At 45.8% G+C, this 134,532-nt stretch overlaps 1 protein-coding gene across 7 annotated transcripts; it reads right to left on the bottom strand.

Moving 5' to 3' along the window:
- Positions 1-32,570: 32,570 nt before the first annotated feature.
- On the bottom strand, positions 32,571-132,964 carry IQSEC3 (IQ motif and Sec7 domain ArfGEF 3). Of its 7 annotated transcripts, none has more exons than XM_056846721.1 (13): positions 132,913-132,964; positions 97,649-97,946; positions 81,840-82,933; positions 69,215-69,376; positions 55,563-55,685; positions 50,651-50,817; positions 49,488-49,627; positions 46,156-46,281; positions 43,992-44,091; positions 42,317-42,523; positions 40,560-40,652; positions 35,505-35,548; positions 32,571-33,131 (listed from the first exon to the last, which is right to left on the bottom strand). In XM_056846721.1, the coding sequence occupies exons 3-13, from the start codon at positions 82,925-82,927 to the stop codon at positions 32,694-32,696; spliced, it is 2,688 nt and encodes an 895-aa protein (XP_056702699.1). In that variant the 5' UTR covers positions 82,928-82,933; positions 97,649-97,946; positions 132,913-132,964; the 3' UTR covers positions 32,571-32,693. The 7 variants fall into 7 exon arrangements, with proteins under 7 accessions (XP_056702699.1, XP_056702696.1, XP_056702697.1 ...); XM_056846722.1 differs by lacking the exon at positions 132,913-132,964 and adding an exon at positions 35,342-35,421 and having other exon boundaries at positions 33,005-33,131; positions 97,649-97,767; XM_056846725.1 differs by lacking the exon at positions 132,913-132,964 and adding an exon at positions 35,342-35,421 and having other exon boundaries at positions 33,005-33,131; positions 42,362-42,523; positions 97,649-97,767.
- Between the last annotated feature and the right edge of the window lie 1,568 nt (positions 132,965-134,532).

The raw sequence follows: 134,532 nt of genomic DNA, 5'->3' as shown, positions 1-134,532 counted from the left end.
TTCCTCAAGAGGTCCTCAAATAATCAGTCCTTTAATGGTCAGCCATGCTGTCTTCTACAGCAATACTCTTTTCATGTTCCTGGTAGATCTCTGCAATCTCCTGGTACTTATTTGTTGCTGAAGCCCGTAATGCCACTTTCTGTTTCTCATCTTTGGTCATCTTTCTTGGCTGCTCATTTATAGAATGCTTTGCTCATATGCATTAATATGATACAGTCTCACCCTGTTAGGAACATTTTACGAAGCACTTTCCCCCTCCGCAACATGTCTTCAGCTAACGTCCAGTCCCTGAATAAAATCCCTGCCCGTGCAGCTTTCTTTCTTGTTCCTTTCCCTTATCCTTCTTTCTAGATTGTAAGCCTGCAGGCAGGATCACTTGGCTTTAACTTTGCTTTGTACAGTGCCTCGATTCTTAGGTGCTTAAGAAGATAAAAAATATTGCTGCTGTCTAAAAATAGCTGACATTGGTCTAGAGATTCAAATTCCAGATGTTTAGCACCTGCAACATTGGCAGGTGGTACCAATTGCGTGGCTTCTGCCAAGCTGAGGAAGAAGAGAAACACTGATAAATGAGAGAGCCTTTGCTAAAGTCAGTTGCTCTGAGCTGAAGGACTACGGGAGGTATTGCCATTTGCAACTAGGCCCCCATTGACCCATGTTCAATCCAGATCGTAAACTGCCACTTCCCGCTCTAACAGGGTGAGTAAAATTGACCTCCAGGTATTAAGTGTAGATGACTGGGGGAGGCAATGGCAAACCACCCCGTAAACATAGTCTGCCTAGTAAACATCGAGATGTGATGTCAACCCATGGGTCAGTAATGACCCGGTACTTGCACAGGGGACTACCTTAACCTTTATTAAACAGTCAAGATCACAAACCGTAAAAGTAAAATTTTCTTGTCTCCATCATGTTCTTGATGTCACACAAGAACCTACTGGTGGGCACGTAAAGGGTTGTATCCAGACTAAATTGGCCATTTCTGCCAGTTCCCTCTTCAGATCCCCTTCATGTCATTCCTCGGGGTCTCTGATCACCCAGGACCAGCATTTCATGGAGATTAGTGAGCTGCCATGAGAGGGAGGGAGGCAAGAAAGTTCCATTCTGCTGTTGGGAAATTGAGTCTGGTCCAAACCAAAATCTTTTCCTAGTAAATTTTGTGAATATATATATGTAGTTTTAATTGTTAAAAATTTTAGGCAGTTTTTTATCTCCTGCCCTTCCCCCATACTGCATTGTTCATTTGATGTATTACAATGTCTTTCTCTCACTGTTCTCCAGTTATGCTATCCAGTGTATTGGATGTATTATACTGTTTTTATTTAGTTGTTCTCTACTTTTATGACTGCATTGTTTAATGCATGTATTATACTGATCTCTGTTACATCAATATATCTGATTCTCAGTGTGGCCCCATCTGTGGATATTTAAATCTGGAGACTACAGCCATAGACAGACAAGACAGATCTTTCTGCAAACCTGAAAAAAAATCCCCTGGGTTGCAGAAAAATCTGAAATTGAACCCCCCTAAACCAATGGAGGGTTAACCCCACCCCAATAATAGAAGCAGCACCTGTACCATTAAGAAACAGATGACCTCTGCAGTAGCCACTGTGGGGTTTGCTAGGCAGCCATAACAATATTGCTAAACTTCAAGCCTTGGTTTCTGTCAGTAAGAGGCAGAGGGAGGGGGCAGGGCCCCTTCTAGGACTTTTCTGACCTTTGAGGGAGGACTTATTGGGGAAGTGATGTGATGGTGTCATGCATGGCCATGTGCACGTGCAATCACCCCAGCCCCAGCCCCAAAAACCTCCCACCGATGAAGGGTGGGACCTGGCAACCCTATGTGTTATGCTTCTTCCTCTTCTTCAGGTTAATAAACTGAAAAGAAAACTGGCTAATGTATTTGGAACACTGCACATGGCTCTGTTATGCTGTGTTCCTCTCTCATGCTTCAGGTGGGCTTAAATTGTGGCAAGCTTTCCAAACAAGTTCACCACCTCTGCTGTGTCGTGCCAGCCAGAGTTCAAGAAGAGCCAATTTAATTTGTGATGCCTGGAGCAGTTTGATGCTTCTGCCCAAATTGGACACCGGTGTGGCGAGCCTCTGAGTCATGGCAGCACTCACAAAACGGAGAATAATGCACCTCCAAGGGCATCAGCATTCGACTCACAGGTATATAAAAACTATGGAATAAAAATATCCAGTGACACTGAGCAATTTGCCCTCTCATTTTGTCTCATTTTGCAGTTTATACCTTCATAGAATTGTTAATGCAGCCGTGAGTTAAGAATGCAAGAGAATAAGAGCAGCCGTGCTGAATCAGGTTGATGGTCCATCTAATCCAGCTTTCTGTTTCATGCAGGGGCAAATAAGATGCCTTTGGAACACTCTCGAGTAGAGACTGAAGGACAAACAGCCCATTCCTAACAGGAGGGGGTGTTAACTCCTTTTTAAAATAAAAAATAGGAAAATGCCCCCATAGACAGGGAGCAATACCGTACAGGGGTCTAGATTCTGTCAAGAGACTAAACTCCTAGCAGAGTCACTCAAGACGGCCACAGCTGAGACACCAGATGAAGATACGTCCACCCACTTCGGGGATCAATGGCCATATCCGCAGAAGAGAACAGGCAGTTCCAATGGGGATGGGGGTGGAGGAATCCTTGAAAGTTAGCTGCTGGGCAGCAGCAGTAGTGGAAAGTGACACTGGCGGAGGATCTTTCGTAGACAATGGCAGTGCAACCACAGCTAACCCTGGTTAGTACTGCGCAGAAGAAGGCAATGGTAAACCACTTCTGACCAACCTTTGCCTTGAAAACCCTATGATGTAGGGCTGTTAAAAATAATCCAGTAAAATTCAGATTCGGCAAAATTCAGCCCGTTTTTATTCGGAAATGCCGAAGTCCGAACTCCCCCTATTCAAATCCCTGGAATTCAACATGAAATTCGGCATTCCTGCATAAATTCGACCAAATAATGCCATATAAACACATTTGTGGCTTTCCGCGGCTCCAGGGGGCATTTTTGGAGTTAGAGGTCCCAAACTTTCAGTGTTGCTTAAGGGGGCCCTTCTTGCATGAACCCCCATGTTTGGTGCAGATTGGGTCAGGGGGTCCCGAGTTATGGGGTCTGGAAGGGGTCCCCCCCTCCGCCCAATGGAATGAAAAGGAGCCAGCAATCCTTAATGTGCACTTAGAGAGCGGCAAATCCAAGGCAAAACCTCCCATTTTTTCTGGGGCAGCCAGAGAAAGACTCACCGACCCACACTGACCTCCATGTGAAGGTGGCAACCAGTGAAAACAGCAACAATCACACTCGCAAAGAGGAGATCAAGCCCCCCCACCAGGGCAGGTCACCCCCCCTTTGGCTCCCCCCCCACACAGTAGAAGCCAGTCCATTGCTTCTAAGAGCCGATTTAACTACGCTGAAAGTGTATCCTAGAACGCTCAAAGCGTAAGTAAACAGCGTAACTAGCATGGGTAACGTATCTTTTCATTTCAACACAGCCAAAGTGCATCTTATAACGCTACTAGCATAAGTGCCACCTGCACAAATTCCGTATCTTCAGGATTGATAGATTTCATGCTGCTGGGTTAAAATCTTCCACAGCAACAATCACACTCGCAAAGAGGAGATCAAGCCCCCCCAGGACAGGTCACCCCACATTTGGCTTCCCCCCCCACACACACAGTAGAAGCCAGTCCATGGCTTCTAAGGGGCGATGTTACTACGCTGAAAGTGCATCCAACAACGCTCAAAGCGTAAGTATACAGCGTAACTAGCATGGGTAACGTATCTTTTCATTTCAACACAGCCAAAGTGCATCTTATAACGCTACTAGCGTAAGTGCGACCTGCGCAAATTCCGTATCTTCAGGATTGATAGATTTCACTCGCAAAGAGGCAACCAGCCCCCCCAGGACAGGTAACCCCCCCAATCACACTCCACAGAGGCAATCAAGTCCCCCCAGCAAAACAACCCCCCCCCGAACCAGAAGACGCAAATTCCAAATGAAGGAGAATGGGCCAGACAGAGAGAGACTCACTGACATGGGATGTACTAAAACGAATGACAGGCTAGCCCATTAGAAACAACAGGAACGGCTGCATAGATGCACTCCTCCAGGCGAGGGTGGCAACAGGCAAAGGCAGAATGCACACTCCCGCAGAAGCAAGCGTGCACTCCCCCGCAGGACAGAAAGCCCCCCCTCAAACCAGTATGGCTCTCGGCTCAACCCCAAACAAACGAACCAAGATGAGGAGGTGCGGAGGAGGTGTGGGTTCCAAGCGGAGGGACACTCACGTTGCACTGCCGCACTGACTCAACTCCAAGCGAGGGTGGCAATGGGCAGAAAAAGGCAGAACGCACACTCCCGCAAAGGTGAGCGGGCACCACCACGGCAGGACAGGCAAAAGCCCCCCTTTGGCTTCCCCTCACCCACAGAAACTGCTTCCCCCCCCCACACACAGAATTTGCTTTTTTCCCCACACACACACACACACGAGAAAAGTTATAGAGAAAACCCCCAAAAATCAAACTGTGTGGATGTCTTCCAGCAGGAGCAGGGAGGAGAAGTAAATCCAATCCAATCCTATTCCAGTGAGCAGGATCTCTCAGGAGCAGCACCACCAAAATGGAAGGAAATGAACTCGGGACAGGACGGGACTCGGGAGTTTTTATACTCTTCTCCTGGGCAATTCAAAAGGGAGAATCCCTGCTCTGATTGGCCAGAAGAAGACCCAGCTTGGCCACCATTGGCCGTGGGAGAATGCTGATTCAGAGGTGCCGAATTTATTCAGCGTCCGCCAGAACTCGCCGAATATGGCTCGTCATTTTCCCGTCTTTTTTTACTTTGGCTCTATCCGAACTGGAAACCGCTGAATCAGGGAAAATTCAGCTGTTTTTCATATTGGATGGAACCGAATCGACAGCCCTACTATGATGAGACAATCCAAAATGAAAAAAATATATAGTGCTGGAACACTGTAGCCCTGTTGATGTCTATGGGGCATTTTCCTATTTTTATTTTTAAAAGGAGTTAACCCCCCCACACACACACACACAACACCAAAAAAAGTGTCATAGCTATGCCGCTGCGGGAAGGGGCGTTCCTGGGGTGAAAGGGGTTAGGAAGCTGCCCAAAGGCAGCTCTGCCCCCAAGAATGCCCCAAGAATGCCTCCCAAGTTTCCAGCATAGGGACTTGTGCCATGGGAATGCTTGCCAGGAGGCAGCACTGACGTAGATGCCGCCCTTGACAGCATAAGTGTCCCTTATCATGGATTAAATGGGCACATATGCCAGCGCAGGGTCACACTAGCTCCTAAGGAGCTTCGTGTGCCCCCCCCTTCAGGATTGCAGCCAACGTCTCCCCCTGTTGTTCCAGCAGCATGGATATTTAGAGGGTTACTATCTCCAAACATGGAGGTTCCAAGTAGTCCTTCTGGCTCATGGACCTGACCTCCAGGAACTTGTCTAATCCCCTTGTTATAGCTAACTAAAGTAGTGGCCACTTCCACATCCCATGGCAGTGAATTCCACAAGCCCACCACTTGTGGCGTGAAGAACTTCCAATGGTGCCCTTATGCTCATGGAAGAAATATTCCTTGAGCAGAGGGTTCTGCCACATGGTGACAGACACCTGTGAATCTAACCCTGTGTGTTTATGACATCATTCAATGTTCTCAGAAATAAAGGGGAGAAGTAGTTTATCCTGGGTGATCCACAGAAATTATCGTTGAAAATGATATGAAGCAAAGAAGTCCAGGGCATTGTTTTTACTGCTTCAGGTTTCTTTCGTGTTGCTACCTTGCATCCTTTTTTACCAAACGCGTGCCAAAATCCAAATCCAAATATTCTTCAGATGCATTGTCAAATTTAGCAGTCTGGGATGGCTTATAGGGGTGTTGGTTAAGCTTAGGAACAAAAGGACGTAAGAACAGCTGTCCTTGACCAAACCAGTGGCCCATCTAGTCTGGCATCCTGTGATTCCCCACAAGAATTCAAGCACAGAGGCCCAAACTATCTACTGCCAATGCCATGACAGGATGCTAAAGACAAAGAGGGCGAGGGCGGGACTGCCTCCTGGATGCTGGCACACCTTCATGCCAATTTTGGGACTGGCACATGCCTCCCCATTTGCAGGGCTGCCTGGAAACCCTCCCCCCTCCACCACCTTAGCTGGGGGGTGGGATGGAGCAGCGATGCACATCTAGGAAAGAATGTAAGGAAACATTGATATAACATGATGCCTTATCATTCTTTGTGGGTTTCACCACTGTTAATAAAAAGATAGGGGATGTAAAAACAATTTTTCATTGGCGCCAAGAGATACCAAACATATAAATATTTTTGTCATTTGTGTGCACTGCTCAACATTCACACTACGCTTTGTCATCAACAACACATGTTGATACCAGCTGTGATTGGAAGGAGGTGAATAAAACATTAAAATGAATGTATCGACTATTTTGCTGATCCACACACTCTTGAGTTCAAAAACTGCACGTGACATATGAGACGTGTGATCAGATTTCCCCACTTACACATACTGCATGTTTTTGTTGATTCCCCTGTCGTCATTGTTGTTGCTGCTGTTGGCTGTTCACCCATATGATAAGGGGGGTTTATTACTAGGACGCCATCTGTTAAGTAGCTTAGATACGTTTCTGGTTAACCTAGGTTTTAAATTGTTATTATGGTTTTATGAAGAAAGCTGCTAGGAAGAAAGTAGATTCCTTTGAAATGTGGTGGAGGAGAGTGTTACGGATACCCTGGACCGCTTTGTGGACCGGAGAACTCTTAATGGGTGCAAATCCTCTGCACGGGACAGGCCCCATTAGGAGTGCCAGGCAGTGCCTGGCAAGTGGTGGCAGGATTGTGGGTTGGGATTAGGGTTGCCAACCTCCAGGTACTAGCTCGAGATCTCCTGCTATTACAACTGATCGCCAGCTGATAGAAATCGGTTTGTTATAGGCTTTGACATATTGGAACATATGAACATGGTATTAATGTTGTACATATGCAGAATTATTCAATATAAAGCCTAATTACACATACTTACTGCAAAAGATACATAGCAGAGGTTTAATTTCCTTTTAAAAGGAAGGAGACTATTCTTTGCCAGAGGCTTCAGTAATTTTCCAGCTTCTATTAATCTGTCAAAGGCTTCAGTAATTTTCCAGCAACACATTCTGTTTATTTTTTCTAAGACCTTTCCCAGCGAGAAACGGTTAGCTAATGAGAAACTGTTAGCCACTCCTTATATAACTCCTTATATAACTATAGGAATGCAGAAACTAAGTATCAGTCCTACCTTCCAATGACTTCTCCACCCACTACTCCACCCACTATATGCAGAAATGCGCTACACCCACTATAGAACTATATTCAAGGATATGTGATGTTGTAATGATGTAATGTAAACAATAATTGTATTTTATGATTTAACCATGAAAACAAGATGCTAGAAATTAATTAATGGGTTCAATCTTAACCTTTTTTTCCTGGAGATGATAATGATACTACAATTGATTATGTAGAGTGATCACAAAGCTCAAAACTGATTGTTTATAGTTTAGCAAAATAGCCTCCTGGAAGAGGAAGTCCTTATTTGGCAATTCAATGGGAGGCCACTGAGCATGTGCAGTAAAAATGAGAATTGCTCGATTCTCAAAGTCAACCTCATTGTAGGTGACTGAAACAGTATAAATACAGGCAGGGAGAGGGCTAGTACTTCAGACCTCTCTCAGAGAGTCTCAGAAGAGGCTGTTGGTATGTATGGCTTTACAAATATATTATTCTAGAGTGTGAATTAGATACTTTGAACTAAATCAGACTTCTTTGACTTATATTTTAAGTGTTGGATTTTAAAACTGAATAGTATGTAGAACTTGCTTGCTTTACTGTATACATTGTTACTGAATATTAAGACTGTAATACTTGCATATACATATATATATATATATATACACAATTACATTGGAGTACATCAATAAAAAGACTTACTTTGTAAGTGAGTAAAGTAGTTGAGTCCTGCTTAGTAGGTGACTATCTGAATAAGATAACATACCACTTCCCAGGAAGGGGTCGATTCTAAGAGCATAGTCACTCGAAAGGCACTGACCCGCTTCAGGTTCCCCTGGAGAAAATGGCCGCTTTGGCCATTGTACTCTATGGCATCGAAGTCCCTCCCCTCCCAAACCCCGCCCTCCTCAGGCTCTGCCCAAAAAACCTCCCACTGGTGGCAAAGAGGGACCTGGCAACCATAGTTGGGATATGAGGGGGACACAACACTCGCTGTGGTACCATGTCACTTCTGGTAAAAACAACAACAGAAGTGGCACACATAGTTCTAGGAATTGTCAGAAACTTTGTGGTAAAGCCATATAGTTTTACCATAGAGTTTCTGGTGATTTCTAGAACTGCCTATGTCACTTCCTTTTTTTTTTACTGGAAGTGAAATAGTGCCACCAGTGACACTGGTGTTTTTTTTTTTTGTTTTTTTTTTTTTTAATTAAGCCACATACAAGCCTGAAAGTAATGAAGATCCAGGATCGGTGGCTAGTCTGTCCTCCCAAACGGGCTATCCAGGCCTTCCCGAGGGAGTCAAATGAATTAGCTAAATCTTAATGCACACATAATCATAAAGCAGAGCAAGATCTTAATGCAGACCTAAATGCAGATGTGAATGCGTGCGCACTTCCAAGTACCATACACCTGTATTGCTGGACTGACCCCATAGTTTGAAGCCCCAGATCCCATCTGCTGTCTGGCAACTGCAGTAAAAAAGAAAAGAAAAAGGACAACTCACGAGCAGATTGAGTTGCATGGCCAGGGAAGAATAGTGCAAGAAAAAACAAGGCAGAGCTGAGAGCCCTTATTAAACACGGCTCTCAGAGATAAAACCAAGGCCATCTGTTGCCTTGCCTTGCTCGGTAGTGCTGGCGTCATCATAATTGCTAGCAGAGGGAAATGGGGGGAAAGACTCCAGATAAACACAGAAGGGCTTTTTGCATTTAGTATAAGCTTATTATTGCCAGCTTGGTAAAAGAATCCAGACTGCAGAAGAGCAAAATGATCCCCGATGAATAGACTCTGTCCTTGGTTTCCCTCTCACCAGGTTTGATTCCCCACTCCTACACATGAGCTGCGGAGGCTAATCTGGAGAATCAGGTTGGTTTCCCCACTCCTGCACACGAAGCCATCTGGGTGACCTTGGGCAAGTTACAGCTCTGTTAGAGCTCTCTCAGCCCCACCTACCTCACAGGGTGTCTGTTGTGGGGGAGGGGGAGGGAAGGTGATTGTAAGCCAGTTTGAGTCTCCCTTAAGTGGAAGAGAAAGTCAGCATATAAAAACCAACTCCTCCTCCTGCTCCTCCTCCTCCTCCTCCTTCTCTTCCTCTTCTTCTTCTTCTTCTTCTTCTTCTTCTTCTTCTTCTTCTTCTTCTTCTTCTTCTTCTTCTTCTTCTTCTTCTTTCCCCCCTTTCTTTTTCTTGCACAGGAGTCAGAGTACAGAATTTCTTTCTTTCCACGAGACAATCCAGCTTCTATGAGCCACAAGTGCAGCAAGTGAGCTATTTTTAAAGGTGTGTCATCTTCTACATCCGCAGCAGCAAGAGAGAAGCCAGAATCAGCAGCAGCAGCACCCCTGGCTTGAGAGATCGTTGCCAGGCAAAGAGCCCTGCCTGCTTTGGGCGGGTACGACGATGGTGAGCTCAGATGGTTAAAAAGAAGAACAAGAGGATCTCATTTGGTCAGAGAGTGAGAGGACTGCTTCCGAAGGAACTACAAAGGCCTCTGATTCAAGCACGGGCGCCGTGTGCAAGAAGATGAGATGGGGGCGACGGGTCTGGCTAATGAGGGAAGACGGAGTTGCTTGTATCACAGCTCAAGGAGTGCAGCTGAAGAGCAGTGAAGGAAGGAAACGTCCACTGACGGCCTGGTGCCATCAATTGCCAATGGTGCTGGCCAGGAATCATAAGGCTGTATTCTTCTTTACAAGGAAAATTCATACGAATCCCTGATCTGAGGGTCAATGGAGGTGCTTTAGATTGTTTGCCCTTCCAGCATGGTGTTAACAGCAATGGTTTGGAGCGGTGGAGTCTGATCTGGAGAACCAGGTTTGATTTCCCCACTCCTCCGTATGAGTGGCGGACCCTAATCTGGTGAACTGGGTTGGTTACCCCACTCCTACCCATGAAGCCGGCTGGGTGACCTTGGGCTAGTCACCCTCTCTCAGCCCCACCTACCTCACAGGGCGTTTGTTGTGGGGAGGGAAAGGGAAGGTGATTGTAAGCCACTTTGATTCTTCCTTAGTGGTAGAGAAAGTCGGTAGAAAAACTCTTCTTCTTCCATACATCCAATGCAAACAGGAATGTCTGCAATATAGCAAACCAGGAGATGTCCAAACAAGGCATGAGTGAGCAGTCCTGTGGCTGTCCCATACGGATCTGGGCTGCTGTCTGTGGGCTCAAAAGTCTGCTGATACATGGGCCAGATATGCAGTGAACACACAGCATCCAAACCAGTAGATCTTGATGGGGGGTTCTTCTGCCTGAAAGCCAACATGGTGTAGTGGTTAAGAGTGGCGGACTATAATCTGGAGAACTGGGTTCAATTCCCCACACCTCCGCTTGAAGCCTGCTGTGTTCCTTGGGCTAGTCACATTCTCTCAGCCCCACCTACCTCACAAGTAGGGTTGCCAACCTCCAGGTGGTTGGAATGAAAAAAACACCTATCAACAGGATGTAGGAAACAATAGCACAAGTCTCCAAAGATTAATTGCAAAAAACATATATTTACACAATGACAACTATAACTACTAGTGAATATTAGTGCAAAACCACCAAGTGTAAAAGTGCAACAGTAACAATGCCAACATGTAAACATTTTCTTTCACATTGCCAATAAGGCTTTGGATAGAGTTGAAGCGACTTCAACTCTATCCAAAGCCTTATTGGCAACGTGAAAGAAAATGTTTACCAGCACTCTTCAAGTTTTTGAACTGTACTAGTTTAAAGAGTGCAAAAATTTGTCATTGTACACATTGTGAGAAATTCTGGTTGTATTTTTGTATAATAGTCATTGTTACTGTTGCACTGTTACACTGGGTGGTTTTGCACTAATATTCACTAGTAGTTTTAGTTGTCATTGTGTCAATATATATTTTTTGCAATTAATCTTTGGAGCCTTGTGCTATTGTTTCCTACAACCTCCAGGTGGTGGCAGGAAATCTCCTGCTATTACATCTGTTTTCCAGGCATCAAACATAAGTTTAACTGGAGAAAATGGCCACTTTGGACGGTGGATTCTATGGCATTATACCCCATTGAAGTCCCCCCTCCCCTCCCCAAACCCTGACCTCCTCAGGCTCTGCCCCAAAAATCTCCAGGTGTTTCCCAATCCCGAGCTGGCATCCCTACTCAAAAGAAGCCTGTTGGGGGGGGGGGGGAGGTGATTGTAAACCATTCTTCTGCTTCTTCTCTGCCTTGCCTGTCCTCTCTTGGGGAGTGGGGTCTTTTCTCCATCCACGCTGGTCTTTTTCCATAGAGATAGTTGGAGTGAGGGAGGGATGTGAACTGGCACAGTATAGCCCGATCTCATCAGATCTCAGAAGCTAAACTGAGTCGGTACTTGGAAGGGAGACTTCCAAGGTAGACTCTGCTTAGTCACTTGCCTTGAAGACCACACCAGGGGTTGCTATAAGTCAGCTGCGATTTGACTGCACTTTACACACACACACACACAGTGGGGGGGAGGTGAGAGGAGCTCAAGTCTTAGCACTCTGGCTTGCTGTTCTGTGCAGCTAGTTTAAAGTCTTTCTCCACAGTCAGATGCACGCCCTCAAATGAACTCTGGAACATACAGATCTGCTTGTGAGTGGGAGCCACATGGCTGTGGTTTGGGTATTACAGTGAGTCTTGCACTTGCCGTGCCTGTAAATAACACTCTTCGTACACACAACATACGTATGGGCTATGTGCCTAAGCCTATGTGCCTAAGTGGGATCGGGCTTGTTAGCCCCACCTCTGAATACGTGTCTAGCATTAGAACAGAGCTACCACTTGTATGAATGGCATTCATGAAGGCTCTCTGTCCATGCAGTTGGGCCCCCTGGAAAGGCAATGGCTCGGACTTCCAGTGCTGACGCTGGGCTGAGTGCCACGTCCTCCCAGGGGCTCCTGGGGGGAATCCAAGTTTGCGTGTAATTTGGGGTGATTTACCGCACCCCAATCCAGCCCTTGCAAGTGGGCTGGGAAGCAGGAACTCCCTGCAGCCATTCATGCGGTTTGATCTCCTGAATACTCCGAGGGAGCTTTATTAAGTCCCCCGGAGATTCAGACGTTGATCCCGTGGGCACGAAGGGATTGAAATCGCCAGAGTGCAACTTCGGCATTAGACTCTACCCTCCAGCATCTTATAAACATCATAAGGACTACATTAAGATTAGAACCTCACCTCCAGACGCCCAAGTGAGTAGATAAGAATCTTTCGTTCTTCACTGGCGTTATCGAATAACAGGGGGTAGAAGAAAACATTCCTGGTAACCGTGTTCCTCCCTTAACTGAACTGGATGATTTTGCTGCATGAGATCCATCAGACAAAGCAGCAGGAGCCTTATCAAACTGATCAGCTTAAACTAAAACAACGAGCTTGAATGATTGACTTAAGATCTGCCAATCCGACGCGTCCTTAAAGGAAGGGGAGGGAGAAACCTTTGAGAATTTGTCCGGTGTAAAAAAGGTCCTCCAGCCACGTTTTACAACAAAGAGGATATCTTGGACCGGAAGATTCTGTGCTTCATTCAATATCCCTCTCTATTGTTCTGCAAGCAAATCAACAGGAAGCAGGTCGTAGGACCGGATATTCGTCTTACTCGTGTTACACTAAAACCATTCCTGAAGGTAACAACCATAGAGAAGAGACGATAGAAGGTCCGCGATGAGGTAATTCCTGGAATACTTCCTGGTTCTGCCGATCTAGAGTGTCTGGTAAAACTCATTGGTATTTTCAACTTTAAAAAGTTATTTTAAGCCTAAATACTTATTTCTTCAACCCGAAAAAGATATTAAGCTGGTCAATGAAATATTCTTTATTAACTACATGCAATGGATTCCTGCTAGACGACCATCAATTTCTTAACTAAGTTACTTATGTAAATGTCTGGAACCTCTCCCTGATCTGGCTTAATTCATAGCCCTGCCTTTACGAAATTAAAGGAAACTTTACAGAATTTAACCATGGAAAAAAAAGTGCAGGACATGCTTGCTAAACATTCTGAGCCAACAATTAAACAATTAAAACAGATATCAACACAGATGGCTCAACTGATTTCAATGATGACGACTCTTGACCAATCATCACAGATATGTAATCAGAAGTTGGATCTGGTTACAGAAGACATTAAAGATATGAAGGTTCAAATGATGGCTACCAATACAGACATGCAAGTAATGGATTCTTCTGTCAAAAAAGTTATGGAAGAATTCAAGGATACAAAGAAGAAGACAGAAGTCCAAGAAGGTAACCAGCTTGTGACAATGAGAACAGACATGCAAGAAATGGACTTTTCATCTAAAAAAGTTATGGAAGGACGTGTGGATATAAGGAAGAAGAGAGCAGGTCAAGGAAAACAGATTGAAGCCATGACGGAGATGAAGGCCAGAAAGAATTATTTTTGGTTACGCAACCTGCCTGAGGAAATGAGAGAGAATAAAGAGATCCTGTTCCCATACCTGACTGACTTATTTCAGTTGCAGAAGGAAGTATTAGACCATGGTTAAAGGACTGATTTAAATATGATTGCTGGATTGGAAGGCTTTGACAGTGTGGATGGGGTTTGGGGAGGGGAGGGACTTCAATGCCGTAGACTTCAATGCCGTAGAGTTCAATTGCCAAAGCGGCCATGTTCTCCAGGTGAATGGATCTCTATCAGCTGGGAATCAATTGTAACAGCGGGAGATCTCCAGCCACCACTTGGAGGTTGGCAACCTTACATGGGGTAGTAGGCACAAGCACAAAATGGCTCCTGGAAGAGGCAGGGCCAACCACAAAATGGCTGCTGGAAGAGGTGGAGCCAACCACAAGCTAGGCAGCTCCTTTCCTTCCAGGCGCTGCTGCTCAGGAGGAAAAGATTCCTACCCTCCCCACAACAAGTGGGAATGAGGATAATGGCCAGGGAAACTTACATTCCCCAGAGAAGTTTTTTGTGTTGTGGCTGCTGCAGTCACTGCCAAAACAATCCCCTCCCCACAGTGAACCAGAATAATCCTCACCCAGATCTGCCCACTTCCTGAAAATGCTTGGCAGGTACCAGAAAAGGTGTCCACGGATGCCCTAGTGCCCATGGGCTATGTGTTGGAAAGCCCTGGTATAGACTACATTCTGGCATGGGGCTGAATGCATGCAGAGGGAGGTGGGGTTAGCAGGTTGTATGTATGCAGGGGTAGTAGCAACAGTCCTGTTCGTGGCCTGTATCTCCTGTATACAGGGCTACAGGAACCTTCAGATTGTCTGTTAATCACCTCCAGTATGGTGTAGTGGTTAGAGTGTAGGACTAGGACCTGGAAGACCCAGGTTCAAATCCCCTGTCTGTCTGGAAAGCTCACAAGATGACCTTGGGCCAGTCCCACTCTCAGCCAAACCTATCTCACAGTGATGATGTGATCATAAATGGAAGAGAGGAGAATGGTGTAAGCTGCTTTGGGTACCCACAGGGGAGAAAGGCAGTGTATAAATGCAGTAAATAAATCTCATGAGGACACTTCCCCTTCAAAAATAGCTATGCAAATGGGGAGGGGCTGTGGATCAGAGGTAGAGCACCTGCTTGGTATGCAGAAGGTCCCAGGTTCAATCCATGGCATCTCCTGTTAAAGGGACTAGACAAGTAGGCAATGTGAATGACCCTTCCCTGAGACCCTGGAGAGCCACTGCTGTTCTGAGTAGACAATACTGACTTTGATGGACCAAGGGGCTGATACAGTATAAGGCAGCTTCATGTGTTCATGTGTTCATATTCCTTGACATGCTGTCCGCTAAGAACCCCATGCTCACTGGATCAGAGCAGCTCAGCTTGGGGGGTGGGGGTTGACTGAAACCAACTCCAGAAGTGCTTCTGCCAGATAGAGGAATGAGAGGATGGAGATTCACTATGAGTGGATGGCAGAAGTTTTGGTAGATGGCATGGGGCTTCAGAGCCATGTCATAAACACCCACGTTGCGCAAAAGCCTGAAAACCAGAAACAAGTAGCAAATGACAGCTCATCAGGAAAGTTTCTTCTGGGGATGTGGGCCATTCCTCCAATCCCTCTCTCTTGCCAACTGTACCACATAGGACCAAGGTACATGTTAAACACAGCTGCATGTAATTGAGGCCCAATGGCCACATCTCTGCTACAACAGCCAATCGGGTCAATCTACAGCAATTCTGGTGAGGTAAATATGCCTAGACCCCCACACCCAGAGGGGAGTGGGTCATTTGGAAGCTTCAGGAGGGAAGTGGAAAGTGGTGGAAGAGTTCAGCAGACCTACCCCATATCTCTGTTGCCTGAGGGTGCTTCATAGTGCAGAAGCAGCCAACATGATAACATTAAATGAGGCCACATTGTAACATGCAATTGGATCCTCTGTCTCTTCCACGGCAGTTTTTAATGTTTTAGTTGGGAGGAGGACAATATATCCAAGGGTTTATTCACACATACAAAATCATCTCTCAGTGATACACTTTGCTCGGCAGCAGAATACACAAACAGCCTCTGATGAAAAAGGGCTTGAGGTGATGTGAGACGTCTGTCTGTGGTGCTGGATCTGTGATTGCTGATTCATACCTGTAGATCATTCGCTGATCTTACCAACCTCAAGTGATCTTGCAGATGTCAGCTCCACCATAAATACCTTGAACTCCTTCATGAACTTATTATCAACGCTTTGTCCTATCAAGGAGAACCATGTTTGTACTGCAAGGACATGTTAGAGAGGTGTCTGTTGGTTAATCTAATTGGGTACCATCTGAGTGGCAGTGGCAATCCAGGGCCTCAGGCAGAGATGACCCCTCTCAACTTGTTACACCAGAGCTCTTTTAAGTAGAAATGTCAAGGACTGAAGTGGGGATTTTATACATGTAAAGCATATATATTAACCACTCAGCAACAGGAGTGCGGTATTCTACTTGTTTTTACATAATTACATTATTTATAGTCTGAGGAGGAAGAGGAAAAGGAGAAGAAGAAGTGGTTTTTATATGCCGATTCTCTCTACCACTTAAGGCAGAATCAAACCGGCTTACAATCACTTTTCCTTCCCCTCCCCACAACAGACACCCTGTGAGGTGGGTGGGGCTGAGAGACTGTGACTAGCCAAAGGTCACCCAGCTGGCTTCATGTGTAGGAGTGGGGAAACCAACCCAGTTCACCAGATTAGCATCTGCCGCTCATGTGGAGGAGTGGGGAAACAAACCCAGTTCTCCAGATCAGAGTCCACCTTTCCAAACCACCACTCTTAACCACTTCACCATGCTGGCTCTCTGGAGGGAAGGTGGTATGGTATAGCCTGACCTTGTCAGATCCTAGAAGTTAAGTGGGGTCAGTTATTGGATGGGGGACCACCAAGGATGATTCTGCAGATAAAGGCAATGGCAAACCACCTCTGCTTCTCACTTGCATTGAAAACCCCTTGCTGGGGTCACCATAAATTGGTTGCAACTTGATGGCACTTTCACTGAGGCTGAAGGTAGTTTAAGTCCACACAATCAACAGGATGTGACATCCAATAAACAATGCAATAGGACTTGGACTGCAGACATCTGAAACCAGGCTTGTTCAGGCTGGGCATGTAATGGCCACAGTTTAGGTTCCAGGTTCAATACAGGGAAAAGCATCCTTGGTATCTGGAGCCTAGAGGGTCACTATCAATGATAGTGGATAATACTGAACAAGATGGATGAATGGTTTGACGCAGTATAAAGCAGCTTCTTGGGTATCTATGGGGCAATTTGACCTGGGTTTTGCCTGCATTTATAAAATGGCACCTAGTGGATTGTTTCAAGAGTCATTAGCTGCATTGTGTTCTGGAGATGAGATGGGTTTGTTACCCTACCAGGGTGCCCTAGGCTACCAGGTACGCCCAGTGAGGAGTACAAGACTGGAGTGAACGCACAAGGAGAGGGCACCTCTGTATAGCCATGGAAATTTTCTGGCATCCATCTTTGTGACAAACACCAGAGCCAACCAGGCAAGTTCAGGTTTGTCTGCCTGCTTCCCCCAGGCTTATGCCAGGTGCAACCTGGAACAATAAGTCAGAAACACACCTTCTTCGGCATATGTTTCTTTCTCCTGCAGCCAATAAGGAAACCCCAGTCACCTCCTCAATAATTAACCCCCATTCAGGGAACCTGGAATCCTTACTCAGCACAGCCAGATGTCCAAAACAAACCCATCAAGTTGCCAAATAGCCAGGAACCAAGCCCCTCTGATTCATCCCTTCCTTCCTGAGAAACATTTCCCTTCATCTGGAAATCTATAGCGGAACTTACTCAAGAAGAATCTAGGTATTGTTCCCACCTTCTGTCTTTTCTCACTCAAACTTCTCAACTACTCAAAAATCAATCAAGCCTTTATCCACCAGTAAAGTTTGGCCACCGGAGACTTCACAGAGCCCCAGGATACATTTCAGGTATAAATATCTCCCCTTTTGCCATGGCAAAGTGTGACCGTTTTCTTGGATCCAAAACATGTGTACCCTGTACTTGCGTGTACAGCCCTTTTCACTTTTCTTACAAGAACGCTGGTCATTCCTCGCTCCACGCAACTGCCTCTCTGGACTTCGCCCCTCTGATGGGTAACTACACTTTCCCCTGGGAACCTCATATCCTTGTGTCCACCCCCTCCTGTTGTTTATTTCCTACTTCTTGACTGTATCAGGTTTTGTGAGTGTTGTGAGTGTGCATATAATTCAATCTCTTTAATAAAACTCTTAAACTTATATAACCCTTCGTTACTGAGAGTGTTTCCACTTATGTGCTCATCCCAGTAAATATAGGTCTGAAAGATTCACAACGCCAACCCTCTCACAAAGCTCTACCAGTCTCATAGCTAATTTCCCCAAATAATAGAGACCTCACTATTTGGCATAACAGGTTAGCCATAGAGATATATAAATATTTCTTGGCACAGGGGTTGTAAAGTGTAGAATTAATCAATTACAATGTGGGCGAAGGGAATGGGGAGCATCTGCTTTTGAAGTGTCTATAATTGATTGCAATGAACCTAAAGGACAGGAACAGATGTGAAAGTTGGCAAGGAGGGGCTGAAGGAACTCACTGGTCTTTACTGGAACAGTGCCTATTATCTGATGGGACTTCGTACAAATCAATGGTGTGCTTTTGATCAAAAGATGCTGGCAGGTGCAACCTCATTCTTCATTCCACATCGTCTCTCTAAGATAGATGTGACCTTTCCAGGAAGCCTGGCAAATGGACCAGAGATATTTTTAATCCAGTGACATTCTTCTGTGGAACTGTAAATTCTCATATTAGTAAGCAGAGAAAGGCGATTGAGATAAATCGTCTCAGGCATCTGAAGAGCTCATGAAACATCTGCATTGGGAATGGACACACGTTTAGGTTGTAGCTCCTCAAGGCTATGATAAATCAACATGGAGAAATAACAATGCTTTTCTTTGTTGGTGAGTTAAGTCTTGTTCCCTTTATTTCCTACTCTGAATCCATTAAGCCATAGATTTGAAATTGGCAATGAAGTACAGAGAAAATCTGGCATTCCTATAGACTGTACCTTCTGGAGCTGTCTGGGTGCCATGCACTTGGCATGAGTTACATTTACTATCATTGTTCTTTATACCATGTGCTACTGGCATAGGATTAGAAGAACCATGACATAGTATCAGTGAGGGCACGCAATCGAGCCCCGGATAGCAAGCTCCGTGTCTCCCCCCCCACCTCCTGGTCCGGTGGGAAAGTCTCTTCAGTTTGGGAGAAAGGTGCTATTGCCAGAGGCTCCGATGTCTCCATTTCAAAGTAGCCTTCCTATTGTAAATCTGCTCTGATCTCAAGGTGTGATTTTGCCGGAACCCTCTCTCTCTTGAAGTTTGAGAGAATTCTGATGTTTTGCATTTCAAAGCCATTACATGTTAACAATTCTAGTGTGTGCATCCTATAAAGCTGATCTGTAAAATCCCTGTTGTTATTCTAACCTTAAGTTGTATAGACCACTGTACTCATTTGCTTTCTTAATAAAACTTTTAAAACTCTCTGCTACGTATGGAACGAAGTTTATTATTCCTGAGATGCAACGAGGTCCTGGAGTCTGACACATAGAAGGGGGAGCATCTTTTCCCACTGATACACTTAGTCATTCCTTGGGAGATGATTTCCCCCTGTCATTACTGCTGAGAGATGACTGATGCTGTGTTTTCTGGTTTTGCACTGGTGTTTGCAGTGGTATCTTGAGTTTGACATTGCTGTGGATTCTTGGGTTGTTCATTGGCTGGATTCTCTGATTTTACATTTGCAAGGCTTGCAGCAATGTTCCTATTACATTTGCCTTGGCCAATTCTCGCGTTGTACATTGGCTTGGATTCTTGGGTTTTACTTAAAAAAAATTCCTACAGGAATCAAAGGAGGATGGCTGGGGGCACCTCATTCAGGGGCCCATAAAATTGGACTTCTTGGTCCAATTCATTTGAAATGTGAAGGTTATTTAAAGTACAAGCACTAGCAGCTTCGTTGAAATTTTGGTGCCAGTAGCTTTAAAACAGCTCCTCCAGCCCCCACAAAAGTTCCCCATAGGGAATAATGGAGCCAAAAATTATTGCAATCATGAAAAACCCAGATTTAAATACCAAACTAGTATTTTGAACCCAGGAAACTGGGAATACTGATATATTTCAGGTACCTGATCTCCAGATCTGAAAAATACCATTTTAAAAAAATCTGCACATCCCTACAACATCCTCAAGTCTTCTCTAAGTGCTACTTCAAGTGTAGGCCCCTATACAAACAAAGTCCCACTGAAAATGGTTGGGAAAGTGCTACTAACTCTCGATTGGCATCTACATATTAAATTAGTAAGTCTTCAACCCCATCAAAACCTATGCTTCATATTGGTCACAGCTAATTCAAACGCTTCTGGAATTAGAAGAACTTGCTGGGAAGCCCACGTTCAAATCTCCACTCACGCCATGGAAGCTTGCTGGGTGACTTTGGGCCAGTCACACACTCTCAGCCTCAACCCTGGCAAGTATTTGGATGGGAGACCTCCAAGGAATAGCCGGGGCATGACATGGAGGCAGACAATGGCAAACCACCTCCAAACGTCTCTTGCTTTGAAAACCTTACAGGGTCACCATAAGTCAGTTGTGACTTGACAAAATATTTGTAGCCATAACTACTTCCACTGGCCATGAATCCCACAATTTATTGAGAGCAGCATGGTGTTGTGGTTAAGAGCGGCAGACTGTAATCTGGAGAACCAGTTTCAATTCCCCACTCCGTCACATGAAGCCAGCTGGGTGACCTCGGGCCAGTCAGTTCTCTCAGAACTCTCTCAGCCCACATAGAGGGAGGCAATGGCAAACCACCTCTGAATGTCTCTTGCCTTGAAAACCCTATGGAGTCACCATAAGCCGACTGCAACTTGATGGCACTTTGCACCACCACAACATGTCCCATTGATTTAAGTAAGATTTTTTTGGATCTGGGCCTTGATGGTTTGTCTAGTGTAGGGGAAAAAATCCTCTGCATCCACCAACTTTGGAAGGGTATTAAACTGCCTATAATGATCTTCAACTTTTATGACTGAATGACAAATGGGAGATTCCAGGTTTATCAGCAGTCCATGTTATTGCAATAAAATTATTATGTTTTCTCCAAAAAAAAACAAAAACAAAAAAAAACGATACTGCTGATGCTGCCCACAGAATAATTTGTAAACAGCTCCTTGATATTTACCCTCACTATTTCCCTGGGTGTGAATGATTCCCATTGACTAGATTCAACCCCTGCTGGCTTGAATGGTAGCCACAGCTGGTACCTAAATGCTGGGCAATGTAAGAATGTTAAAAGATAAATAACTGTCGAAAGAACAAGATAAGCTACCTAAGCAGGTGCAAACAATGTTTGCTGTAAGACATAAAAAAGATACTTTCATAATCTTTCTACAAATGCTGATGTATACTCACTAAGAGAATTTTCAGGACCTGGAGCAATCTACTACAGAGCTACTTCTGCTTTCACGCTGGGAAGGAAAAGGTTAAAGAGTCCTTTGCTTATATGAAAGCTCCTGCGAAAGGGAATTGGTGGACTGAGTCTGGTGGAGCCATCGCCATCTGGGGCACCATTTTCTCTTCACTATGCCATGCCACTCACCAATGGCCTTCCTAGTGACCTTTTGCTTCTTTGGTAGACCATGTCTTTTTCCAAGGCCTGGCTTGCCTCTGCTTCAGTGAAGTAGGAGGTGCTTCAGAAGACCTCAGGAAGACTCCCCCCCCACCTTTGTGCCTACAAAGGACACCCATTATAGGGCTTGCAACTTGTGACCTTGGGCTAGTCACACTCTCTCAGCCTCACCTACCTCACAGGGTGTCTGTGATGGGAAGGTGATTGTAAGTCGGTTTGATTCTTCCTTAAGTGGTAGAGAAAGTCGGCCTATAAAATCCAATTATTTTTCTTCTTCTTCTTCGCAACTTTGTGATTCACCCCAGTTTATGTTGCAGCCATTTTATGGTGTTGACCATTCTATGACCTCAAAATTTCTAAAGTACCCAGAACAGCAACAAGATCGGGGAGGGGGGCACAGATTTAGGCAAAATCCAGCAACTATCTGGAGATGTGCTGAACAGTACCCAAGGATATCTACTGGACTTATCAAAGCTCTTTTGACTTCCCTTAGAATTCCCCTCAGCTGTTGCTTGAGAGGAATCTCCCCCCCCCTCCAAAAATGTGCTTGAAATGTTGCATTAGTCAAGAAGTTTTTAGTGGCATGTTGAGGCAGAAAGTGGTATGGGGAGGGAAGGGAGAAACAATGAAGGTGGCCAAGGCAAAGAAGACATACTTGCACAAGTGACATATCTCAATATAATTTCTAAAACTCTATTAATTGAACAGATAAAATACATCTCGTCTATTTTGTTACAAAATATTAGCCATTTGGAATCTTTGCTAAATGTGAGCACACCGCTGTTCCCCATAGGAAGCTTCTCTCGAGAATATGTACAGCAGGAAACAGGTACAGACAGATGGACATACAGGTGCTCTCGAATAGCCTACACACATAGGTAAGTAACATCTTTGTTTTCTGGCATGGAACATGAAAAGAGACATTCAGTGGGATGTGCCAAGTAATAACCTAGTGCAAAGAAAAATGAAACCAAGAGATCATTAAAGCTTCTGACCCAGGCGTGGCTGTTAAGGAGTGATGGCGGACACAGTGGCTAATCGGCCGCTAGAGAATTACAGACATCACTTGAGAACAACAACCAACAGTCTTAGGCTCTGGCCTCGGTGGCTTGTTTACAGCAGAAGGAACATACTAGGGTAGCCTAGTACAGCAATGCGATGCAATGCAATTCTCCCTGCACACACCCACACTTCCCTTTTTTGAAAAGACAGAATCTTCCTGGCAGGGAGCAGTTTCAAAAATCTTGGGGGTACTGCTTGTTTTTGAAGTCCCAAAAACTTCCACCAAGTATTGCTTCAAAGCAATAATGCTTTTGTAAGTAGTTTGGAACTCTGACCTGGATGGCCCAGGCTAGCCTGATCTCGTCAGCTCTCAGAAGCTAAGCAGGGTCAGCCCTGGTTGGTACTTGGATGGGAGACCACCAAGGAATACCAGGGTCACTATGCAGAGGAAGGCAATAGCAAACCACCTCTGTTACTCTCTTGCCTTGAAAACACTACTGGGTGGCCGTAAGCCAGCTACGATTTGATGGCACTTCACACACACACACACACACACACACACACACACACACACACACACACACACACAGCTTGAAAAGAGACTCTGGCTACTGTCATGACTTTACTGTGGAACCAGGTTTAGCAGTCTAACAGTGCATTCCTGAGATTCAGTGTGGGGGAATGGCGGGGAGGAGGCGCAGCCGCGACGCCTCCTAAAGCCATTCCCCGCACACCAAAAAACAAAACAAAAAGCTTTTTAGCAGGGTTTTTTTTTTTTGTAAAACTGGGCCTTTTTGCCCCATAGAGAAAAGAGAGGCTACGCCTGCTAAAAAGCAGGTGTAGCTTCGCTCTTCTCTGTGCCATTCACAGGGAGAAAGTGGACAGGAAGCTGCCTAACAGCAGCTCCTTTCCTCGGCCCACCCCAGGAATGCCTTCCGGGACGCCGGGACGCCTCCCAGGATGCCAGTGTGGGCAATTACGCTGGTGGGATGCCAGCAGAAAGACCTGTCAGCATCCCGGAACAGCGCTGCCTCGGCAGCTACCGGAGACCGGCGTCCAGGCCTTCATGACAGCATTCGGGCCACTAACACTGGCGTAAGTGGCTGGAACGCTGGCGCAGGGGAACCGAACACCGGCACAGCGCCTTCCTAGCTTTCTAAGGGCTTTCGCCCTGGAGGCTCTGGAATGTGCTGTAAGTAACCTAGACTAATCTGAGCTTTCAGAGTTTGGAAGCTAAGCAGGGGTGGACATGGTCAATGCTAAGGTGGGAGACCACCAAGGAAGACTGGTGGTTGCTATGGTAAGCCACCTCTGCTCATCTCTTGCCTTCAAAACACCATGAGGTGGAACTTCATGCGGTTGTCATAAGTCAGTTGGGACTTGATGCCGATGGCACTTTATTATTATCATTTAGGAATGGTATAATGCCTAAAATCTGGAAAATGGCTATAATGTTCCTATCTCTAAAAAAGGAAATACTTTAGACCCACAAAATTGCTGCCCAATCAGTCTGTTGTCTATAATAGGTAAACTGTATGCCTTCATTTTATATATAATCAACTGAATTTTGGGGACTGGAAAAAGCTGGATTTCAACAGGTTCTGCCCTAAATTTATAGCAGAAAGAACTTAATATGCAGAGTAATGTAAGCTCATGCACCTGCTACCCACTTTAAAAGGCAGAATTTTTGAAATGTTTATCTGGTCATTGTAGCTAATCCTTAATCTAAGGGTAGATAGCTCAGACCAGCCTGATCTCATCAGAGTTCAGAAGCTAAGCAGATTGGCCATGGTTAGTACTTGGATGGGAGACCACCAAGGAAGATAAGGGTTGCTATGCAGAGGAAAGCAAAGGCCTGGGCTCATCATTTGCCTTGAAAACCCATAAGAACATAAGAAAGGCCATCCTGGATCAGACCTATGTCCATCAAGTCCAGCGCTCTGTTCATACAGTGGCCAACCAGGTGCCTCAAGGAAGCCCACTAACATGACGACTGCAGCAGCATAGTCCAGCCTGTGTCCCAAAGCACCTAATATATTTGGCATGCTCCTCTGATCCTGGAGAGAATAGGTATGCATCATGTCTAGTATCCATTTTGACTAGTAGCCATGAATAGCCCTCTCCTCCATTAACATGTCCACTCCCCTCTTAAAGCCTTCCATGATTGGAACACCATAAATTTGTTATTTGATGGCTCACTTTACCTTTAGGGATTTTCTTAAGTGGAATGGAAGGTTACAATATATCCATAAGTAACAGTCTAGTTCACAATGGTGCAAGTTTAAGTACAAATGAAACCAGGTGGTAGGTTCTGTGTGCATGTGTTAAGTGCCGTCAAGTCGCTTCTGACTCATAGTGACCCTATGAATCAATGTCCTCCAAAATGTCCTATCTTTGACAGCCTTGCTCAGGTCTTGCAAACTAAGGTCTGTGGCTTCCTTTATAGAGCCAATCCATCTCTTGTTGGGTCTTCCTCTTTTCCTGCTGCCTTCAACTTTTCCTAGCATGACTGTCTTTTCTAGTGACTCTTGCCTTCTCATAATGTGACCAAAATACAATAGCCTCAGTTCAGTCGTTTTAGCTTCTAGGGTCAGTTCAGGCTTGATTTGATCTAGAACCCACTGATTTGTTTTTGTTAGGTTCTATTTGTGCATGACTGTGTTGTGTTAAGGCTAGAAGTTGTTATGAGATGCTCTTTGGAGCCTTAATTTGACAGGCTGCACAATCATTTTATAGCCTTGGTCAATGGCTTATTTTACACAGAGACCATGACAGCCCAGTCTAGTGTAGAGGTTGGAGTGTCAGAGAAGGGCTGGGGAGTCACAAATTACTCCACCATGAAACTCACAGGGCGACTTTAGACACTACTCTTTCTCAGTCTGACTCTCCTCACCAGATTGTTCTTAAGGGAAAATTGTACCTCCTGAGCAGAGTGGAGGATAAAAATGTAGTGAATATTCCTCCTTCCGCTAGGAAACAGTCTTATTATTGCAGAGAACTATTGCTTTGCTTTGCTTTGAATGCTGAAGGAATTGAAAATCATAGCAAAAATGAACAATCCAGTTTGGCTCGCAGACTCTCTTCAAGCAGGCTCCCAGCTTGATTGAGAAGTCCCTGCTAATTTCACCACTGGAAAAAGACCATTGTCTGCATTGGACTATATCATCATACATACTAAGGAGCACATCTGGTCTTACAAATGAATACGGATCAATCTACCATATCTCTAACTGCAGAAAACTAGAGATGGGGATTAATGCAGTTGCTTATCTAGGAGAGCTTTGGTATGAATCCATTGCAACATCTAATTGATCAGGCACACATAGCCCTTTGCAAGGCCCTAGTGGATCTTAATTAACATGGACTTTAATTAAATAATTTCATATTGCCTGCAAGAAATTCCTGGAGGAACTATGTCACTTGGGTATCTCAAAAGGTTAAACAGCAATAGGATTTATTGCTATGTAAGTATAAAATAGGAACTTAGACATAGGCCATTCATGTAACGTGGACACATTTGCTTGTGGCAAAATTAAAAAATAAAGTTCTTTTGGAGCATATATTGAATAGCTGGAAATGTTTTGGATTGACCCAGATCAATTTAAGATGAATCCAACTGTTAGAAACGCTTAGCCCAAATCCTGACATAACCTTGCTTGTATCATAGCAGAACTTCTGGTATTCTTTCTCCATACTCTTCTATATCTGCCTGGTCCTCTCCAGATATCAGCCCTACCAGAGTATCATTAGTTTCTATGTAACTATATACTTTTAGCCACAGAAATTACTCAGGCTTGTTCTGATACTTAGAGAAATAAACACTGACATTCTAGTTTCTTCTTTTAAAATACTAGCATGCTGGATCCCAGCAAACAGCTACCAACAATTCCAGGTTCGATACTGCTATGTAGATAAGATACTGATTTTGCAGAGCCTTGATGATTAATTATTTTAGGCAGGGTGCATGAACTTAACAGCAGTCAATATTCAGGCCTGGAACATTTCAATCCCAGGTCACATTTTTAGAATGTGTGAAAAACAAAAAAACAAAACAGGGCTACAGGGTTCAGTCAATTAATTTGTTGGGTTGGTTTAATGACATTTTGATTAATTAAAATGATACTCAATTACTCAAGCAGCAGATTTTAAATATTTTAAATTATTTTAATACAAATATTTATGAAAACTGCACGTAGCAGGCACCATCTTAGAAGAGGCCTTCTCTCCTGTATGCTTCAAAAGGAGGGGTTCCTCTTTTAAGATGATACAGCATGGGTGCACTGTTGAAAAGTAAAGTATGCTATTTCCTTTAAAACTTCTTTTATATGCAAATTCATGGCAGTTTAAGTGACGACGAAGAAGAGTTGTTTTTATATGCCGACTTTCTCTACCACTTAAGGGAGACTCAAACCGGCTTACAATCACCTTCCCTTCCCCTCCCCACAACAGACACCCTGTGAGGTAGGTGGGGCTGAGAGAGCTCTAACAGAGCTGTAACTTGCCCAGGGTCACCCAGCTGGCTTTGTATGTAGGAGTGAAAAAACAAATCCAGTTCACCAGATTAGCCTCTGCCACTCATGTAGAGGAGTGGGGAATCAAACCCAGTTCTCCAGATCAGAGTCCACCACTCCAAACCACTGCTCTTAACCACTGCACCATGCTGGCTCTTAATCAATTGATTGATGAAAACTCATGGAACAGGTTACGGTTTCCTTAACCAATTGACAGTCATAATAATACATTACTTCTAGTGTCTCTGGAGGGGTGTTGAGACTCCCTCCATCACCATGAAGTAGTATCAGGGAGAAATGTTCCAGTTCCTAGGGTGTGAAATCCGAGCAGTCTTGAGTCCCAACACATTTTTGCATTCTAGATTAAGCAGTAGTAGGAAGGGGAAGAGATCAAAATTTCAGGCAAAGTTCCCATGATTGAATACTCTCACGTCTTCCTGAATGCATTATTAATACCTCTGATCTCTCTTCTAACAGAGCTTCATAAATACTTTATCAAAAAAACATACCCCAATTATTTCCTCAAATGATTTAAGGTTGTTTTTTTTTTGCCACTTTGTGTTAAATAAATTAGCTTATGCTTTACATATATCTAAACACACAAGCTGCCCAAAGTTTGACTAATGCACTATGGGGAAAGATACTTTTTTTTTTACCATCAAGTCACAGCTGACTTATGGTGACCCCATACAGTCTTCAAGGCAAGGGACTTTTGGAGGTGGCTTGCCATTGTCTGCCTCCATGTCATAACCCTGGTATTCCTTGGAGGTCTCCAATCCAAATACAGTCAAGGTCAGAGATGAGAGTGTGTGACTGGCCCAAGGTCACCCAGCAAGCTTCCATGGCTCATGTGGGGATTTGAAACCGGGTTTCCCAGGTCCTAGTCTGACACCTTAACGGCTACACAATGCTGGCTATGCACACATTCCACATTCCTTCTAGAACAGTAGGAACCACCAAAAAAGACTCTCAGACAGGTCATACAATGAAATCTTCTCTGGCAGCCTCACATGACACCTGCCAGCAAGCATATGACATAAACATGCAGCCTAGGGTTGCCTCTTCACCACTGGCGGGAAGTTTTGGGGGCTGAGCCTGAGGAGGGCAGGGTTTGGGGATGGGTGGGACTTCAATGCCACAGAGTCCAGTTGCCAAAGTGGCCATTTTCTCCAGATGTACTGATCTCTATTGGCTGGAGATCAGTTGTAATAGCAGGAGATCTCCTGTCACCACCTGGAGGTTGGCAATCCTAATGCAGCCTCACTCAGCCCTTTCCTGTTTTTATCCCCAATCTTTTTCAACATGGAACCTGTATTTTGCTCCTCAGCCCGTGGGTACAGAACATCCTTCTCTGTCTGCAAATATAGCCACTATAGAAAGTAGTGATGAATCTGACAACCCACTGACCCTATTAGCCTAGCACGGTTTCCTTCAATGGGCAGCAAGCTGTCCAGGATCCCAGATATGGGTCTTAGCCAGGTCTTGGACCTCTGGTAGAACTCTGCTTTACATGTAGATGGTCTCAGGTTCGATCCCTGGCATCTCTGGATAAAAAAAGGATCCAGTAGTAGGTGATGTGAACGACCCCTGCTTGAGGCTCTGGAGAGCTGCTGCCAGTGTAGGGTTATTAGCCAATGCTGGCAACCTGTGGGGGAGGGGGGACAGGGATGGGGGAAATGGTGCTGTGCCAGTGGTATGACATCACTTCCAATATTCCATGAAGTTTTGCTCCAATCCTAGAGCAGCCCATTGATGTCATAGCAGCGACATGATGTCACGTCTGAATTTTTAATTTCCTCCTGCTGGCCCTCAGTCGGCTGGTGGGCAACAAATAGGGAGAACACTCTGTGCCAGTCAGAGTAGACAATACTTGATAACCCAATGGCCTGATTCAGTATAATACAGCTTCATGAGTTCCAAATGAAGCCTTTTAAAATGGGAAACAATGCCGTTCTGCGCACTTAAAAAGACTCTGAACTTTAATTGTCCCATAGAAGCTGGCATAGAAGGCCTTGCAGTATTTCTCAGGCCTTGGTCATCTGACTAGTCCAACTAGGGGGAGTGAAAAAGCCGAAAGGGAAGCCCAGAGTTGCTGCTGGCAACCACCTGAGGTCAATTCCCACTCTGGCTAGCCTAGTGCTGTCTAACTTGATGAATCTATGTGGGTGCAGAGCTCTTGCTAGTATGCCCAGATGCTGCTTCAATACCAGCTGATTCCTGAGGGTTTCTTTTTCTTTCCGCTCCCCAAGCAAAGAACCAACATATTTTCTTCCTTCTAAACAAATAAACGAGATAAAACTTGTTCTGCCCTATTTCCAAATCCTAAAGTTGATCTTCTTAAGCCTCGTAGGGAGATAGAATGAGCAAGAGCAAAGCCCTTAAGCTAATTAATACCGCTCCTCCCTCATGTGTGGGGGATTTTTGTTTTCTAAAAATACAACCGTAGCCCACTTTAACACCATCTTTTCGCATGTCAGCATCTCCGATAACAGCAAGGAGCGGAGCGGAGCTTTCATCTCCTACCAGAATTCCCTACCCACCTCACTGTTTTTTTTCCCCATGGTGGGAATTTGTTTATGAAGAGATGCAAGCCTGAAATGAGGGGGGGATCGGCCTGATGTTACAGGCTTGTGCTTCCATGACTGGCTACTCTAATACACCAACCCCTTAATTTACTTCAGGATTCGACATGTTAACATGTTCATGAAAGCAACTGCTCGGGGCACTTTGCTTCTCTTCTGTTCATCTTAAACAATATTTCATTTCATGGTCTTAGAGTTGATATTTTATTTTTGGTTTTAAACTGATTTTTTTTTAAAAAAATTAAATTGAAAACATTTGTAAGTATTATCATAAGCCACCTTGAATCATGAGGAAAGGTGGGATTGTAAATGGTTTACTAAATAAATAAGGTGCATTTCTCTGCCCCTGTAAACATATTACTGATTCAGTATCACAGCTCTCTAAATAGACAATCCAGGGGTTAGAGAGTTGGCCTATGTCTTTGGATACTTGGATTCACATCCCCGTGGTGACCTTGGGAGAATCATTCTCTCTCGACCTAACCAACCTCATAGTATTGTTCTGATGATAAAATGGGGAAAGGAGAATGATGAAATCCAACATGCGCCCTGTAGAAAGGGCGGCATAAAAATTTGATAGATAAATCAGTCACAGAAACTGGTTAGTAGAACCAGAACAAGATATAAAAAGGAAGGAATGTAAGAATGGAAAAGAGAACCTGAAGTCTCTTTGTAAATATGTACACATGTGTCATGATGACCATGGGAATGATGTAGGAATTATCACCTCTGCATCTCTTCCCTGGAACATAAAAGCCCAGTAAAAGTGTTTTGGGACTCCTGTAAATTGAACACGGTTTGTTGCACCAACGATACAAACTTCTGTGACAAGAAGTACAAATATTAGCTGAAGGGGTATGTCCTGGGACGGGCTCAGGGCCGGTCCAGGACTCGCCTCGGAGACCCCCCCCCTCCGCACTCACCTCTGGTCCGACGGCGGCTGGAGCAGGGGACGGGAAGACCCCACGGGCCGCGAGACCAGGCCGGCGGATCGCACCCCCGAGGGACGCGTTAGGGGGGCGAGGCAAAGCCCCGACAGGCGGGCCCCGCGAGGCGACCGCGGACGGGCCCCGCGCCTCAGCCCGGCCCGACGCCGCGGCGGGGACCGCGGCGGGGGCCGCGGCAGGCAGAGGGGAGGCGACGAAGCGCGCCGGCGCTGGCGGCCCTGCTGGCTGGCCGCGCCGGCCTGGAGAGGAGGGCGGACGAGGGCCCAGAGAGGGGGCCGCGCCCCGACAGGGCCGCAGCAGCGGGTCCCGGCAGCAAGACCCAGGCCAGGTGAGAGTCCCCAGCACGGGGAGAGCCCGGAGGAGCAGCCCCCGGGCTCCCTGGCCTGCTCGGGAGTGGGGACGGGTGAGGGGTGGAGCCGGAAGTAGGCAGACTCCATATAAGGCAGGAGAGGGGTGGGGGAAAGGGATATAGGGAGAGAGGAAGCGGAGGCCGAGGAGGAACGGGAAGGCCAGAGGTGGGGGTGCAGCAGGGCTGGAGCAAGCTCTGCAAGTTACCACCCTGGCCGACGCAGCAGGCGAAGACAGCTCAGTCTCGCCTGCTGAGTGGTCTGAGGCCGAAGAAGCTCCTCTCGAGCAGATACGGAGGGCAGAACCCCAGACCCCAGTCCAAGCGCCTCACAGGGTATGAGCTGTATGAGCTGTGGCTCATGAAAGTTCATACCCTGCCAGAAATTTTGTATGTTTTTAAGGTGCTACTGGACTCTTGCTTTTTTTTCTACTGCTACAGACAGACTAACATGACTAACCATTGTCAACAATTAGCTGAGGGAATGAAAGATGAAACAGCAAGAGCCTACCAAGGTCAGGGTCCTCCTCCTTTCTACCCAATTAATCCTGGACAAATTGGTTCTTGTAGGTTATCCGGGCTGTGTAACCGTGGTCTTGGAATTTTCTTTCCTGACGTTTCGCCAGCAACTGTGGCAGGCATCTTCAGAGTAGTAACACTGTCCTTCAGTGTTACTACTCTGAAGATGCCTGCCACAGTTGCTGGCGAAACGTCAGGAAAGAAAATTCCAAGACCACGGTTACACAGCCCGGATAACCTACAAGAACCAATGAACTCTGACCGTGAAAGCCTTCGACAATAAATCCTGGACAAAGTTGATGTTTTACTTTCTTTTGTGAGCCAGTTGTGGACCTGACATGGGCTGAATGGTGGGATATAAATCAAATGACTAAGATAAAAATAAGAGAAAGGGATAGCATTTTGAAGTCATTAATGTAGGCAAGCGGCCATGCCAGGAAGATTTTGAGATCCAATCACTACCCTCCCCCAGACTTTACCAGAACCGTCTGGTGCTTACTTTAGCAGGTACAGTCCGTACACACTCAACCAGAAAGGTGTGTATTTACAAGTGATGTAATCTGCTGGTACCCAGCAGCGATTTCTCAGTATGACACATTAATGTAACTGCAGAGAAGGTTGTAACGTCCAAGGTGAGGCCGTCTTTGTGTTCAGCCGCAGCATGAGATAGAGAGGAGCTCTCTCTCTCTCTCTTCCTTCAGCTTTCTCTCCATGACTTTCTCTTCAAACAGCTGCATGAGAACAAGGGGTACCTCCCCCCCCAAAAGGCAATGAGGAGGAAGCGTGGCAAGTGGCCCAAGATTTCAGTTCCAACTTAGCAAGCAGTGGTGGCAGCAGCGGTGGTGGCAGCAGCTCCTCAGTCCCAACAAGGTGGACTATCCAAAGTCCATGCCCCCAGAAAGGTAAGTAAAGTCTATTTTGGTCAGAAACCTGTGGTGACAGTGAGAAACACAGGGAAGCTGAAAATGGAAGGGGAGAGAGAGAGAGGGAAAGAGGGGGGGAGAGAGAGGCAAAAATGGACGAAACCGAAGACACAAAGCAAAGAACGGTAAAGCTCAACAGGGCAGCAAAACACCGCCATGTTGTTTGGTTGCAAGCATATGGCTGGATGGCTGGGCAGGAAACATCCTCTTGAGCTCTCAGACAGTTTCTACAGATGGACTCCTCACCAACAGAATCATTTCAAGAGAAACAAGGAGGAATTAGGTATGTTCATAGTACGTACTGTAATAATTTTTTTTGCTTTGTTTTCGCTTCTCTTACTTTTTTTTTTTTTTTACTAAAAAATAAATCACAAACTAGATTTTCTTTGAAGACAGAAAAGGGTCCCAGGGTAAGTCTGTGCTGTTTTTTTTTTGGCTAGTGCTGGTGGCGCTGCTACACTAGACTGCGTGAGCCGTTGGAGTACCTGCGCCTCTCAAGCAAGGAGCTCGGGGGGCAGGTTTGATGCGGGTGGTTGTAGGGTGGCGGTGGCGGCGGAAGTGGGGGCTGATGGATGATTTTCATGGGGGTCCCTTGGAGCCCGCTGCCTAGACCACGCAAGGGGGTGGAGCTGCAGGAATCGGAGGAGACGTAACGTGTCAGAGTCTGGTTGAGGGCCGGCTCCATACGAGCGAGGCACGGCTTGTCCAAGACTATGACTTTGACAATCTGCTGGCACTGTACAAGCGTCCCTGCCGAGGCAGGGTAAGAGGGCACCAATGCTGTCTCCAGCCTCTCTCGTGGCAAATTAGGATGCGTGCTGGGCTGCATTCCACTCTCGAGCCCCGGGACGGAGTTGTGCTGGTACGTTTGAAGCCTGTTGTGAATTGACACCTAGTTTAGAAACAGTCAAAGAAGCATTAAATGTTACAAGACTTCTTCCCATCTACTGCTGCTGGCTGCCCTTCAACCCACCTCCTCCATCCGTCACTTGCCCCCAATAAGCCGCAACCCACCCTTAAGCATCCGTGTTCTTTCCTCTAAGCATTCTTGCCCCATGGCCCCCACCAACACACCTCTCTCTTCCCACAGTCCATCTCTTCCCCACCCCACAATCGTTAACTAGAAAACGTCCTTCTAGAAATAAAGATCTCCATCATAGCAAAGGCGGTGATGCTGTTTCTACACACAGCACAACCTCAACTATCCAGACTGAGTAGATACAATCTGATAGCAGAACTCAGAGCAGATGAGAGAGATTTCAACGGGAGGTGATGTAGGCAGTTGATGGCTTGAGATACCACCTCTCAAGCCAACAAGAATGGTCTTATTATTTGGGTTGCTCTTTTTTTCTTTCTGTTATATATCCTTGCCCCCCTCCCCCAGTAGTCTTTGTGATTGAAAACAACTGGAGAAAAGGACTCTGTTATATGCTCAGTCATTCCTTTTCCAAAGGAGCTCTCCTCTATGATGGGAGCTCCAAGAAGGTCCTGCATCATCTGTAGGCCAATGGGGCAGAAAAAGGGAAGGATAATTGAGGTTGCACACATTTGCAAAGAAAAAATAAAGATGAGATTTGCTAACGCTCAGAGAAAGACTTGAGCTCTTCCCAGCTCCTGTCTTTTTGAGCAGGAAGGTGCACATATGATTCACTAATCTATTTACAAAAGGAAAAAAAAACTAAAAAAGCAGAAATCTGACATAGTTCAGCAAACTTGCAGCTTGTTCTGATCCACTTGATGATTTGCAAGTGAAAGGAGATGATTTTACATATGCCAAAAAGAGGAAGAAAAAGTATCCATCCAGCTTGTACAATGATGGGAGGGGGAAAAGAAATTTGATGAAATGGCAGCAGATCAGGTAATCTCAGAGAAAATGGAGATGCTTGCTTCTGCTGAGGAGTAAGAGGAGGGAGAGGGGAGGAAGAAGATGTCTCTCCGCAGATAAAGTTTTTTTGGGTTTCCCAATCTCAGATTGAACACAGGAACAAAAATGGAATGGAGCTCCCTACGGGGCAATAGATACAGTCCTAGAAATGTTCCAGAAGGGCACTTGTGCTGAAGTGCACACTGGGGAAGTAAGGGGGGGAATTAGAATGGGAAGAAAAAGACCTCTTCTGTGTACTTCAAATGACAGATATGATTGATGTCTGCTTGATTTGGGAATTCCCCTAATGAACAGAGAATTGTGAAGGGTCCTCATTTGCCTCCTTAGAATTCTACCTCCCTGAAGTGAGAATTCCTTCACAGAGAAGAAATGCCTGTCAGCCAAAAGGTATGTATGAGGCCATAGAAATGTCTGTCCCTCTTCCCCATTAGCAGGAGTAGCAGGATAATGAATTAGCTCCCATGAAGCACATCTTCATGAGCACACCTTCAGCTATGGATTTTCTTAACAGGCTATGGAACAAAAAGCTGTGGGGAAAATGGCCTCAGAGAACAGAGGCTCAAACAGCAGCTACTGAGAAGAGCATCTGAAAGGTAATGGAGCCGGGTGCCAGCCTAGAAATGGAGGTTCTTTAAGGAAATGGATATTAATGGAGAGCTGCAGCACCTGCCCCCTTGGGAAATAACACCTGCCGGGAGATGGATGTAGAGATGGATGGAGGTATTTGCTAGGTGAGAGAGCCTTGGGGGAAGGACCAAGCCAGGGCGCATGGAATAGTCTGGAGATTTATCGCAGATGAGTTTACCTGAGGAGGTGGGATGTGCAGAAGGACTCCTAGAACAGAGTCCTTACTCCCCAGGAATAAAGTTCCCTCAACCCCCCTCCCCCAGCTGGCAAATGTTTGTCCTAAGTTTCCACGAAGAATCACAATGAATACGTTCTAGGTCCCAACTGAGGTGATAGTGTCTGAGGCGGAAGAGCCTACGAGGGAAAAATCACAGCAGTGAGTTTTTGCAAGGGGTGGAGACCTCTCAGGGGAGTTCATCTCAGTTGTGTCTCTGATTTCTCCTGAAAGTGTGTTGGGTGAGGGATGAGGATGGAGCAGGTTAGTCTCCAGAGTCCGGGCGCTTGCTCCATGAAGGATGTGTTAACACTTATAGAAACGGCTTGAAAAAAAAAAGCTTTGAAGTTTAATCTGGATTTGAAAGTTGTATTACCCGTCCTAGCAGTAACTTTTTATTGTATCTCTGGAAATTGGTAAAATTGTCAGTCTGGCTGGGGAGGCATTGATTAAAACCTGAGAAAAGAAACAACAGAGAATGTAAGAAGAGCTGAAGTGAGGGAGAATTACTTACCTCAGCTGCTCTGCATTCTACTTACCTCCACTGTGCTGTCCGGGATCTTCTCCCCCAAATCTTTTTTGCCTGTGAAAATAAAACAGACCCTTGCTTCAGTGATGGAAAAATAAACACCTTATGGCAAGAGTTTCTACAAAATAGGGCCTTCACCCAACTTTAAAAAAATAGACAAATATCTGCATGAGTAACAATAATTAACTGATGAAATCTGCATATGAATAAAACAATACCACTGGAGAGAAAAAACACACTTTTTCTTGCTTTTAGATGCTACACACATGACCTGACACCCTCTTAGAAGAGGCTGTCCCAAAATGAACACCTCTTCTAAAATGGTGCCTAGCACAAATAGGTTTTGTAGTAAAATAATTAACAAGAAATTATAATATATACTCCCCTATCAATTTCATAAATTTATTTAGTGGAGCATGGGGCTTCCTATGACAGCTCTGTTTACCTACTGATGCTCCAAGCCAGAAACTCAATGGTTTTACCACAAATCTATAAAATTAAAAGGATCTGCATGTCCATCTGTGTCCATTTGTGGCAGGCATAACTCATCAGAAAATAAACCTAGGAATCTCAAAATTGGCCACCAGGTTCAGGGTGATCATGGGAGTTTCAAGGCCCAAACTGAAAAGAATTGGAATATCTTGGCTGGGGTTGCCAGGTCCCTCTTTGCAACCGGTGGGTATTTTTGGGGCGGAGCCTGAGGAGGGCAGGGTTTGGGGAGGGGAAGGACTTCAATGCCATAAAGTCCAATTGTCAAAGCAGCCATTTTCTCCAGGTGAACTAATCTATATTGGCTGGCAATCAGTTGTAATAGCAGGAGATCTCCAGCTAGTACCTGGTGGTTGGCAACCCTAATCTTGGCCCAGGTTATCTCCAGACCCCCACCCTGTGCTATATAGGATTGCCAACTGCCAGGTAGTAGCAGGAGATCTCCTGCTAATACAACTGATCTCGAGCCGATAGAGATCAGATCACCTGGAGAAAAATGGCTGCTTTGGCAATTGGACACTATGGCATTGAAGTCCCTCCCCTCCCCCAAACCTGCCCTCCTTAGGCTCCACCCCAAAAATCTCCCACCGGTGGCAAAGAGGGACCTGGCAACCCTAGTGCTATATGCAATGGAAGCTAAACTTGTGTGGTGGTTAAAGAGTCAGACAAGGATCTGGGAAACACAGGTTCGAATCCCCACTCTGGTAGCTTGCTGGGTGACCTTGGGCCCATCACACACTTTCAGCCTAACCTACATCACAAGGTTATTGTGATGATAAAACCGAAGAGAGGAGAACCATGTAAGCTGCTTAGAGGGGGAGAGAAATTAGAAGCGGGGATAGCAGATCAAGAAAAAAAAAGAGCCAAGCAAAGGAGGAGAAAAGTGTGAAAAAGAGCTAGAGAAATGTAGGAACAGCCAACTAAAAGTCTTTTTTAAAATTTTGCTACCACACACTAACAGGACTGCCCCTTTGCAAGATGTGGCAGTGCAGGAGCAGGGGAGCTAATGACCTTATTAGGAATCATAGAGTTGGAAGGGACCACCAGGGTCATCTAGTCCAACCCCCTGCACAATGCAGGAAATTCACAACTACCTCCCCCCCCACACCCCCAGTGACCCCTACTCCATGCCCAGAAGATGGCCAAGATGCCCTCCCTCTCATCATCTGCCTATGGTCACAGAATCAGCATTGCTGACAGATGGCCACCTAGCCTCTGCTTAAAAACCTCCAGGGAAGGAGAGCTTACCACCTCCTGAGGAAGCCTGTTCCACTGAGGAACCGCTCTAACTGTAGGAAAATTCTTCCTCATGTCTAGACGGAAACTCTTTTGATTTAATTTTCAACCTGTTGGTTCTGGTCCGACCTTCTGGGGCAACAGAAAACAACTCGGCACCTTCCTCTATATGACAGCCTATGACACACCGCCCGCCCTTTCAACCGCTTCAATATCCCACTCACTCAGCCCGGCCATATATGCTGAGGGAAAAGCGTTGGCCTGAGTACATTTGTGAGGAGAATTATTTTCCTTCTCCTCCAGTCCCACACTCTTATTTACCTCAGTGAGAAATATGAAAAGAGGCTTTTTGACTTAACCAAACAAAACAGGAAAGTTTATTAAGCAGAACTCACAGAGATTGATTCAGATAAGAAAAGGCAGAAATTTGGAGGGAAAACTCAAAGTCAGGTTTGTCGACAATATGACAAGACTTAAACAGACAAAACAGGGAAGTTTATTGAACAGAACTCACAGAGATTGGTTTCCAAGGAAAAGGCAGAAATTGGAGGGAAAACTCAAAGTCAGGTTTATCTACATAAGATTACTTCGGAGAAATAGCTTAGATGTTTTCTTCATTCAAGTTCCTTCAGTTCTTAGTTTTTCACGCTTACTCAGATTCAGACTCTCAGGCTCTGTCCCCAGCCTAGCTCACAGGAGCGAAGGAAGTCTGAGTTCCTTTCCCTCCTCAGAGAACCCACAGAGGTTTGGGGAAATATCCAAAATCCCTCTTCCAGTTCTCTCCCTGACTACCCCACACCAGCGGCGGTGATCCTCCACACCTCCCTGCTACCGGAATAGCTCCACCTCAGAGACTAATGATATGCCTGTATTATTGTATGTGTGAAAACTGCCCAAATGCGCAGGACGATTCACACACCCGTCAAAGGATTGCAAGCACGAATATAGACTTCAATAATGGGTGGTTACAGAGGCGTAATACACACGCAAGAACCCAAATGGCCAATACTCGGGACCCCCAACTTAGCGTAACCTATTACAGAATTGAAGGCGGTTACAGAGAAAGTGATGATCTCATGCTCACTAATGAGCAAGAAGACCCTACAGTGTCGGGTGCTGCTCTGTTTGATCCTAAGTTGCTGCCTTCTTATCTTGGACCTTTATTTCTGCCAAAGCTAACTACGGAGGTTCCTAGCTGGTCCTCATCTGTGGAAAACCAGCTTATGAGAGCATACTAAGATCGTCTATAGCTTCTCTAATTAACTTCTAACTAGAGGGTAAAACGTGGCCTCTTTAGGTTTGAGGCCTGCTAACATCTATAGGTGCTTGGTGTGCCTTTATAATAGATGCCAACTCTTATATGCTGAGCCTGGCATGTTTATAAGTGCAGATTTAGGTTTGATGAGGCCCTAAGCTATTGAAGGTAATGGGGCCCTTTATATGTCCAGCTGTCCTTTGTCAACAACAAATGGTCGCTGTTTTTTGTGTTGAAGATATGCTATACGGTAATTTATGGACCTAATAGGTATCTAAAGCCATTTGCACATAACAAAATATGTATTTTATCAAAGTAATTGTTGAACTGAAATACAATTAAGAAGAAGTATATTAATGGTGAAATAATTATTATTTCCTTTAAAAATATTTGGGGGCCCCCAAGAGAGCTTGTTTAGCTTATACGTAAATCCGGCACTGTAAAGGAGGATAAAGCGACCATGCGTTTTCGCCCTTGGTCTGTCAGCTCTTGCTGCAGATTAACCCCTTATCCGTCACACAGCCCTTCAAGTACTTGAAGATGATTATCGTATCCCCTCTCAGTCTTCTCCTCTTCAGGCTGCAGCCCTTGTCAGGAGACTGCCTCCTGACAAGGACTGCAGCTTGTCCTGGCTGGTCTTGCCTTGCTACAATGCTGGCTTGGCTGATGCGTTCAGCAGGATCTGATCAGCAAACGGTGACCCTCCGCCTCCCAATAAACTTTGCTAAAAAGGCCCAGCCAGCAGCCTGTGAGGGCTTTTTACTGAGCTCTGCCCTCCCTGCGCCACTAGTGGCTGAAGTCAGAACCTGCATTAAAAATTTTTTTATACATTCTGTGAATGCAGCATGACCCCTGGCTTCAGCGGCCCTCCCGCTGACTTGGGCACCCCAAATTTTAGCCCCCTAGTGCCCCCCTCTCCGTGGCCCTGCAAATAAATGAGCACGACATTTTCAACTTTTGGATTCCAAACCACCAGGTAGCCAAAGGATGAGCCAGAGGCCTTCCAGGTCAAATTTCAGACCTGGAAAAAGTGCTAAGTTTGAGAAAGGGTATAGCAAGAGGTCTAAGAACACATAACCATGTTGGATATATTCCTTTGCAAAGAAAGAAAGAAAGAAAGAAAGAAAGAAAGAAAGAAAGAAAGAAAGAAAGAAAGAAAGAAAGAAAGAAAGAAAGAAAGAAAGAAAGAAAGAAAGAAAGAAAGAAAGAAAGAAAGAAAGAAAGAAAGGAAGAAAGAAAGGAAGGAAGGAAGGAAGGAAGGAAGGAAGGAAGGAAGGAAGGAAGGAAGGAAGGAAGGAAGGAAGGAAGGAAGGAAGGAAGGAAAACTATTTTGGCACAAATCAACAACTGCATCTATAGGAGTATCCCTCAAAGAGACTGAACACACCTAGCCCTTCCTGTTTCCACCCATTTTTCCTATGCACCAAATCCAAGACAATTAACTAATCCAGCATGACTAGGGTTGCCAGTTCCGGGCTGGGAAACACCTGGAAATTTTTGGGGCGGCGCCTAAGGAGGGCATGGTTTGGGGAGGGGAGGGACTTCAATGCCATAGAATCCAGTTGCCAAAGCGGCCATTTTCTCCAGGTGAACTGATCTCTATCGGCTGGAGATCAGCTGTAATAGCAGGAGATCTCCAGTTATTACCTGGGGGTTGGCAACCCTAATTAGAATATCAGACTAGGATGTGAAGATTTGAATCCTCACTCTGCTATGGAAGACTGCTGTTGTTCTTGGACCAGGTACACAATCACAGCCTCACAGGGTTGTTGTGAGGATAAACTGAAGAGAGGAAAAAGATGTAAACTCCTTTGGGTTCCCACTAGGGATAAATGAAGTAAATAAATAAATCTTCTCAGTAGGAAATGAAGACCCAGAGAAATAAGGCTGCCAGATTTGGGTCAGGAAACTCCTGAAGATTTGCGGATGGAGCCTGGGGAGAACAGGGACCTCCATAGAGTCCACTCTCCAAAGCAGCCATTTTCTCCAGAGGTACTGATATCTGTAGTCGGGAGATTAGCTGTAATTCTGGGGGATCTCCTGATCCCACCTGGAGTCTGGCATCCCCACAGAGCAGCTTCTAACCTGTTGGAGATCCTTGCTTGGATTGTGTTTCCATCTGAGCTCCATTGCTCCTTAAGGAAAGGTTCCTTGCCCCGTGCTGTTTCTCCAACTCCCCTGGAACCAAGTGCGAAAACATCGAATGAATGGAGAGAGAAAAATCAAGCAAAATATTGCAATAGGAGAGAAAGAAAGTGGGACATGAAAGGTAAGGCAAAAGAGAAAGTAGCAACCAGATTACAGATAGAGAAACATGTTAGACAGTGCACATCCCATGCTCCCATACAATGCACATGTAAGGACATACACACACACAAACATATATATACACATTACTATATACTGAACTATCTAGCAGTAAACTGACAGGCCTCTGTATGGATGACAAAAGCCACAGAACCAGGCCACCCCCGGACAAGGCAAGGGTTTCTACATAGTGGATTTGTGAAGCACGCTGAAATCCACTGAGTATGCCGATTTAAACGGGGTGTGTGTGTGTGATGAATATGCTCCAGTTCTTATGGTTGCTGACTATCCACATGGAGAATAACTTAAGTTGTATGTGTGGTGTGGTTCAGCTAGTTGTCTAAAATCTAGGAAAGGAGGTGACTGTGGCTATGGGGAAGTCCTTTGGAAGACCTAGTGGGAAACAAATATCAGATCTAGTGCATGGGTGAATCCCAAAGGATTTTGTGCACTCAAAGTTAAACAATTGTGTAGCTGGCCAATTGGCCAGCAGGGAGAACACAATATTTCAGAGATAAAACTGCCTTTCCTCAGATACACACAGCTCCTGAATCACACTGCATGTATCACATGTGCACAGCATAATGTTGGTTATATATATTTTTTCAAATATCACTTCCAGCCAAATGCATTAAGAACATATACACCCACTGCCCACATCACAATCAAGGGCGCCATTTTGGGGTGGAAGTTCAGGCCATGTGTGGCTATTCCTTAGGGGTATGTTGTTGTTTTTTGTTCTACATATTGAGGGTTTAATGCCATAGCCAATAAAACAGGTCTATTTCATGCCAAATATATAAAAGCTTTTACTTTTTTTAAAAAAAGAGTGCCAGGTTAAACCAATCAATCGATCTTTAATTTACAGTCATTTGACAGGTGCCAGGTTATCCTGTGTCGATAGCTCTATGATTATTAAATTATTTTAAGTAAAATTATAGTGATTAAAATATTATAGTAATTAATTTTTTAATAGCCACAACAAAAGCTCTTAAATTGCAGTTTGGGGGAGGGTTGCAATTTAATACTGAATATATCCCTAAATGGAGTCTTTAATTCTTATTGGCCATTTTTGCATGGTCAATTTTGATGCTCGCTCAAAGCTCTTTTTTAAAATGCGACTTTAAAAATGCCTTTTCCCACCGCAAAAGGAGAAATTTCACTTCCCCCACTCTCCTGCTCCTTTGTTCCTGCTTGAAAAGCCATTAGCATATGCATTGCTAACGCGCCCCTGTTGTTTTGCATTGTTCCTTGAGGGGGATTGTTTGTGGCGAACACCAAAGGTAGCGTTAAATGGGCACTTTTGTAATGCGAAGCAGGTATGCGCCAGCTTTGCAGTTACTTCCGGAATGACGGTTCAGCATGAAAAATTCAAAAAAATATGTGGGGCAATTCAGCCTGGAACGTGCTGCTAATTACCATGCAAAAATGGCCACTGAGAATCTTGTCTTTCCTTTGCCCCTCTTTGAAAACACAAATGGCACCCCTGCCACAACAGACAGAAAAATATCCAAGACGCAGACATATGTACATACAGACAGAATGACTGCATGGAGTCTGGGCCGCGCCGGGAGCCTTACATTCAATGCGGATCTGTTCTAGCTCCATCACCTCTGCTATTGACTCCTTCAGGTCTTCCACAAATTTCTGCATTTCCTCTGCACCCAGAGCACAGAAATGGAGTACCTGTTTCTTATCAGAGCCTGAAACTGGAGTCACCAAAGTGATGCCATGCGGGTAATCTAAGAAAAAGAGGGGCAAGGACAGGAAACACGCATTTCAAATTAAGGGGAGATTGATGCAATCCCACTAATTATAGATCAACGAGTAATAAACTTTGCGGCTAAACTTTATGCAAAATATTGTCGAAGGCTTTCACGGTCAGAGTTCATTGGTTCTTGTAGGTTATCCGGGCTGTGTAACCGGCTTGGCTTCCTGCCCTGAAAAACCTCCAGACAAAGACAACATTCAACAATAGCCATACAGATTAGCTTTGGATTACACACATTAACAGATCACTTCAGGATACAATGGTTCCATATTAACATACCATACCCTCATTAGCACATTATCTTGATACTTACAGGACAATACTTTTGCAGGACAATACTCAGCTCAAACCCAACCCTTTCTGACTATATATTACTCTTCCTACACCCTTGACACTGAGAGACACTGTCCTTCAGTGTTACTACTCTGAAGATGCCTGCCACAGTTGCTGGCGAAACGTCAGGAAAGAAAATTCCAAGACCACGGTTACACAGCCCGGATAACCTACAAGAACCAATTTATGCAAAATATTCCTATAAATAGAACCGTATGTCTTTTTATGCATGGCTGTTTCACTTGCCATCACCCCTCTGATGACTTTGGATCTCTGTGTTGATTATGCATGCCATTTCTGACCGCCAGATGTCGCCTTGCTCTCCCCCTGCATTTCCCTGCATTTTGCCCTCATTTTCAGAGACCTAAAGCAAGGAAAATGCAGGGGAAAGCAAGGGGAGAGTGAGGCAATCATTGATGGTCGGAAACGGCACACATAATCAACACAAAGACCCAAAGTCGTTGGAGGGGTGAAGCGAGTGAAACAGCCATGCATAAAAGGCCTTAAAGTTCAAACTGCAGCGCATAGTCAATATTGTTAAGAGGGTTCTCTGAGCTGGTCTTAAAGACTTCAATGGGGACACAGGGGAGCATGTACAGTTGCCAGGTCCCTCTTTGCCACTGTCGGGGTGTTTTGGGGTGGACCCTGAGGAAGGTGGGGTTTGGGGAGGGGAGGGACTTCAATGCCATAGAGTCCAATTGCCAAAGCGGCCATTTTCTCCAGGAAAACTGATCTCTATCGGCTGGAGATCAGTTATAATAGCAGGAGTTCGCCAGCTAGTACCTGGAGGTTGGCAAACCTAGGTGCATGCAATCAGTCAAGTCTATTTATTTATACCATTTATTTATCATTTTCCCTTCAAGGAGTTCCAAGGGCTTAAAAATAGCTCTCCATAGTCTCTCATTCAAGAATCTTCCAGGTCCATACATGCTTTGCTTCAGCAACAGAACTATGAAGGTATGTCTTATACTTCCAAACCATTCTCTGATTAAGCAACAGACTCAATAGCCCCCAAGGTTTCAGATATGGAAAACCTCACACCATAAATCCACACCATAAATACTCTAGTGGCATCTAGCAAATTTCCAAGATGGTGGCAAACTTACATTCATTCTCGAAGAGGTGGAACTGCATTCCTAACAAGCCAACCGATTTGCAAAATGTGTAGGTGGAAGAGCTTTTCTTCTTGGGGCAAAGCTTGAGAATCTGTTGAAGGACAGAGTGGAAGGAGGAGAATTTCACTTGCATCCGTGAAGTCCATTCAAATGGAGTGAGGCAAACATAATACAAACCCCTAGAAGGCAATTGGGGGGACCCCATTAATGCAGCATTAGAGTAACTCATTGGCATTAATGTGTCTCTTTTACTGCAGATTTGGGGCTAGATCCCCAGATCTATCCTATGAACAGCGATGCTTCTCTCTGACATTCTTCTGCTGTCACCAGGGGAAAGCACAACTATTAGTGGAATGGATTTAAAGATCCAGCCCTCTATATTTCAGTCCTCCCTGGCTCTTCCAGGTTGGGCCTAAGATTGTAGAGCTACATATTTCTAATACTGAGCATATCTCAAAGAAGCCATGTTCCCCATCTTTAAGATTCGACTACAAAGGGGTTTGCACATCTTAATGAGAATATAAGGTATCCCTTAGGAACAATGAAATCGTATAGTTTTAAATGCTGTAAGTTAAAAACCAGCATAGACAGTTTCAATAGAACTATGCTGTAGGCAGGGTTTTTATATATACTGCAGGGAGCCTTGTCAAACCAGCCTTGTCAATTTCATAGACATTTGCTCTTAGAAAGTTCACTGAGCTGCTCCTAAACAAGGCACCATAGATTCAGGCGGCCCAGTATATTTTAACTTATAGTGACTTTTGCAGTCTCTACATTGTGGCCTCCACACAGCAGTTCCTCGCACTTTGGCTAATGCACTGAATTGGTGGTGGAGAAAGTGTTGTCCAGTCGCCGCCGACTTATGGCCACCCTGTAGGGTGTTTAAGGCAAGCGACAGACAGAGGTGGTTTGCCGTTGCCACCCAGGTCTTCCTTGGTGGTCTCCCATCCAAGTACTAACCGGGGCTGACCCTGCTTAATTTCTGAGATTTGCCAAGATCGGGCTAGCCTGGGCCATCCAGGTCAGGGCAATGCACTGAATTAGGGATGTGCAAAGACTGTCTTATGTATTTTACAAATGTTCCTTTCTTGCTGACTACTGGCATCCCGTGTTTGACATACTGCTTTATGGATACAGTGTTCTCTTAGAGCAGAAAGTTTTTTCAATAGTGGTCCACATGATCAGAAATACGTATGCATGCCTGTCATGTTAATTTTTTAATGATAACAGCGGTGAAAGTAGGTATTCAAAATACGAAGGTGTGTGTGTGTGTGAAGTGCTGTCAAGTCGTTTCTGACTCATGGCGACCCTATGAATCAATGTCCTCCAAAGTGTCCTATCCTTAACAGCCTTGCTCATATCTTGCAAATTGAGGGCCGTGGCTTCCTTTATAGAGTCAATCCATCTCTTGTTAGGTCTTCCTCTTTTCCTGCTGCCTTCAACTTTTCCTAGCATGATTGTCTTTTCCAGTGACTCTTGTCTTATAATATGTCCAAAGTAATATAAGTAATTTAAGTAATATAAGAACAGTTTAATCAACTTTATTTGTACCAAAGGGTACAGTTACAGATCTAGTGCTAGACACTGATCAACTTTGATCGGGTCTATGGGAATAGTAGTATTTAAGAAGCAGAACTGTTCTCAAAAACTGGGTCAGGCTGATCTTGGGGGAGATCGAAGAATCAGGTTATAACAGAAATGGGAAGACCCAGGATTTGCGGGGGCTGGTTGCGAGGTCATCTCTAATGGACGGAAAACTCATGGATAACACCAAGGAACAACCGAGACAGTCCAGGGGCGAACATGAGTGAAAGTACCTATGTGTAATGGACCTCTGATTCATGACTTGGACACTGGACTAGACCAGTCCTTCTAGGATTATTGCAGCCCAGAATATGGGAGGAAGGATTTCATACTTGAATGCTTCCCTGACCCAAAAATGTCATGCTCATGAAATGCCATCACTTCGGGGAGATGTAGCCTGGCCTAATCGGAAGTGCTAGCTTTCTATATGGAGGGAGTTTTCTAAGAAGAGGAGACCAAATATGCAATGCCACCTGCAATGTGATATGGTAAAATCCTAGGGGAGCGATACCTTCTGGTTTTCCTGAATGGCTTCCACACCCTGTGATTCTGAAAACCAAAAACCACTCACCACTAGCAAGTCATTAAAGAGGAAAACCTCCCTCTGGTGCGCCGCTTGCTTCTGCACTTTGTTCACGTCCGTCACTTCATAAAGGCGGCTGCAACAAACCAACCGGCGGTGTGGCACCGACAGGACCTAGAAGGCAGAGACTGAGTGGGAAAGGTCCCCATCCTTATCCACTGTGCCCAAGTCACTGCATACTTATGGACTGTCGGAACTTGGACCCGGCTCACAAGGGATCACCTCTCTGCACAGGCCGTTGACCACCCTCCCGGATAAATATGGTAGGAAGGAGGTTGAGCATCACCCCTGCATAATCTCCTCCTTCTGCAGTGGGGGTGGGGGAGTCTGAAATTGCCTAGTAGGAGGGCTGCTCCTCCTCAGCCCCACAACCTGATCTTTTAAGAAGAAGAAGAAGAGTTGGTATGCCAACTTTCTCTACCACTTAAGGAAGAATCAAACTGGCTTACAATCACCTTCCCTTCCTCTCCCCACAAAAGACACCTTGTGAGGTAGGTGGGGCTGAGAGAGTGTGACTAGCCCAAGGTCTCCCAACTGGCTTCATGTGTAGGAGTGGGGAAACTAACCCAGTTCACCAGATTAGCGTCCGCTGCTCGTGTGTAGGAGTGGGGAATCAAACCCGGTTCTTCAGATTAGAGTCCACCACTTCAAACCACCACTCTTAACCACTTCACCATGCTGGCTCTCAGATCGGGCATCCACCATGCCCTGCCCTGTCCTCCCAGTCATGCACAGCAGCCATGATCTGCATGCATAACAGGACCCATCTGCATTTTACAAAGTTCTCGTGTTTGTTGGTTTGTCAACACAAAGACTTTGCATCAGACGTGTGATGGGAGTTTTGTGGCTCTCAGAAGAACGCTGGCCATTTTTGGCTCACAGCTGTGGTGTGAGGATGGAAGCAGCTTCCACCTTCTTCCCCCCAACCCCCCCCCCGACCCCAGTGTTGCCGCTTAAGTAACAGGAATTTGTAATGGAGTCAACAGCAGCTGTATCAGGCTGTTGGAAAATGTACAAATGGCATTGGGGGGGGGGGGGAAGCTGAAGCTGCTTCATCCAATTCGCCCGGTCACAAGCAGAAAGAGCCAGCATGTATCTGGGAGGCAAAAACCTCCCATCATATCTCCAAAACAAACTCCTTGTCAAAGACAAGGACCTTGTAACACATAGATTGATAGAGACGCCAGCCTTTGTATATGAGGAAAGGCAGTAGGGATCCCCCAGAAATACAGCTCATCTCCAGACTACAGAGATCAGGTCCCCTGGAGAAAATGGATGCTTTGGAGGGTGGACTCTATGGGATTGTACTCTACTGAGGTTCCTGTCCTCCGCAGGCTTCATCCCCAGATCTTCAGGAGTTTCCCAACATGGATCTGGCAACCCTACCCCCCCATCCCCTGCCAGAGACCGGGGGAACCTGGCAACCCTATAGATTTGCCCTGTACATACCCTTTGTGCTTGCACTCCCACACTGGCAGCAAAGCCTGGAGCTTATTCAGCCCCTCTTGGGCCATAGTTAGTGGGCTCCACTCAACTTGGTGGGTCTCAAATAGTGCAAGCCTACTTCATACAAAGCTCGGCAGGCCACGTGTGTTTCCCAGAGGGCTCTTGACCTGTCACAGGGCATCTAGGGTCTCTTTGCTGAGTGCCAGCATCCCTATCCTCGTAGCAACCGTGCCATTGGCTGTCATCTGTTGAACGTCCCAGCAACAGATTCTATAGCAGATCCCATTCCCCACTGGTGGGGTTTCATGGTGGTGAAATTGCTTGGAGTATTTGGTTGGGGCATGTTGTCTGGGCTCTGAGTATGGTTGCCAACTTACCCTCTATGGTGGGTGATCTCCCACCACTATTTCCCAGCCCCTTCCACAGTCCAAATGAGCAGCAGGTGGGTATGGGGGAGACATTGTCAATGCATCAGTGTCACTTCTGGCTAAAACCTGGAAGTGATATCACTGAAACTCTAGGATTTCGCCGAGCATCGGTGGCATCGCTTCCAGGTTTTAGCCAGATGTGATATCAATGCAACAACAATGTCTTTTTTCCCACATCCCGCTCCCCAGAGTCTCCTGGAGATTCCAGGCATATAGATAGAGGTCTATAAAATTATGCATGGTATGGAGTGGACAGAGAGAAGCTTTTCTCCCTCTCTCATAATACCAGAACGCCGGGTCATCTGCTGAAGCTGAAGGGTGAGAGATTCAAAACTGATAAAAGGAAGTATTTCTTCACACAACACATAGTTAAATTGTGGAACTCCCTGTCTCAGGATGTGGTGATGGCTGCCAACTTGGAAGGCCGTTTATGGAGGAGAGGGGTATTCATGGCTACTAGTTAAAATGGATACTAGTCATGAGGCATACCTATTCTCTCCAGTATCAGAGGAGCATGCCTATTATATTAGGTGCTTTGGAACACAGGCGGGACAATGCTGCTGCAGTCGTCTTGTTTGTGGACTTTCCTAGAGGCACCTGGTTGGCCACTGTGTGAACAGACTGCTGGACTTGATGGACCTTGGTCTGATCCAGCATAAGAACATAAGAATGTTCTTATGTTTAGGTTGCACCTAGCAACTTTAGCTCCTAGACATAACCATGTACAATCTCATAAAATGAGATTTGTTCAAACCATCTTCAATCTCATCAGCAGGTTTGCTGCTTGGCTGTGATTTAGTAATGTACTGAACCACTTCCTCACAATTAGGCAGGCCGAGATCAGTCCACTTCAGGGTTTTCCCTGCTTATCTCACCCTAACATAAGTCAGAGGACAGGCTAGGAATCTGCATGGTTGCAATAATGTAGTCTGGCTTCTGATAGGGAATCTGAGAAAGGCTTTCATTTGACTGGGGGGGAACAAGTTTCGAATCCTCATGACAGCTGAGAAACAAATGGAGAATAGGAGAAATGCTTATTACAAAGCAAGATAAACATTAAGCTATGTAAATCGGGACAGAAAAAAATAAAATAATTCACATAAGACACAACTAACTTGAGGAACTCTTTGCTATGCTATCTAATGATGGCCACTGGCTTAAAAGAGGATTCGAGAAAATCATGAGGGATAAGTCCATCTATGACTATTAGCCATGATGGCACTATGGGGCCACCATGTTGGAGACAATATGTCAGTTGTTACTGGTCTGCACCGGGGAGGAGGGGGAAGCTTTGGCCTCTCTGTCCCTACAGTGGGCCTCCCGGTTGGCCCCCTTGGGGAAACAGGATGCTGGGCTAGCTAGACCACTCAGTCAAGCCCTTCTTATGTTAAAATTTGGCAGGAAGGCAACAAATATGGCAGATGTCCACAATGTATCAGGACTCACCGTTTTCATCCCAACAATGGATTTTTCCACTTTGGTAACATAGGTCACGTGGTCCTCATTGGATTTGAGCTCTCTCTGCTGGATCCTTTCATAAATACCGACCACTAGGTCCCGGGGTATATCAGCTCCATCATCTACTCCTGCAAAGCATGACGTAGAGCAAATTAGACTCAAGGTGCTACAACAAGAGCTTAATATTCAACATTGCTTCCCACTCATTATTAGCTAAAATTCTCTTCCCAAGCCCCACTTTCTGTGCCGCCATTCAAAGAGGTAAAACAGGCATAGATGTAGGGTTGCCAACCTCCAGGTGGTGGCTGAAGATCTTTTGGAATAGCAATTGATCTCCAGGTGACAGAGATCAGTTCACCTGGAGAAAATGGCTGCTCAGGAAGGTGGACTTTATGGCATTATACCCATTGAAGTCCCTTCTCTCCCCAAACCCCACCCTCTTCTGGCTCCACCCCCACCCCAAAATCTCCAGGTATTTCCCAACCCAGAGCTGGCATAGACTACAAGCAGGGCTTTCTCTGTGGTGGCACCTTGCTACTGAAATGCCCTCTCCCGTGAAGTTTGCTTGTCATCTATCTTATTGTCTTTTAGGTGTCTGGCCAAAACATTTCTCTTTAACCAGGCTTTTAATTGAAGTGTTATCCAGCCCTTTATAGTTGCTGTTGTTAAGGCCTACATCTAGGTTGAGAGCTGTTTTATGACTGCTGTTTTAATACTGTTTTTATGCTGCTCCATTGCTGTTTTTATGCTTTTCATGAGTACATTGGTACTTCAATTGCTTTTAAAATGATTTCATTGTTAAACTGTTTTATTTTGTTGGCTACCTCAAGCCTATACATTTTCTGAATAAAATAAATCAGTAAATTAATAAAATAATGAACTCTATGATCTTGAGGTCCTATTAAAAATATATGAACCTGTTTGACCAGAGGTCATAGGTTTCTTTTTCATTTCACTGTTGCAGTTGAGGAATTTTAAATGTACACATATTTAGATAATTAGCAATACAAATGGGCATGAGAGGTGGAGACTCCACTTTCTCTGGGTCAGACACATAGTTAGCTTTCCCTCTTTCATCAAGATGCACCACTGCCTTGAAGTATAGTTCATGCAGGACGTGAAATTGCAGGGGAAATATACCTCGCCCTCACCTCTCAGGTTCCGAATAAAATCCTCCAGCATCATCTTCCTGTCAGGTTTGATGTTAGGGCTGTACATATCTGTGTTGAGAAGGATGATGGCGAAGGCCAGGATGAAAATGGTGTCTGGGTTATGGAACTGCTGGACCACATCTGGGTTACACATGCAGTACCGTTGACTGCCGGTAGAAAAAGACAAAAGTCAGGGTATTAACAGACATTATGTAAATCAAAGGACTATAGAAGAATCATAGAGTCATAGAGTTGGAAGGGGCCATACAGGCCATTTAGTCCAACCCCCTGCTTAATGCAGGATCAGCCTAGAGCATCCCTGACAAGTGTTTGTCCAGATTCTGCTTAAAGACTGCCAGTGAGGGGGAGCTCACCACCTCTCTAAGAAGCTGATTCCACTGTAAAACACCTCTTATTGTAAATTGTTTCCCCCTAATATCCAGCCGGTACCTTTCCACCCGCAATTTAAACCCATTATTGCAAGTCCTATCCTCTACTGCCAACAGGAACAGCTCCCTGCCCTCTTCTTAAGTGATAGCCCTTCAAATACCATCTGCTAAAAAAAAAGGTAAAGGTCCCCTGTGCAAGCACCGAGTCATTCCTGACCCATGGGGTGACGTCACATCCCGACGTTTACTAGGCAGACTTTGTTTACAGGATGGTTTGCTAGTGCCTTCCCCTGTCATCTTCCCTTTACCCCCAGCAAGCTGGGTACTCATTTGACCAACCTCGGAAGGATGGAAGGCTGAGTCAACCTTGAGCAGGCTACCTGAAACCAACTTCTGTCGAGATCGAACTCAGGTCGTGAGCAGAGCTTGGACTGCAGTACTGCAGCTTACCACTCTGCGCCATGGGGCTCAACCCCCATGCTACTACTACTATGCAAATCTCTCTCTCTCTCTCTCTGGGGATGCTGAGACCCTTTGCACCTTGGCAAATGATGAAAAAAATGTAGTTGCTCCTACAACCCCTGATCTGTGCCTCCAAATAAAACAGTGGATTTGGGGTCGATTCAAAAGAACAGCTAATCTGCAATGAAATTTTTGCCCCAGTCTGTTCATATGATCAGAAGACCCTGTCTTATCCAATGAAACTGATTTAGGATAGAAATTTTAAATATGCTACAGACAACAATGAACACATGCAAGAACAACGTGTCATCTGAATTTGCCCTCAGGATACATCCCCACAGCCCTGTTTTCCCTAGGAAGCTTCCATCAACATTTCGGCATGACCTCATCAGCGAGAGTTTGATTGTGATCTTGCTGTCCGTGTCATTACAAAAACATGGATTTCAGTCACACATTGTTTCTCTTCTGCACCTGCGAGCAGCTCCCTTCAATGGAAGAATGGCTGTTCCTGCTCTGGGCTCATCTTTTAATGGGGTGTCTGAATGCATTCAAACATGTAGGGAGTAAAAGGGCTGACTGCCCTTCCAAGTCCTATACATCTGATGAGAGGAGGAAGGTTGACAGGATATAGCTTACCAATTTGACCCCGGCATTACTCAGGAAGCCCATGCTTCGATAGTAGTGCAGACAACTCAACTCATTCAGATAAGGTGATGCAGAAATGGGAAATACCAATGCTGGACACAGTACACAAGTCAGTTGCCTACTGTTACTTACTTACTTAAATGATATTGCTTGAACAGCCAAAGGGTCACCAGCAATATCACGCTAATATAATCCCCAAAATTAACCCTTTTTACATTTAATTACTTCCTGCACAAATTTAGCCTACTGTTACTACAGACTGCAGTTTGATGCAAAGAATGGCAATGAGGAAGCACCCCAGAAATCTCTCTCTTTCAAAAGAAACCAAAGGCATGGGCCTCAGCTCAGGAACTTTTGATCAAAGAGATCCCAGTAATGCAGGAAAGCAGGATGTAGACTCCCATAACTTACAGTCAACTACATACCGGAGGTGAGGTGGAAAACATCTTTTTCATAAGTACCGAGTGATAAACAAGATCCCTGGGAGGAAAGGCCGTTTGACATCCTGAAGGCTGCCAACAGCACAGCTTGTTTAAAATCCCCTGAGCTCTTCACATTGAACTCTTTTGGCCCATATATCATGACCTAGGTTTGCAAGCTATCTGTATTTCACTTGCAAATGCAATCCTGGGCAGCTCAGTTATCTGCCATGAAGGGCCATTTGCTCATCTTCTGAGAATCATCAACCCTTTAAGCCAAGACTTAACACCTACCCAAGGTGGTCTTATAAATATTCAGATACCCTTTCTCTCATAGGTTAGCTCAGTCAACCTACCACAATCTGGATCTTGGCCCTTGCACCAACAGGGGCTCTGGTCTTCACTTAAACCAATCAGAGTGCAGCCTTGAATCCACCAATGAACACCCTAATTTTATCCCCTTGGTCCAACAGGGTTGCAAATGTCTGTTTTTCATCAACGGCCAGTCTTCACCACTGAAGACCAGAAAATCAGAGCCATAAGAATTGCACACCAGGCCTCTCAAACCCTGCAGATGGTCTCATCTAACCATCTTCCACTACTACAACATGACAACTCTGGATTCTTGCACCTTTTGACAGGCACAATATGACTCACTGTCTCTCGTTTTGCTTCCCTTCCCTTTAAAACTGTTGTTTCCTCTCTCTTTTTTTAAATCCTGAACACCCTTCTCTTAGCTCTCCTTCCGTGGTTCGGAATCGGTCTGCCATACAACCATAGCAAATTAGTTAGGGAACCCTTCCCTCATTCCATCCCAGTTTCCCCACCACATGTTTTAGTTCCATCTCAGGCATCCCATCACCTTTCTCTCGGCTGGACTGCTCCAGACTAGCCAAAAATGCCCCCCGGAGCCGCGGAAAGGCGCGGTTGTGTTTTTAATGGCTTTATTCGGCCAAATTTTTTTCCCGAACTTTGAATTCGCGCCAAATTGCACGGACCCAAAGCGGGGGAGTTCGGACTTCGGCATATCCCGAATCCAGACGGGCCGAATTCGGCCGAATCCGAACTATACCGAGTTTTTTTCAACAGCCCTATTTTAATCAATGTAACGTTTAACCAATACAAAATAATCCACAAATTTGCTACCAAGTAATATTAATGGGTTCTTTTTATTCTAAAATAACACAAATACACATTAGGATTGGGTGAATTGGCTTGTTTTATTGATTTTGTGATATTGCTCATTGCCTTGATTTGCCTTCTAATCTCTTTTTATACAGTTTCTAATCTGTAAGTAATAAAGTATTGAGAGCCAGCATGGTTAGTGGTTAATAGCAGTGAACTCTAATCTGGAGAACTGGGTTTGATTCCCCATGCCTCTACATGAAACTTGCTGGGTAACCTTGGGCCAGTCACAGTTCTCCCAGAACTCTCTCAGGCCAAGCAGAGGCAGGCAATAGCAAGTCACCTCTGAACTGAGGAGCATGCCTATTAAATTAGGTGCTGCGGAACACAGGCAGGATGCTGCTGCAGTCATCTTGTTTGTGGGCTTCTTAGGGGCATTTGGTTGGTTCTTATGTTCTTATGTCTCTTGCCTTGAAAACCCTACAAGGTCGCCATAAGTCGGCTGTAACCTGACGGCGCACACACATATACACACACATACACACAAGTGTTAAATTTACTTGCTGGTTAAGTGCTTTGGCTCCCTTCCATCCTTTCTTGTCTAATATTTGCATTGTGTTAATCCGGCAGTGGCAGGTGTGTATAAAACAGATTAGACAATTCCAGCGGTGCTCCAGTGCTTTGTGCTCGAACTTTACATGTGCTTTGGCATGACAGGCTTGGCACAGGGACTGATTCAGATAACACTACCAATACGCATGCAATAGATAACGACCTCATGTTTTTTTGCTATGGCAACCAGTTGCCTTTAGAATGAATAGTTCATAAGGGGCCATGGCTCAGTGGTAGAGCCTCTGCTTGGCCTGCTGACGGTCCCAGGTTCAATCCCCGGCAGCTCCAGTTAAAGGGACCAGGCAAGTAGCTGATGTGAAAGACCCCTGCCTGAGACCCTGGAGAGCCGCTGCCGGTCTGAGTAGACACTACTGACTTTGATGGACTGAGGGTCTGATTCAATATAAGGCAGCTTCATGTGTTCATGTGTTCACATGCAGACGTATCTTACTAGCAAGTCACATGTCACTATGATGATCAGGTGTGTGGAAGAAAGGCAGGCTTGTTTATCACAAAGATCCCTGGGCAGTACATTGTCTCACTACCTGCTCTGCACACAGAGACAGATTTCATACACAGAGAGATGCTTGTGGGATCCCTCTCAGGAGGGGAAGACAGGTTTTCCAAAGCCTGCTCCTATGTTCACTGGCTCTACCTGAGGGAACTGTATATATTTTGGAAGTACGATATTGGAGTATGGGCATCAGAAAAGCTTGTTCCTCCTAAATATGTAGAACTCCCTGATGAATAGCATTTCTGGCCTGAAATATATTGGGTCTTTCCAATTTTAAACATATTGATTTTTTTTTAATGGAATGCATATCTTTCTGCTCTTCTGTGTACTCTTCATATTGAGCTCATTTTGGGAGCTTGCCTTTTGCTGGGTTGCCTCTGTCATCCGTATAGCTCGATTGTAGATTCCATTTTATAAACGTATATAAGCTGTACTTTGGAACAAAAGCGTGAACCAACAATTTGTAAGACGTCCCCAATATATATATACACACACACAGTGTAAGGACAAGACTTTCATTTCGAGGAGCATGTGACAACCTGGAATGGTGACTTGGATTATCTTGAGCTTACCCACGCAAGTGCCTGTCTTACTATGACCACAAAAGACCACATTATCTTTAAACTTCAAGTTCCCAGAAGAATATTATTAAATTTCTGAGCCATAGACACTTCTTGTAGCACAGCTGGGATTGTGGCATGGCTTGCTTGCTTTTCAACTACCCTATGAGATTTCACTGCTCTTACCTGAAAGCCTCGATTAGCCGTTCCACCTTTTGGGCCTCTCCCTGCACTCGTATGTGCGCCTGAAATTTCCGCAAAGCTTCGTCAAGCTCCATGCCAGAGAAGTCCATCTCATCCACCACGCAGCTAAGAGAAACAAAATGACAAACAACTTATCTGTCAATCCTGTGCACGACACTTTCTCGGAAGAGATTCAGTGCAAGGGACTGGGAGAAAGAAGCCCAGCAAACCATCCTGGAGGGCCCCTGGAGTACTTATTCATTGCTGTGAAGAAGCAACCAAGTCTAGGCTGGAACAACAGGAGACCAGGAGGGGCAGGGACATGGGGAGCTGGCTGTCAGCCAGTGGTATGTTATTTCTGAGTAAACCCAGAAGTGCCCCTGCCTGCACCTCTCTAGGGGCTGACCAAAACTCTATGATAAAACCAGTTCTTGCAGAAAGGCTGATGTCATTTCGAGGAAAAACACAGAAGTGATGTTACTTCCAGGTTTACCCAGAAGTAATATAATATAGTTAGAATCATAGAATCATAGAGTTGGAAGGGACCACCAGGGTCATCAAGTCCAATCCCCGATAGTTGGCCGATGGCCATTTTTAAAATTTTATTTTTCTCCTACCAGTATTTGGAACTATGGTGGGAAATGCCAGCTGGGAGTGAGGATCCCCTGCCCCCACTGGGGGGCTGGCAAGCCTAGCTGGAACTCATCCTGTTTCTTCTTGCCCCTACTGACATTGAACTCAAAAAAAATCTTGCATGAACCACAACTAAGGTTGCCAGACACCCCCCCACACACACACACACCATGGACGGAGGATCCCCTACTTTGGATCCTCTCCCCATGGTGCCAGGTCCCTCTTCGCCATTGGCGGGAGGTTTTTGGGGCAGAGCCTGAGGAGGATGGGGTTTGGGGAGGGGAGGGACTTCAATGCCATAGAGTCCAATGGCCAAAGTGGCCATTTTCTCCAGGTGAACTGATCTCTATCGGCTGGAGATCAGTTGTAATAGCAGGAGATCTCCAGCTGGTACCTGGAGGTTGGCAACCCTACCTATGGAGCATCAGGTGCACAGAATACTCCAAGTGCTGCTCCAAAATCAGGCACATTACTCCCCTCCCCTGCTGTTTCGGCTCAAGAAAAAAGGCAGGTGGGTAGGAGCCTCTCCTCCCCCCCCCCTCACACCACCATCCCAAGGACAAGCAGGCAGCTCAATACAGGCAGTTGGAAGTACTTTGAGAGAAACTTCACTTCCCAGGGTGTACACATGCATTCTCTTTGTCCTGCCGACACCTCTAGTCAGACATAAAAAGCAGCCTCAATTGTTTACCTGAGGTAAAAGTGGCATGACCACACATGCCGCAAGCAGCAAGCCCTGTTTCAAACCACCTAGGTTCTTTCTGTTCCTGAGGAAAGTGTTGATACTGAACTTAGCTTGAAAAGGGAGAAAAATCAATGTAACTCCAAGACAATCTTTTTTTTTCTCCCCTTCAAGGGGCAGATCAGAAGACATTTGCCGAAGCAGAAGGAGTGCTAATGTGTTATCCCTCCTCTCTTCTCTTGATTCTTTTATTTCACTAACGCACACATTTAGTTCTCCCGAGGGGTCGTATCAAGGCTTCTCGCTGCTAAATGCTTTGCTTTGATAATGGGAGGATATTTCTTGGTTAATCGATACCATGCTCGTTGTGGCAATCACCTCTGGAGACCGTAAGGTTTCGGAAAAAAGAAAAGAAATGCATTCAGAACATTATGCTTCTGTGCACTAAGGCACTACTGAAACTTGAAGCCTTGTAAACAAAACAGGAGCCTCTAGATCCCATCTTCTCTGTTACGGTAAACATCTGAGGCTGTACTCCTTGCTACTTACCAGAGCATGGATAGAAGATCATTGGATCATCAGGTGAGTCTAATGTAAACAAACCTGTCTCAGGATTTCTTTTTGATTCACCTGTGGGATTGCTCACAATACCAAAAGGAGCACCAGAACTATCCCAATGTGCTGTGTATCGGTAGTGTTGGCATTAGAGTTGCCAACCTCCAGGTGGTTGGCTAATCTCCTGTTAAGGAAAAATATCCCAACACGCAGCCACTTCCAATTCTTTTGTTATTTTTATATTTTTCCCATGCTTAGTATCTCTTTAAATACCAGTTCACAAAGTTTTCATAATCCTCTGAAGATGCCCGCCACAGTTGCTGGCGAAACGTCAGGAAAGAAAATTCCAAGACCATGGTTACACAGCCCGGATAACCTACAAGAACCAATGAACTCTGACTGTGAAAGCCTTCGACAATATTTTCATAACACGATTTACAATACTTAACCACCATAGACAAGATAGATAAATTGTCCACAATGTCCTGCAATCCAATTACAACTGATCTCCAGCCGATAGAGATCAGTTCACCTGGAGAAAATGGCCACTTTGGCCATTGGACTCTATGGCATTGAAGTCCCTCCCCTTCCCAAACCTGCCCTCCTCAGGCTCTACCCCAAAAACCTCCTGCTGGTGGCAAAGAGGGACCTGGCAACCCTAGTTGGCATACAATTGCTCTTCTATTGACTGGGCTGTGGACCAATGGCAAAACACTGGTTTTGCATGCAGAAATTCCCTGGTTGGCACCTGCAGTTAAAAGGATCTCAGGTAACAGCTGTTGGGAAAGACCTTTCATGCCCGAGACTCTGGAGATATGCAGCCACACAGAGTAGATAAACTAATGGTCTGAAACAGTATAAGGCAGCTTCCTGTGTTTGTATGTGTATGTTTAGCTCTCAGCAAGGCAAGTTTGACGGGTGGTAGTGGGCAGCTGCCTTGACTACCTCCTCTGGCCAGCACGGAGGGTATCGCAGTTGAACAGCTGAGGGATACAAAGCTGAACAAGGAAAGGGTGCCGCTTCCCTGCCTCTTAGCACTTCAACCATGCAGCCATGGCCCCAGTTCCAGAGACCAGTTTCCTAGAGGTGCCTCCCCCTGTGAGGAAAAGCAACCCTATGGAACTAGTAACAGAGACAGCCAAATAATGAGTGACTGTTTCAGAAAACATTTGCTCCTATAAAATCCCCCCCCCCAAAAAAAAATTAAGAGAGCAGCAAGAACTAAAACGTTCATCTTTGGGGAGGCTGGTTTGGCATCTGCTGGGAGCAGGGCCGCTTCAGTAGTAGCCACAGTGGCTAGGAAAGAGCTTCTCAGAGAAACTCACAGCCAATTCTTCACCTGGGAGGGTGAAAGTTGTTAGGAGGCGCGGAAGGGGCCTGCACCGGCATCCACACCGCTGGCGCCCAGGCCACTGGCACAGATGCCGGCGTTGGGGCATGGACGCCACCCACCATTGGGACACCTGCTCGGCCTCCTGATGCCGAGCATCCACGTACCATCATCCCAGAGGGTGTTCTGGGGGCATTCCGGAGGCGGAGCTGCCTTTAGGCGGCTTCCTAACCCCCCTTACTTCCATTTACGCCACCTTTTTTAGGTGGCGTAGCCCCATGGAACGCTACGGAGCGGTTCCATAGGACTTGCAAGTAAGAGAGGCTTCCCGGCTTCAATGGGGGCGGGGCTGAATCCTCCTTTGGAAGCGGTCCCGCTGTGCTGCCTCCAGCCACCAGCGCAGCCCCTCCCCTCAGGAATGGGCTGCCCGATTCATTTCCTCATCAGTTATTTAGGTAATTGCTTATGAATTAATTATACATTATGGTAGCTGAGAGTTTTTGTTATGTCTTACAGGGTTTTCATTGCTTTAATGTTTGATTTTATCTAGAAAACAGCCTTGTAAACCTTTTTTTTTTTAATGGGAAGGTGTTAAGAAAACATTGTAAATAATAAAATATTTGAACCCTTTTGGAGAACAGATGGAAACATGTCTGTTCTGCCATGCTTTTAAAGAGTTGTGGCCTATATATTTCTGCTGCCAGTTTGTGGTGTTGACTGCTGATTTTTACAGGGCTATTCATCCAATTGTTTAATTGGTTTTAGGGATGGGTTATTATTTTCTACCTTAGAGACAGCCACTGAAAGAGGGCTTATAAATTTTGTTTAAAAATAAATCAAGCAAAAAGGTAAAGCACCAGGTCACTGCTGACCGATGGGATGATGTCACATCAAAACGTTTACTAGGCAGACTATTTTTTTACAGGGTGGTTTGCCGTTGCCTTCATTTGTTTACCCCCAGCAAGCTGGATACTCATTTCACCAACCACGGAAGGATAGAATGCTGAGTCAACCTTGAGCCGGCTACCTGAAACCGACTTCTGTAGGGATCGAACTCAGGTCGTGAGCAGAGCTTGGACTGCAATACTGCAGCTTCTCACTCGGCGCCACATAGAATCAATGGATTCTAAATATAAAATATTTAAATATATCAATGGAGCCCATGTTTTAAAAAGTAAAATGTTCCTTTGAGACACAACTGACTCATGGTGACCCCATGAAGTTCTACCTCAGGGGTTTTCAAGGCAAGAGATGAGCATGGGTGGTTTGCCGTTGCCTTCCTCTGCATAGTAGCCCCTGTCTTCTTTGGTGGTCTCCCATCCAAGTACTCCTGCTTAGTTTTTAAGCACTGACAAGATTGGGCTACTACAACCCATGTTTATGTGGCAGTTTCTGTAAGCTGGTAGTTTGTCAATGAATAGTCAGAGGGACTTAAAAGGCATTGGAAGACAAGCCATTAATGTTTTTCTTACAGCACCTTTGGGACAGTTCAAGCTTCAGACAATCCATCAACATTATAGGTCTTTTATGCATGGCTGTTTCACAAGCTGTCACCCCTCCGACGACTTCGGGTCTTTGTTGTGATTATGCATGCCGTTTCCAGCCGTCAGAGGTCTCCTCCTCATTCTCCCCCTGCGTTTCCCCACATTTTCCCCCATTTTCAAATTCAAGATAAAACAGGTTTCTCAAAACACAGGCAAAACGCGGGGAAACGCAGGGGAGAGCGAGGCGACCTCTGACGGTCAGACATGGCATGCATAATCAACGCAAAGACCTGAAGTCGTCAGAGGGGTGACGGCAAGTGAAACAGCCATGCATAAAAGACCATAGATAAGTGCATTTATGCAAGACATTTGTGAACGTGGATCCAGCAAAGGTTCCCTCGCTCGGAAGGAAGGATGTCATTGAGAGCCCCGTGCTTCAGTGGGATCTTTTTCAGTGGGATCCATTTCAGCCAGACAGCCACAGTGATTTCTTGCTGGTTTGTATACCCACAGCTAGTGCATTGGCCAGAGGCCACATGCCCAACTGACCATGGACTACATAGAGAGGGATCCTGCCAGCGCACATACAGCCATGAGGCATCTAGATCAGGATTTGTCATGGCAATGAAGACTCATGGCAAAAAGGTTTGGGAAAGGCTGGAAGCAGCTGTGCCATTGTGGGGCTGGGATCTGCTCAGCCGAGCGCAATGACCTATTTTTAAGCTTCTCCACTCAGGTGACAAGGCAGCAGGAGCCGGCTTGCAACGAAAAGCATCTGTAATGAACTCACAGCCCACGCTCAGGGAGGGAACAGAGGAGAGGCAGCCAGGTGGAAACACTTAAAACCACAAGACACCAAGGCAGCAATAAGAAACCGCCTCCCCCCCCCCCCCCCCCGCACCATCGCCAGAGGATTTAGGGCCGATTAGGAACAGAGAGCTCCTCTTGAACAAGTCTGTGAGCGGCTACACTCATCAGCTATTCTCACACCAAAGTCATTGTTCCAATACTGACCTTTCTGCACAAACCCACTTTGAGCGCAAGGCTGTCCTTGTAAGTATAAGGGAGCACCGTGCGTGGAATTGCTGGTTGGATTTGCGTGTGTGTTAAGTGCCGTCAAGTCGCTTCCGACTCTTGGCGACCCTATGAATCAACATCCTCCAAAATGTCCTATCTTTGACAGCCTTGCTCAGGTCTTGCAAACTGAGGGCTGTGGCTTTCTTTATAGAGTCAATCCATCTCTTGTTGGGTCTTGGATTACCAGATGCAAAAAAAGGAATCTTTATGAGTTCAGTAGAAAATGGACAGAAGCTCATTATGATGAGGAAAAATGGCTCCCCATCGTTTCCAGAATTCCCTCTTTTGCATGACCATCTTCAAGTATTTGAAGGGCTGTCATATAGAGGATGGTGCTGAGTTGTTTTCTGTTGCCCCAGAAGGTTAGACCAGAACCAACGGGTTGAAATTAAATCAAAAGAGTTTCCCTCTAGACATTAGGAAGGATTTTCTAACAATTAGAGCGGTTCCTCAGTGGAACAGGCTTCCTTGAGAGGTGGTGAGCTCTCCTTCCCTAGATGTTTTTAAGCAGAGGCTAGATGACCATCTGTCAGCAATGCTGATTCTATGACCTTAGGCAGATCATGAGAGGGAGGGCATCTTGGCCATCTTCTGGGCATGGAGTAGGGGTCACTGGAGGTGTGGGGGTGAAGGGAGTGGTGAATAGCCTACATTGTGCAGGGGGTTGGACTAGATGACCCTGGTGATCCCTTCCAACTCTATGCTTCTATGAAAGGTACAGCAATCCTGCCCTTCTGGGCATCTACTTACTGTCCTGTTTCCTTTATAAACCTCTGTTATGGACTGTCTGCTTTAAACAGAAGGGAGGCGGCATGCCTCCTTGATACAGCACATGCTAGCCATACTGAATATCTTGGGCACCTCCAGTAAAACCACAAGGAATGAGCTGCTCAGATGAGTCTCCTTGGGGAAAGACTACCATTGGGAAGGAGTTGCTTAGGGAAACCATTTCATCGCCCAATGGCCTGCTGAGGGCCAGCAGCAGGAACTTTTTTCTTTAATGGTGCCACAATGTCTCTTCCAGCAAATACCAGAACTGACATCATTTTGCTGGAATTATGATAAGGCAACGTGCTAGAATCTGGCCAAAACTCTATGCCTCGATGTCATGCCAGTGGCATGATGTCACTTCCAGTATTCACCAGAAGCGACATTGCACTACCAGCATTCTGCTATTTCCCCTGTTCCTGGGCTGCTGCCCTCAGCCACTGCTGGGGGCAGTTGCCCGCAACTGGCTAGCAACCCTAGCACTGCTACTGAAAAGCACCTGGATCTGGAAGCTACTAAGCACAATTTCTGATGATCTTGTTGAGGAAGAAAATTATGCTCCTCCTTCTTTCCCGCTCAGGTCTCTATGGCATAAACTCTTATGCATGGCACAAAGAAGGTCGCACTGCAGATCCATTTTTACCAGGCCTGACAGCACTCATCCAGACACGAGCCCAGTCGTGTCTTAGAGACCAACAAGTTTTTCAGGATATCAGCTTTCAAGAGTCAAAGCTCCCTTTGTCATATACTGCATTCCGCCAGGTTTTCAGCAATGAAAAGAGTGGACATTGAGGAAATCAGCTTGCCCTGCAGGACGGTGCATCGGAAAAGCCTTCCCCATCTAACAAACAACCTCCTCTCATTTGCTAGAATGTCTCTTATATTCAGAAGACTAACCCCTGTGTTGGAAACCAATTGGAGAAGACAGCTGCATCTGACCTTCCCAGAACCTTTCCACCCACAGAACAAACAACCCATCCCCCCGCACTGGTGCTGCCTGCTCCATTCATAACATTATGTGCCATCCACCGCCAATACGGGAAAGCCTATGAATGAACAGAGAGTGTGCGACATTCTTGAGACCAAGCAAAAAGGAAGGGAACCCGGGAAACATGGATGGACAAGGACAAAACGATGGCATTCCAAGGGGCCAGGGGAAAGTGCAGGGTTCTCACATGAATCATAGAATCATAGAGTTGGAAGGGGACCACCAGGGGCATCTAGTCCAACCCCCTGCACAATGCAGGAAATTCACAACTGCCTTCCCTCCACACCCCCAGTGACCCTTACCCCATGCCCAGAAGATGGCCAAGATGCCCTCCCTCTCATGATCTGCTTAAGGTCATAGAATCAGCATTGCTGACAGATGGCCATGTAACCTCTTCTTAAAAACCTCCTGAGGAAGCCTGTTCCACTGAGGAACCGCTCTAACTGTTAGAAAATTCTTCTAATGTCTAGATGGAAACTCTTTTGAGTTAATTTCAACCCGTTGGCTCTGGTCCGACCTTCTGGAGCAACAGAAAACAACTCGGCTTCCTCCTCTATGTGACAGCCCTTCAAGTACTTGAAGATGGTTATCATATCCCCTCTCAGTCGTCTACTCTTCAGGCTAAACATATCCAGCAAAGGTAGAAAGATAATTGTGTAAATACAGTGCCACTTGGCTCTTAACCACACACTCCCTTTTCCTTCTACCTCCTGAGTGACTTTCTGCATCAGTATTAACCTTAGTTCAGAATTATATTAGTGATTAAGGTTAACTGGTGTTCTCATCGTAACCGGGATTTGATTTGAAAATACAGGTTAGGAAAAGAATCATTAGCATTAACTGAGGTGAATGCCAGCACAGAGCTAAATTTAAGGCAGATGGGCCATTGGGCGGTGAGGAAGTTACAACATGGAGGGGAAGGGAAGACACATGTCTGTGACCCAATGGTAGTATTTTTAACAGACACATGAAGCTGAGTCAGACCATCAATCCATCAAGCTCAGTATTGTCTACTCTGACAGGCAGCGGCTCTCCAGGGTCTCGGGTAAAGGCCTTTCACACCACCTATGACCTGATTCTTTTAACTGCCAATGCCAGGGACTGAACCTGGGCCCTTCTGCATGTAAAACAGTTACTCTACCATTAAGCTACGGCCCCACCTCCATGACAAAAAGATCAGCAACATTTTTGTCTACTCCAAATTCTTACACATTGTCAAGGATGGTATTGAATGGGGAAATTACCCCTTTGCCCTTTCAAGTTTGCTAGTATTATCTCATGACCCTGGCGTAGTTCTCCAGGTGATCTCACTGCGAGCTATCCATTCATTTCCCAAGTCATCTGAAACCAATTAGCTACATCAAGAAAATCCTGTTATTCGGGATTAACATTTTATTCACGGACGTGAGCTTTCATAGGTTATTATTATAAATTATTGTTATTATTATTATCAGATGCAAGGCAGGGAAACCAGTTGGTGGAATTTATATGCAACAACTTTCAAACTAGGGATTTAGAATCATAGAATTGGAAGGGATCACCAGGGTCATCTAGTCCAACCCCCTGCACAATGCAGCAAATTCACAACTACCTCCCCCCCACACCCCCAGTGACCCACACCCCATGCCCAGAAGATGGCCAAGGTGCCCTCCCTCTCATGATCTGCCTAAGGTCATAGAATCAGCATTGCTGATAGATGGCCATCTAAGCCTCTTCTTAAAAACCTCCAGGGAAGAAGCGCTTACCACCTCCCGAGGAAGCCTGTTCCACTGAGGAACCGCTCTAACTGTTAGAAAATCCTTCCTAATGTCTAGAGGAAAACTCTTTTGATTTAATTTCAACCCGTTGGTTCAGGTCCGACCTTCTGGAGCAACAGAAAACAACTCGGCACTCTCCTCTATATGACAGCCCTTCAAGTGTTTGAAGATGGTTATCATATCACCTCTCAGTCTTCTCCTCTTTTTACATATAAGGCTAATATAGGGTTACAAAAACAAGATTACTTGCTGCTTTTAGAAAGTGAAAAAAAAAGTAACTTATTGATTGACACAAAGGATAAGAGCATTGTTTTTGCACCCCTGACTACATCCATATGTCGCCCTTATTAGTGAACGTGCCTTTGAGAGTTCTTGGATACACATTCCACCATCTGATTTCCCTGCCTTGCAGTTAATTGTTACACTGGCGTCTGATGAACAAGGCAATAATCAACAAAAGATCACACTATGTAAATAAAAAAAATAGTGAATCTAAAAGGTGCAGTGGGATTTTCTTAATATTATTTTCTATAAAGATTAACATAGCCACGCTTGCACAGTTGAGTGATATTATAACTTCAGAGCCAACAGTTTCTAGCCAAGGCAGGACGGAGAGTTTCACAGCTTCTTTAAAAGGTGTTCTATTATTCATTCATTCTGGGTTTGATTAATTTAACTTCGTTAGGAACAATGCTTACAGTACACATTTCTGACACCGAGAGAAGAGTTCCAGGTGATGATCGTGGGAGACTAATGCTGGATCGGCAAAGGAAGAATTACAATTCATTAAAAAGGGAGATAATAATACCCATGGTGGACTCTGAATCCTGGGCATGGGAAATTTGCAAATGCTGTTGAAGCCCATGTGCCCATAACTGAGGATAAATGCGTGACCAATCATCAATTGGGATTTTTGCATGGAGATAATTGTGACTAGCAATCCTGGGTAGCAAGCAAAGATGCTAGCCGACGGGGCTACTGGAGCGCAGCTTCTCAACAGAGTGGAATCTATTCACACAGAAATACCATTTTCCTTTTAGGTAAAAAGGTAGTCCCCTGTGCAAACACTGAGTTATTCCTGACCCATGGGGTTGATGTCACATCCTGACGTTTACTAGGCAGACTCTGTTTACGGGGTGGTTTGCCAGTGCCTTCCCCAGTCATCTACACTTTACCCCCAGTAAGCTGGGTACTCATTTTACTGCCCTCGGAAGGAAGGAAGGAAGGCTGAGTCAACCTTGAGCTGGCTACCTGAAACCGACTCCCGTCGGGATCGAACTCAGGTCGTGAGCAGAGCTTTTGACTGGAGTACTGCAGCTTACCACTTTGCACTACGGGGCTCAGAATGATAGGGTTTGGACACATGAAGCTGCCTTATACTGAATCAGACTCTTGGTCCATCAAATTCAGTATTGTCTACTCGGACTGGCAGCGGCTCTCCAGGGTCTCAGGCAGGGAACTTTCACATCACCTACTTGCCTAGTCCCTTTCAAACTGGACCTTCTGCATGCCAAGCAGATGCTCTACCACTGAGCCACAGCCCCTATTTTCCTTTTACCCTCTGATTAATTTTGGATCATGATAGATATTCTGTCTGGTGGCTGACAAAGCCTACTCTTTGATTATGGCAGTGAAACTCCACCAAAAACAGGAGCCATGAAACAGAGCATCTGGGAGGCATGGCTCTGTGAACTGTGCACTGTCCTTCCCTCTATTGGCTATTGTACCTTCTACTTCCCGGGCACACATTCCAACTTTTCTGCCTTCTGCATAGAGTTGCCAGGCTGAGCCTGACGACAGATGGGAAGGCTGAGAAAGGGTACATGCGGGGCGGGGTGTGTGTGACATCAGTGATGTCGCCATCATTACATCCAGGTAAAATCTGGAAGTGACAACGGTAGCTCTAGCAATTGCTGGAAACTCTATGGTAAAACTAGAGCTACCCTATTTGTAGGGTTGCCAACCTCCAGGTACTAGCTGGAGATCTGCTATTACAACTGATCTCCAGCCGATAGAGATCAGTTCACCTGGAGAAAATGGCCACTTTGGCAATAGGACTCTATGGCATTGAAGTCCCTCCCCTCCTTAAACCCTGCCCTCCTCAGGCTCCGCCCCAAAAACCTCCCACTGATGGGGAAGGGGGACCTGGCAACCCTACCTATTTGTCATTTCCAGGTTTTACTCATAGAATCATAGAATTCTATGATTCTATGAGTAAAACCTGGAAATGACAAAAAGGGTAGCTCTAGTTTTACCATAGAGTTTCCAGCAATTCCTAGAGCTACGGTTGTCACTTCCAGATTTTACCTGGAAGTAATGATGTACTCAGTGACATCAGTGACATTGTTCTATATTTCCCCCCCTTCCATGGTTTGGAGCAGTGGCGGACAACAGGACTTGCTAGTGGGAGTCTTAAAACCATAGCAAGAGACCTGGCAAGCCTACCTGTACAGACTACTTGCTCTTCTCTATATAGTCCTTTATTAGCACTTCCCTTTGACTCCCTCAACATTAAGGAGCTCCCTGATTTTAACAGCAGTACTCTATGGTATATCCTTCCACACTAGGGTTCCCAGCTCCGGGTTGGGAGTCTGAGGAGGACAAGGTTTGGAGAGGGACAGATGTCAATGCCATAGTCCAAATGGAAAAGCGGCCATTTTCTCCAGGGGAACTGATCTCTTTCGCCTGGACGTCCGTTGTAATAGCGGGAGCTCTCCAGCCCCCACCTGGAGGCTGGCAACTCTATACCACACACTTATTTCCCACTGCCCACTGAAGCACATCCCTCAGCTCTTGGGCTGAAGGCGGCTAGTAGTTTCTTTTAAAAGTGGTGCTTGACATGAGAACATTGGAGTCTACATGTGTCTTGGCAGTCACCAGATCAATAGAAAGAAAAAAACCAGCCAAAGAAGGATCAATATTCAAGTCCACCTGTTGCAACAAATTAAGCCTGATGAGAGGCAAGAACCAGTCAGCCTTGAAATTAGGAGGCCTGCTTAGAACCTGCCTTGATAATCACTCTAAACTCAGGGGTAATTTGCTCTGGTTTTTTCCAATCAATGGAAAGCAACAGCTAGAAGTTGGAGGGCTTGTTTCTCAGGGCTAGAGAAAGGGACATAGCCAGCAGTGGTTTAATAGGCCAACAGGATCTGGACCTACGAATGCTTGGTCTAACAGACGTTTGGTGTGCTAGGCTCTCTTTTAGTGGAATACAACATATTTCATTTTATCCCCAGTGAAACAAAATAGGTATCATTTTCCATACTGAAGATCATGTATAGAACAATGGAAATGTAAGCTCTTTTTGGTGTAAGCACGAGCAAAAAATCAGGGTTCTCTAGGCTCAGGGCCTCAGGAACTGCTAAGCTGGGGGAGGAGGAAAGCACCCTATACTGAACAGTGTTCTGAGACTACACTCATATGAAGGTACCTTATACTAAGTCAGACCACTGGTCTATCCAGGTCAGCAGTGTCTCCTTTGAGTGGCAACAGCTCTCCGGGGACTCAGATAGAGAGGTCTTTCACCTCCTACCTGATCCTTTCAATTGGAGATGCTGGTGATTGACGGTGGAACCTCCTTTATGCAAAGCAGATGCTCTACCAATGAGCCATGGCACCTCCCAAAAGAGAGAAAGTCATGACTCCTGTTTAAATCTGTTTCAACAAAAAACCATGAAAGAAAGAACCATGAAGGGGCTAAACAGTAGCAGAGAAAGTTAGTGGTGGGCCTTCATAGGTTTGGTTAAGGAGGAGGAGGAGGAAGAAGAAGAAGAGGAGAAGTTGATTATTATATGCCGACTTTCTCTACCTTTTAAGGATAATCAAACCGGACTTTCTCTACCTTTCAAGGGTAATCTTCCTTTCCTCTCCCCACATCAGACACCTTGTGAGGTGGGTGGGGCTGAGAAAATTCAGAGAGAACTGCGACTAGCCCAAGGTTACCCAGCTTGCTTCATGTGTAGGGGTGGGGAAACCAACCCAGTTCACCAGGTTAGTGTCCGCCGCTCATGGGCAGGAGTGGGGAATCAAACCTAGTTCTCCAGATTAGAGTCTGCAGCTCATGTGGAGGAGTTGGGAATCAAACCTGGTTCTCCAGATTAGAGTCCACTGCTCTTAACCACTACACCACTCTGTCCAGAACACAAACTGTGCAGCCAGATGTTCTTCCTCCTCCTTGTGTTTCTCCCGCCATTATTCCCAGTATTCCCAAGTTGTGAACAAGAAGCAGATATCTATTTCTCTCCCAGAAGGCTCAGGAGAAAGCAGCGGGGAGAGAGGGAAATTATTGCCAAAGAAGGCACAGTAAAGCCGTAGTAAAATTTGCAACCATTGGTGATTAAGGATAACCGCTGGCTGATAGATGGAGGGAACCAATGCTTACTCTAGGACGTCTCGATTGAATTGTTTTTTGCTATTCCCCAGGAACTCCCCAATCATCTGGCGGCTGAGTCCCTTGCGCTGGAGAAGGAAATGTGCCACTCCGATAGGTGTGTCTGGGATGAAGCCCCGAGAGATAAGGAACTGGATCCCCTTGTCTGGATTTCTGGAAAGGAAGGAGAGGTAATGGTGAGCTGTATGTTTACATCAGCGCATAGAACACAACAACCTTGAGGCCATCCCTTGTATTATCATAAACAGAGTCTTGGCCTTTTCCATACCACTGTTGTAGGGAAGGGGAGGCAGCAGGGCACAGCCAGATCTCATCAGATCTCAGAATCTAAATAGGGTTGGCACTCGGAAGGGAGACCACCAAGGAAGACTCTGCAGAGGACGGCAATCGCAAACCAGTTGCCTTGAAAGCCCCTTGCTGGGGTTGCCGTAAGTCAGCTGCGACTTGACGGGATTTTACACACATGATGTAGGGTAGAATTAAGTGAGGCCAGGAAGGGAGATTGATAATGGGGCAAAATATATTATAACCTCACTATGGGGATTCAGTTTCTAAAGTGAATCCTTCTCAAGAAAGTCCGGATTTTGCTGCTTCACTTCCACATAGCTGGTCCTGTATTTATTGCACCACACATGTGAGACAGCAAGTACCTCATTTAGAAGATGAAACGATTTAATTCTTACAGCTTCCTCCCCAAAGGAATATCGTCCATTGTTCTTAAACCTATCAGAGAACTTCAGTTCCCATGATTCCTTGAAGGAAAACATGCCATTTAATTTGTTTTGTTTGCAATATTGAAATGGCAGCCACACAAATAGGGTTGCCAGGTCCCTCTTCACCACCGGTGGGAGGTTTCTGGGGCGGAGCCTGAGGAAGGCGGGGTTTGGGGAAGGTAGAGACTTCAATGACATAGAGTCCAGTTGCCAAAGCGGCCATTTTATAGTTACCTTTAAGCATAAGGTTTAACTTTGCCTGATTGTGGCTGCTGAGATTTGAAAAATTTCCCACATTGGGTTATTTTGCTATTTTTGTATCTTTGAGTATATCAGAGTACATTACTCAGGGTCTTTGGCTTGGCTATGTATTTCATGTCGGATAGACAATAATTGTTTAATTTTGATTTTTGTTTTGTTTAATAAAGAACGTAGTATTTAACACTGCAATATTAGTTCTATCCCTACCTTTCTATATTCTCTGAGCCCACGTGCTGTTGATTATCCTAGTCTTTACTTGATTCAGCACAGGTGATTGTTTATCTCAGTCCCCGGAGGTTGGCAACCCTACGCAAAAAGCTCTTTCAAATGAAAGAGTTTAACTTGTCTTGGATTTCAAATGTTGACTTTTGTGATTGGTGTGGTGCTTTTAATTATCGTCGTATCCCTTCTGCATTTGTGGAGTGGAAAAGTGCCCTATAGGTTGCCTAAAACCGTAACAGTCACAAACAAAGAAGAGGGGGGGCCCTGATTTGTGATCTGGCATGACGTTTGAACATTTGGTACGCCATCTCCGTCAAAGGGGCCCAGTCCCTCAATGAGGCTCCGGCGATTAATCGTCATGTCTATTCTTGCCTGAAGCTGAGTTTCTGCATTGCCCGAGCAGGAGTCACTGTGCTGCGTACAGCAGATGTGAGATAGGTACCATTTGCCTTCCTTCAGCACCACGCAATTCAAACCGGGGCCTGTGCTGTCTCAAGATTCAGCTGGCAACATCCCTTCCTGGTTTTCGGAGGAGCTCAGCAAGGTTGCCTGCGTGCAATGGAATGCCTACCGCTCCCCTGGCTTCCCCCCCCCCCCGCCTACAGAGATGGTCGCCCACACAGATCACTGCCATGAGAGCAACGCCGCATAATGAGGTTTCTCTCCACGCCAGGAATCCCACCCACTTGCCGTGGGATGTGTTGTCCTTTGAAGTGCCGAGTTACAAATGCACCCCATCAATTCACAGCAGCTTGTCACAATTCGGAATATTACTCCATAACAGCTCATGAGGGGAGCGGGATGATTGACGGCGCGGAGAAACGGGCCACAGAAGAGACCTCTTGGGCCCCATAGACCCAATTTTGTGCCGGGCAGCACTTATAACCTGGGAGGTAAACCATCGATGTTATTAAATCCTGCCAGGTAGCTTTATGTAACCGAGCAGCCCGGCGTTTATTAGTGAGAGCAATAAGTACTGTTGTTCTTTGGGGACCATTTCCTATAACTGAGGGCTCATATACACCATCACGCAGCGAAAAGGAATCACATTAAAGCCATTTGGCAACCAGGTCATTGTTTTTATTATCACTAAGATAAGGTAATTAATTCCACTGGGGGAAGATGAAGGGGAGAAAAACAAGCTGTGATCGTGATTCAAAATTAGGTGTATGGTTGGTGGGGGGGGGGAGGCAGGATGGAATACCACCAGCTCTAAATGCTTATCAGAAGCAAGGATTTGCTTGTTTAAGGACGGGTCCAAGGTCAAGTCAGAGGTGAGCAAGGTTCAGTAGGGTGGCCATCTTCTGGAAATTAAGGCCCCTTTTTTTCATTCAGTTTGGAAGTGGGGAGCCTGCATTTTTTTATTGACTTCATTTATACCCCCTCTTTTCTCTGCAACAGAGAGACAACATTCTCCCCTTCTCCATTTTATTCCCACAACAACCCTGCGAAGTAGGATAGACTATGGCCATTTATGCAAGGCAATTTGCTGCGCGGTCCATGCTGAAGTTTTTTTTTTTTAGTTTTTTTTTTTTTTAGTTTTCATGGAAAATTGATGAATCAGACCCCACTGCGCAGCCAGAGCTCACAAACCTCGCATTTTGGAAAAGCACTTCTAACGCGACTTTTTTGGACCTCCTCAACGTGGCTGCGAAGAATCCATGCTGGGTTGCATGAATAATTAAAGCTGCGAATGAACTTGTCCCCACCTCTCCTCAGCCCACCCAGGTCTTCCCCCGCCTTTGCACCGCCTACCTGCTCTTCCCAACCCCATCCCCTTTCCGAACCTGCCATGGAGGGAGGAAGCCATGTCCCTGTTCATTTTTCGCACGCAGAGTGCAGAGTGAATGCAAACAACTCACCTTTATTTTATTTTTTAATTATTTCATTTCCTATATCGATATATTGCTATTTCGCTATCTCACCACGGCCATGCAGCATATTCTTCTCCTGCTTCACTCTTTCTCAGATCCCGGCAACTTTTTTCCGCGGTCTCATAACCACCACCACCCCTTCTATCTGTAGATGCATCTTCCCCCGTGAGTTCTCAAAGCAAGTAGGGGTGCTTGTTTTTGACTTCTGAACTTCTTTGGGTAAAATGTGCATCTAGAGAGCGGCAAATCCACGGCAAGACCTCCCATGTTCCTCTTCGTGACATCTGAGGTTTGACTCAAATTAACCACTTTATAAACGCATATTTTCTCGTGAATTTTCTAAGCAGGCAGGGGTGCTTGTTTTTGAGTGTTCAGCATTCTGTTGGGAAAAATGTGCATCTAGAGAGCAGCAAATCCAAGGCATGCCCTCCCATATGGGAAAATGTTTTTCCGACTCTTGCGATAAAGCACTAGACTTCTCTATCAATAACTTTTGTTCCTTTTCTCTAGAGGTTGGGATACTGGGACCACATTTTGCCTTTTTGGGGAGTGGGGCTTGCAGGAGAAAAGCTCTGGAATTCTCTGCATGCTCTGGGAAAAGCTTCTGGAATTCTGCTCCCTGAAGGAAAAACTCTCTCTTTGGGGGAGCAGGGCCATGGGGGCGGCCCTGAGGTGAAGGCGGTGGGGCGGGGGGGGGGTGATCTTCCCAATCCTTTTACCCTGTGCAGAAGGCACACAACACACACCCTGCTTTTCTCTGTGCAGCTGGGATTCTTGCAGCCTCTGCTTTGGGCTGCCAAGAAAACTTTGCTCTGGGAATCAAGATACTTCTGCATGGGAGGTTTTGACTTGAATTTGCAGCTCTGTAGATGCATATTTTTCCATTGCCGTGAATGCTGAGACCTCTTGTTTTCCAGTTTTGAGAATTCGGGTGGGGAAGATGTGCATCCGGAGACCGGCAAATCCTAGGAAAGACCTCCCATGAGGGAGGTACCAATTTATCAGTATATCGCTATTTTATCCGGGGGGGGGGGAATAAAATAAGGACGACATAGTCCTTAGCGAGATCTCCACCAACGGAAAACAGGCTTTTTCGAGGGTGGCTGCCGTGCCCCACGCATGTGTGGGATGACAGAGGGTGGGGAAAGAGGTGTGTTAATGGCTGTGGGAGGAACACCATTGAGATAACCCAGCCCTATCGGAGCAAAGTTCTGCGCGTTGGGATACCACTGCATAATTCGAGGCTCCAATCAACATCAGACTTTCTCATTTGATTCGGTGCCATTAATAAGCATTTTAAAAGGCGGATTTAAAAAAAGAGCTTTGAGGGAGCAGCAAATTCATCTGTGCATAAATGGCCTAATAGTATGTGACTGGCCCAAGGTCGCCCAGAAAGCTACCAAGGCAGAGAAAGGATTCGAACCTAAGGTCTTCCAGAGCCTAGAAGACGAGTTGCTTTTTATATCTCGATTTTCTCTACCTTTAGAGAAGGTAGTCTCTAAACCAGCTTACAATCACCTTCCCTTTCTCTCCCCACAACAGACACCTTGTGAGGTAGGTGGGGCTGATCCCCTCCAGTTCCATTTCTTAATTGTATTGGAAATTCTCTAGCACCAGGTCACCCAGCAGGCTTCATGTGGAGGAGTGAAGAAACCAACCCGGTTCACCAGATCAGAGTCCACCGCTCATGTGGAGGAGTGGGGAGTCAAACCCGGTTCTCCAGATTAGAGTGCACTGCTCCTAACCACCACCCTTAACCACTACACCATGCTAGCTCTGACACTCTAACCACTACCCTAATCTTGCATTCCAACCGCCATCCTCTCTTTATTCTCAGGATCAGTGCTAGGCAACAGGTAAATGACAATCTCTATACAAGTAAGTGAATCAACGTATATATTCATTACAATATTCTTTTCCTTCACAGGGCTCACAGCCGATTTGCAATCTGAGGCTGCCTTGTAGACCATTTTTGCATGGTAATTAGCAGCGTGTTCCAAGCTGAATTGCCCTGCAGATTTTTTTGAATTTTGCACGCTGAACCGTCATTCCGGAAGTGACTGGGAAGCCGGCGCAGACCTGCTTCGCATTACAAAAGAGTCCACTTAACGCGATGCTGCGAAGAATAACCAGAGGGAACCATGCAAAACAACAGCGGCGCCGCTACGCACATGCTAATGGCTATGCAAACGAACAAAAGAGCAGGCGAGTGGGTGGGGGTGGAATTTCTCCTTTGGCATCGGGACCATGAATAGGCATTTTTAAAGTTGCATTTTAAAAAAGAGCTTTGAACGAGCATCAAAATTGACCATGCATAAATGGCCTTAGACTCCATAATGCCCAGCCAGAATTAATTTTCAGAATTCTCTCACTTGAACCAAAACTGATGAGCAGAATGCAGGGAAAGAGAATTTCCAATACAATTAAGAAATGGAACTGGAGGGGATCAGCTCATGTCTATTTCACCTCCAAAATGACCTGTAGTTTCTCTGAGAAAATAAGGATGCCATTGCTTACTTCCTCTGAGAAATTTCGCTGGGCGTGTCAAACTCATTTTCCATCAAAATTCCACAAGTGGTTTACTTGAGGAAGAACCAGCAAATTTGCTTTGCATTGTTTAGCCTGGGTTTTGGTGGCAACGCTGGGCTTCCTTAAGGCAATTATATTTGTGCCTGTTCCTGTTATAATCGCCATCAGCTCAAGTGACTGTAGCTTGTTAGTCTTCTAACAGTTTTCTTAGCAAACCAAGACACAGAGTGGAGGAACTTTTATCACCAGGATGTCCATTTTGACTCCGGAGGAACAACCAAACAAACCACAAAGCAAGGCATTTCTTCTATGTTCCGTCTCAATAAATAGGAGCCCCTCAGAACTATTCCTCAGATTATATTTAATTTCAAGCAATCCCCCTGCAATTCTATTCCATAACATGTAATCCTCAGATGAGATTTATAGAATCATAGGGTTGGAAGAGACCACCAGGATCATCTAATCCAACCCCCTGCAACAATGCAGGAAATTCACAACTACCCCACACACACACACCCAGTGACCCCTACTCCATGCCCAGAAGATGGCCAAGATGCCCTCCCTCTCATGATCTGCCTAAAGTCATAGAATCAGCATTGCTGACAGATGGCCATCTAGCCTCTTCTTAAAAATTTCCAGGGAAGGAGAGCTCACCACCTCCCAAAGAAGCCTGTTCCATTGAGGAACCGCTTTGTTAGAAAATCCTTCCTAATGTTTAGCCGGGAACTCTTTTGATTTAATTTCAACCCATTGGTTCTGGTCCGACCTTCTGGGGCAACAGAAAACAACTTGGCACCATCCTCTATATGACAACCCTTCAAGTACTTTAAAGAGCTATTTTAGGTACACCCAAGAAACTGGGCAGAAAATCAACCTATATAAAGGACAAAGAATTCTGGAGGGTGCAACCAGCATTGTGCATTTCCAAAACTGACTGTCAGCTTAATTCCAACTATGCACAGAATAAGAAGGCTGGTATATTCTGACATATGTTTGCAGATGGTAAGACCAGGTTTTTGAGACTCGAAATCAAAGCTAGGGATTATAATTATCACTACTTTATTAGGGCATGTAGTATGCAAACATTTGTTACAGTGGGCACGACCCAGCAAAGTTAAGTATATTACATTTCAGTGGGACGGTTACAATGCAATCCTAAATAGATTGATTTCAATGGATTTAGAAGGGTGTAACCTTATTAAGGATTGCACTGTTAATAGGGTTGCCAACCTCCAGGTACTAGCTGGAGATCTCCTGCTAGTACCTGGAGGTTGGCAACCTCAGTGAAGTCCACTCCCCTCTCCAAACCCCATCTTCCTCAAACTCCACCCTCAAAATCTCAAAGTATTTCCCAGGTTCTGTGGAGCAAGAGACAACCCCTCTCCCCCAATTTTCTGCACGTGTTGGAAAACTTGGAAGAAGAAGAAGTGTTGGTTTTTATATGCCGATTTTCTCTACCACTTAAGGGAGACTCAAACAGGCTTACAATCACCTTCCCTTCCTCTCCCCACAACAGACACCCTGTGAGGTGGGTGAGGCTGCGAGAATGTGACTTGCCCAAGGACACCCAGATGGCTTCGTGTGTAGGGGTGGGGAAACAAATCCAGTTCACCAGATTAGCCTCCGCCACTCATGTGGAGGAGTGGGGAATCAACCCCAGTTCTCCAGATCAGACTCTACCACTCCAAACCACCTCTCTTAACCACTACACCATGCTGGCGGGGTCTATCTTTCATATCAAAAGAGAGAGAAAGAGAGAGAGGTCTCAGATCTGAGTGCTCTGTGGTGTGTTGATGTGTTGCATAAGAGGAAGGGATTCTCACTTGACAATAGGTGACCAGAAAGAAATTTGGGAATACTGCTGGTCGCCTGGCAACTTTTTCTGCCATCCCCACATAGGTTACACTTCTCACTAGAATACCTTTCATTAAATGTCCAATTAAAACCACTACACTCTAACCAGAACACGTGTGATTCCATTGATTACTCCTATAACCGTGCATTCCTCCTGAGCCTGGGGTCCGATTCTCCTTAGGAGGTGGCGTGACCTCGCCGCCAGCATAAATGCGACTTGTGCCGTGATTAGATGCACTTATGCTGGCAGCAAGGGCAGTTCTGTCGGCACCTGAGTGCCGCGGAGCTGTGCACAGCTCCTCCATCGGCGCAGTCTCCCCGTGGCGCAGATCACAGCAGAGACTTATGGCACCAGCGTGGGGGGCGTTCCTGGGGCGCTCCAGGGGTGGGCTGGGGGAGGACCCGCCGGTAGGTGGCTTTCTGTCCTCTTTCACCCCGTAACAGCGGCGCCAAGAACAGTGTTGCTGTGCCTGCTTTTTAGCAGGTGCCGCCTCGCTGTTCTCTATGGGGCGAAAAAAGCCCCATTTAGCAAAAACAAAACAAAACAAAAAGCCATGAAAAGGCTCCTTTATTTCCTCGGCGTAGGTGGAACGGTTTTAGGAAGCGGCTCTACTGCACCTTCTCCCCACCGTTCCCCTATGCCGATTCTCAGGAATGCATGGTAAGAGAAGCAAAATACAATCACACAGGGGAATCTTGCAATGCAGGGCTAAATACTGGCAATCTTGCAATGCTAAATATTCCGACTCAGAATACCCTCCTTTTCCTCCCTTCCTTGATAAGAAATCCAGGTTTGTAGGCAAGAAAGAAGGATGCCCGATTCATTCTGGTCTCAAACCAATCAAGGAGTAATTGTGATATACGGATGCAGCCGCATCTTTGCCAGCATGCCTGTCAGTATTGACAGAAACTTGGAAACTTCCTTGATGGGAGCGCGAAGAAGAGAAAGAACAGGGCTCTTCACATCGGTCTACCTTGGCAGCTGTCCTTCCTTTCCCAGACTCCAAACTTCTGCCCCAAAAACCTCCAGGTATTTCCCAACCTGGAGCTGGCAACCCTATCTACAGCAGAGTCAGGGAAAATCCATAAAGCTGGAGGAAGCATAACCATGTCGTGTGAAAACGAATTTTTTTTTGAAAAAACACTGTGGGATGGTGGGTGTGAATGCACTATTTAAAGACATTTCAGATCTGCTAGACAGGTTGTTTGTTTGTAAAGAGCCATCAAGTCACAGCTGACTCATGGCGACTCCTTATGGGGTTTTCAAGACAAGAGACTAACAGAGGTGGTTTGCCAGTGCCTTCCTCTACATAGCAACTCTGGACTTCCTTGGTGGTTTCCCATCCAAACACTAACCAGGGTTGACCCTGCTTAGCATCCAAGATTGGGCTATACCATGCTTAGCATCTGACTAGATTGGGCTATACCATGCTGCCTTCCCTCCCTCATACAGGTTAGGTAAAGGTAGTTCCCTGTGCAAGCACCAGGTCATTCCTGACCCATGGGGTGATGTCACATCCCTACATTTACTAGGCAGACTCTGTTATGGGGTGGTTTGCCATTGCCTTCCCCAGTCATCTTCCCTTTACCCCCAGCAAGCTGGTTACTCATTTTACCGACCTTGGAAGGATAGAAGGCTGAGTCAACCTTGAGTCGGCTACCTGAAACTGGCTTCCATCGGGATCAAACTCTGGTTGTGAGCAGAGCTTGGACTGCTGTACTGCAGCTTACCACTCTGCACCATGGGGCTCTCATACAGGTTACTCTCTACCCCAACCATCTTACATGACTTTGCAGAGAGTGATGATGCCCCCTCCCCACATCCACTGTGGTAGGCCATTCCAAAGGACTGGACATGCCACGGGAAAAGCCTGTGATCTAACTGTTGCCATACAGACAATCCTAAGAGAGGGCACTGCCAGCAGAAAGAGCATAGCTGGCATATCGAAGGGCAGCCTAAGCAAGAGGTCTGGTTAGCCAATATGTGAAATGCTAGTTGGGTTCAGGGAAACTCCAACCCAACTAGAGTTTCATGTGTGACTTTAAAAATGGGGAGGAGGAAAATTGGCTACCAATCACAGCATGGTGGTGAAAAGGGCTTTAGCATCCCCCCCTCCACCCTGCACACTTCTGTTAAAAAAAATGGCCACGGGGGAGACCTGTTTGTGCCACTGCAGGTTCTCGTAGGTTGGGGTTTTCCCCAAACCCAACTCACATTTGACATGTCAGCTAATCAGACCCGGGTTCGCAGGGCTGTTGTGAAGGAGAGAGGAGAAACCATATACAACCCCCAGCTTCTCATAGGGGGAAAAAAGAAAAAAAAACATGTAACAAATACATTGACAAGCTGGCAAGGACTGGCAAAGGAGGAGCCAAGAAGGGTGAACACATGAACACATAAAGCTGCCTTATACTGAATCAGACCCTTAGTCCATCAAAGTCAGTATTGTCTACTCAGACCGGCAGCAGCTCTCCAGGGTCTCAGGCTGAGGTCTTTCGCATCACCTACTTGCCTGGTCCCTTTAACTGGAGGTGCCAGAAATTGAACCTGGGACCTTCTGCATACCGAGCAGATGCTCTACCACTCAGCCACAGCCCCTCTCCTTAGGATATTCTGAGCAAAAATACACAAGGGGGACTGGGCTTTTGCTGGGCAGTGTAAAAAAAACTTAATGTGTGCAGAGTTCTGTGCATGCCGATGCCCCTCGCATGACTGCCTGCTACTTCTGGTGGTGGTGGTTCACTGGTATCGTGAGCAAGTGGTTACCCTGCCCAGGGTAAGGAGTGCTGTGGCTTCTCCTAGTAGGCAGCCTTCTCCATAGAGCAAGGGCCCCATGCTGACCACACCAGCGTGCTTTCACACACAGAGAATAATGGACTTTTCAACCCACTCTTATTGCACTTTGCAACTGGACTGCATTGTGTAAAATGGCAAATTCCACTTGCAGATTATCACTAAGGGGCATTGAAAAGTGGATTGAAAGGGCACTATTCGGCATGTGTGAAAGCACCCTAAAGCAGCCCTTGTGTGTCCACAATGCAATTCATATAAAGCCATCATAACCCTGGTAGAATACATGAGATCTAGCAAAGTGCCAGCAGGGTGTAGTGGTTAAGAGCAGTGGTTTGGAGCGGTGGAGTCTAGAGAACTGGGTTTGATTCCCCACTCCTCCACATGAGTGGTAGAGGCTAATCTGGTGAACTGGATTTGTTTCCCCACTCCTACACACGAAGCTGTCAAAGATAGGACACTTTGGAGGACTTTCATTCATAGGGTCGCCATGAGTCAAAAGCGACTTGATGGCACTTAACACACAACACACACACGAAGCCAGCTGTGTGACCTTGGGCTAGTCACACTCTCTCAGTCCCACCTACCTCACAGGATGTCTGTTGTGGGGAGGGGAACTGAAGCTGATTGTAAGCCGGTTTGAGTCTCCCTTAAGTGGTAGAGAAAGTCGGCATATAAAAGCCAATTCTTATTCTTATTCTTCTCTCTGTTCTGGTCTAAGGAGACACAGACTGAAATCCTAGTTGAACCATAAAGTTTACCAGGTGACCCTGGGCCATCTCTCTACCTAGCCTACCTCGCAGGGTTGCTATAAGGATTTAAAAAAGATGGCACCCTGAACTCCTTGGAGGGAATGCGGAAGAAAACAAAATACACAAAATAAATGAATCACAATTTCTACCTTCAAAAAAATCTCTGAGCAAATAAAAAGAGCAGTCCCAGAGGTAAGCCATCTGTTGCTACCATCGAATGAAAGGAACAATAATCCATTGAAAAGAAATGCATGACGAAGCTATACAAGGGCAAACTGCAACATTCCCCGAGGGTTTATTGAGATTCAGACAGTTACACCAAGAGCCAACAGCCAGATCTAAAGCTCCTTCTAACAAATCCAAAATGGGATGTTTTTGACCTCTGCTGACTCGAGTTTCCAGGCAGCCGTGCCTGCGCTTTCTTACACCTACAGCTATTTTTTCACAGAACCTTGGCCTCAGTTGAGAAACAGACTAAATTGTCTCTGTCAGGTGCAAAATTCTACCAAGACCATGAAAAGAAAAACAGCAGCCGAGATGTTCAGGCCATCGTAGCAAATCTTTGAAAATGGAGGCAATTTTTCTTTTTTAAAACTCCTTTAGTTTTTAAGAGCCCTCAGATGGTAATTGGGATATCTATCCCATATTCTCACCCAGCCTTGTTTGGATGACTACCAGAGATATGTCTTCAATGCTCTGGGTGCTAATAATATAGACATGGATTCCTCCCCCCGCCCATGTCTCTAGAAGAGTCAATGTGGTAGCCAGTTCATAATAGAGAGTTGAGGTCCCAACAGTTGGCTGAGCCCTGAACATGAAAGTAATGTCATCGGAAGGAGCCTAACCTAATTATTTCTAGTAGACTATTGTTGTCATGAACTGAAGGAAGCCCAAGAGGGATTGAATATGTGAGAACATAAGAAAAGCCGTGCTGGATCAGACCATGGTCCTTTAAGTCCAGCAGTCTGTTCACACAATGGCCAACCAGGGGCCTCGAGGAAGCTCACAAACAAGACAACTGCAGCAGCATTGTCCTGCCTATGTTCCACAGCACCTAATGTAATAGGCATGCTCCTCTGATCCTGGAGAGAATAGGTATGCATCATGACTAGCAGTGGCAGACTGGGTCTAAAATTATTGGTTGCCAGGAGACAAAGGGGGTCCACCCACAACTATAAGTCTGTCATTTAATTTTTATTAATCTTTATTTTTAATATATTGTCTAATATTGTCGAAGGCTTTCACAGTCAGAGTTCATTGGTTCTTGTAGGTTATCCGGGCTGTGTGACTGTGGTGTGACCACGGTCACACAGCCCGGATAACCTACAAGAACCAATATTGTCTAATGTTTAAGGGGGCCCACTTCATCAGGGGCCCAAAGGGCCCACTTGCCATTGGGCAAGCTGACACAATGGCCAGTCCGCCACTGATGACTAGTATCCATTTTTACTAGTGGCCATGAATAGCCCTCTCCTCCATGAACATGTCCACACCCCTCTTAAAGCCTTCCAAGTTGGCAGTCATCATCAAATCCTGGGGCAGGGAGTTGCACAATTTAACCATGCATTGTGTGAAGAAATGCTTCCTTTTTTGTTGTTGTTATTATTATTAGCCACTTACATGTTAAAGAGGTTTAGCCCAATGCGGTACAGCCGTTTCCTCATGGTATCTGTGGAAAGAGTAGGAGATTTGCAGCTGGCTGGGTTCTCACAGTGGTACCGTGGAAGGCTCAGGATCATGGCCTGCAGGGCTTCCTTCGAGGACAACTCGGAGGCGGACTTGGCTGAGGTGGAGGTGCTGCTGCTGCTGAGCTGCTCGGAATTGTCTATGTTTTCGGCCTCCGAGCCCTTGCTCGGCACTGTCTCGTTGTTCGAGTCAAACTGGAGCTTCTGCATCACCATTTGCTCCGTCTCCGTTTCCACTCCCCCCAAGCCGTTGGTGTTGACATTCACCTCGGCTACCGTGTGGCTGTTCTGGAGGACTGCAGATTCGGGCGGCCTTTCTGGGGCAGCTGGAGGCTCTTTGCCCTTGTCCCCTCCTTCCTCTGGGATTTCTTCGATTTTGGCAGACTGAGAAATCCCGGCTTGGGTGTTGTTAGTGAGGCAGTTTGCCATAGACACCGAGGTAGACGAGGAGACGGAGATGTTCTTGTTATCGATCTGGACAGTGACGTCGCGGAAAGCCATCATAAGGGTGCTACTGCTCTTGGGCAGTGTATCTGGCAGCAACCCTTCCTCCTTCTGTTGGTCTTTCAGCTCAGCTTCCAAGTCTTGGTTTGGCTGCATTGCGCTAGTACTAAATGTTTCTCTTATCTGGTAGGAGCCGCCGTCTTGAAGGGAACACATCGTCTTCAGGCTCCATGTGCTGAGGGCATCGTCGATAGATTTGGCCAAAGACTGGACTTGCTCGGTGAAAGAGTCCTCCAGTTCAGTCAGCGCCCCACTGATTGTGGCCGGCAAAGATGGGGATCTCACCAAAGGAAGGCCAACAAAATTGTATCCTTCGACCAGGGCTTTCTCAGCAGAAAAACTTTCAGAGTTCTGGACTCGGACTTTCCTCAGTGAAATTCGCCGAGGCATACGGCTCTCCAGGAGCGAGTTCCGTATCTTCTCAAAGTTTTTGCTGAGTTGGTACTGGCGGAAGGCCGTCTGGATGGTGCAGGCCGCCCTCCGAGAGACCAGGTGGCCCCCATATTTGTGCTCTAGCATTTCGACCTGCAACACACAAAATATTTTTACATTGATTTCTGAAGAGTTTCCAGGACCTCAATTTACAAACAGATTACTTCCCAATGATACGCTCAGGGACTCAATACTGCTTTCGCTTTTTCCTGCACTGCGGTATTTTGAAAACTATCCGCTCTGCGCACAAATTCAGCAATGAAGGGGAATTCAGGTTCTCTTCTCCACGGCGCCTTACTTTCTAACCAGGATACAACTATATGAGCCTCAGAATGTTGACTGGGAGTTTGTAATTATAGCAATTTTAGTCCTGTCAACTATTTAATCATAATTATTAAATTTATTTTAAACCCAGCCTAGCAACTGTGTGGTGGGGGTGGCGCACAGTATAATTTAAAATACATTAAAAGTGAAAAAGAAATCCAAAATATTAAGTATTCAAAGCTCAGCTCTCACCAGCATGATTCCAACTAAAGCTAGGTCTTAGCTTGCTTCCAAATCTGATCTTTCCCAGACCTGCCTTGCTACAGTATTTCTAAGAAGGTGCACATTATTGCAGGTCCTTCTCACATCAGTGCCATTTTTCTTCTGTCAGCCCTTGGTGACCACCATTTTTACCACTATACCACCAGAGGTCTTTTTGAGGTCTTAACAAACAAACAAACAAAAAGCAATTGCTATTGCCTTATAGCACAATAACGTTATAATGATCTATTGTCATTAACTATTAGCTCTTCTAAATTCCCAGCCTTCATTTGTAAAATTAAATCTTTAGCTCTTTTCATTGTGGATATAAAAGGGTAAAGGTGCAGGATATTGTGTCCAAAATGCCTGGAATGAAATGGAGAGAAGTTTCAAGATAGCTGGAGCAGAGTGAAAATTAATTTCTCATCCAATTGTGTGTACACTCCATTGCTGTTCCGGGTGCCTGTGCATTCTCAGAGGCAATGAAAGCAAAATGGAGATTTTTTGGTATGTGAATGCAACCTCATTTTGGTGAATTCAGCCCCAGCCACATAACAGTACTTTCAATTAGTGGATGGGATTAACATTTTGTCAGTTGATTTGGGTTTATCATGCCATTCTTGTGAGAGATTGATCCTTTCAGGTAGTATCCAAATGTGGCCAGTATCTCCCAAATTGCCATTGTCCCTTACACCAACAAGATATAAATAATGACTCACATACTGATTAACAACCGAAAAGCAAACAGCCAGAGAAGTAAACAATAATGAGGGGGCAGCCACTTCCAATTCTTTTGTTATTTTTATATTTTTCCCATGCTTAGTATCTCTTTAAATACCAGTTCACAAAGTTTTCATAATCCTCTGAAGATGCCCGCCACAGTTGCTGGTGAAACGTCAGGAAAGAAAATTCCAAGACCACGGTTACACAGCCCGGATAACCTACAAGAACCAATGAACTCTGACCATGAAAGCCTTCGACAATATTTTGAGACAACCCTGACTTTAACAAACCCATGGTCTGACTTCATGCGTTCATCTGCCTCGAAATCTTGCCCAGTTTCTTAGAAGGATCTTTGCCCAAAGATCCTCTTTCTTATTAAAGGTAAAGGTAGTCCCCTGTGCAAGCGCCGGGTCATTCCTGACCCATGGGGTGATGTCACATCCCGACGTTTACTAGGCAGACTTTGTTTTATGGGGTAGTTTGCCATTGCCTTCCCCAGTCATCTACACTTTACCCCCAGCAAACTGGGTACTCGTTTTACTGACCTCAGGAGGATGGAAGGCTGAGTCAACCTTGAGCCGGCTACCTGAAACCGACTTCCGTCGGGATCGAACTTGGGTCATGAACAGAGCTTTTGACTGCAGTACTGCATCTTACCACTCTGCGCCACAGGGCTCCTACTTCTTTCTTATTACTTGCTTATAAAAACTTAGCAAAGGGACCAGCGGGGGGTGCTTTCTGCCTTCTTCATTGATCATCCCCGTGCTGACCCTAATGAACAATCACTAGATGACAGAGGTGGTGGTGCTGATGCAGATGATGGATGATCAGGCTGAAGAAAGCCGGGTGGACGAGCACTAATGATCTCCGCAGAGATCTGTGGCTGATGTACTGAGAGAGAGGCAGGTTTCTTCTTTTGCCTGATAAAGGACTTTGTTATTTTAAGCTCCCTTGGAAGCTGGTGTTTGTCAAATTACAATAAAAAGTGAGAGAAGTGGCGAGGAGGGGAGCAGGCAGTGGAGGTCAGCCTTGCATTAATGAGCATGTTATCATAAGGACATCAAATTGTTCATGCTGCTCTAGGAACATCTGCCTCTTCCTGCCCTCAATAACCATTTAAGACATCTTATAGCATGACCCCCAAGACTTTCTCAAGCAATGCTGAAAGAGGAGGAGGAGTTGGAGTTGGTTTTTATATGCCGACTTTCTCTACCACTTAAGGAAGAATCAAAGAGGCTTACAATCGCCTTTCTTTCCCCTCCCCACAACAGACATCCTGTGAGGCAGGTGGGGCTGAGAGAGTGTGACTAGCCCAAGGTCACCCAGCTGGCTTCATGTGTAGGAGTGGGGAAACCAACCCAGTTCACCAGATTAGCCTCCGCCGCTATTGTGGAGGAGTGGGGAATCAAACCCGGTTCTCCAGATTTCTCTGCCGTCCCGCCCCCAACGATTATTCAGTTCCTTCATGAGTACACCTAACTACTGAGAAAGTTTTTTTATTATTATTGTTGTTAACGGAAAATGGAAAACAAATCTTAAGCATGTGTCTTTAGGGAGAGCCCATCACATGTTGAGTAGGGCTGTCAAAAAAAAAAAAAACGGTACAGTTCGGATTCGGCCGAATTTGACCCTTGTGGGTTCGGTACGTGCCGAAGTCCGAACTCCCCCGCTTCGGATCCCCGGTAATTCGGGGGGATCCGGAGTTCGGGGGAAAATTCGGCCCCAGCGCGCCTTCAGAGGGATTCCCTGAAGGCGCGCGGGAGCCCTTTAAACTGATCTGAGCCTCCCAGCTGGGAGGCGCAGATCAGTTTAAAGGGCAGCCCGCCCCCCTTCAGCGGGCTCCGCTGGAGAGGCTCGGGCTGCCCTTTAAACTGATCTGAGCCTCCCGGCCGGGAGGCACAGATGAGTTTAAATGACAGCCCGCGCCTCTCCAGCGGAGCCCGCTGAAGGGGGGCGGGCTGTCATTTAAACTCATCTGTGCCTCCCGGCTGGGAGGCGCACATGAGTTTAAAGGGCAGCCCGCCCCCCTTCAGCGGAGCCTGCCCGCTGGAGAGGCGCGGGCTGTCATTTAAACTCATCTGCGCCTCCCAGCTGGGAGGCTCAGATGAGTTTAAAGGGCAGCCCGCGCCTTTCAGCGGGCTCCCCTGAAGGGGGGCCGAATTTGCCGAATTTATTCGCGAACTCCCGAACTCTCTGAATTCGGCCCCCCCGGTTGCCCGCCAGTTTTGAGTTCGGATCCGTCCGAACAGAAAATCACCGAATCAGGGGAAATTTGGTTGATTTTCAGTTCAGACCGAACCGAATTGACAGCCCTAATGTTGAGTACAAAAAAGGGAAAGGAAAGGAAAGCATAATAGAAACAGGAAAGATTTTTCTCCCCCCGCACCACCCCCCAGTGTGACATTTATCACTTCCAGCCTGGACATATTTACTTCTGGTGGATCCACCAGTGCCGATGGGATCATGACTCACTCCAACAGGAGGACCATCTTACCCAGTCATATTGTTTTGTTTGTTTAAATTATATTATATTTCTATGTCTTCGGATGCCAGGCAGCGAACCACACAAGTCGCAAGAGCACAAAAATCGTTATGTCCATTACCAAAGAAAAACAGCATGCAAAAATACACAGCCAAACCTGCCAAAGAAGAGTTCGCTCCCCCTTCTCCTGCTCACAGCTCTCCCTGGGCGAACAAGCACTTTTTCAGGTGAGTTCCCCCAATGTACATCTATGAGTCCAGTTGTGCGCCTGTGACCCAACATGGGTTGGGTGTATAATTTCTTTGAGCCTTGAGAGGGCACCAGGAGGAGAAGGCTTTTCAGGGGGCTTTATGGGTAGGGTTGCCAGGTCCCTCTTCGCCACTGGCGGGAGATTTTGGGGGTGGAGCCTGAGGAGGGCGGGGCTTGGGGAGGGGAGGGACTTCAATGTCATAAAGTCCAATTGCCAAAGCAGCCATTTTCTCCAGGCGAACTAATCTCTATCGGCTGGAGATCAGTTGTAATACCAGGAGATCTCCAGCTAGTACCTGGAGGTTGGCAACCCTACTTATGGGAGTATATAGGGAGATGCAATTCTGTGAAGGCCCTAGATCCTGGCTCTGAAGGTAATAACCAGCACTTTAAATTGGGACTGAAGCAAATAGGTAACCAGCGCAGTTGGCATAGCAGTGGACTGTGGCAAAGTAGTCATTATGGCCGCCATGATGTTTCCCTCGCTACAACACCAACCTGTTTAGCCATCAGCATTGTCTGGTTCAAGAGTGGAATCAGACCATTGGTCAGGCATTGGTGTTGTCTATTCTGGTGACTCTCCAGGGCCTGAGACAGAGGAGTTTTCAGAAAATCTCCTCCTTGAGATCCTTTATTGAATCTTAGACCTTCTGCATGCAGGGCATGTGCTTTCCCACTGATCCAGGGCTCCTCCTCTCTGGTTTGTAGCAATACTAGAAACAAAGGCATGCACCCCAATCCAATAAGGGGCATGTCAGTATAAAAACTAGCTCCCCATGCTTGGAGCTGAATCAGAGCCAGCGTACTCAGGGCCACAGGGTAGCGCATCTCCTCCCTGATTTCCCTTTGGAATACTTCGTGGAGGTGTTTTGGTCATACCATAATTTCATTGTTTTTCTAACTTAGCTAAAGGGCTATACACATAATTATGGCCTACATCTCTCCCACATGTGCCTAATTAGGACCCAGCCTGTTTTGTTTGTGCCGAACTGTCGTAAATGCCTGCCAGATTGGTTTGTGCTGGGCTTTTTGCACATGCACGAAGATGCTGCCAATTCAAACTGATTGGCAGCCATTAGTGTCACCGGGGACTATTTAGATCAATGGTTCCCAACCTTTTTTTGACCAGGGACCACTAGGACTTCTTTGTTCGGTGCAGGGACCCCAAGGTTCAAAATAAAAATTCCGGGAATTTGAAAATAAACTTTAATCATAACTGTTAGTTAAACATTAAACTTAGAATTATATTTGAATATATATATTTTATAACAGAGAACTTTTAATTAAAATATTAATTATGGGTTTATAACTTTGTTTCGCGGACCTTAATTTAGTTCTCGCGGACCCCTGGGGGTCCATGGACCCCTGGTTGGGAACCAGTGATTTAGATGAATACCAAAGTTTAGGATTTTGTTTTTTAAGCATTTATTTATGACTGATTTGTGGTTGACTTGTCTGTTTAAACAAATTGCCTGCTGAGTGGAGCACTTAAGAAGCATAGAATAGAATCATAGAATCATAGAGTGGGAAGGGACCACCAGGGTCATCTAGTCCAACCCCCTGCACAATGCAGGAAATTCACAACTACCCCACCCCCACACCCTCAGTGACCCCTACTCCATGCCCAGAAGATGGCCAAGATGCCTTCCCTCTCATCATCAGCCAGGTCATAGAATCAGCATTGCTGACAGAGGGCCATCTAACCACTTCTTAAAAACCTCCAGGGAAGGAGAGCCCACCACCTCCTGAGGAAGCCTGTTCCACTGAGGAGCCACTCTAACTGTTAGAAAGTTCTTCCTAAGCAAGGACATAGTCGGGTAGTAGAACTCAATGGAGCTGTGTGAGTACAAGCCAATGACGCTGTACTGCATGGTTAGGAAGGAACACAGTGAAGCTACTTGTTGAACTGCCACGAACAGGTTGACGAACAGTCAAACCGATCATCGAAAAATCAGCTCCATGTATTCAACTGGTGAAGAGGACATGACTTGTCCCAGCAGTTGTTTGAGTATCCCTAATTAGAACTGTCCTTTTTTTTCTATTCCCATAATTTAAATGTAGGATACTACTCTTATTGTTGCAAATCTACTCATTCAGAGTAAGAGTACGTGGAGAGGGGCTGTGGTTCAGTGGTAGAGCTTCTGCTTGGCATGCAGAAGGTCCCAGGTTCAATCCCTGGCATCTCCAGTTAAAGGGACTAGGCAAGTAGGTGAAGTGAAAGACCTCTGCCTGAGACCCTGGAGAGCCACTGCCAGTCTGGGTAGACAATACTGACTTTGATGGACCAAGGGTCTGATTCAGTATAAGGCAGCTTCGTATGTATGTTCAGAAGCGATACATGGACATTTTTTACATGCTGAAATTAATAAATTGCCTTTTCCACTGGACTAGTTTTGTGATTAGTTCAACACATGTCCAGACTATGGCTTACCACATTCTGGGAGGGGAGCAGAATATATTGAATCTGTGCTCTGAGCCCAGCTAGCTGGGAATGAGGGTGGGCTATAAATATGATAAATAAATAAATATCGTATGGAATCACAATCTTGTAATATATTTTAAAACCTTTGCAAGAGTGGTTCACCATGATAAAATTCACTCCGCTGAAAAGGGCAACTTCTGTTGACCAACATATCAAGAAGTGGTCAGAGGGGAGGGCCTGTGGTTCAAAGGCAGAGGATTTGCTTTATGTGGAGATAGTCCTCCCAGGTTCGATCCCCAACATCTCCAATTAAAAGGATTAGGTAGTAGCTGATGAAAAAGTCTTCTATCTGAAACCCCTGACTGTTATATAGAAAATAATATAGAAGAAGTGAAATGTCCCTCCCGGATTCCTAAAGAGGGCTTCGGGGCACTGTACTAATGTCCTAGTTGTTACTCAGCTGGATAAAGCATATTTTCAAAACGATCCTGTGTCCACAATATAAACTGAAACCAGCAACTATGTAATTACCTGAGGTTTCTAATGAATAGGCAGTTTTCTAGGAGTGTGAAAACGAAATTGTTCAACCTCTCGTATTAGAAGTAGTGAGATGTAATTACTAGTGTGAAATAAAAGGAAAATTGGTCTTCGATACACAGCAGTGCACAAAGAGGCAGGCAATATGACACCGTTAAAATAGGGTGAGTGGCCTCCTTGCGTCGTACAGATTTCCAATATCCTTTCCAATCAGGATGTGCAATATTTGAGCAGAGTGATCCATGTCACATGCCTGCAAGGCACAAAAAACATACTCTATGTTGGCCCCGATGAATGTAATGAGTTGAGACTACAGTAGCGTTGCCAGACTCCAGATGGTGGAGGATGGAGATCTCCCACTATTACAACTGATCTCCAGGTAGGGTTGCCAGTCTCCAGGTACTAGCTGGAGATCTCCTGCTATTACAACTGATCTCCAGTCGACAGAGATCATTTCACCTGGAGAAAATGGCCGCTTTGGCAATTGGACTCTAAGTCCCTCCCCTCTCCAAACCCCACCCTCCTCAGGCTCCACCCAAAAAAACCTCCCGCCGGTAGCAAAGAGGGACATAAGAACATAAGAAAGGCCCTGCTGGATCAGACCAAGGCCCATCAAGTCCAGCAGTCTGTTCACACAGGGGCCAACCAGGTGCCTCTAGGAAGCCACAAACAGGACGACTGCAGCAGCACCATCCTGCCTGTGTTCCACCGCACCCAAAATAATAGGCATGCTCCTCTGATACTAGAGAGAATAGGTATGCAGCATGACTAGTATCCATTCTAACTAACAGCCATGAATACCCCTACTCCTCCATGAATATGTCCACTCCCCTCTTAAAGCCCTCCAAGCTGGCAGCCATCACCACATCCTGGGGAAGGGAGTGCCACAATTTAACTATGCGTTGTGTGAAAAAATTCTTCCTTTTATCTGTTTTGAATCTCTCACCCTCCAGCTTTAGCAGAAGACCCCGTGTTCTTGTATTATGGGAGAGGGAGAAAAACTTCTCCCTGTCCACTCTCTCCAAACCATGCATAATTTTATAGACATCTATAGGTCTATATAATTTTATAGACCTGGCAACCCTATCTCCAGGCGACATAGATCAGTTTGCCTGGAGAAAATGGCTGCTTTGGAAGGTGGACTCTATGGCATTATACCCCATTGAAGACCCTCCCCTCCCCAAACCCCACCCTCCTCAGCCGCCACCCCTAAAATCTCCAGGTATTTCCGAAGCTACAGCCTCGCAAAACTCCCACCGGTGGAGCTACGGGGACTGGCAAGCCTACCGTCAAAACTTCCTATCGTTAACAGCCTTGCTCAGGTTTTGCAAACTGAGGGCCATGACTTCATAGAATCATAGAGTTGGAAGGGACCACCAGGGTCATCTAGTCCAACCCCCTGCACAATGCAGGAAATTCACAACAACCTCCCCCACACATACACACCCAGTGATCCCTACTCCATGCCGAGAAGATGACCAAGATGCTTTCTTTGCATGCAGAAGGCACTTATGTTAAATGTGTAGCATTTCCAGAGAAGGGAACTTCTTGGGAAGCCCATTTCTCTGCCCAAGAGCCTGAAAGCCCACTATCCCTCCATAAAAACATAAGAAGGGGCCTGCTAGATTAGAGCAATGGCCATCTAATCCAGCATCCTGTTTTACACAATAACCAACCAGTTGCCTTGAAGAGCCAAACGACAGGACATTGAGGCCGAGTCCCTCCCCTGATGCAGCTTCCCAACACTGGTAGGGTTGCCAGGTCCTTCTTCGCCACCAGCGGGAGATTTTGGAGGGGGAGCCTAAGGAGCATGGGGTTTGGGGAGGGAAGGGACTTCAACGCCATAGAGTCCCATTGCCAAAGCAGCCATTTTCTCCAAGCGAACTGATCTCTATTGGAGATCAGTTGTAATAGCAGGAGATCTCCAGCTAGTACCCGGTGGTTGGCAACCTTAAACACTGGTTCTTGTAGGTTATCCGGGCTGTGTGACCGTGGTCTTGGTATTTTCTTTCCTGACGTTTCGCCAGCAGCTGTGGCAGGCATCTTCAGAGGAGTAACACTGAAGGACAGTGTCTCTCAGTGTTACTCCTCTGAAGATGCCTGCCACAGCTGCTGGCGAAACATCAGGAAAGTAAATCAATGAACTCAACCAATGAACTCTGACCGTGAAAGCCTTCGACAATATTTTAAACACTGGTATTCACAGGTTTGCTGCCTCTGGATATGGAGGCCCACTCCGGCCACCGTGGCCAGGTGCCATTGATGGACCTCTCCTCCATGAATCTATCTAACTCGCTGTAAGCCACCAGCTGAGAGCCAAAGACCCTTCACTGAACACAAAGTGACTTACTTCTGTGACTTACCACTGTGTGAACATGCTTAGGATCTCACTCTTAGTGCTGAGAAGGAAGGGTGGAACAAAATCGGCACAAAATGAAAATCTGAATATGAATTGGCACAAGGGAAAGCCACCTGGGTCTCAGAGGAAGAACCTGAAACGGCCAACCATGCCCTGCTTCTGCAAAAGCATATTTAAATCACGGCTGGCTTATTTGCAGGTGAGATTTTTCAAGTCTTCATTTGTGAGGTCTGACCGCCCGTGAAACAGACTTGTGTGTTATTGCTTTATCTTTCTTTTCTATTGTTTACTGCAGATTTAATTTGTTCATCTAGATTCATTACAAACCGGTGTATTGTACTCTCCAGGATTTTTGCTTGTTTGATTTCACTCATATCCGGCATTTCCTTTAATCCCTATCCAATATATTTCTAATTATATGCAGTAGCTTTATTTTTCTTTCTCGTGGATGAAAAAAAATCATTCAAACTTCTCCAGATAATTCTATTTTTCCAGGTAAGCCAATGAGTAAAAGTAAGGAAATCATTGGGGTGGGGGGTGGAGAAAGAGAGGAACCATTCTCTCAAGCGTACTAAGTATTTCAGACTTCCATCCTCATCTTCTAGATGAAGTTATGGGTATTTTCAGACATCTAGGAAACAACTTGAGATCAGGCTACATCCTGACACCAAAAATGCTAGGAGCAGCTCACAAAGATTTCTCCTTGCATTCTGTCATCTTGTCCTGCCCACCAAACCCCCAAATATCCACATTCATCCCAGCAGTACATAGCATCTACATGTGTAGAAACTGAATATGTGTAGGCTCCATCCTTGTAATCGGGAATGAACAAAAGGCATGGCTTCCCATAACAGGGACAGGAGCTACATGTGTCCAGCTCGCACTCTACTTGCTGACATTCAAACAGTTCTTTGTCCCACCGGCTACATCTCTTCAATTAACCAAACTGTGTGCAGTGAGGTTCCTCATTTGGTATGAAGTAAAAGTGGCACAAAACAGATTGGTCTTCATGAAGGCAAAAACAGAATCCCGGGGATGGACACCAAGGATGAAATTTCTCTTCACCAAAGATGGGAATGGATCCACCAAACGCACTAAGGAAAACATAACCAGAACCTACTTAATGTGAAGATATCAGTTTCTCGCAAACTGGAAGCACCACAACCACCACTAACCCGGATGAATTTAGGGTTAAAATATTTGGGAACTAAGATACTGGAGGGTTTTTTTTAAAGACCTAATTAAGTCAGGCATGACCCTGACCTGGATGGCCCAGGCTAGCCTGATCTCGTCAGATCTCAGAAGCTAAGCAGGGTCAGCCCTGGTTAGTATTTGGATGGGAGACCACCAAGGAAGTCCAGGGTTGCTGTGCAGAGGAAGGCACTGGCAAACCACCTCTGTTAGTCTCTTGCCTTGAAAACCCCATAAGGGGTCGCCATAAGTCGGCTGCGACTTGACGGCACTTTACACACACACACACAAGTCAGGCATGAGTCTGAGATGCATGACTGAAAGACATTTTTCCCCCTAATGCTTTGCTAGATCCATGAGACCCAAGATAGGATATGAGCTTTACAAACCATCTATAATGACAAACTCTTGTTTAGGCCAAAATGCAACCTAGGCCTTTTATGCAGGTATGTTTCCCTGCGTCGTGGTCATCCCCCTTCCTTTTGATTATGCATGCCTTTTCCACCCATCAGAGGTTGCCTCACTCTCCTCACACGTTTTGCCCGTGTTTTCCAGATGCTGTTTTAGCCAGAATCTGGAAAACGCGGGCAAAACATGTGGGAAGGCGAGGTGACCTCTGACGGGCAGAAAAGCCATGCATAATCAAAAGGAAGCCCCAAAGCAGTCTGTGGGGATGATCGTGGGGAAACGTCCCTGCATAAAAGGCCCTAATATCCTAGGAAAACAAAACATTTATCTGAATGACAGCACAGAGAGCAACAATGACCACAAAGATGGGGCATGCAGGTAGGCTTGCCAGGCCCCGCAGCTCCACCGGTGGGAGCTTCATGGGGCCGTGGCATTAGTGCACAATGCGAGAGCCTGGCACGGTGCACCCGCGCACCTGCATGCAATGCGCCTACGTCACTTCCAGTTTAACCCGGAAGTGACGGGGACGCTCTAGCGATCCCGGCCAAAACTCTATGGTTTCCATAGAGTCCGCATAACTTTCAAGTTTACCCAAAAGTGATGCGTGTGCCAGCGGACAGCCTGGTGGATGCGCGGTAGTTTACCCGCCACCACCGGGCAATTGGTAACCCTACATGCAGGAAGACAAAGAGCCAGGCCCAGAGCCAGGAATGGTGAAGTAGGAAAGGAGGTCACTGAGTCACTGAGAAAGTGAAGAATGAAAAATATAAGCGGACTTTTATCAATTTCATTATTTAAAATAACATTCCGTATAGAAAGAGCTAGCTTTTCCAGGTCCAGAACCCATGAGGACTCTTGTACTTTAAAAATTCCCACTGACGGGAAAATTCCAATCGCTGCAGCTTCTCCCATTTCAGTAATGGGGAAATGCCACATGCAGTTAAACTCTAAGCCTACATTAAGATGCTGCCTTGCTAAGAACAAGCATGTCAGGCAGCAGTGCTACAGGTGAACCTGCCCCAGGCATCAAGAGGCAGTTATTTCAACAATTGCAGTGTTGTCTGTCATGCAACCAGTTAAAGATCGGGAATAACATATTTGATAGCTGTAATATCCTTGCTGAGCATTTGCTTCTCCCTCCCTGTTGCAGGTATAAAGCTTGGGTGTGGCCAGAGGAGCAAGCCTTTGACAATGGCCAATAGGTTAAACCAAAGGGTTGTGGGCCTTTGGCTCACAACCCGTGCCTCTGGATGAGGCAGCCACTGGATGCAGGACCAGCCCAGGACACAGTTTGCTGCTTCGATTATTTGGTTCAGTTATATGGGTTTTTTTTTTTTTTTTTTTACTGTTGTAAGCTGTTTTGGGTCCTTTTGGTGGAAAAGTGGGGTTTGAATACTGCCATAAATAAATAATAAAAGACACAGGAGGCTATCGGTTAAACATAGGAACCCCAACTTGTACTCAGAATAAGTCTGCAAGTTCTTCTACAATGCAGCTCATCTGCATTAGGTGGATTGGTAACTGGTTGACCAACTGAACCCAAACGGTGCTCATTAATGGCACAACTTCATCCTGGAGAGGAGTGACCAGTGGGGTACCACAGGGTCTGTCTTGGGACCAGTACTATTTAATATTTTTATAAATGATTTGGATGATGGAATACAGAGTATGCTAATCAAATTTGCAGATGACACCAAGTTAGGAGGGGTAATTAATACCCCGGAGGGTAGGGTCAGAGTTCAGAATGACCTTGATAGACTGGAGAGCTGGGCCGTAAGCAATAAAATGGATTTCAATAGGGGGAAGTGTAAAGTACTTCACCTAGGCAGAAACAACATAAGGCACAGGTACAGGATGGGAGAGAGTTGGCTTGACAACAGTACATGTGAAAGAGATCTGGGAGTCTTAGTGGACCACAAACTGAACATGAGTCAACAGTGTGATTTGGCGGCTAAGAAGGCCAATGCAATTCTGGGCTGCATCAATAGGAGTATTGTGTCTAGATCAAGGGAAGTAATACTACCACTGTATTCTGCATTGGTCAGACCTCACTTGGAATACTGTGCCAATTTTTGGGCTCCACAATTTAAGAAGGATGTTGACAAGTTGGAGCGTGTCCAGAGGAGGGTGACCAGAATGATCAGAGATCTGGAATCCATGTCTTATGAGGAGAGACTTAGGGAGTTGGGTTTGTTTAGTTCTCTAGAGAAGGTTGAGGGGAGACATGATAGCCATGTTTAAATATTTGAAGGGATGTCATGTTGATGAGGGAACTAGCTTGTTCTCCGTTGCTCCAGAAACTAGGACGCGGAGTAATGGATTTAAACGAATAGAAAAGCGATTCCACCTAAACATTAGGAAGAACTTTCTGACGGTGAGGGCTGTTCGACAGTGGAATGTGCTGCCTCGGAGGGTGGTGGAGTCCCCGTCTTTGGAGGTCTTTAAGCAGAAGCTAGATGGCCATCTGTCGGGAGTGCTTTGATTGTGGGATCCTGCATGGCGGAGGGAGGGTTGGGGTCACTGGGAATGTGGAGGGAGGTAGTTGTTAGTTTCCTGCATTGTGCAGGGGGTTGGACTAGATGACCCTGGTGGTCCCTTCCAACTCTATGATTCTATGATGCTCTGATGGTTTAATAAAATGTCAGATATCAATAACGGCTACCCAGATCCATGTAACTTAATGATCTAATTGATATCAACCCATTTCTGCACTGTCTTGCACTAGGGTAAGACCTCTATGAGGAAGGCCTCCTTATGCAGACAAGACAAAGGCTAAAAATACATTGCACACCTCTTCTTATGGCCATGCTGTCCAAAGTTTTATCTGTATTCTTGGCATACCAACTAACTGCCCATGTGGGCCATCACTTAGCTCAGATTCCCCGCTTTCATTTAAAAAGAAAAGTTAACCGTCGTTAAGCCAGAGGTAGGAGGCAAAAGGTGCGGGTAGTATTTTGCCCAATCATCACGTGACAAACAAGCCCACTCCCACCTTGCATCATTCTAACCTATCAGGAAAGCCAAAGCCATGACAGACAGAATACATCTCTCCCATTTGAGTTTTGCTGTTGCCCAAAGAGACAGCCTAAGAAAATCCTGGTCTGGGAAATAGTTGCTTCCTCTCATACTTCCTCAACTTTTTTTGGTAGTTGCCAGGAGCAAACACAAAGCAGCTGGTAGACAATATAGCAATTACCGTCCTCGATTTGCATAATCAGCAGAAAATGCACACTATGCAAATTTCTCTATAGCACCCCTACATTCTCCCCACCCACCCATGACTTGCACTGAGGCGGCAAAATAAATAAACCTTCCATCTTTTCATGTGAGCGAGAGAATTTGTTTTGAATGGAGGATCATGGTTTGGATAGCATTATCTGGAAGACTTTGTGGGATTAATGTCGTATCTCTTGTGTGTTGGGAGCCAAAAATAACAGGCACCGAGAGCCGGCCTATGTTTTTTGCCATGGAGAGTGGCATTCCCCATTTTGAATTTCTCAAGCCCTGGCGAAACGATAGTCACCACAGGAACCGGTGAAGAGCCATCTTAAAGGACGGTTGCTCCACTCCCAATTCACATAGGGTTGCCAGGTCCCTCTTCGCCAGTGGAGGGAGGTTTATGGGGCGGAGCATGAGGAGGGCAGGGTGTGGGGAGGGACTTCAATGCCATAGAGTCCAACTGCCAAAGCGGCCATTTTCTCCAGGTGAACTGATCTCTATCGGCTGGAGATCAGTTATAATAATGAGAGATCTCCAGCTAATACTTGGAACTTGGCAACCCTCAATTCACATCATTGGCTGCTGTCGGCGAGGTGGTCGATGAACATGGAAACTAAGCTAGAGAGGCGATAGAGAAATGGCCCCGGCCCGCCCAAACCCCCTCTCCCACAGCATGAGGAGAAGCTGGTGTACCTGTTTATTCTTTAAGTCAAGGGAGAGCTCATAATCGGAGGCAGCTGCATGAGAACATGAGGCTGCCCCTTTGCTGCGCTGCCCTCTCACGGGGGAACCCGTGTGGTGGAGGCTGGCCTTCTGCCCCACAGGGGAGCACCCCGCTGCCTGATCCACCTGCGCTTCCTGCAGCTCCGCATGCTGGGCTTTTAACTTCAAGATGTCGGACCTGCCTTCCTGGCCACTGTGTCTGCCGGCCTCCTTCGGGTCCTCCGCGTCACACCCGGGTTTCTTGCTGGCTGAGCCGCAGGGATCGTCACTGTGAACAAAATGCAACGTTTCTCTTTTTTATTTGCTTTTTTTTTTTTTTTAATTCTCTAGCCTGCATTAGCTAATCGGCTTCACAAACGTCCACAGGATATAAACTGTGGTGGGGCAAGAGGAAGGATACTCTAGGGAGTGGATTAAAACTTACACTGAGGAGATACGGTGCTAAGAGGGAAGTTGTCAGGGCAAGAAATGTGAGTCTTTCCTTTCAGGCGGCTGCTACAGTCGACTACATGCAGCCAAAGCTGTTTCATACAGTACAGAATTAGGACTTCTCTACAAGCCAGACACAAAGACCCAAAGGAACTTCCTGGGTTTTTTTTGCAGCGTGCCTGGGTTTGCAAATGCAAGATATTTGTCAAATATAACATATAGCTGGGGAGCTGTGTTTGGCGTGGGGTGAGGTGGGGTCACAGGTTGTGCATGCCAGAAGTAGTTCAGTGTTTGTACCCATTGTGTACCTCCATACCATGAGATAGATATATAGCTCATTTTTTTTTAAATGTGGCATAAACACAAAGAAAAAGATGTGTGACTCAGGCCTTTTATGCAGGAACATTTCCCAGCGGACACCCCTGCCGACTGCTTCGGGGCTTCCTTTTGATTATGCATGCCTTTTCCGCCTGTCAGAGGTCGCCTCGCTCTCCCCACACGTTTCGTCCCGCATGTTCCAGATTCTGGCTAAAACCGCATCTGGAAAACACGGGCAAAATGTGTTGGGAGAGCAAGGTGACTTCTGACAGGCAGGAAAGGCATGCACAATCAAAAGGAAGCCCTGAATCAGTTGGCAGGGGTGACCTCAAGGAAACGCCTTTGAATAAAAGACCTCAGTCATTATATCGTACACCTCAGGTATGTGCAATGTACCAGCCAAACTACAATACGAAGCGTCCCTCCAGATCAGAGTCACACAACTCCTGATGCTGCACATCTGGCCACTGATACAATGCTGTAAAGTAACCAGATGGAGAAAGGCCAGAATACATTGCCATTTTTCATGGAACTCAATCTAGAACAGAGATTTATATAGAGAAACTGGAATATTTAACCTGTTTTTTATTAAGAAAAGTATGGGGTAATTAGTTTCTTTGTATTTGTTTTTATACGTTCTTTTTTTTAAATGAAAGATGGGGAGAATGGTACAATTTGACCAGTTTGGGATATCAATAGAAAAAGTAAACCACTATTGTTAAAACTGCTGCTAAACCAAGGGTAATTTTTTTTTAAAAGTCATGTTGCTAAGTTATGATGGGTAGCTAGTCTCCAGTAGCTAAATACATTTCAGTTTGTTCCTTTCGTTTGTGCAGTACTATCACATTCACACTTACTCAGACGTAAGGCCAGCTATGTTCAATGAAACTTACTCCCAGGTAAGTGTGCATGGTGATAGTTCTTATAGTAGATGTTTTCTTTCTCAACAGACCTCTAAAAATGACAAATTCCAGATGCAATCCTAGACTCACTCCTTCCAGCACCAAAAAATAACACAAAACAGAAAGCATACAATTAACAGAAACATACCAAGGCCATGATCCATTAGTGACATTTACACATATGCAAGAAATTGAGCATGCATAGATCTCAGGCTCTTCTTTCCTTTTCACCAACGCAACACACCTTGAACTTCAAACCACAGTTTTAAAAGTGGCCTGCGGTTTGGCAGGAGGGCAATTCCAGTTGTGAAAATGAAAGGGAAAAAATCACCAGGGGTAAACATGTATTCTAATGACCACTGTTTGAGATTACAAACAATGATCAGAACCCAACCACTGGGAAAGTATTCTCCTTTGCTCTTCTCATAACCATGCTCTTTACTGCTGATTCTTAATCACTGCTCCTGATTTGTGCAGCAATTCAGACTCGGAATCACGCTGTGAATTTTTGCCTGTCTTTTCAGTGAATCCGTGATGCTAATTTTTGTGACATTACAATGATTTCCATGGCAACACATCATGATGTCATGAAGACAAGAACACTAATGTGCAGCAGGATTATGCAAGGGACAGTTCTCGCGGGGGGGGGGGACAGAAAGGGAGCGCTCGCACCAGCTTCTCTTGCCATAATAGCGAGATGAAGAGGAAACTCGGAAAGGAACTTCAGCAATAGGCAAAAAGTAAGCAAAAAACCACGATAAGTGGAGGAATTTCTGAATCAGCTTCCTTCGAGAGATGGCATGAACACACTTCCCGAGACTCCACTAAAGTAACAAGACACAAATGGGGGGCAAAGGTTGCCAAACCTTCCACAGTTGTGTTTAGGGTTGCTGGGGGAGAGCGATTTACTAGTGATGGGAGCCCTTGCCAGCAACGTAATGACATTGCCAGCAATGCACTGATGTGACAGTCAGCGCGTCACCAGGGGATGTGGGGACGGTCTGGCATTTGGCAAAAAGTATAGAGTTTTGTCCAAATGCCAGAGCGTCCCAGCAACACGCTGATGTCACTTTCAGACGCATGGGGGTGATGTCAGCATGCTGGAATGCTGGTGACGTCCCCCCACCATTTCCCACCAGTACCCGCAGTCAGAACAGCAGTGGCGAAGAAGTGGAAAATGGTAGCCCTCGTTGCCAACCTTCAGATGGGACCTGGAGAGCTCCCAGAATTACAACTGATTTCCAGACTACAGAGATCAGTTCTCCTGAAGGAAATGGCAGCACTGGAAGGCAGACTCTGTGGCATTATACCCTGTTGAGATTCCTCCCTCCCCCAAACCAGCCCTCCACATGCTCCCCACCCCCCCAAAAAAATCTACAGGAATTTCTCAACCCAGCATTGGCAACGCTAATTGTGTGGAGGAGGACACTTGGCAGATAACAAGAAAAACTGCACCTACTGAAATCCCTTCTTCTCTATTGCTAGACAAAGAACGTGAGCTTGGCCTTCTTTTACATCTGGTTGCTCAACCCTTGCACATTGTCAAGGCAGCCATTTGGGGAGCGGAGGGACGTCAATGCCATAGAGTCCAATTGCCAAAGCAGCCATTTTCTCCATGTGAACTGATCTCTATTTGCTGGAGATCAGTTGTAATAGCGGGAGACCTCCAGCTAGTACCTGGGCCTCAAAGAAAGCTAGTCATAGACTGCTTCATATATTGACTGAACCTCATGTAGAAGCTTAAGCTCCTTTCAACACAGCTGCAAAAAGAAAGGAAGTGGACAATATTGTATTATTTATTGTGGGTGGCTGATAGGGTTGCCAGGTCCCTCTTCGCCACCGGAGATTTTTGGGGCGGAGCCTGAGGAGGGCAGGGTTTGGGGAGGGGAGGGACTTCAATGCCATAGAGTTCAATTGCCAAAGCGGCCATTTTTCTCCAGGTGATCTGATCTCTATCGGCTGGAGATCAGTTGAATTAGCAGGAGATCTCCTGCTACTACCTGGAAGTTGGCAATCCTAATGGCTGATGAAGACTGGGAAACAGGAGTTTTCACCAGGATCCTGTTCCACCCCCTCTATTTTGTGTGACTGATCGTTTTGTATCCACTTACTGCTGAATATGGACTTGATGCATGTGAAAAGAACTCTGTATAAATTAGCAGCAACTATAGATATTGGAAGTGCATTTATTTTTGTTTGTGTTAGAATTTACAAGTATAAAAAATGTTATACTTAAGGCAACAGCACCTTATTTTGTTTTGTATGAATATAAGAATTTATTGAAACACGTAGCCATAGCAGCTGTATATTTTGAAGTACCTGGAGGTTGGCAGCCCTAGTGATACAGTATCTGCTTTGCATGTAGAAGGGCCTAGGTTCAATCCCTGTCGGCTCCAGTTGAAAGGACCAGTTAGTAGGTGGGGTAGTAAGTGGTATGAAAGACTTCTACCTGATACCCTGGAAAGCAACTGCCAATCTGAGTAGACAATACTGACCTTGATGGACCAATGGTCTTATTCTGTATAAGGCAACTTCGTATGTACTAAATTATCATTTTTATTAATGCTATTAGGCCTCTTAGACATAGTGTAGGGCCTCCGAATATTTTGCCCTGCATCCCCCCCTCAAATTCCAGTTCAATATCCCCCCTTCTCCTATTAGCTCTTCCCCCTCCCCTGGTTCTACTTCCCCGAGCTCCTCCTCCTCCTTGTAGTAGGGTTGCTAAATACCCAGTACCAGCAGCAGACTCCCTGCCAACCCTTGTTGTCCCCCTACTGGTTAGGGTTGCCATATTCCGGGTGGTGGCTGGGCTGGAGATCTCCTGGGATTACAACTGCTCTCCAGGCGACAGAGATCAGTTCACCTGGAGGAAATGGCTGCTTTGGAAGGTGGACTCTATGGCATTATACCCCATTGAACCTCCATGTACTAGCTGGAGATCTGCTATTCCAACAGTAACTTGAAGGTAAAAAAAGGATGGTTTGTACAGTAATGTGTAGTGTAGCCCACCTCCAGGTAATAACTGGAGATCTCCTGCTATTACAACTGATCTCCAACCAATAGAGATCAGTTCACCTGGAGAAAATGGCCGTTTTGGCAATTGGACTCTAAGTCCCTCCCCTCTCCAAACCCCTCCCTCCTCAGGCTCCACCCCCAAAATCTCCCAATGGTGGTGAAGAGGGACCTGGCAACCCTAGCTGGCAACCATATCTCCTAATGGTGGTGGCCACTGCTGAAATTTTAGGCACCATTTTGTATTGGTAGAGCAATCTGAACTCTGGTTGTTTTTCTCAATATCTTTAAATGAGCAAATATTAGTATTTGGGGAGGTTTAACCCCCCTCCTTTTTTTACAAATAAAATTTTGCAATCAACCCTAGTCCTGTTGGGTAGATTTTTAAAATCTATATCGGTTCCAGCCCTTAGCTGTTACATATAAGGATCTAAAACATTGGGAGATACAATCAGAGATCTCTTAACTCCTTTCTAAGTTTGGCCCTGAGCCTGCAGAAATGAACAGCACAGATGAGACAGTACAAGACAAGATGCAGCTAATTTCAAGATCGGAGATGATGGCTGCTTTAAAAAAAAAACACCCATGAAAGTAGGCAGTTTATATCCGCTAGCATATGTTACCGTTGCACTACACTGATCTCTTGTTTAAATATGATTTAGCGTCTATTTCCAGTGTTACTACCAAACACACCCACTATAACACCCCAATCCACTGTACATGGAGCTACCACTCCAGAGCCAAGCATTGGAACACAGAGACATTCAACAGAAGCTGCTGTTCCTGGCACGGCAGGGAATGGGAACACCGACTCTCTTAAATTTCTACACATCTCACAGTACTCAAAACTGATCTGGAATCTTGTCAAGAAAGACCGGAATCCTTTGTTGGGATAAAAACCATATGTGGGATTTCTGCACATCATCCTGCAGTTTTCAAAGGTGCAAAGTAGGGTTTCCAGTCCCCCTGTGGGGGGCGGTAGATTCCTGCCCTTCTTCTCATTTCCTTCCGCTAGAATCATAGAATTGGAAGGGACCTCCAGGGTCATCTAGTCCAACCCCCTGCACAATGCAGGAAATTCCAAACTACCTCCCCACACCCCCGATGACCCCTACTCCATGCCCAGAAGATGGCCAAGGTACCCTCCCTCTCATGATCTGCCTAAGGTCATAGAATCAGCTACCATAGAATCACTACTACTACTCTGTGTGGTAGTGGGGGGGGGGGGAATTAATTGCCAGCAAGCTGGCAGCTTAGGGTTGCCAACTGCCAGGTAGTAGCAGGAGATCTCCCACTAATTCAACTGATCTCCAGCCAATAGAGATCAGATCACCTGGAGAAAAATGGCTGCTTTGGCAATTGAACTCTATGGCATTGAAGTCCCTCCCCTCCCCAAACCCCACCCTCCTCAGGCTCCGCCCCAAAAATCTCCCGCCGGTGGCGAAGAGGGACCTGGCAACCCTATGGCAGCATGACTTCAGTTCCAGGGGGGAACCCCAATGTGGCATCATGCCTGTCTAGCAATTGCTGAAAACTCTATGATAAAATCATAGTTTTCAACTATTCCTAGAGAGGACTGATGTCACTTCTAGGTTTTCCCCGGAAGGGTCTTATTTATTTGTTTGTTTAATTCATTTTTGCCCCACCTTCCCCCTCAATGGGGATCCAAAGCGGCTTACATCATTCTCCTCTTCTCCATCTTACCCTCACAACAACCCTATGAGGTAGGTTAGGCTGAGAGAGTATGACTGGCCCAAGGTCACCCAGTGAGCTTCCATGGCATGAGTGCAGATTCAAACCTGCATCTCCCCAGTATAAGTCCCACACTCTTAACCCCTACACCTCTCTGGCTGGCCCCATAGACAGTCCTGAGAGTGGGGCACCGCTGGGAAGAGGCTGTGCAGAATGGCACGTAGGAATGTACTGCGAGATGCGGTTTGATAAGTATGAAGCTCCTAGGCAATGAGAGGCTTTAAAAGTAATAAGTAGTACTTTGAATTGGGCCTGGGAGCAAATATGTAGCCAGCGTGGTGTAGTGGTTAAGAGCAGTGGTTTGAAGCAGTGGGAGGCTGAACTGGAGAACCGGGTTTGATGCCCCTCTCCTCCACATGAGCAGCAGAGGCTAATCTGGTGAACTGAATTTGTTTCCCCACTCCCCCACATGAAGCCAGCTGGGTGACCTTGGGTGAGTCACACGTTCTCCGTCCCACCTACCTCACAGGGTGTCTGTTGTGGGGAGGGGAAGGGAAGATGATCATAAGCTGGTTTGAATCTTCCTTAAGTGGTAGAAAAAGTTGGCATATAAAAACCAACTACTACTACTACTCTTCCTCCTCCTCTTCCTCTTCTTCTCACATGGCAGAGCACTGGAGTTTGGGTTCTGAGATGCTGACCCCAGATAAGAACCTACGTACATATGTAAGTGGCGCCAAGTGGCAGCTGACTTATGGCGACCCCAGCAAGGGGCTTTCAAGGCAAGTGAGAAGCAGAGGTGGTCTGCCATTGCCTTCCACTGCAGAACCTTCCTTGGTGGTCCCCCATCCAGGTACTGACCCTGCTTAGCTTCGGAGAGCTGATGAGATGGGGCTATATCATTGGTGAGTCCCAGGTGAGCATGCTGCCTTCCCTGTACAGAGGATCCTAGCTGCTGCATTTTGTATCAGTTGGAGCTTCCAAGACATCTGCAAAGGCAGCAGTCACGTAATTATAAACAACTAAATGTGCAAGTCCTGAGTGAGCATGCCAAAGGCACAAATCCTTTGTTTAAAAAGAGTGGAAGGGGAATGTGTGACCTCCTGAGTGGATGACATCAGTAGTTCACAAATATATGTAGCTGTCCAGGTGTCAGCTTTTGAACCTTTTTGTGAAGCCTGCCTCTGCTATTGAATTCTCTTTACCGACACCTCTAGCAAAGCCTCTGCAGTATCACTCCCTTGTAGTGGCTGCTGGCAGAAGGGAGACCTAGCAGACAGGACGACAGCTGTAGTTCACAATTATCTACAGATGTCCAGGGGCCAGCCTTTGAATCTTGCTGTGAAGCTTGCCCCTGCTGTGGAATTCCCTTTACTGACACATGGACTGGCATCCCAGCCTCTGCAGCCTCATCCACCTGTAGTGGCTGCGGGCAGAAGGGAGATCAAGAAGACAGAAGATGATTCAAATACATGTGTGATTAGGAGGGTTACGTGTGAACTAAACCTATGTTGCTAAACTATGCCTCTGTAGGGATTAGAAACCAAGGGAGGCATTAGACAGCCAGACATTCCTCCATGCGCTCTTTCCAATACACTGAGTTCAGTCACTCCAGTTGCAAACCATTTTCACGTGTCCCAGCAAGGGATTTCGTAAGGGTCACAATACAGTCAAAGAGAAACCAAGGAAGTGCAATTACGCTCGGAGGCATTGCTCAGTTTGAGTTATTCTTATGCTATATTTAAGCTTTCTAATCCTCTACTGTTTCAAGTGTCTGTGTGGTCAGAGAATAGTTGTAAAGTGCATTTTTACAGCAGGAATGGTACGGACAGCGTCTCTCTCTCTCTCGCTTTTATTCACTGTATTGAAAAATGATGTCAGGGCCAGCTTTATTCAGATTTTTCTGAAAGCCTCATAAAAATACTTTCTTGTCCTCAGGCAAGGCACAAATTCAGGACATGTCAACTTAATACATAAAAGGGGCCACCACTCAGTAGCTGAATGCATACCCTGCATGCAGACAGTCTTCTGTTTCCATGATTGGCAACTGTAATTTTTTTAAACAAAATAGAAACTTTGAGGGAAATAGAAATTGCTGTGCACTCTCTAATGCAACATCAGAGATCCAGTTATTTGACTTTTTCCCCCTGACAGCGGCCAAGAGACTTTAATGGCTGCATGAAAAGCATAAATCCAGCAGGCATAGATTCTCCCCCTTACTGCCTCCCTATACTGGGACAGCCTTCCCTATTTCTGAATGACTTCAGGGGCCTCTACCCACAACTACATTTATGTTGTACCTCTGTAGCATTGCCAAGCAGGAAATTTGCATTTGAATGTCGGGCAAAACTGATACTACATTTCCCAGGGTGTATCTTGATGCCTTGGATATTGATGAAACAGCATCTGGGGCACTGGAGAGGGGTGGAGGAGAAGGAGAAGCATGGAAAGACAGCCAGTGGACCAGCAGCATCAGCCATGGCAGCCACAAGGCAAGCAAGGGAGAGGGAGGGAAATTCTCGTCTAGCTTTCATTTTGAAAGCAAGCATTATGAGCCTCTAGTGTTGCCAGGCCCAGTGGGAGACTGGGTGGGGAAGGGCAGTGACAGCGTGATACCACTTCCTGGAAAACCCGGAAGTGACATTATGCCTCTCTAGGAATCATCAGAAACTCTGTGGTCCACCCACAGCATTTTAGCAATTCTTAGAGAGGAAAGGTGTCCCTTCTGGGTTTTCTCCAGAAAAAAATGTCACTCCAGGTAGAGTGGCCAGGTCCCTCTTTGCCACCGGAGGGAGGTTTTTGGAGCGGAGTGTGAGGAGAGCACGGTTTGGGGTGGAGAGGAACTTCAATGTAGGGTTGCCAGGTCCCTCTTCGCCACTGGTGGGAGATTTTTGGGGCGGAGCCTGAGGAGGGCGGGGTTTAGGGAGGGGAGGGACTTCAATGCCATAGAGTTCAATTGCCAAAGCGGCCATTTTTCTCCAGGTGATCTGATCTCTATCGGCTAGAGATCAGTTGAATTAGCAGGAGATGTCCTGCTACTACCTGGCAGTTGGCAACCCTACTTCAATGCCATAGAGTCCAATAGGCAAAGCGGCCATTTTCTCCAGGTGAACTGATCTCTATCGGCTGGAGATCAGTTGTAATGGTAGGAGATCTCCAGCTACTTTCTGGAGGCTGGCAACTCTATTGTTGCAACTTCCCCTTTTCCTCCTTATTCTAGGCAGGATAAAAAGGAAAGCCAGCTCTGGGTTACTGATGGACACAGTTACCTGTTCACCTATGACAGCATATATAGATATGGCAAACATATATAAAATGGCTTTTCAGATGAACCAAAGAAAGTCTCCCGGTAAGGCCTGGAAAGTTCAAAAGGACAAAAGCTGAAATTTTCCAGTTCTGTGAAACCAAACTGGTGGGCCCCTTGGAAGTTCTGCTTTTCTCTGTGGTTAAGCTAAGGGTTTCCTGTTCTGAGCTCATGGTAGCAGACGGAGAATCTAAAATAGCAAGGAGGAGGGGAGAGAATGTTTGGATTTAGTCTGCTTTAAAAGTATATTCAAAGCTAATAGGAATGTTTCACATATATATATATAGATTAAGAATAATATAGGAAGAGCCTAAAACATAATGCAGACAAAGTTCTCCTCTTCCCATGGCTGAAAACTAAGCAGGCTCCTGTTAAAGAGTTGATGGATTAACCTGCGAGGCATGAGAGTCTCACTGGGTTAGAGGGCCAAAAGAGGAGACAACAGAGAAGGGAGGAATAACCTGGTTCAATTAATGGATGGGGGCATTCCATCCCAGAATATCTCTGTTCACTGGTCTGGTGTCTGGACTTTCAGTGAGACTCTGCAGAATCCCACCAACCCAGACAACGTGTGCAAAAGGTCAAGAAGCACACAGAGCCACAAGGCATAAGGGAAAGAGGAATTGAACCTAACAGCTCACTGAGATATAAGCTTGGCAATTGTTAAGGGTAATATAAAATTATGCTTAGAGGAATATATATATTGAATTCAGGCTTGAACTTAATAGTTAATAGAAACAGTATATTAAAGCCATATATTAGTATTAGCTTATATAGAAAGCTTATAAGAGAACCAAGTTAGCAACTTAAAGACTCAGAAAGGAAGTTGCTAGGAAGAATTGCTTCACAGACTCGCAACTAAAATTAGACATGCAGCCAGGGCAGAAGTGAAATGATTTTTGGAAGGAGCTTTTAAATAAAATAGAATTCCTTCAGATGCTGGAAAGGGAAAGACACTGAAAAACCACCAAATAGACGATCCCAAAGGGGGAAACTTGCTGAAGAGAAATAAATGGGTAAAATGAATTATGCAGAGTTAAAAGTAAGAAGCCTAGATTTCTATGGGAAATACAATTTATACCACCAAATGTCATTGTTAGCTTGCACAGTCTCTTTCTGAAAACAGTATACAACACAGTAAGAACTATTGGAAGCAAACAGACTGCAGCAATACACTGTTTAAATGAAGAATGTTTGTGTAAAGTCCTTAAGTCTAATGGTTTGGAATATGGAGGAAGTAGTTTTACACACAGGCTGGCTGCTTCATGGCTTAGGGTAGGAGACAATTCCAAATACCTCAAATTATTCTGGATTTAGCAATAAGGTACTAAAAGATTTCAGGGTCCCATACAAAATTAAGGAAAGGTTAAAAGTACAGACAAGATTTAAGAAATAGAAGTCAGATAGTGGTCAGAGAAGGGAGGGGGAGTCTGGGGGAGTCTAGACTCTACCCAAGGAACCTAACAGATGGTCGTTGGGAAAAGGGGAAGTGAACAGTAACTCCAGACAGTCACAAGGTCATAAAACATCAGAAATAACCTATACTGTCAGTAAGTGTTTTGCAAAGATAAACATACATGACCATAAACAACTCAAGGAGACATGGAAACTGAAAGTGTTCAAATCAGCAAAAAAGTGTTCAAATCAGCAAAACAGTAACCAATTTTAGATGGGAAGTGGGTGTTTGAATGATGTCAATGTATGCCATGTATGGATTGTAGGACAGCCGGGAAAAGAAGGCTGTAACTGGTGAACCAATCAAGGGAAGCCAAGAGGGCTGGCGTTCGGGCATCTGTAGGGCTGGACATCTGTGATGGCTATAAAAGAGCAAGCACTGGACCATATGCTTTGAGCAGCTAGAAGCACTTGCATGTGCCAAGCTGTCTCCCATTTATTATGGCCAAATAAATGCTTCAACAGATCTCTCTGTGTCTGGTCTTCTCTATCCCTAAGTAAGATCGGGTAAGGGGTAAGAGTGTTGATTATTGATTATTGATTTATTGGTATTACTTCTGACAGTTACCCAAAAACTAGAGGCAGCCCTAAGTGTGAATAATGGTTTGTATCTGTAGGATGGTGAATACATAGCCATACACATAGCAATGGAACTTAAAGAGCACTACTAAATCCTCTTTGTCTAATTGAGAACATTTTTTTTCTGCTAGAGCTGTAGTACGGAATAGAGATCCAGATTTATCATCAAGCAAGGGGGGAAGAGCTAGTGGGCTTTCTAATGTCTCTTGGTATCAGATTGTCATATAATTGAACTAGAACTCTGGAAATCCCCATATACTTCCTTCCTTGCTTGCTGAAAAAAAGCTCAGAAGCTGCAGCTACTCCAAAAGGGAGGCGTGCATATCTACGTAGGCTAATAAGTAGCAAACACTTGCGCTCCCCACTGAGAAGCAGCTGCTCATAGACATGATCAGAATCAATTTTGGAAAAATAATCCCACCACACACCCACACTCATATATCTTCAGTTTGGAACAAAGAATGGGCACTCAGTTTTGAGATCTTGTTGACAGTTACCTTAAAATCACTGCAATTCCTCACTGACCCATTACTCTTAACCAGCAATACAATATGGCTGGCCTAGTGGGACAATTTTACTGGTTCCACTGGTTTCTACTTTCTTCAGATGTCATTACTGTACAAACCATCCTTTCCTTGCCATCAAGTCAGAGCTGACTTACGGTAACCTCGTAGGGTGTACAAGGCAAGAGATGTTCGGAAGTGGTTTGCCATTGCCTGCCTCCAAGTCACAACCTTGGTATTCCTTGGAGGTCTCCCATCCAAATACTAGCCAGGGTCACAGCTGAGAGTGTGTGACTGGCCCAAGGTCACCCAGCAAGCTTCCATGGCATGAATGGGGATTCGAACCTAGGTTTCCTCGATCGTAGTCTGACACCTCAACCACTACACCACACTGGCTCTTTACAAACCATCTAATTCTGATCAATTTCTTAAAAAAAAAAAAAAACCAAGGCTGTCTATCTTATTCTTATGGATAGTTACTGTTTCTTCATTCAGTAGTCCTGGTTCTGGAATAATGACCTCAGCTGCTTGCTTGAACAACTCCTTCCAACAACTTCAAACAGAGTTAAAATCTGCTACCAATCCAATGTTAGTTCTCCAGGCTATTCCAGCCCACCAAAGTCAGTCCCATTCCTTGCATCACCAAGGAAAACAAAATTGCTTTGCTTCTGAATGTCACGGGCAGGAATACCCTTCCAAGCAAGGGAAACATCTTTTGGTTTGGAGCTGCAGTTGGGCAGTGGTGTGGCTGTTGCCCGCAGCCTGTACCAACTCTCATCCTATTATCAGTAGGGCTGTCGATTCGGTTTGGCCCAAACTGAAAAACAGCCGAATTTCCCCTGATTCGGCGGTTTTTAGTTCGGGACGAACCGAACTCAAAAATGGAGGGAAACCGGGGGAGCCAAATTCAGCGAGTTCGGGAGTTCACGAATAAATTCGGCAAATTTGGGGCATCAGTAAGCAGCATAACTATCAGTAAGCAGCATTCTCCTCCCCCGGCCAATCGGTGGCCAAGCTGGGTCTTCTTCTGGCCAATCAGTCAGGATTGAGTACTGGAGGAATCAGCTGCTGCGCGGCCGGGCCGGGGAGAGAGAGAGAGTGAGAGAAATCCTCATGGGGGGGTGCTTGTGCACATTCGCTCCTTTCCGTGGCTGCAGGGGGCGCATTTTTGGGGGTAGAGACCCCAAACTTTCAGCGGAGCTTCAGACGAGCCTTCTTAAGAGACCCCCCAAGTTTTGTAAACATTGGGTCAGGGGGTCCCGAGATATGGGCTTTCCCCTTTTCCCTATTGGGATGAATGGATCACCCGATACTGTATGCATCTCCAGAGTGGCAAAACCTTCTGTGCTTAAATGGAATCATATTGGATGACCCAGTCCTGCCAGCCCCTCCTGATGGAACAGAAGACAGCCACAGTAAAACCCCTTTGGGGGCTTTAATCTATAATTTTTCTCCTCTGTGTGTGTGTGGGGGGAAAGCAGAGTCTGTGTGTGTGTGGGGAGGGAGCAGTTTCTGTGGGTGGGGGGGAAGCCAAAGGGGGCTTTCGCCCGTTCTGCCTGGGGTGTGTGTGCCCCCTCAAGTCTCTCTCTCCCTGGTTTGAGGGAGGCTTCAGTTGTGTGTCCTCAGGTTTTCCCTCATTCATAAGATCAGTTAGGTCTATTTTGATGCTTGCTCAAAACTGGTTTTCAAATGGTTACTTAAAGAATGCATTTGCCTGGTCCTGGGTCCAATGCAAAAGGGGAAATTCCACCCCCTCCTGCTCATTATGCATAGCTAGCTGCCTCTGTCCCTTTCCATGGTTTGCAAACTCCCAGGTGTCAGGTGTTGCTTTGCATGGTTGCAAAGGTGTTGCTTTGCAGTTGTGGGTGTTGCTTTGCAGTTGTGTTGCTTTGCAGTGTTGCTTTGCAGTTCTGTTGCTTTGCAAACTTCTTAGCACCTGCCCCGCCCTTGCTCTCAGCTGTTTGTCGGGGCTGGGAGCTTTGTGTGTGGGCAGCAAGCTCTGCTCTGAGATGCACATTAAGGGTGGGGGGACCCCTTTCGGGGCCCATATCTCAGCCCCCCTGACCCAATCTTTACAAAACTTGGGGGGTCTTGCAAGAAGGGTCCTTTGAAACTCCGCTGAAAGTTTTGGACTTCTACCCCCAAAAATGCCCCCCCTGGAGCCACGGAAAGGCATGGTTGTGTTTTTAATGGCTTTATTCGGCCGAATTTTTTCCCCGAACTTTGAATTCGCGCCGAATTGCATGGACCCGAAGCAGGGGAGTTCGGACTTCGGCATATCCCGAATCCAGACGGGCCGAATTCGGCCGAATCCGAACTATACCGAATTTTTTTTTCAACAGCCCTAATTATCAGACATGCTGCTTTTATGCCTACTTTAGGGTTGCCAACCTCCAGGTACTAGCTGAAGATCTCCTATTATTACAACTCCAGCCGGTAGAGATCAGTTCCCCTCAAGAAAATGGCTGCTTTGACAATTAGACTCTATGGCATTAAAGTCCCTCCCCAAACCCCGCCCTCCTCAGGCTCCACCCAAAGACCTCCCACCGGTGGTGAAGAGGGACCTGGCAACCCTAGTCTACTTCTTTTTCTGTAATGAGACCCCAACAGTCAATTGTGCCCTTTGTGCTGGTGAACTATTATCACCCAACATGTATGCCAATTCTGATATTCAAGGGTGCACTGTCGCTGGACACAAGTTTCCCTTATCTGCTAGGGAAAATGCTTGTGTGCTAAGTACCATCAAGTCGCTTCTGACTTATGACGACCCTATGAATTAATGTCCTCCAAAATGTCCTATTGTTAACAGCCTTGCTCAGCTCTTGCAGACTGCTAGGGAAAATAGCCGCTGATAAATCTATCCTCCATATATTTGGCTATCCTCTTTCAAGAAGTCATCTAACCTCACGACCACTGCCCTTTGTTGTGAACTGGGTAACAATTAATTATGCATTGTATGAATGGCTTTTGAAAATGAAATCATATCACCACATAAACAGCTTCTAGTAGTGTCACTAGGTAGACTGAAGAAAAACCCTTTCTTAAGAACTCTTCTGCATTTTTTAAAATCTCTCCCTTCCCAGTCACACAAAGAGAGATGAGCTGATTCAAAACTGCCTTTCCAGTGTATTGCATCTCCATCTTCCCTGGGGATATCCATGGCATATGGCAAATGGGTTGATCAAAAGTCAGCACAAGAAAATGGTTCAGGCAAGACAGGGAACATATGAGATGGTGTTTTTCAAGGTTCAGGGATTTCTGATAGGTTGAGATCGTAAATCAGACATGTACAAAGAGTTCCTGCTAAGGAATTTCCAAGCCAGAATTTCTGACATCTACATGATCAATTACCTTTCTTGTACCAGCAATGCATGGTATGGAGAAACGGGTAGGGATACATATTTTTTTCTCCTTTTCCTGCAGCAATAGAACTAGCGTCACGGGATGAAATTAACTGACAGTAGATACAGGAACAACAATGGGAAGTACTTCTTTCGCAATGCATAATCAACGTGTAGAATTGGCTGCCATTCAACATGGTGATAGCCCTTGCTTTAGACAGGATTAAGATTAATTCATGGAGGAGAGGTTTATCAACAGCCATTAACTAGATCCTCAACGTACAGAGACATTCTATATCTGAATGCCAGACATAGAGGGCCAACTATGGCTGATGACTTCATGCTCAACTTCTGGCCTTCCTGGAAACTCTGCTTAACCACCATTGGAAATAGCATGCTGGGTGAGATGCTTTGATCCCACAGGGGTTTTCTTACGTTCTCAGATTGGGTTCTAAATCAAATCGAGCCTGAATTGTCACTAGCAGCTAGCAGCTAAAAATACAGATGCTATCGTACTTTGGTCACATTATGAGAAGACAGGAGACACTGGAAAAGACAATAGGAAAAGTTGAAGGCAGCAGGAAAAGAGGAAGACTCAACATGAGATAGATTGACACAATGAAGAAAGCCACAAGACCTGCAAGACCTGAGCAAGGCTGTTAGAAATAGGGCATTTTGGAGGACATTGATTCATAGGGTCGCCATGAGTCGGAAGTGACTTGACAGAACTTAACAGACCACACACACAAATAATTTCAGCCTCTGGCACTGAAGGTAATTATGAGACAAGCATTGTTGAACATGGCATATGATGTTCTCTGTTCAAACAAGTTTTACGTGTTCTTTAAACACTAAAAAGCTTATGGTTCAGTCTCATCCCAGACCATGCTTTGTTTTGTAGATAAGGCTCCTTCCACAACAAACAATAGGTATACAGATTAGGCAGGGCAATGCTAAACATAGTGAGCCCCATGGCGCAGAGTGGGAAGCTGCAGTACTGCAGTCCAAGCTCTGCTCACGACCTGAGTTCGATCCTGACAGAAATTGGTTTCAGGTAGCCGGTTCAAGGTTGACTCAGTCTTCCATCCTTCCGAGGTTGGTAAAATGAGTACCCAGCTTGCTGGGGGGTAAAGGGAAGATGACTGGGGAAGGCACTGGCAAACCATCCCATAAACAAATTCTGCCTAGTAAACGTCAGGATGTGACGTCACCCCGTGGGTCAGGAATGACTTGATGCTTGCACAGGGGACCCTTACCTTTACCGCTAAACATATCCTAAATTCAATATTCAATTTGAAAGTGAACACTTGAGCACATGAAGCTGCCTTATACTGAGTCAGACCACTGGTCTCTCACGGTCAGTACTGTCTACTCTGATTGGCAGCAGCTATCCAGGGTCTCAGGAAGAGGTCTTTCATATCACCTGTTACCTGATCCTTTTAAGTGTAAATGCCAGGGATTGTCTGGGACCTTCTGTGTGCGAAGCAGATGCTCTACCACTAAGCCACAGCCTTCACCCCCAACACTTGAAAAACCCAACTATTATTATGAATGATTACTAATAACTGTATATAATTGATGAGTGCTGATTCAGATACATTTGGGATTGATTTTTCAAGTAACAAATTGATTTTCCTGTGTTTAAGAGAAAGAGCTGCATTAGACAGAATATGGCCTGTATTGAGACGTCAAGACTGTAATATTTGTTTCAATGAGTTTATTCATCAGTGGCTCCATGAATCAGCTAAAAGCATTTAATCAGTTGACAGTCCCATTAGAAATCCATAGCACCTGTTTGAGAATAATGCAAACATGTATTCAAATACAAAACTGTTACATCATTTAAAATAAATTTAACTAGGCAGCATCATTTACACATTGTCAAAAGGAATATTTGCAACATATACAAAACAGATGCGGAGAATTCAATGGTGCTTTTTAGCTGATGGAATTCCAGCTCTGTTATGACTCTCATAATGTAAGAGCCCTGCTGGATCAAATCAAACCCATCTCACCCATCATTCTGTACCCAGCTAGCGGTCATCCCAGTGCTTTCCCATTATTGACCCCCACCGTCCAGTATTTGGACGCATGCTGCCTCTTAGCCTGGAGGTTTCATTTGCTATTAGGGCAGATAGACCTATCCTCCATGAATCTGTCCAGTCTCGTTTCAAATGCACCAAAGCTGGGGTCCATCATCAACTTGTTGCAGTGAGTTCCATAAATTAACGAGGCACTAGAATACTAGCTTTTCCCTGCGCTGAATTTGTAGGCAGTTCTTGATTGGGCGATACCAAGTGTTAGTGTTATGGAAGAAAGGGGAAATATCCTTTCTTTCTTCATAACTTTATATACCTTTAGCATGTCGCTCCAGAGTCATCTGATTTTTGAACGTTAAAAAAACCACCAAAAAACTTTAGTCTTTCTTAATAGGCAAGTAAGGGCTTGCAGAAGCACATGCACAGTGCACACACTGTGCCAAACTGCAACATCAGCACATTCAATCAAATATCTGCAGAGAGCCTTATGCCTGTATGCTCTTTCACACAATTGGGACCCTGCTTTTGGCATTCCCGGCATAATGACATCACTCCTGGCATGACCTGGAAGTGATGTAATCATGCCAAATGATGCTCTAGTATTCACCCAAAACTCTATGGTTAAACCATAGAGTTTGGGGCAAATGCTAGAATGGCCCCACAGCAAAATTACATCACTTCTAGGTCAGTCTGGAAGTGACATCATTATGCCGAGGATGCCAACCGCCTGGCAACCCCATCTGGATGGCATCATCCAGGGAAGGAATGCTAGTTTTTTCTTGCAACCTACTCTCCTTGCTGCTCACTTTCCAGGAATATATAAGCTCCAGAATGTCCAGTAGTTATGCTATCACGATGCACTCAGAATATGAACTTGGGTGACTTGTAGGGTTGCCAGGTCCCTCTTCGCCACCGGCAGGAGGTTTTTGGGGCGGAGCCTGAGGAGGGTGGGGTATAGGGAGGGGAGGGACTTCAATGCCATAGAGATTTTGGGGGTGGAGCCTGAGGAGGGCAAGGTTAGGGGAAGGGAGAGACTTCAGTGCCATAGATCCCAATTGCTAGGGTTGCCAGGTCCCCCTTCGCCACAGGTGGGAGGTTTTTGGGGCAGAGCCTAAGGAGGACGGGGTTTGGGAGGGGAGGGACTTCAATGCCATAGAGCCCAATTGCCAAAGCGGCCATTTTCTCCAGGTGAACTGATCTTTGTCACCTGGAGATCTGTTGTAATAGCGGGAGATCTCCACCTAGTACCTGGAGGATGGCAACACTAGTGGCTTGTAATGTTCACCTCAAATCCATGATGACCTGAGGATTCTTCTCTGGCTTGAACTGTACATCCAGGCTGGAGACAAACTCCTCCCCCTCCTTGTCCACACCTATATTTTTTGGCTGCGGCAGCTGCTGAAACTATGGAAGGAGGGAAGAGTTTTTCTCTCCACTCCTCTCTACCTTGTACCCAGGATGCTGTTTTGACAATGCCTTAGGTACTAGCAACACAGGTAAGTGGTAGTCCTCATTTCCCAGGGATCCTGGCACTTCAGATGTTGCTACAACATTCAAGGCATTGGGGGAATGAGAGGAAGAGAAGCATGGAGAGAAATTCACTTACAATGCAGTCGCAGCTAAGAATAAGAGAGATTGGGAGCAGAGAGGAAACTGGGCAGAGGTTTTCAGGCCCCTCTCCACACATGTTCCATAATTTCATAAGAAATGCTGGGCCTGGGGTTTGAAGCTTGCAATTATGCTTGGGGGGGGAAATCAATCCATTTGTTAATTATTCAGCAAAATAGTTCTGCTTTCTGGGCCTAATTCGAAATCAAGGCTAGACAGTTTCTCCAGTCACTATTGAGAAGATGCTCTTAATGCCTTGATAATTAATTTTGGTTCCCATGTCCTGCAACTTCAGTGCTATCTCTAAAACCTCAGCTTCCTGCTAATTAACCAGTTAGCAATTCATAAGAGGATCCATTTTGTTATTCCAGGACTGTCTATTGACTGGGGTTCGTCTTATTAAAAAAACACAACGCAGCAGAGGCTATTAAGCAGAGCCATCATCCTAAAACATCTAAAACGTCAGCCACAGGCCCTTGCAAACGCTCTTGGGTCATTCCGAGGTCACTGCAATTTTCTAGGGAACTTTGAACTCCATCCACAAGCGACAAAGACTGGTTCAGTTTGGAGAAAAGATTCTTTTGAGGCCCTATTCAAGCATTTGGGGAGGGGGGCTACTCCCGCTCATGGGTTCCCCGTGCTGTTGCGGTAACAATTGCAACTGACTCCAATACAAGGAGGGCTAATTCCACTTAGGATTGCCAACCTTCAAGCAGTAGCTGGAGATCTCCTGCTATTACAACTGATCTCCAGCCGATATAGATATAGTTCACCTGGAGAAAATGGCCGCTTTGGCCATTGGACTCTAAGCACTGAAGTCCCTTTTCTCCCCAAACCCCGCCCTCCTCAGGCTCCACCCCAAAAACCTCCCCCAGTGGCGATGAGGAACCTGGCAACCTTACTTCCACTCAGTGGGTTGTCTGTGTTGTTGCTGTAACAGTTGCAATTGACTCCAATACAGGTAATGTAGGTCAGGGGTCCTCAACCTTTTTGAGCCTGCGGGCACCTTTGTAATTTTAACACGGCATGGTGGGCACAGCCACAAAATGGTAAAGATCCATATACTGTGGTAGCAGCTGCTGGCAATAGTGTTGCCAGCCTCCACCTGGCGGCTGGCGATTTCCCACTATTACAACTGATCTCCAGATGACAGAGATCAGTTCACCTGGAAAAAGTGGCCGCTTTGGAAGGTGGACTCTGGCATTATACACCCATGAAGCCCCTCCCTCCCCAAATCCTGCCTCCACAGACTCCATCTCCCAAAATCTCCAGGTCTTTCCCAACCCTGAGCTGGCAGCCCTAGCTGTTAAAGCAATGTTTTTAATAAATCTGCATAGCCAATCAAATCTCCAATGGCCAGTCAGAAGTCTTGCTGGGCAAAAGGCCCAGCTGGCCCTGCCCACTTCCTAAAATCACTTGGCGGGCAGCAAGAAAGGTGATGGCAGGTGCCACGGCACCCACGGGCACCACATTGGGGATCCCTGCTGTATAGGGTTGCCAGGTCCCTCTTCGCTACTGGTGGGAGGTTTTTAGGGTGGAGCCTGAGGAGGGCAGGGTTTGGGGAGGGGAGGGACTTCAATGCCATAGAGTCCAATGGCCAAAGCGGCCATTTTCTCCAGGGGAACTGATCTCTACCGGCTGGAGATCAGTTGTAACAGCAGGAGATCTCCCCCTAGTACCTGGAGGCTGGCAACCCTACTGATGTAGGTATTTATACAAAATAAGCAAATGCATACAAATATACTTGTTGCATTTAGGCAGGCCACAGAACCCGGGGGGGGGGGTTATGGTACAAAATGAATTTTTTGAAGCAAAAGCATTTTAAAAAAAGAAGAGAAGACGACAGAGGGCATACAGCAACGGCCACTTCCTTGTCTTGGCGTTTTCGAGTGTGATTCCACTGTGACTTGCAAGCTTGTGACCCCTCTATGAACCAATGGGGTGTGAAAAACATCAGGAGGGCATGAAGGAAGAGGATGGAGAGAACCACGTCGTCTTTCCTGCTAGGTTTAATTACTTTCCCTTTAACCCCAGACTCCTCTTGCCTTTGCATGATGTGGTAAACATGACCTTTTAGAGGAGGGAGAAACAGATGGCAGCCCGAATTAGTGTTAGCCGTCCGCTGGGTGCCCAGGGAAAGGAAAACTTGGCTTCTCAGCAGCAGTCTTTCTGCCACTTCGATTCGTATCTCTCAGCTCCTGGTCCCCGAGGCAGACTTGAATATCCAAGATTTGCTGACAAAAGCCTGGCGGCGCAACCAAGCGTAAGAAAGAATTTCACTGTTCTGACGAGATGAGGCTTGCGAGGCTCACAAAAGGAAGGGAAAACATGAATTCCATCCAACAAAAAGTATACTTATATGTCAAACACGTTGCACTGCCGCAAGCTCTCTTCATTGACTATTTTCAATGGGGAAATACATACGCTTCGTCTCCCCTCGTACGATTCAGAGACGGACATTATACCCGGTTTACAGGTTGGGGAAGCGAGGCTGAGAAAGCAGGCCATCCTGAGCACGCTTTTTGGGAACAAGGAGCCACTGATCTTTAGGGTTGCCAACCTCCTGGTAGTAGCTGGAGATCTCTAGCTACAACATGGTGTAGTGGTTAAGAGCGGTGGTTTGGAGTGGTGGACTCTGATCTGGAGAACAGGGTTTGATTCCCCCCTCCTGGGGAATGAGCGGCAGAGGCTACTTTGGTGAATGGGGTTTGTTTCCCCACTCCTACACATGAAGCCAGCTGGGCTAGTCACACCTTGGGCTAGTCACATTCTCTCAGCCCCACCCACCTTACAGGGTGTCTGTTGTGGGGAGGGGAAGGGAAGGTGATTGTAAGCTGGTTTGTGTCTTCCTTAAGCGGTAGAGAAAGTCGGCATATAAAAAAACAACTCTTCTTCTTATTCTTCATCTCCTGCTATTACAACTGATCTCCAGCCGATAGAGATCAGTTCCCCTGGAGGAAAGGGCTGCTTTGGCAATTGGTCTCTATGGCATTGAAGTCCCTCCCCAAACCCCACCCTCCTCAGGCTCTGCCCCCAAAACCTCCCACTGGTAGTGAAGAGGGACCTGGTAACCCTATTAATGAGACTACACAGTGGAATCTTACTTACCGTTGTTTGGCAACCAGCAGGAGAGGGAAGAGGCAGTGATGAGGGAATGACAACACGAATACCCATTGGTGCTGTCACACCGACAGTGTGATGTTGCTGCAACACCGGCACCATTGGTGCGGTGCCACTTTGGGGACATCCCCCGCCCCCGCTGCCCCTTGGAGGGGTGGTGGGAAACAAAAAGGGACACTTTGGGTGGGAGTCCTGGTCTCGCTACAGTGCATTAGGAACACAGATCTCCTGAAACTATGGACAATTGGTGGTGGTAAGAGCGGCCAAGTTGCAACTGACTTGGGGCAACTCGGTGGAGCTTTCAAGGCAAGAGACGAGCCGAAGTGGTTTGCCATTGCCTGCCTCTGTGTGCCAACCCTGGATTTACTTGCTATTACAACTGATATCCAACCAGTAAAGATCAGTTCACCTGGAGAAAATGGCCACTTGGGCAATTGGACTCTATGGCGTTGAAGTCCCTCCCCAACCCCAGCTCTCCTCAGGCTCTGCCCCCCAAAACCTCCCGCCGGTGGCAAAGAGGGACCTGGCAACCCTCCTCCCACTAGGTCCTCACCAGCTTCAGCCCAGCTCTGGTCTTCCTCCCCTGACTGACCTCCTGGGGCTCCCCGCTGGCTTTGTTGTGTCCCCGCCACCCGGGCCCAGCTGGGGCCTCTGTCACAGTGAGATTTTAAAAACGTCCTGGATAAATCAATACAAAATGAGAATGGAGGAAAACAGCAGAGTGCTGCTTCACAAGTCCGCGGCTTGCGGTGAAGTTTTGAAAACCATCATGGCTAGATGCACTCAGAATTTGCCTGTGCCATCAGAGCAGATATTTCTTCATCCCCTGCACTCGACACAGCACAACAAACGATGACAACAATCAATCTGTAATCATTCTTTTTGCAAAATTGGTGCAATAAAGCAGCAGCCACCACAGCAAAAGCGTCTCAGTCAACAGACGGGAAGTGTGTTCCACTCAAATAATCAGTTGGATCGACCTTGAAATCCCAATCCAGATAAATCTGGAGATCCAGGACTTTGACCCACAATAACAAGATACCCCTACAAGAGCTGTCCCCTCTTATTTCCCAGTTTCTTGCAATCCACCTTTCCCTTCAAAATTCCCATGTCCTTTCATGCGTGCTGTGGTCAAACTGTTGTATCTCTGTCAAGTATGACTCTGAGAGTAGGGTGGCCAACCTCCAGGTACTAGCTGGAGATCTCCTGCTATTATAACTGATCTCCAGCCGACAGAGATCAGATCACCTGGAGAAAATGGCCACTTTGGCAATTGGACTCCATGGCATTGAAGTCCCTCCTCTCCCCAAACCCGCCCTCCTCAGGCTCCACTCCAAAAACCTCCCACCGGTAGCGAAGAGGGTCCTGGCAACCCCGTACAGCAGGGATCCCCAATGTGGTGCATCCCCAAGGTGATGTCCTGACTCCCTGTCTCATATTCTTTTGGACTGCCATCTTTATGATTCCCCAAGAGGAAACCTAATAAAACCCATAGTTTTGAACTTCTCACCAAATAATACGAAAATACTTTACAAACTATTAGCTGATAAGGATCCTGAGATACAGTAACCAAAAACGTGGCAAAATTTCTGACAATAGTAGTCAACCGATGGGAATCTAGTCGGAAGTAGAATCACAACATTAAGGAATGATTTATTTTAATTTTATTTTACTCTTATCCTTTTATATACTGCAGATTGTACTATGCCAATAAAGGTATTTGAAATTTGAAAAATTGAATTTGACTGGCCATTGGAGATTTGATTGGCTGTGCAGATTTATTAAAAACATTGCTTTGCCAGCTAGGGCTGCCAGCAATTGGACTCCATGGCATTGAAGTCCCTTCCCTCCCCAAACCCTGCCCTCCTCAGGCTCTGCCCCCAAAACCTTCCATCGGTGGCAAAGAGGGACCTGGCCACCCTACCTTCTACTAAGACACCAGGTGACCTATCCAGGCACCAGAGCCCCCCCTCCCCCCGCTCTTTGCTGAATTTGCTCACTCATAGGAGGTTACATCACAACACAAGATCAGATTTCAGGGCAATTATTGGCAAACAAGGTTGAGCAGCAAAGAATAAGGTCAATATAGCTACAAAGCAGTAGGAACCAAGAGAACAAAATGACCTGAACAGCATCCATATAATGCAAATACATTGACAACCAGTGTCAAAGGCTGCCAAAACAGGAGGTGCATTACAACACTCTTGAAAATGAACAGGAAATTAGCTAAACTATTTCCCTCCATTCTTGACAAGAATTTATATGGGTCACATCCATGCAAACACACACACACACACACACACACAGTGGGGCTGTAGCTCAGTGGTAGAACATCTGCTTGGCATACAGAAGATCCCAAGTTCAATCCCCAGCATCCCCTGTTAAAAACAGCAGATAGTAGGTGGTGTGAAAGACCTCAGTCTGACAACATGGTGAGCTGCTGTCAGCCAGAGTACATAGAAGTGAGCACCGTGGACCAATGGTTTGCTTCAGCATAAGGCAGCTTCATGAATTCACAGGAACAGAACTACTTGGTATCCAAGCAGTGGGGACAAAATGAGCATTGAAGTTGGTGGAAAATAAATCTAGATTCCACTTTGATCAGGGAATGGAGGTTGAATGGGCATAAATTACCAATGTTGAGGGATCCAAGGCGGCTTAGCATGAGATGCTATAATGTGATCTATTTACCAGTATGTCATTTCCAAAATTAAAAAAAAATTATTGTACAACTTATGGAAATGGGTATTTGGGGAGAGATAGGGGCATGTTACAAGCTTGTTGTGGGACTTCCGTTCTCCCCATATCATTGGGGCATAAAAACACCCAAAGCAGCTTTTATTAGGCCAGATCAACAGTCCATCGAATCCAGTATTTTATCTCCAAGGGTGAGCACCCAACTATGCAGAAATAAGAGCAGGTGATAATAGCTTACTCCTGCCAATTCAATTCCAACAGCATCCTGTAAATATGTCAAAGATGTTAACAAAGCAACAGAGTGGGAAAGGGTGAAGCAGGATAAAACTCGAAGCCATAAATTTGTTCTTTCTGCGTCTCTCAGCCTGAGGCTCTCACAGAGAGCGGCCCATGAAACACAAACAAATATCTGGTCAAGGTGAATCTTCCAGAATCGGAGGTGCCATTCTTAACACAGCCCGACTCCATTTGAACCCTGTTTTGTCTCTGCGTCTTCTCTTTCCCGGCAAAAAAGCTCAGAGAGAGCTTAACTGTTGAGAAAGTATGACAGAATGTAATTCCAGCTGCTACTGGAAGTTATTTTCTTCAGCTCAAAATCTTCTCCATTTGTGCACAAAGCCTTTGTGTCACCTGAGGGCAAGGAAGAGGAAGACGTCTGCCACTGGTCTTGAGATGAGTCTGCAAGGAACCAAACTTTGGGGGACTGAGCCAAAAAATCCCACCCAACAGCTAGTTTTATTACTACTACTACTACTAATAATAATAATAGTAATAATAATAATAATAATAATAGTAGGGATGCTGGTCTGCACATGCAACAGAACGATGTAGTAGAGTCCTGACTCAGAAGCATGGATTGTACCAGTGCCACATTTTTAAATGTTTGCCTACATCTAAAAAATATTATCTGTAAGTGAAACATTGGGGGAAACTGTGGGTAGACTCAGTCTGTTGTCTGTTAATTTACTTTCTATATGTGAGGAGTTTATTCTTTATATAGTGACCACACGTAGTCCAAAAGTACTGCCCATTCCACCATCTGAGGGTTTTCCCTCTTCATTCTCTTGCGTGTGTAGTAGGGTTGCCAGCTCCAAACTGGAAAATACCTGGAGATTTTGGGGGTGGAGCTTGGGGAGGGCAGGGTTTGGAGAGGTGAGGGACTTCAATGCCAATTAGTCCAATTGCCAAAGCAGCCATGTTCTCCAGGCGAACCGATCTCTATCAGCTGGAGATCAGTTGCAATAGAGGGAGATCTCCAGCCACCAACTGGTGGTTGGCAACTGTCATAGGCATAAACTATGGGGGGCTGAGGTGCTCAAACCCCCCAACCAGTGCCCACATGAGAGGCTCAGTTACAATGGCAACTGAAGCACAGTCCTGTCCTACCTTCCTGTTGTATCATATTACAATTTCCATGATTCTTTGGGCCTTTATTCCTGTTTGCAAGATGTATTTGTGTGTTTATTAAGAATTTATACACTGCCTTAAAAGACCTGTTCCTATGGCCTGAACAAAGGATCTTGCCACTCTGCAGGTTTGTTCTCACCTACAACTACTTCAGGTTTGGTGAGGAGTTACACCTTCAAATCAGGGGCACAGCCATGGGCACCCACATGGCTCCACAGTATGCCAACATTTTAATGGCGAATCTAGAACAGTGTTTTCTGAACTCCTACCCATTGGCACCTCTCCTTTACTTGAGATTCATTGATGACATTTTCTTTGTCTGTACTCATGGCAAAGAAGCCCTCAAAAGATTTCACCATGCTTTCAACAACTTCCACCCCACCATCAATCTAACTGTTAATTTCTCTGAACAAGAAATAAACTTGCTGGACACCACAGTACAGATTCACAAGGGACGCATGTCTACATGCCTCCATGTTCAAAGAGAAATGTGGCTGGCCCAAGGTCACCCAGCAGGCTTCCTGTGGGAGAGCAGGGAATCAAACCCGGTTTTCCAGATTAGAGTCCACTACTCTTACCGCTACACCACGCTGGATTCAGAGAAGGAAAGACTGAAAAGAGAAGAAGCTGGGAGAGCTAGTGTGATGTAGTAGTTAAAGTGTTTGGACCTGGGAGACGGGGTTCAATTCCCTACAACGCCATGAAGCTTGTTGGGTGACCAGGGGCCCATCTCTCCCTCTTAGCCTAATCTACCAGACAAGGAGGGAGAGGAGGGCAACAAAGATGGGGAGGGGTCTGGACTCCAAGTCCTATGAGGAAAGGTTGAAGGAGCTGGGTATGTTTAGCTGAAGAGAAGTCTGAGAGGGGATATGATAACCATCTTCAAGTACTTGAAGGGCTGTCATATAGAGGAGGGTGCCGAGTTGTTTTCTGTTGCCCCAGAAGTTTGAACCAGAACCAACAGGTTGAAATTAAATCAAAAGAGTTTCCATCTAGACATTAGGAAGAATTTTCTAACTGTTAGAGCGGTTCCTCAGTGGAACAGGCTCCTTTTCTGGAGGTTTTTAAGAAGAGGTTGGATAGCCATCTGTCAGCAATGCTGATTCTATAACTTTAGGCAGATGATGAGAGGGAAGACATCTTGGCCATCTTCTGGACATGGAGTGGGGGGTCACTGGGGGTGTAGGGGGAGGTAGTTGTGAGTTTCCTGCATTGTGCAGGAGGTTGGACTAGAAGACCCTGGTGGTCCCTTCCAACTCTATGATTCTATGATTCTAAGGCTGTTGCACAGATAAAATGAGGAAGAGAAAAAGATTCACATTACTCTGACCTCCTTGGAGGAAGGGTGGAATAAAAATGTGAAAGATTTGGCCTAAGGGCCTGAGGTTTCTACCCTGGAGTACAACAGGACCACTTCCATCTCAGTACCAGGGCTAATCCCAGCCCAAACATTCACGATGCCTTTGGCACTGGGAAACCCAAGGCTTTCTATCTGGATATGATAGACCAACTTCTGGCTTTTTTTGAGGTATCCCCCACCACAGCAATTTGTAAAATTTTGAAAACCAGGCATTTAGCAGGTCCACAGAGAGGCTAAGATTGCAGGCTTGCTGCTGAGAAAGAAAAATCCCTTCTTTGTACCTGTGACCTCAATAAGGAAGAGAAGTGAGGATAGAATTTTGCAAACAGTATAATGCTAGCAAAGCAGAAATTTCGCTGAAACTAGATTTTTAAAGCTTTTAAAAAAAATGCACGTTAATTTAATGTTGGCCAAGGAAGTGGGTTAACTTGCTTCCCCAGGCCTGTCTTCTAGGGATTTAGAATGTGCAGGCCATGGTACAGATTTCGGAATGTCCTACAAAATGGTAATTCAGTACTTGGCATTCCAAGATACATACGTGGTTGTAAACTGCTTTGAGACTCCTTAAATCAGGGGTGGGGAACGTCAGGCCCGAGGACCATTTAAGGCCCGCGAAATCATTTGGTCTGGCCTTTCGTGGGTCCTGGCAGATCTCTAGCTCAGAAGGATCTAAGACTGGCGATCCACCCCTCCCGCAGACAGGAATAGCCTCTATTCAAGGTAGATGTGAGGTTTTTTTGCCGAGAAAAGGAACCTTTTTTCCCCTTGCAGAAGAGTTGTTAGCTATGGAGCTCCCAAGAAACTGTATTAACCCTTTTCCACCTAGGCCATGGAGAAACGTATTTCCTCTGTACTATAAGAGGGCTGGGGGCAGAAGTGGCGACAATGGAGGGGTTAAAGGTGGCAGGGCCGGAATGCGCGGGCGGGGGTTGTTTTTAGCCAATGTGTCCTCATTTCGTCCCTGCAGGCGGAGGTAGCAGGAGCCGGCTGTAGAATCCGTCCCCGACCATGCGGAGCAGGAGCAACTCCGGTGTGCGGCTGGACGGCTACGCCCGGCTGGTGCAACCGACCATCCTGTGCCACCAGGTGGGCAAGTGCACCACTAATTGGATGCCTGTCTGCTTGCCCGCGCGAGAGGTTGTCTGCTTGGGGCTTGGTTGGCTAATTTTTAAGTTGATAATTTTGTATGGCCCACGAATGATGTTATAAATATCCAAATGGCCCTTGGCGGGAAAAAGGTTCCCCACCCTTGCCTTAAATGCAGAGAAAAGTGGGGTATAAAAATCAACTCTTCTTCTTCAAATTCACAGTCGTTGTTCATTCCTTGCCATGGTCTTCCTGAGAGGGAGAGGCAACCTCCCAGTGAAGCCTTGGACCACAGTACCTTCCCCCAATGTTTCTGCAGTCCTTATCTTGCAAGGATTCCATTCAAAACAAGGTTGAGTGCCACAGCCAAGGCTTTCCCCAAGAAAATATGAACACACATGAACACATGAAGCTGCCTTATACTGAATCAGACCCTTGGTCCATCAAAGTCAGTATTGTCTAAGACTGGCAGCTGCTCTCCATGGTCTTTCATACCACCTACTTGCCTAGTTCCTTTAACTGGAGATGCCAGGGATTGAACCTGGGACCTGCTGCATGCCAAACAGATGCTCTACCACTGAGCCACAGCCCCTCCCCCAAAGGGAGGACATAATGCACTTTTCAGCAGTTAGTGCTGAACGTTACAGCCCCTACTAGAACATTTTTCCAGCCTATTCCTATTTTATTGGCTTGTCACCTGCAAGGACAGCTATCTGCTATGCTATGCAGAATTCTGCACTAAAGTAATTCAGATTCTGTACCAAGAAAAGCCGGATTGTGTAGCTTGTATACATTATCCAAATTAAGCACAAATTCAATAGGCACAAGGTACTTTGCTTCCTAGTCACCTAGGAGGCAAAGCGCCAGGCTAGCCCTCCATCTACTGAATGCCTTGCTCAGCCCAACTTCTGGATTTTAACATTTCAACAGCCACTGTCCACATGCTTTTAAGCAACCTTCCCTGATGTAAGCACTAGCAATTTGCTAAAGAAAGGGGAAAAAATGCTCAGAGTGCTGAATTTACCAACTAATGTTTAGCATTTATGTAGCACTTGTAATGTTTGAAGTGTTTTTCATTCCTTTATAGCTCTGTAAGGTAGTCCATTATCTCCATTTTGCATATGGGAGTTACTTGCCTAAGACCACCTAGTGATTTAGTAGCAGAGACGAGAGTTGAATCCGTGATCTCCCAAATTCTCTTAGCGACTCTGTTACGCTGCTCTCACTAGGACCAAATTCTGTGCTTACACAGTGTGATCAAGATGCAGAATGAATACAGAAGTAGAAGCAACACATGAGAGCTATAATTTTTTTTCAATGTAACGACAGCTTCTTGTTATAGTTAGGTACAAATATAGATGCAGAAAGGTAGAACTGTTTTTAAAAAATAATAACATGATATGGTATATAAAGTCTAATACAGTAATTGGTATAAAATAGTGGAATTTATATTTCTGTTTAGTAATAATGTTTAATAATAATGTTTAATATTGATATAATATATCCAAGTAGTAAATATAATGACTAAACTGAAGCTGTTGTACTTTGGACACATTATGAGAAGGCAAGAGAGTCACTAGAAAAGACGGTCATGCTAGGAAAAGTTGAGGGCAACAGGAAAAGAGGAAGACCCAACAAGAGATGGATTGACTCAATAAAGGAAGCCACAGTCCTCAATTTGCAAGACCTGAGCAAGGCTGTCAAGGACAGGACATTTTGGAGGACTTTGATTCATAGGGTCGCCAGGAGTCGGAAGCGACTTGACGGCACTTAACACACACACAGTAACTATAACAGGGATTCTAATAATAATGCTTCAGATGGTTGTTTTACCTTGCTTATGTTTATGTTTTTTTCTTATATATATATATATATATATATATATATATATATATATATATATATATATATATATATATAAAAGAAAAAAATATATAAATATATACACACACACTATCTATCTATCTATCGATATATATATATATATATATATATACTGGTACAAAATACCATGGTGAGGCTCCTTACGGAGTCTTCGCCGTGGGACCATATAACACCAGTGCTAAAACAACTGCACTGGCTCCAGCTGGAGCATCGGATCAGGTTCAAGGTGCTAGTTTTGACTTTTAAAGCCTTACATGATCTGGGACCATCATGCCTGCAGGACCGCCTCTCCTGGCATGCCCCCCAAAGAGCCTTACACTCTACTAACAGTAATCTGCTGGTGGTCCCCGGCCCAAAGAATGTGCGGCTGTCCTCGACAAGGGCCAGGGCTTTTTCAGCCCTGACCCCGGCCTGGTGGAATAGTCTTCCTGGGACATCAGGGCCCTGCAGGATCTTAAGGAGCTCCGCAGGGCCTGTAAAACAGAGCTATTCCGCCAGGCCTATAACTGAGGGCAGCTGTGAAACGATCCAACATCGCTGGCTTCCCCATCCCTCTCCCTCACTCTTGAAATCTGTGTGGGGGGGGGGTTGACCTGGCAATCCCTAGCATCATCCATGAATGAAAATGACAGAGAGTGTTGTAGATTAAAGCAATTCATTCTGACCGTAAGTCCCTTAAAATCATTTCCAAATGTAATCATCTCCTTCTTCCTTTAGGTAAGGTAAAGGTCCCCTGTGCAAGCACCGGATCATTCCTGACCCCATGGGGTGACGTCACATCCCGACGTTTTCTAGGCAGACTTTGTTTGTGGGGTGGTTTGCCAGTGCCTTCCCCAGTCATCTTCCCTTTACCCCCAGCAAGCTGTGTACTCATTTCACCGACCTCGGAAGGATGGAAGGCTGAGTCAACCTCGAGCCGGCTACCTGAAACCAACTTCCGTTGGGATCGAACTCAGGTCATGAGCAGAGTTTGGACTGCAGTACTGCAGCTTACCACTCTGCACCATCTCCTTCCTCCTTTACTCATGAGGAAATATGGAAAGACCACAACTTCTTTTAGAGCAACAAAATGGAAGGGAAGTAAGGTCATTTAATCCCACAAAAGATAGACCTGTTTTATTTATCTACAACTGGAAGAATACAACATTGTTTGCTGGAAAAGGTTAGCACGAATACCCACAAGATACAATAACCTCCTCTGGGACTCACTTAGGTATTTCCTTGGTATACCTATCCTCCATAAAAGCCTTCAGGGCTCTGTCAGCTTCCTCCTTGAAGGATCAAAACAAACCCTTGACCAGTTACTGTGTCAACAGCTTAGCTTTGTATTATAGGCGTTTAGCAATCCAAAAATTATACCAACGAGTGGCACCCTGTCCAAGACTCTAGCAAGAATGGATCTAGGGGCGAGACCCAAGAAAATCGATTATGTTATGTTTCTTTGCCTCTAATTGGTGCTGAGGCTGCAAACGGCAGTCTGGGTGCGGCGGTGAGTAATCCGGCAGGCACTTTAGGAATGAGCACGCAGCTGTTTGATGCCTAAACTGTATTGAGTTGGAATTTAATTGCTCCATAATCACGAAGTAAACACTTGCCAGTTGCATTGATCATGTTTCAAGTCTGATCTAAGCAGCACTTTATGCACGAGAAAATTAAACTTCAAAAGGAAGCTAACAATTGCAAAACCCATGGGCAGAGCAGCTCCCACCTTCCCCTCCTCACTATAATTAAAAATCCACCCCTGCAGGATTTCCGTGGCTGACACCCTTTCTGCCAGATGCAGCTTGGAGCCCTTCCCTCCTTCCTGTAAAAACTAAGTGCCCCATATCTAGGACTGTGCATACCTTTTGGAGTGGGCGTCAAGTCGCAGCCAATTTATGGCAACCCCACAGGGTTTTTTTTCAAGGCAAGAGACATTCAGAGGTGGTTTGCCATTGCCTGCCTCTGCGTAGCAGCCCCGGTATACCTTGGTTGACTCCCTGGTATACCTTGGTTGACTCCCAAATACTAGCCAGGGCCAACCCTTCTTAACTTCTGAGATATGATGAGATTGGGCTAGCCTGGGGCTATCCAAGTCAGGGTGTGTACACCTTAGCAGAAAAGAAAAAAAAATAACCATCCCGCATCAAAGTATTCAGTGTAGTTCTAGGCAGGGTTATACCCCTCTAAGCCCATTGAGTTCGATGGATTTAGAAGGGTGTAACTCTGCCTAGGACTGCACCATTAAGTCTCTTTGCTTCCCTCCACCCTTGTCTCAAGACTCTGTTCACAGCCACGAGAGCTAGAAGCTAGCTATGAAGAAATGCCTTCCACCCTAAAGAGCTCACCGATATTTTGGTTATTGGGGCTGCACTCTGTCCATATACTGAAGCTCGGCTGCAAGTTTGTAGCTGGCAAAGAGGAAATGTACAGAGGATGAATCATCAGTCCCCCAAGTACCGTTCACTCCAGTGATTAGACATGCAAATGGCTCTAGCTGAAGTGAGACAAAAGGTTTACCGTATAACATTTCTACTAGATTGTCACACCTGAAAGAGAGCTACAAGGCTAGGTCGTATCTCTTCCTCTTGGAGCTATAAGGCTAGGTTGTATCTCTTCCTCTAGTAGCAGGAAAATTAGGATTGATTTCAGAGAGGAATGAACTCTCAAGGGGATGTTATAAAATCTCAGGAGATGAGAGATGCACTCTTATTGTTACTCTGTCTTAGATTTCCTTCTCTCTTGACTTCTTCTGTGATCAAGCCACGAAGGACCAAGCCTTTACAAAGATATTTCTTCATGATATGTCAAGGGACAATGGGGAAGAAGTGCCAAACGCTGAAAACCCAGGTAATAGAGGAATTTTAAATGATGTAACTTGTTTTTGTTGTTTTAAAGAATTTGATCAGAACTAGATGGTTTGTAAAGAGCCAGTGTGGTGTAGTGGTTATGGTGTCAGACTAGGACCTTGGAAATCCACGTTCAAAACCCCCACTCACGCCATGGAAGCTTGCTGGGTGACCTTGGGCCAGTCTCACACTCTCAGCCCTGACCCCGGCTAATAGTTGGATGGGAGACCTCCAAGGAATACCAGGGGCATGACACAGAGGCAGGCCATGGCAAACCACCTCCTAACATCTCTTGCCTTGAAAACCCTATGGGATTGCCATAAGTCAGCTCTGACTTGATGGCAAAAGACCCTAACAAAATTAATGAGATAGTATCCCATCCTAATATAACATTGTTTAGGATACTTAGGACTTAGAAGAATGTGTGTTTTCACCATTTTTATGGTACTCGCATAACTACATGAATTGAAATCTGGAGATCATGATTCCCAGGAGCACCATGCACTATAGAACGAACATATCCTCAATTTACAGCCCCCTGCAAAATTCTGCTCCCTAGTACTTCTTCTATTTTACTTTTGCCCCTACAGTCTTAATTTCCTACCCCCAATCCCCAATCTGGCTCCCATCCGACTCCTGCCTTCTCCAACCAGAAAAAGGTGTTTCATTTAGCAATTTCCTCGCCCACACGGTTAACGCAAACACCTCAGCAAAGCTTAATCAGCAGGAGGCATTAGCTCAACCTTCAACTTTAAAGCACAGCAGATGGTGGTGATAAACACTCTCTTTTTTTGCTTTGTAAGAACATCAAACTGTACGGATCAGTCCAGTGAGAACCTTCAGAACTGAAAACTATCACAAGCGAATTTGGGTAGATTTGGGTCTTAGCTGAAGTTGTAAAAACACAATCCTCCTTCACAATGACCTAGTGGGTGAGTAAATGCTGTAATATACTATGCTTCTGATCTCGGAACAGGATGTATAATAGAGCCAAATGGGAACCTTGCAGTATCCAACAATACGGTGTGGCAAGTTATGATCCCCGCTTATGATCACTAGAATGGCACCTGATAGCAGATGTGTGACCAAAATAACTTCATCCTATGGCCCTAGGCTATGGCCTGGATCCAGACAGAAATGCCTGTTAACAGAAGCCTTTTTCATAAGTGGAATGGAACCCTTCACCACCACACTCCCAGCCCCACTCCAAGCCATGGATTCTCTCTCGGAGGGTGGCAGACCACTTCAGGGAGCTCAGCGGGCTGCCATGGGAGAAGGGAAGCAGCAAACCTCTGTTGCGCTGGCGGAAGCACCTTCTGCTAACAGAAACTCAGCTTTGGAACTAACTTGTTAACTCTCTATATTTCACACACGCTGAAAAATGCACTTTTGATCCACTTTCAATGCACTTCGAAGCTGGATTTTACTGTGTGAGATGGCAAAAATCCACTTGCAAACGATCGTTAAAGTGCATTGAAAGTGGATTGAAAGCGCATTATTCAGCATGTGTGAAAGTAAATTACAAGAAGCAGGCACATGGTAAACCATTGACGGTAGTCACCTGGGAACATGAAACTATCCCAAGGCAGAAAGCGAGGTGGTTTGACTAAAAGCAACACCACAAGCGACAACTGTCATCTTAAAATAACAATGTGAAATTGAAACCCTACCCGTCTGAATTGACCACAGCCAAGCGGGATGTTCTGCAAACAGCTAAGATCTCATGTCCTTCCAACCCTTCTTGGATGCCCTCTGCTTCATTTGCCTTGGATGACCCACACACACACACTTTCAAAATGACCAGTGCCTGAGTGATTCCGCCTCAGCATTTTTGACTTCACATATTTTGTAATGCTTTTCTCTGTCACAGGAGCGGAATAATTTTTGGTTGTTTTTTAAAATGTTTTTCCCCCCACTCCGGCCTGCCATTCATCTCCGCAGGGGAGCCCCATGCGGCCTCCACAGTGGACTCCAAAAAGCCCACAGAATGAACGCACGTGCTGTCGCTTCCCACTGCGATTGGAGACTTTCCACTCATTACTGTAATAGAAATGAACCTCTCTCATTCTCGGTCCCATTAACTTTCACAAAAGCAAATGCGGTACGCAGTCCTGTCAGAGATGGGTTTCGGCAAGACCTCTTTTTAAAGGTCATTGTTCTGGAATGGAAGATTCCACAGCATGAGAGTTGGAAAAATGGGGAGGCAATTACTGGCCTATTCAAAGCCCCAGAATGCAGTGCCTACCCACCAGCAGATAAAGCCATAGGGAACTATCAGAGCTGGTTCCTGAAATCATAGGGTTGGGCCAAACAATAGTCTATATTCAAACAGCCCAGGTAAAGAAGAAGAGTTGGTTTTTATATGCCGACTTTCTCTACCACTTAAGGACAACTCAAACCGGCGTACAATCGCCTTCCCTTCCCCTCCCCACAACAGACACCCTGTGAGGTAGGTGGGGCTGAGTGTGACTAGCCCAAGGTTACCCAGCTGGCTTCATGCGTAGGAGAGGGGAAACCAACCCAGTTCACCAGATTAGCCTCCGCCGCTCATGTGGAGAAGTGGGGAATCAAACCCAGTTCTCCGGATCAGACTCCACCGCTCCAAACCACTGTTCTTAACTACTACACCACGCTGCCTACACCACACTGAAGAATGGGGGCATGACACTGGAACAACCGCTACTGAATCTTCCTAATGGCAAACCTGCATTTCTCGGAAAGCATGGCTCTGTGTCTGTCATCAGGGACAAACACAGAGCAAGGAAGAGAAAAAGAAATTAAGGGCCATTTTGCACATTGTATAGCAGGAACCCCAAGTACATACTTAACAGGAGGACCCAAGCCCTTTCCAGACATTACAGCTGGGAGTTACCAGTGGGGTTGCACAATATATTCCCCCATGCTCTTAATATGTGCAGCCACTATTTCAGGGGACTGGGACAACGCATGGATTTTCTGTGAATCGCACTATTCACACAAGATGGTGACTATACATATTGACAGCTTGGCAGGTAGCATAGACTCGTGTTGGTGGCTTCCTGGTATTGCTGTCGTAATGTCTAGAAAGGCTGACAGCCAGTCCTGGACCTCTCTTGACTGTATCTATATACACACATACATGCAGTTTACATTTTGAGAAATGCATTTGAAAAAATCTTAGGTGTACACTTTATAAAAAAATCCTGCTGCCCTAGGAATCTGATAGTCGAGGGATGGCATTTAAACCCCCTGAGTAAGTACGCATGTGATGGGACTCTAAGAAGTTAACATTACCTTGCTGGATCCTGTCC

This window comes from Euleptes europaea, chromosome 3, assembly GCF_029931775.1.
Source record: "Euleptes europaea isolate rEulEur1 chromosome 3, rEulEur1.hap1, whole genome shotgun sequence".
Lineage (NCBI taxonomy): Eukaryota > Metazoa > Chordata > Lepidosauria > Squamata > Sphaerodactylidae > Euleptes > Euleptes europaea.
The sequence above is the reverse complement of the archived record's forward strand: the minus strand, read 5'-3'. Positions and strand labels throughout refer to the sequence as shown.

Bases quoted from the DNA above. Each gene is read 5' to 3' on its own strand.
- IQSEC3 (XM_056846721.1), bottom strand. From the start codon at position 82,927: ATGCTAGAGCACAAATATGGGGGCCACCTGGTCTCTCGGAGGGCGGCC. The intron at 40,653-42,316 runs GTATGTACATAT...ACTTGGTTCCAG, and splicing joins TCCATGCAGTCATTCTGTCT to GGGAGTTGGAGAAACAGCAC. The intron at 35,549-40,559 runs GTTAGAAGCTGC...TTATTTTCACAG, and splicing joins CAAGCAAGGATCTCCAACAG to GCAAAAAAGATTTGGGGGAG.